This window comes from Eurytemora carolleeae, unplaced genomic scaffold (genome assembly GCF_000591075.1).
Source record: "Eurytemora carolleeae unplaced genomic scaffold, Eaff_2.0 scaffold53, whole genome shotgun sequence".
Taxonomy (NCBI): domain Eukaryota; kingdom Metazoa; phylum Arthropoda; class Copepoda; order Calanoida; family Temoridae; genus Eurytemora; species Eurytemora carolleeae.
The window spans coordinates 258,548-401,219 of NW_019396380.1; the positions used below are offsets into that span (position 1 = coordinate 258,548).

At 33.1% G+C, this 142,672-nt stretch overlaps 7 protein-coding genes and 1 long non-coding RNA gene across 11 annotated transcripts; 5 read left to right on the top strand and 3 right to left on the bottom strand.

The window, feature by feature from the left end:
* Positions 1–7,788: 7,788 nt before the first annotated feature.
* Positions 7,789–46,810, bottom strand: LOC111702101 (low-density lipoprotein receptor-related protein 2). The gene is made up of 50 exons (XM_023473673.1): positions 46,798–46,810; positions 42,177–42,180; positions 41,282–41,415; positions 39,803–39,909; positions 39,277–39,325; positions 38,484–38,550; positions 38,378–38,427; positions 37,858–37,966; positions 36,982–37,034; positions 36,516–36,562; positions 36,256–36,334; positions 35,787–35,848; positions 35,283–35,358; positions 35,005–35,074; positions 33,683–33,858; positions 33,404–33,484; positions 32,980–33,119; positions 32,628–32,922; positions 31,317–32,348; positions 31,152–31,260; positions 30,976–31,095; positions 29,676–29,830; positions 29,507–29,612; positions 27,706–27,783; positions 27,556–27,639; positions 27,200–27,346; positions 26,267–26,388; positions 25,420–25,510; positions 24,355–24,473; positions 23,214–23,301; positions 22,726–22,821; positions 21,477–21,604; positions 20,561–20,650; positions 18,829–18,918; positions 18,369–18,461; positions 18,157–18,268; positions 17,893–17,966; positions 17,130–17,191; positions 15,407–15,494; positions 15,214–15,346; positions 14,797–14,889; positions 14,035–14,107; positions 13,544–13,658; positions 12,972–13,075; positions 12,094–12,160; positions 11,595–11,688; positions 10,864–10,961; positions 10,322–10,415; positions 9,178–9,264; positions 7,789–8,166 (listed from the first exon to the last, which is right to left on the bottom strand). The coding sequence occupies exons 3-50, from the start codon at positions 41,380–41,382 to the stop codon at positions 8,080–8,082; spliced, it is 5,691 nt and encodes a 1,896-aa protein (XP_023329441.1). The 5' UTR covers positions 41,383–41,415; positions 42,177–42,180; positions 46,798–46,810; the 3' UTR covers positions 7,789–8,079.
* On the top strand, positions 46,798–49,626 carry LOC111702102 (uncharacterized). The gene is made up of 2 exons (XM_023473674.1): positions 46,798–46,899; positions 48,439–49,626. Exon 2 carries the CDS (start codon positions 48,539–48,541, stop codon positions 49,577–49,579), a length of 1,041 nt encoding a protein of 346 aa, XP_023329442.1. The 5' UTR covers positions 46,798–46,899; positions 48,439–48,538; the 3' UTR covers positions 49,580–49,626.
* A 3,578-nt stretch (positions 49,627–53,204) lies between these two features.
* Positions 53,205–70,549, top strand: LOC111702075 (zinc transporter ZIP1). The gene is made up of 15 exons (XM_023473638.1): positions 53,205–53,354; positions 54,162–54,237; positions 55,637–55,703; positions 55,944–56,056; positions 57,227–57,285; positions 57,990–58,057; positions 64,484–64,559; positions 65,696–65,772; positions 66,866–66,929; positions 67,667–67,717; positions 68,394–68,458; positions 68,721–68,778; positions 69,311–69,388; positions 69,884–69,949; positions 70,332–70,549. The coding sequence occupies exons 1-15, from the start codon at positions 53,306–53,308 to the stop codon at positions 70,430–70,432; spliced, it is 1,068 nt and encodes a 355-aa protein (XP_023329406.1). The 5' UTR covers positions 53,205–53,305; the 3' UTR covers positions 70,433–70,549.
* Positions 70,550–77,585: 7,036 nt separating this feature from the next.
* On the top strand, positions 77,586–78,913 carry LOC111702082 (uncharacterized). Its single transcript, XR_002765349.1, has 2 exons — positions 77,586–78,262; positions 78,821–78,913. It is a non-coding gene; the product is annotated as an uncharacterized LOC111702082 (long non-coding RNA).
* A 1,701-nt stretch (positions 78,914–80,614) lies between these two features.
* On the top strand, positions 80,615–82,154 carry LOC111702100 (uncharacterized). The gene is made up of 3 exons (XM_023473672.1): positions 80,615–80,691; positions 81,149–81,418; positions 81,869–82,154. Exons 1-3 carry the CDS (start codon positions 80,677–80,679, stop codon positions 82,124–82,126), a joined length of 543 nt encoding a protein of 180 aa, XP_023329440.1. The 5' UTR covers positions 80,615–80,676; the 3' UTR covers positions 82,127–82,154.
* Positions 82,155–86,096: 3,942 nt separating this feature from the next.
* Positions 86,097–89,844, bottom strand: LOC111702096 (uncharacterized). The gene is made up of 4 exons (XM_023473664.1): positions 89,622–89,844; positions 89,065–89,492; positions 88,413–88,485; positions 86,097–86,696 (listed from the first exon to the last, which is right to left on the bottom strand). Exons 1-4 carry the CDS (start codon positions 89,751–89,753, stop codon positions 86,592–86,594), a joined length of 738 nt encoding a protein of 245 aa, XP_023329432.1. The 5' UTR covers positions 89,754–89,844; the 3' UTR covers positions 86,097–86,591.
* Positions 89,845–112,632: 22,788 nt separating this feature from the next.
* On the top strand, positions 112,633–114,936 carry LOC111702098 (uncharacterized). Its single transcript, XM_023473667.1, has 3 exons — positions 112,633–112,729; positions 113,393–113,674; positions 114,630–114,936. The coding sequence occupies exons 2-3, from the start codon at positions 113,393–113,395 to the stop codon at positions 114,732–114,734; spliced, it is 387 nt and encodes a 128-aa protein (XP_023329435.1). The 5' UTR covers positions 112,633–112,729; the 3' UTR covers positions 114,735–114,936.
* Positions 114,937–120,325: 5,389 nt separating this feature from the next.
* Positions 120,326–140,295, bottom strand: LOC111702099 (calcium-transporting ATPase sarcoplasmic/endoplasmic reticulum type). 4 transcript variants are annotated; one of them, XM_023473670.1, is made up of 19 exons: positions 140,205–140,294; positions 138,469–138,584; positions 137,938–138,004; positions 137,319–137,419; positions 136,422–136,523; positions 132,921–134,513; positions 132,751–132,839; positions 132,343–132,488; positions 130,631–130,696; positions 130,477–130,528; positions 130,182–130,297; positions 129,739–129,844; positions 129,194–129,362; positions 127,907–128,014; positions 127,550–127,627; positions 126,742–126,859; positions 124,971–125,118; positions 122,882–122,929; positions 120,326–120,954 (listed from the first exon to the last, which is right to left on the bottom strand). In XM_023473670.1, the coding sequence occupies exons 2-17, from the start codon at positions 138,517–138,519 to the stop codon at positions 125,081–125,083; spliced, it is 3,000 nt and encodes a 999-aa protein (XP_023329438.1). In that variant the 5' UTR covers positions 138,520–138,584; positions 140,205–140,294; the 3' UTR covers positions 120,326–120,954; positions 122,882–122,929; positions 124,971–125,080. The 4 variants fall into 4 exon arrangements, with proteins under 4 accessions (XP_023329438.1, XP_023329437.1, XP_023329439.1 ...); XM_023473669.1 differs by lacking the exons at positions 122,882–122,929; positions 124,971–125,118 and adding an exon at positions 121,666–121,713 and having other exon boundaries at positions 140,205–140,295; XM_023473671.1 differs by lacking the exon at positions 124,971–125,118.
* Between the last annotated feature and the right edge of the window lie 2,377 nt (positions 140,296–142,672).

Consider the following 142,672-nt stretch of genomic DNA (forward strand, 5'->3'; position numbering starts at 1 on the left):
ACTTTATTTCGACAATAATTCTCTTTCACGCGTCATTTTTCGCCTTACGAAGATTTTCTCTATAATAAATCAACGAAACCATTTTAAAAATTGATATTTGGAAAGATTTTAGTGGATTTTTTCTAATGATATTCTCAAACTATAAAGGATAAATTTTAATCGTTATTTAACCCTTGAACAAGGTATTTAATTTTCACACATATCATGTTCTAATTTTTGTTAAACAACTTAAAATTAAAATAATTTGATTTGGAAATAAAAATATAATGTAAACTAATAAAAAATACAATTTTGAAATGTGATATTTTTACAAATCATAAAAAACTTGTGTTAATGTATTGTACACATTCTTGCAGTGACGTATTTTGTAGGAACTAGTTTCATCAAAATAAAAGCAAAGATTGTAATCAAAGAACAGAATTTCCCTGGGTAGGGTAAAGGGAGGGTAGGGCCGCCATGAAACCCGCGTAATGACCCCCCTGAGCCTCCTATCATACCTTTAAGCCCCGCGTTATGGACTCCAATAAAACAAGTCGAGGTGTACAAAAAAAATTAAGTGAGATAAAATCAAATACCAAGGCCTTGCAACACTTTAAAGTTGCCCAGTCTATATATCAGAGCACCCCGGACTAACCAGAGCACCCCGGACTAACCATTCGGTTTCTTCTATTTGAAAACAAATGCGTTTTGGGCGATAATTCAACATCCTTTAAACTTACGGATTTGTTTGTTTTTACTTTTTCATTAAAAACTGTTGTGCCCAAAAAAAAGTACTAAAAAATGGGCCAATTAATTATGTATAAGGGGTCAAATTATTGATATCTATTTTTGTTTTTTAAATAGAGGGCACGGAGACAGAATGGCAGAGGCTTGGAGATGTAGCGATAGACGCAAAGATAATTTATAAACTATACTAAACTATATATATAAATAAACTATATAGATATAAACTATACTAAACTATATATATAAATAACTATAAAGACAGATATAAACTATATACCATTAGAAATTAAATTGATTTTTTTACGGTCTAAGTCGTATGTTGCAATTTTCTCAATTTGTATGGACGCTAAGTTATTTGGTATGAGACGTCTTTAACAATTTTCTCCTTACAGACGCAACAGATAGAAGTAAGATTAGTAGCGATCAAAAGCGCTTTTTTATCGCATAAAGCCTAAACCCCCTTTCATTTTTCGCGAACACTCCCTTTAAACCAGTACCTGAGCAGTTCTTATACGCCACTGTAACATGCACACAACAACCCTTTCCCCCATGCAAATTATAGTATACAGGGTTAACTACAAAAGATGAGACGAGGAGGACAATAAAAAATAACGATCTGAAGGTTAATTCAGGGTTTTCGCAATTTGCTTCTTTTAATGGTTTAACATTAGATTTGTGAAAGAAGGAAGGGAAGGGTGCCCCAAAAAACATGGGAATTCAGTGACGAATTCGATATCGCCTTTGTTATGAATTAGTATTGTAATACCTAATTTCAAAAGCCATAATATTATTATGTCTGATAGAGTTTATTTAATGAAAAGAGTAAAAGACTGCAAAGATGTGTCTATAATGTCTCCACAAGATGTACAGTGAAGACAAGGACAAGTTTGTATACTGCAATTTTCTTGTTTTACTAAGTACATAAATACTTGTTTTTAGATTTAGTTTTGAGAAATTCTCATTTAATTTTGCATGAGAGTCCGCAACCTTTGGGTCCCTGTGCTGTATATGAGCAGGAATATAAGTAAAGTCGTCTCTTAAGTATAATTCTTTGTAGGGAACCCTGAACTTCATATTATACATACCTTATCTTTCATAAACTCTAATGCTTGGTTAGAATACGCATCATCAATGGCCACCCAGTTTTTTGTACATGTATGATTGATGAAACAACATGTCGTCAACTGCCGGTTTTTGCAGTACAGTAAGTCACCGGACTGAACAGTACACAATCAGATTTTAGCGTTTAAATAGTCAAGCTGCCATTTTCTATATTAAAGTACAAAGAATTTCGCGGATTCAAATCTTTATGTTTTCAAACAATATTCTGTTTTTCAATTTCTGTGATACAATCGAGGTTGCATCAAAAACACCACATCCAATAAACTTTCTTTTGGAATTTATATTTCGACGCATCGATTTTAATATTTCACAAAAAAAAATTTATTTAGATTTTTTTTACCTTCTCCACAGTTGTAGAACTGCACATGGTACCAAGAGCTTTTGCTAAGCGTAGTTTACATTTTTGGAACACCTTAACAGTTTAAAAAAAATTTAAAAAGGATTGTCATTAAATGTGATCAAAATGTTATCTCAAATCGGCCGTAAAAACATACAATTAAAACATAATGATTTTTTACGAAAAAAAACATTCCTGAGAATAAAGACGCCCTTAGTTTCAAATTATGCAACCATAGATTTTAAACGAAGATTAAAATGTTAGATATTTTTTAACATGCCGAAACTATTCATGAAATTTACGAAATCCTCAGAAAAACGAAATTATTATCGGAAAAAAAAATTATAGATTTTTCAAGCCCTCAAGTTGTGAACAAGTTTTGCAATTTTTTTCATGCATAAGGTAGGGAGAAGAACGGCCCAACGACTGGTCGGTGTTTCAATGAATAAAAAATAAATAACCTTTTTTATTAATTAAGCTACAGATCTAAAATATTGAAAGGCCGTTAAAAATGGGTGTAATAACATACATCTTACATGTCAATATTTTTCAAAAATAAAAAAGTATTTTTAAATTTTTTTTCTAACGTACTTTTAGAACTTTTTCTAAAGCCTCCCTCTCACATATTAAAGTTAGAGGTCTAATTTTTGTCATTAATGAGCTGCCTTAAAGAGTTGGAATAGNTGTTCGAAAATTGTCCAATTTGGACTGGGTTAAAAATATTCTATTCCTTTTTTTTTACCTCTGTATCACTAAGGTCTCCTTCTAAATTCTCACAATGCCCCTAGCAAAGAATTTTATAAAAATAGATTCAGATATTTTAGTTTAGATTCATGCTTTCTTACTTTTTTACTATCTTTGTCTTGGTTCAGCATTATTATCTGATCTTCGTGTTGACAATTTAATGCTAAAATAAAAATGAAATAATAAATTTCATTAGCAGATAAATATCATATGACGAGGTCAAATTAATATAATATCCCGGCAGGGAATTTTAGGTTGGTAATTTAAAAAACACATTAGAATTGTTTTTTTTTTAAATTCATTAAAAGAAATTGTTTACGTATTTAAAATAACAGAAAAGGTTTGATTTCGTTTTTGAACCCAATTAAATATGTTTCCGAATGGACTATATATACAGGGTGTCCCACGAAACATGGCAGTTGGTAAAATGCCTTCTTCCATAATTTGTTAAGTTGTTTGATACCAAAGATGATGATAAGACATACTTAATGATTTGGTTATCAAAATAACCTGCAAAAAGTCTTAAATAACTAATTTAGTTTCATGGAAGAAGATATTAAAAACTATTCACCAGTTGTCATGTTTCGTGGGACACCCTGTACGTAATTTTAATTGACACTCTACTATGCAAAGGTGAAAATTTGCTTGATTCACAACGGTAAACTTGAAACCGTTATCTGATCAATAATGGGAATGATATTTTCGTTTTTCTAGGGTTTAAAGTGTTTATTTCTTATAATTCCTAGGCGTTTTCCTGGGGTAGAAGGGGCAACTTTTGCAGAGAAATCAGTTTTCAGAATTTTAAACATTGATACCCTTTTCATACTTAATTAGGCATCACTTTAAACGGGGTACTGTCGTGAATCGGGCATTGCCATCTATCAAGAGAGGGCAAGGTAGTATTATAAGGTTGGTTACTATTGATGCACTCCAATGTACGGAAAATGTCGTCAACTAAGATAAAAAACCTCATATGACGTCACTAATTATAGAAGAAAGAGTGACGTCATTCAAGGTCTTTATCTATTTATCTTAGGAGTCGATATTTTACGTACATTGGAGTGCATCGAGAGTAACCAACCTTATTTTACAACCTTGATAGAGCTGGTACTCCAAATAAACCTGGATCGTAGTCCTCGCTCCAGTAGTCTCCTCTTCTAGAGTGCAGAGGAAGAATTATACTCCAGGCTAGAACCAGAAATGAAACCTCCCATCTCAAATTAGTTTTATGAATGTATTGATTTGTGTACTTTATCATTTATGTTCATTTTCATGTAAATTTCATTATACAGTGATAACCAGAAAACAATGGAGTAGTAAGACGACATCATAGCAATACTTACGCGTTTTGATGTTGTTACAAAGCAAATATTGTTACTAGTAACTTAGCAAAGCAAAATTTAGGTGAAAAGGGCCTATTTACAGTGCACAATTGAACTAGTATAAGTCCTAACTTGAGTTTAAACGTCGTCTTTCTATTTCAGAGTTTTCTGTTTATCACTGTAGCATTGATAAAACTCACTAGATTAGCTACAGGGTCACCCCCAAAGGATGAGACTGTAAAGACGATCTAAAACTGCTTAAATACAGAGATAATCAGAAAGCTCTGGAAGAGCTGAAGACAACTTTTTAACAATAACTAGGCGTGTTTGAACTATTTAAAGTAATAACTTGAGTCTAAAAGTCGTCTTCCTATCCCAGAGTTTTATATTTTCACTGTATATGACCATTCTAAGATTAAATTAAGTTTTGCCTTAACTGTAGTATTTTAATGGCATTTATACAGATTGGACAAAGAAAAAACAAGTTTACAGTTGCAGGGAATATAGGGAAACAGACAGTATAAATTCCGTGTAATTATACGTGTAAAAATTATTTTTAAAAAAAGAGATAAAGAAATTTCACCTTAGTACAAGTATCATAGCTCAACGTTGAACCAATCCAGTCTAGATAAAAAGAAAGGTCATATTTATGTGACTTTAGGACCTCATAACTTCACTAGTATTTATATTACGCCCCAGTAAGAGAAACGCTATACTTCAAGGAGAGAACTCGAGATTAAAAAACCATGAAAGATTTAAATTAAAGGTGAAAATTACTTTAAATTGGCGTGAAACGTATTCATTTACAACATTCTCACTCAACTAATGCACAGATAGGATAGAATTGGAGAGAATATTTACAAAATGAAACATGATACTAAAAATTGTAACATTTAATACTCGTGTTCTGAAATTCAATCTTGTTTTTTTATTTTTTTATTCTTATCCAAATTAATAAAAATATTTTCAAGTAAATAAAATTTCTAATCTAGGCGAAGAAATATCAATTCAATTTAACATTCCAAATGTTCAGGCCCGTAAATGAGTGTTTTTGTAAGCGGTGGGAGGGGCGGCGCATCGAATGAAACGAATTTAACGAGGCAGAGGTTCATCGTTTAATTATATATCACTAGCTGAAGTGGAAAAAATGAGTAAACAAAATTTGAATAAAAACAATTTCGATTTTTAAACCTCATTACCCCCCCCCCCCCTCGTCCATCCATTAGTTTCCACAAAAAATTCTGCCCGTTCAGTCCAGCCGTTTGGCCGACTATTCGCAACATATATATGAATGTCTTGTTTTAAATGAAATTTTAAATGAACAATAATATCTGGAAACAAATTAATCTTTATTTACATCATATAATACAAATATGTAAAAAAGTAAAAAAATATATAGTCTAGGATTTGCAAAATGAAATGGGCAGAAATTGTTAAGTAATTGTTGAATAAAAATGGAACTTGCCAGCATGTACAGGGTGTCCCACGAAACATGACATTTAATAAATAGCTATTTTTAGTTTAACAAATCTTTTGATTAATTATATTTTACTTTGAAATCAATTTTGATACAACATGACTCCCATATAATATTTTTATTGATCTTTGGTATCAAACAACTTAATAAATTATGGAAAAAGACATTCTAAACTATTCACCAAATGTCATGTTTCCTGGGACACCCTGTATGTATTGAACCTCTTCTGTATGTATGTATTGACCTACTGCACTATCGGACCTACGCCAGCTGATTATTTTTCTATTATTTGAGGGCTGGTTTGTAGCAATAAGTGGGCATGCAAGATATTCTGCGAAATTGCAGTACGTTGTATATTGCTAATAATTAAAGGTTGTAAACTTGTATATCATTATTCATGGTAACTGCGTTTCAATGGATTAGGTAATATGTTTAGCTTGAATCATGCGACATAATAGAATTATGAGATAAAAACATATAGTTATACTGCGTGATATACATTTTCTCAAATCTTGTACTACGCTATGCAGACCGTGCCTCCGCTATGCAGTAAACGAGCCTCCCCATACAGCACAGCTTTTTTTAAATCTTGTTTTTTATGAGTGATGAAAAATTTTAACAATTTTTTTGACGTAGTGGCATAAGAATTTTACTAAAGATTAGAGTTGTTCATTGATTGTCATGATTAGAAACATATATGGTCTCATATAGTTGATTATAAGATTTATATTAAAACTTTAAACATTTCTTACGCAGAAAGGAAGATATTTGGAGAAATATTTCTGGAGTAAACTTGGTTTGTTTTGTTGAAATCTTTGATTTAAACAATACCTTTTTTTGAAAAATGTTAAGATTTCAATAATAAATACAAATTTTTTAGATTTATTTTGAACTTCAAAAAAGGTATTGCTAAAATCAAAGATTATAAAAGACGAAATGAAATTGAATTCAATTTTTTTTCTGAACATTTTCCTTTTGATGCAAAAAATTTGTAAAGTTTTAGATACAACTTTATTAGTCATAATTAGGCACAATTTATGATAATTAATAAATACTTTTCATCTTTGAGAAGCCCATCATGCCACTATGTCTAAAAATTTCAAAAAAACTCTTTTATTTAAACTTAAAACATAAGTTTTAAAGAACCTCCTGTATTACACAGGCACATTTTGATGCGTTGCGCATGCTCATGGCTTGGTCTGTCTAGCAACTTTGGGAGGCTAGTGTCTGCATAGCGGAGACTCATGGCGTCCGGGGGTTCCCTCCCTCACAAGACTTCATTGAAAGAATACAATTGATAGCCAGAGACAATGTTTGAATGGTGCGAAAACTTGGAAACTCTGCTTAACAACGACTGGGAAACAATTCTTGATGAAGATATAAAAAGGATGATGGAAATTCTTGACTAAGAACTGGGGGATGGAACCGTTCTTTAACTAAGAACACGAGGCAAGAGTCAAGACCCGCCAGTCCGGGCTAGCATATGTCTTCGGATTTTTAAAGCACGCAATTTGTTGCCAGTCACGGGTGGCAAAAATCTTGTAAAAATGCGCGTTTAGGCAGGCTCTCTGCTGTTCCAGTCGGATCGCTTCATGTACGAGGGTGCTAGAGCGTCGGAAAACCCGTAGGTCGCAGGGTGCAAACTGCCAAGAACTGAACGATCGTTCTTAGACCAAGAATAGAACTGAACGAGAACGGAAAAATTGGAAAAAAAGGAATGAAAACAGAACGATCTAGCTGAAAGACCTCGTTCTAGAAAGAACGATTTCAAAAAGTCGGAACATGCCCAGCCCTATATGTCATATGTACAATGTAAATGTAAAATGCAGATTTAAAGCTATGCATAAGACAACTTCAAATATAAGATAATGGCCAAAAGCGGACTAATTTTACTATATTAAAACTTTAAGATGTAAAAAACTTAATTTTTTTTTTATATCTTCCAATCTGAAGCGTTAATAGCTTGTCAATGAAACTAAATTGGCTTAATAGACCAAGACCCCAAAATCATGTGAATTAAATTGAACAATTTAAAGCAATACACGTACTGGAATAAATAGTTTTTTAAATAGAATAGTTTATTTGAAGTTGTATATCACATTATATAAGGAATTACTAAGTCATTTTCATTCAGAATTAGATAGTTTACTGATGAATAATATCTATTAAAAGGGATAAAATTTATGCTAATAGTTACATTAAAATAGATAATTTCTCATAAAATCACAATATTAAAATTTTGACAGAATTCTTTGTTTAGCTGTCAATATAGAATTGGGCTATAAATTGATCAAGAATTTATCATACTTAATTCATTTGATCACAAATTAATCGTTAGGATCATTTACTGATTAAGGATTATCAATCAGGGGTAGTTTATCTTGATGGAAGGCTACACTAAGATGTTGATCAGTTAAGTCTTCATAATCAATCGAAGCCTAGAATATAAGATAATTAAAAAAATCGATTAGATTCTAAGATCCAAAAAAAGTTGTCACAAAAAAACTAAAAATTTAACAGCAAAAAAGGCAATTATATGGGTCAGTAACATTTCGTCTAGTACACTTTCGTCTAAGTTCACTTTTGTCTAGTTCATTTTCGTCTAGTTCATTTTTGTCCAGTTTATTTTCGTCTAGTTCATTTTTGTCTAGTAACCTTTGGTCTAAGTAACATTTGGTCTAAGTAACATTTGGTCTAAGTAACATTTGGTCTAAGTAACATTTGGTCTAAGTAACATTTGGTCTAAGTAACTTAAATGTTACTAGACCAAATGTTACTAGACCAAATGTTACTAGACCAAATGTTATTAGACGAAAGTGTACTAGACGAAATGTTACTTAGACCAAATGTTACTAGACCAAATGTTATTAGACGAAAGTGAACTAGACGAAATGTTTCTGAGCCCTTACGAAAAACGTAATAAGACAAGCGATTTTTTAAATTCTTTCATACCCCCGCATCTTATCTAAACCTCAGATCTCTTAACCCAAATCTTATACAACCAATGTATTTCCCAACCCAAGGCTTTGCCGACCCTTAGCTTTTTAAAAAGCAGGTTTTTAAAGAATTTCTTAAACCTAAAGATTTCCAACCCAAATCTCTCCAAACCTGGACCTTTTTCAACAGAGGCCTTTCCCGTCCCAGGTCTTAACCAAATCACACCTTTCCCTACCGAATGCTTTCCCAACCTCAAAGCTTCCCAACCCCAAGCCTCTCCCAACCTCAAAGCTTTCCCAACCCCAAAACATATCCAACCCCACAGCTTTCTCAGCCGAAGCCTTTATCATCCCAATGATTTCCAAACCAAGGCTTTCCCAATTCACAGCTTTCACAAACAAAGGCTTCTCCAAACAAGGTCTTTCCCAGTCCACGTACTTACCAATCCTGACTTTTCCCTGTCCAAGCTTATCCCAACCAAGGCCTTTCCCAACCCATACCAAAAATCTTACCGATTGTTCATTGAAGGCACTGTCCTCCTGGTGCTGACTAGTATCCTTCCTTGGGATACTTGGTGTAGAAGCTCCCTCAGCTCCAGACTAATCAATCAGTCAATCGTCAATTAATCAATTCATCTATATACAAGCAATTCAATTCATCTATATACAAGCAAATCCATCAATTAATCTAAATACAAGCAATTCAATCAATTCATCTAAATACAAGCAAATCAATCAATTCATCTGAATACAAGCAATTCAATTCATCTATATACAAGCAATTCAATTCATCTATATACAAGCAATTCAATTCATCTAAATACAAGCGAATCAATCAATTTATCTATATCCAAGGAAATCAATCAATGCTTCTATATATAAGAAAATCAATCAATTAATCTATACACAAATCAAATCAATCAGTTAATCTAAATGCAAGCAAATCAATCAATTCATCTATATGAAAGCAATTCCATTCCTCTAAGTACAAGCAAATCAATTATTTCATCTATATATAAGAAAATCAATTAATTAATCAATGCACAAGCAAATCAATCAGTTAATCTATATACAAGCTAATCAATTAGTCTATACACAAGCAAATCAATCAATTCATCTTAATACTTCCAAGTCAATCAATTCATATAAATACAAGCAAATCAATCAATTCATCTATATAAGCGCAAATCAACAAAGTTAATTAATCATCTGATATATCAATCAATCAGCTAATACATCAATCCATCTGTCAATCAATATATCAATATGTCAATCAATATATCAATCTGTCAATCAATATATCAATCTGTCAATCAATATATCAATTTGTCAATCAATATATCAATCTATCAATCAATATATCAATCTGTCCTCAATCAATTTATCAATCAATATATCAACCTGTTAATCAATATATCAATCGGTCAATCAAAAGGACAATTATAGAGCGAATATGACAATAAATATAATAATCAGCCAATGCATCAAACATTGAATTAATCAGCTTATATAGAAATAACTCAATTCGCAAACAGTCAATAATTTATAAGCAATATATCAAATATATATTGCTTAATAAATTACACAGTTTACCATTAAACAAATAAATCATTATTGAAAAAAAATTAATCAGCAATGAGGAGAAGATCATGTTTACCATTATTGTATTAAAATCCATGATTGGCGAGACAGAGAACGCCATTGATGCCATCTGTGGTTGGCCACGGTTTTTGAAGAATCTAAGTTTTGACCTGAAAAATATTAGACTTAATAGCAAGACAATTAAACAATTACATTTGCTGAGGTTGCCAATTATGCGTCTTGAAGGGACTAAAAGTGTGATTTTAAGTGGTCCTTCATGCAAAGATGGCAATACCCGATTTACAACAGTACCCTGGAAAAATGTGGAAGATACAATCGTTATTCTGTTTCTTTTTACAAGTTTCTCCCAAGTCACATTTGCAGAGAAACTGCAAATGAAATAAAAAGTTTATAGAAACAAAAACATTGATATCTAATCATACTTGATCAGACAAAGCTTTTAAGTGTACTGTTGTAAATCGGGCAGTGCCATCTATGCATGGAGGGTCACATGTGATTTCTGAGGATTAACTATCGATAAAGCAACAAAAGATACGGTTTAGTGCTTTCTGAAGATAATCTATTCAAAAGTTATTACTCAATTCAGAAGAAAAATACCTTGATGAGCCCGAAGTATTTATTGGCGACTCTGAATAGAGAGGATTATCACAGGACACAATAGTTCCTCGTTTAACCACCTGGACACTTGGCTCATCCTAGAAAAGAGATATTTTTACAAACACAAATTTTTTCAAAATATTTTTTTTCTAAAATAGGAGGTATGGGACAAATCATAGTGCAGTTATCTCAAGGGTGGAAGTTCATACGCAAAAATTGTAAAAATCTTGCCATTAATATCTTAAATCAAGTGCCTTTTAGGCATAAATTATTAATGTGTAGGACTTCAAAAAATAAAATTGTAGCGTAGAGAGGTAAAATCAAAGTCCATGGCGTTACGATCCAGCCTTAAAAATTAATCGAACTTGTAAAAGCAGCCTGGATCTATGTGGAATAATTGAATTCTTATTTTAAATTTACTCTTTCCTATCCGCACCTTCTTAGAAAAAGGAATAGAGTTTTATTCCCAAATTAAAATTTTCGAATCCCTATATTTTTGCAAACTGATGGTGTAAACGTTTGATATTTAAAATGTTCAAATATCAAAGGTTTAAAAAACCAAAATAATTTACAGCTAGAAATAACAAAGTCTACAATATAAGGATGCAAAGAAAGGAAGATTATAACATCTTTCCCAACAATTCAGTCAATTTGTCATAACTCATACTTTTGGGAGACACAAGATCTTTCTTGCAGCGTAAAACAATGTAATTCAATTAGAAATTGTCGACCTTTGCATTATTATTCCAGGATGCTCCTTCATCAATGACCCCAAAGTTACTGTTGGAAAATCCTATGGTGTCCTCGGGCTGTTTTTTCATCCTCCTAGAAACACATTAAGAGCATCAATTGAAAAAACTAGATTTCTCTTTAGAAAGACTATAAAAGTGTAAAGTTATCCTCAATACAAAGATTGCAATTCCAAATTCAATATGATAACCTTAACAACTGATCCAAGTATGAATCAGATATTAATGATTTTAATTTTGAAAACAAATTATTTTTCTTAACAAAAGGCTTTACTGGTTACCGTTATCATGCATTGCTATCTTAGCATGGAGGGTTACTTGAAATTACACTTAAAAGATGGGTTAATTAACATTATTTGGGAGCATTTGGTTCGAAATTGGGAAATAAGTTGTGGCAAAGGCCAGATTTCTACCATTTTAAAACAAAGTTAAATCATAAAGTTTTTTAAAATCAGATAATGTGTCTTAATATAAATCCTACCTGATTTTTAACCAAGAAAATAAAAGAATACTGCCAAGAACCAGCAGAGCAATGATGATCACAATAGCTAGACACAAGTCGGTTTTTCGAAAAATTATGCTTAAAAAACGTTCCAAGATTTTCAACGAATTTGCAAAATAAATATTTAATTATCCTTAACAAGTTATTAGGAAGAACAGAGTCCGACTTTGATGATTTTGAGCCGCGTCTCAAATCCACCAAAAACTTAAATATTGAAACATTGAATACAATTTTAATTGAAACCAACCATATTTGAGTCGTGTCTCAAATTTTGATTTGGCCTCTGCAAAGATACAAGAAAAAAATTTCATATATAAAAAGCTTAAAGATAAGTGAAAATTCTTAAGCTGAGAATCAATCTCTGTCGTGAAATAATTTAAAAATCCCTTGATCAAAATAAATCAAAAATAATTAAAATCAATAAAAAACAAAACTAGTGATCAAAATGTATCAAAACATGATAAAAATTGTTTAAAAAGTAATCAAAATCAATAAATATCAATAAAATGAATATCAAAATCATTATAAAACATCTGAAAATTGATGAAATAATACCTGCCGCTACTCCAGTGTTCCTGGCGTGCAAGGGTTCTATAAATACCTGCCACTACTCCAGTGTTCCTGGAGTGCAAGGGTTCTATAATTCCTGCCATTACTTCAGTGTTCCTGGAGTCCAATATAAATACCTGCCACTACTCCAGTGTTCCTGGAGTGCAAGGGTTCTATAAATACCTGCCACTACTCCAGTGTTCCTGGAGTGCAAGGGTTCTATAAATACCTGCCACTACTCCAGTGTTCCTGGAGTGCAAGGGTTCTATAAATACCTGCCACTACTAGTGCAAGGGTTCTATAAATACCTGCCACTACTCCAGTGTTCCTGGAGTGCAAGGGTTCTTTTTTAATATCCTCAGTTGAGTTTGTCCTCTGCTCTTCAAGCTCATAGTCTGTTGTAGACATGACACTAAACAAATTAAAGGGACTATAGTCTGTAGTAGACAGGAAACTTAACAAATTAAAGAGACTGTAATCTGTTGTGGAAATGACACTAAACAAATTAAAGGGACTGTAATCTGTTGTGGACAGGACACTAATCAAATTAAAGGGACTGTCATCATAAATGTATCTGACCCTTCTTTCAAATATGGCAATGCCCTATTCACAACAGCATAGCCTTTAAACCTTTATCTCTTAAATAATGTGGAAGATATTGTCAATTTTCTAGGTATAAAATTGTTACATTCTGATAATTTCTTAATGTTTTCCTGCAGTTCTTGTTGTAGAGAAACCACAATTGAAAAAGTTAGTTTTCAAAATTAAAAACATTGATATCTAATTTATACTTAAAGACAGGAAGTTAGGACTTTTCCATCCAAAAAATACACTTTCATACAAGTAAAAAGAACCATTTTTTAGAAGTTTTAAATCATACCTGAAAGTTGTTGGTAATGAAGAAGTAGAGACTGATGAGACTTCGGGGAAGCATTCAAGAGAACTTGTATTCAGCTTCATGAAACCAGGAGGACAAGCACAAGATGTAGACAAACCTAATAAAATGGAAAAGATCAAAGATTTAGTATTGAAAAGATCAATTCCTAAACTAACTCAATAGTCATAACCTTTAATTAATGGATATTAATATTCTTTTTTGAGTTTTGCGCTTTTTTTGCACAAATATAGAATAACTGGCAAATTTAAACTTTGTGATTTGGTAGAACTACATCATTACATTTTCACTGTCAAGTGTCAATAAGGTTTCAACAGTGGATCGAAAATGACTGGGTCATTTTTTAAATTTGAGTATTATGTGTGCAGAATTGAACACTTCCAAACTTGTATCAAAATATGTGCAACAATCTTTCAGTTGTATCTCACAAATGTTAATCAACAAACATGTAAAACATGTGAAGGTTAGAGACATACCTTCTCCTAGCAGACAAATGTGAGAACATCCCGCTTTTAAACAAGGATTAGCAATTGCAGGTTGTTCTTGCTCCTACACAAATTTAATGTATTTATAACAAATGATGAGGAGTTTTTTAAAACTCAGCGTATGTTCAAGAATAGTGTAATAGACCTTTTAATTAAGTCCTAATCAGAAAGACTTGGAATTAATTTACAATTAATCAGACGACTTAACAATCCTATTGTTCAAATATGATTGATGGAACAATTCACAAAATTGCCCTAGTCCTGCCATTTTCAAAACGTGGTCTGCTTAAGCATTTAAAATTTAAATTTAAATTGAAATATGTAAATTTGACTAATTAACTGTCAATTAATTCCGGGTCTTTCCGGAAAAAATGGCCAAAATAAAACAAATAAAATTGTTCCCAAATTTAAAATTAGCCACTTCCCAAATTGCTTATCTTCTATATAGTAAAACAAGACATTTTTATATATATGTTGCGTATAGTCAGCCAAACGGCTGGACCGATTGGGCTGCATTTTTTTGAGGACACTCATAGTTGGCCGGGAGTTTTATAAAGGCTAAAAAAATTGGAATTTAACAAACAAAAAAATTTGCCCAAATTTTTTTTCCACGGCAACGCCGGGTCCTTCAGCTTGTTAAATATAATTTTCATCCTCCATACAGGACCAACTTTATTTGTGAGATTTAAAAACCCAAAGTTATCAATGTGAATAAAATCTAAATTTGAATAGATCTAAGCAGTTTTCATTTACCTGTACGATGAGAATACCATGAGAGGTTTCAGTCACAAACCCATATACGGGGGAAACACTCACGCTAGATGAACTCAAGTCAAACCTGTTAACCTAAAAAAAAAAATTCCTTGAAATGACTTCTTTACCTTACTTTAAGGCATTGGGTACTGTGTAATTATACAACACAGGGCTAGCCACATAGAATTAGACTTCAGAGATGACTGTACGAATTTATATCGTCTTCTTCCTTAAATTTATGATTCCTTGCGGCAATAAACTTGTTTCTTGGCAAAATTATCAAATAAGTCATCAAAAGACTATATTTAAGGCAGAAGACTTAATTTACGCTTGGAATAGTCGCATTTTAAGTCTCAGGTCGTCTTTACAGTTTCATCCTTCGTACATTACCTTCATGAAATACCAAAATATATCTACCTCTTTTGAATTTGGTGTGAGCCAGTATAATTTATTCTCAAAATTGGTGACATAGGTAGGGATAGAGTTCAGTGAGTACACAACCCTCAGATTTGTACCCGCATAATTGTTCGACATTATCAGTCCACGGTTTCTAAATATTCAGCCTTTTGAGAAAGGATTAAATAAAAATAAAATAAATATTAATTCTGACCTATCAGTCCAGAAAACTCTTCGAGCATGAATGTCCAGAGTTAGTCCCAGAGGGATACTCAGCTTAGAATCAGAGAGCTTGTTGATCCCTGAATTTAATATCATTATGTGGGGAATAGAGAATTTTAACCAGAATGATTTGTGATAAGAGAAAGGACATTGAAATAGAGAGGAATCAAGGGTTTGCTTAATGAGAGCAATGAGATAGGGAATGAGAGGAATCAAAGGTTTGCTTAATGAGAGCAATGAGATAGAGAATGAGAGGAATCAAAGGTTTGCTTAATGAGAGCAATGAGATAGAGAATGAGAGAAATCAAGGGTTTGCTTAATGAGAGCAAGGAGATAGAGAATGAGAGAAATCAAGGGTTTGCTTAATGAGAGCAAGGAGATAGAGGAATCAAGGGTTTGCTTAAAGGGAGTGTTCGCGAAAAATGAAAGGGGGTATCGGCTTAATGCGATAAAAAAGCGCTTTTGATCGCTACTAATTTTACTTCTATCTGTTGCGTCTATAAGGAGAAAATTGTTAAAAACGACTAATACAGAAGAACGCAGCGCCCATACAAATTCGGAAAGATGCAACATTCAACTCGGATCGTAAACAAATCAATTTAATTCCCAACAAATCATTCAGATATTACAAACAATAGTCATCGGTTATTTTTCGACGCATTCATACTTAGTTAATATTTCATAATATTTTTGATTTTGTTTTTTTAGATTAATTTTCGCTGGCGCTGGATTTTCGAACATTCCTGGAAAATATGAAAATGTCGTCTTCATTATCAAAAATCCTCGAAACAGGAAAAAATGTAACTCTCAGATCATGAAAAATACAAAATATTATGAAATATCAACTATTTACGAATGCGTCGAAAAATAATCGATGACTATTGTTTGTAATATCTGAATGATTTGTTGGGAATTAAATAGATTTTTTACGATCCGAGTTGAATGTTGCATCTTTCCAAATTTGAATAAACACTACGTTCTTCGGTGTGAGTCGTTTTTAACAATTTTCTTCTTATAGACGCAACAGATAGAAGTAAAATTAGTAGCGATCAAAAGCGCTTTTTTATCGCATTAAGCCTATACCCCCTTTCATTTTTCGTGAACACTCCCTTTAATGAGAACAAGGAGATTAAAAAGGAGAGGAATAAAGAGTTTGCTTAATGAGAACAAGGAGATTGATAAGGAGACGAATCAAGGGTTTGCTTAATGAGAGCATTGAGATTAAAAAGGAGAGGAATCAAGGGTTTGCTTGAAAGCAAGGAGATAGAGATGAGATATATCAAGTGTAACAAGGAGATAAGAGAATGAGATGAATTAAGGGTTCGCTTCATGAAAGCAAGGAGATAGAGAATGAGATGAATCAAGGGTTTGCTTAATGAGAGCAAGGAGATAGAGAATGAGAGGAATCAAGGGTTTGCTTAATGAGAGCAAGATTTTTCTTTATTGTTAACAACCAGCAACGAAAGTATTAAAACAAAAATTGTGTTCCTTATAATTTCATGACTTGAGGTTTTCATAACTTTTGAAAAGTCGTAAAAATCTCAAAATTCTAAGCATTTGCTCTCCTTACACTGAATCAAATTTTAACCCTTAGAGAATCTTTATAAAGTCCAAAAACTTTTAACCTTGAAATACAAACGAAGCTAAATTCAAAACACTATCTGTAGATGTGGTTTCTTAATACGGTTTCTTATTACAATTTGACTTGTTTCTACCTTTACTGCTGCCGTTGAGACTGTAGCTCCAGATACCTCCGACAGGGAAGGAAAGGAAATTACTGCAAGACAAATGTTGAATGTAACAGTCATTTGTTCTTAAAAGTTTTGGAGCACAATTATATAGAAGGCATTACAAAAGTGCCCCTTACCACGGGCAGCCGCAGTACATTTGAATTTCCGAGCCGGGTCAACCTTTCCGGTCCCAGTTTGTACAGTACCTAGCTCTTGGACAGGACTAGCTGGTGCAACAAGGTTGACGCGGTCAGACTTTATGCTTCATATAGGTTCAATTTACTTTTACTAAAGGGGCAGAGGTGCATGTTCAAACCTTTGTCTGACAAAAAAATGACTATTTTATCAAATTTTAAAAATGGCCAATCGCAATTTTTCTAAACAAATTAATTATGAATTTGTGCAAAGACTAGTTAAAGTCTAGAAGAACTTATCCGTTTTTGGAAAGTGAAACAACAATATATTCCTAAAAGAATAGATCCTTAATATCTCTGCAAGACAAGATTAAACCACATTTAAGAATGTTAACGTTTTCATTTTTTTGAAGAACGATAGTTTTTTTCGTTTTCCTTTCGTTTTTTGTTTCGTTTTCCGGTTGTTTTAAAAACTATAGTTTTTTAAAAAAGTGTTTGAAACGATTGTTTTTAAAATGATCGAAAAACGAAACAAAAAACGATAGAAAAACGAAAAAAAAACGATCGTTGAAGGATAGTTTACAAAAACGATTAACAACCCTACACATTAGTACCTTCGGTAGGCAGCCACAAAAAGTTTCCCTACAGTGGGATCCACAGCAATTCTAGTTATATGTGGTTCAGGGGCCTACAAAATAGCTTAGTATATACATTGTTTCTATTGTAGTTTGTGGCAGAGTAAACCATTTTTTGAAAAACCATCTCCCATGCATGTTTAATTAAAACATTCATTAACAGATAGCCTACACAATTTAATAAAAATCAAAGAGGTTTAAACTATTTGAAAGGGGCACAAGTAAACAAATAATATGACTTACATTTAGTAATGTTGTACAGTTCTTGTTGTATGTACATACAGCTATAGAACTCTTGGCTTGTTGGGTGTAAAAAACATTTCTTGTCACCCAGTCAATGGCAATTTGATCCGGCCTGGAAAATACACAACATTTTTAAAAGTCCATTAAGAAAAAAGATGTAATCTGAAATGACCATTTAGATTCCTGAAACTATAATAGAAATTAATTCATGCCTTTCAATATTCTTGAGCCAAGCTTCATTGACACTTCTCTTTGTAGCAGATCCAGAGACTTCATTACTTATCTTGGTCAAAGTTATAACTCCTCTGAAAAAAATGTAATGGCATAGAGGTTTAGGGACAAATTCCTTAAGACTTAAAAGACTTAAATAAGGATTCTGAAAAATGGGACGCTTAGCAATTTTCGTAAAATAAATTTCACTTCATTTAAGCTGATTTCACTAAACTACATTACCATCAAAAGATAAGAAAAGATAGAAACAACTGCATAGAATTTATGGAATCCTATATATTATGGGTTTCTACAGCTTAGAAGTTTGAAATTTAAAATAAAGATTTAATGAATAATTTTAACAATGTCCTAATTTAAACCCCTGAATTAAAAAGGGAAACTACCCATTACAACCATGTTTTTTTTTGTTGATTTATTATTGGACATGTAAAATAGTTATACCTGGAGGGAATAGAGGCGAATATTTCTCCAGTTTTCTGATTTACATCAAATGATTTAACAAATCCCGGATAGGTTGATATCAGTCGGTGACTAAAAATTCAACAATTGAAGAATATCAGCATTATTTCAAATTATCCTTCAAGCTTGATTTACAATTCACGTTACACCTTTATATTTCAAGTGACATAAGAAAGATGTCATCTTAAATAAATTTTCTTTCTTCCTAACATAAATTCCTTTATTTTTTGCTAAAATTATCAATTACCAATTTTTTACATGTAACTCGAAACATTTCATAGAAAGACATTTCATAGCAAGAAATTTCATAGAAAGACATTTCATAGAAAGACATTTCATAGACAAGACATTTCATAGAAAGACATTTTATAGACAAATCATTTCATAGACAAGACATTTCATAGATAAGACATTTCATAGATAAAGACATTTCATTGACAGATTTTTTTACAAATGATATTTTTTTTCTTTTCATCCTCATATTTTTCTTAGCCTATGAAAAATCTTCTATCATTTCACTTAAGCATTTACATTCAACAAAAGCACAATTAGTGAAAAACTTTTAAATGGTGATGTATTTTCATGTGTTTCATAATATCTTCATAATTAGTTTGTCTTCACAACTTATAAGGACTAATTTCTTCAATCCAGGTATAAATCCTAGGGATTTCTGGATCCACAATTTACTCCTCTGAGGATCAGCTTCTCCTGGACCCTGACAATCTCCTTCTGTTGAACCTACTGCATCAAGATCATCTCGTTCTTCAAATGACTCTACAACATGTCTGAAGAACTGTCTATAAAGAGCAGCATCTCCTGTATCCAGATCTTCTGGTTCTTCTGCCGACTTTAAATTAGGTCTGTGAAGAGCTGCCTATAAAGAGCAGAATCTCCTGCATCAAGATCCTCTCTCTCTTCTGCTGGACTTACAAAAGGTCTGTAGAGAGCTGCTTGGCACGGAGTAGCATCTCCAGCCTCAGAATCATCTTCTCTGAACCTACAACAGGTCTCTCTGGTCTGACACAGAATCTCCATATCTGGAAACCTCCTGGTCTCTCAATCATATCTGGAGGTCAGTATACTCTAATTATATCTGGAGGTCAGTATACTCTATCATCGTATGTCCTCATGATCTCTTCTTCTCCTGGAGTCATAGGTCTGGCTGGATTGTCTAGCTGCTCCTAATCACCAGGAAGATCGGATCCTTGCATATAGAAAAAAAAGCAGCATCTGATATGTTCTGGTTTTAGTTGGACTGGCCAGTACGGTTACTATTGGAACAGCTATGGAAACCAACAGAGAAGAATCCCTTGGTGATGCTGAGGATTCCGAGGATGCATATTCAGGTATAATGATGGGATAGGAGGCATGGTGGCCTCCTTTGTTCTCTGGCAGGTAAGTATAAGATTCATCTATCGATAGCCGTATAAAGGTGTTGTTGTAAAATTAAGGTAAACTCTACGTCTGTACGGTTCAAAGGTTCGGGGTGCACTGCTTTAATTTCTAGATTTTATGTTCTGCCATGACTCACAGAAAGGGAGGAGTTTAGTCTAAAATAGCCATGCGCTAAATATTACAATGGACAGAAAAATTTTCAGATAAAAAAGTTCAATTTTAAGTTCTTAGAAACATTAAAACACTGTTATAATATTTAATGCTTTTTTATGTCCCATATATTAAATGTTTTAAAAAACATAGAAAGATAAGTACCAACCTTCTTGAAGTTAAATCCATAGCCTTTATTTTAGATTCAGTTATATAAAACATCAATGCTGGAGGGCCCAGAGCTCTGCAGGTTTTCCCCCTTTCATTACAAATAATTATAAATTTGTGTCAAACCTAATATGGCAGTTACTTTTGCCATAAAAACTTTTGCCATAATAACACCATAAATACGTTTGACAAAAGTTACACAAGTCATAATTACTTTTGCCATAATTTTCAAAATTTTAACTATTTTTTCTATATATGCGATAAATTTTCTCATGAAAGTGTTACTTATGGCAAGTGTTACTTATGGGAAGTGTAATTATGGCAAATGTATTTATGGCTTAAGTATTATGGCAAATATACCTAGCCCCTAATAGAAGGATTTTATCTGAATAAAAATGGAAAACTCATTATTTTTGTCATCAAAGGAAGACGCACAGGAATGCCCATAATTTTGTTGGCAAATCTTCTGAGTTGGACCAAAATATTAACAAAAGAATGTTAATTTGGTTCATTTGTGCTTTTGTCTTTGCCATAAGCAAAATGTTATTAAAGAAGCTGAGTTCTTGCCACAAACTCTGATGTTATAATCCCAATATTATTACAATCCAATATTGTAGGCCTTTGTTATTTCCAAAATCAATTTCCTTAAACCAAATATTCTAAATTTGAAATATCAAAGATTTACACCATCAAGGACCAGTTTATAATGCCATCATGGTGTTTTATCTGAATTTCAAAATATTTAAGACTTCTGAAATCGAGTGTTATGGCCAGAAAACCAAACAACAAGGAATGTTATTATTAAATACTAGTCCAAAAAATAAACCAAAATAAGAGTCAGTCCAAACCCCACTTCAAGCAAAATAATGATTTTACTTAAGGAACAAACTGTAAGAAGTAAAGAAAAGTTTACTTACCCTGCCTCTTGAATGAACCCCATCTTGCACATGCATTTATACCCACCCTTGGTATTCAAGCACAGCTGAGGACAAGAGGAAGTAGAGTCACATTCATTCACATCCTCACAGATAACAGTTCCATTCACCTTAACAGTATCAAATTAACAATTTTAGAGGGTCACATAGAACCTATACTTAAAAAACGCTCGATTGCAGCAAAAGTTGCATAACTGCCAATAAAGAGACGCAAAATGCATAAATCAAGAAAAAAAAGCTCATTGAGCACTAAGCAGGCATTCAAACAACTTTTGATGCCAAATAAAGAATTTAATTCGAAGGTAGAGTTCTAAAACCTATTGTCCATGGTTACAGTCAGTTTTCAGATGGACAAATAAGGTGGATATAGTTAATTCCGGAGCAGACAAAGATTATCAAGCTGTACAGTTGAGATTCACAGGTGTGCATCTGTAGACAATAAGGTGGATATAGTTAATTCCGGAGCAGACAAAGATTATCAAGCTGTAAAGTTGTGATTCAGTTACAGGTGTGCATCTGTAGACAATAAGGATTATGTCTCAAGTCCCTATTGAGTTCGATCTCTTCTTTCTTCAATTCTTTATTTCTCAACAATTTTAAACGAAAGTGTATTATCCAATGGGTAAGAATATATAAGCTCAAGTGATCCTCTTAAAAAAGATTTCACCACTTCTAATATAAGTAATCAAAGTAATCAATTTTTGGCTGGACAAATGAGAAGAGATTTCTTTAATTCTGAAGCAGGCAAAGGTTGTGAGGGTACCTTTGTGAATCGAACAACAGACATATCACTATGGAAATAGAGGATTATGTCTCCACTCCTCTCAATAACAGAACTATTTGTTGAAGCTTGGAAATTGGTGTGGGTTGTTCATGCAATTTATGCCATATCCTTCTATCTTAAGTTTTTTATCTATATAATAAAACAAGACCTTCCTATGTATGTTCCCTATAGCTTGATGGACCGAATTGGCTGACATTTTTTGAGGACACTCATGGGTAGCCTGGGGGTGACATAAGGATAGTCTAGTCAATTTTTTTAACAAAATAATTTATCAAAATATTTTTTTTCTTCCATGGGCAATGCTGAGCTAGTTACTTAGTAATCTAGAACAAAATTGTATCGGACTTCTAGGGATATTTTACTTCCATACTTTAAATTCAAAGGGACTTAATAATTTTGTATAATCCAATGAGTAAGCTCAAAATAAGTATAATGCTTTACGCTTACCACTTTAGCAAGGAATCCTGGCGAACATGTACAAACAGCTCCATGTGGGGTGGGATGACAGACATGAGGACAATCTCCGTTCTTAGTCTCACAAACCTAAACATGGAAGAAAAGTTAAGTCAGGGTTTAGTTTTCTAGCCCGGTAACATCAGAAACCTTAGTTAGGACAATGATGTTGGATTACATTATATGTATAAATGCACAAACCCTAAAAAGGAAACCACCCAGTCTCTTAAATTATTTGGTTTGTTAAAAAAGTTTAGAAAATAAAAATCAGGGCATACTATTTCTTTAAAACATGGATCAGCATTAAATACCAAAAATCTTTATCTTTTATTACAAAAAAGGGAGATAAAGGGCTTCTAAAAACACATCGAGCTAGATTTTGTGTTATTTCTAATCGTAAGAGCAATTATGCTCAATGATGCTTATTATGATAGCATTGATTCTACCAATACTCAAGTAAAAATAGATTTAAGGAAAACTACCTTGCACTGAGATTCAGATTCATCACTTCCATCATCACAGTGTGGATATCCATCACAAGCATTGGATAGATCAATACAATCTCCAGTGCTGAAACATTAATAAACAGGGGATAGATAAATACAATCTCCAGTGCTGAAAACATTTATAAACAGGGGATAGATCAATACAATCTCCAGTGCTTAAAACATTAATAAACAGGGGATAGATCAATACAATCTCCAGTGCTTAAAACATTAATAAACAGGGGATAGATCAATACAATCTCCAGTGCTTAACACATTAATAAACAGGGGATAGATCAATACAATCTCCAGTGCTTAAAACATTAATAAACAGGGGATAGATCAATACAATCTCCAGTGCTTAGAACATTAATAAACAGGGGATAGATCAATACAATCTCCAGTGCTTAAAACATTAATAAACAGGGGATAGATCAATACAATCTCCAGTGCTTAAAACATTTATTAACAGGGGATAGATCTATACAATTTCCAGTGCTGAAAACATTAATAAACAGGGGATAGATCAATACAATCTCCAGTGCTGAAAACATTTATAAACAGGGGATAGATCAATACAATCTCCAGTGCTAAAACATTAATAAACAGGGGATAGATCAATTCAATCTCCAGTGTTGCAAAATCTAGTTAATTAGCCAAAAATATACTAAAAATTGGACGAAATATTATAGTTTACATATTTTAAAAAAGCCCTCGACCCAACAAATCCAATCGTGCAAAATATTTGCGAAAATTTTATAAGCTAATTGTGTATTCAGCAATAACTGAAAATGATCATATTCCCATTGAAGCCGTATTTGCAAAATTATCTACAATCTGCTTCCTTTTAAGTTAAAGACTCTCAAAAGAGCTGAAAGAAAACTTTCTTTGGATCAAAATTTTAGGATGCTTTTGGAAGTTACAAATTAGGAATTTTTAATGCATCTGCCTTACTTTCGTAGTCGACCTGAGAACACGCCTTCATTTCAAATCCAAGGTAAAATAAAAAACAATGGGTATATATACCAATTGATGAGTATAAAGCTATGTCAGCCAAAGCACTGATCGTAAAGTTGATAAAAAAGAGCATACAAGACAAGCAAGATGTAGATGAAATAAAACTTGAAGCTTTCCTCACTTGCATTTGAACTGTGACTCCAGGCAAGATGATGAGATTGATATTCCACAATCTTGTTCATCACTACCATCATTACAATCAACATCACGGTCACACCTCCACTCTTTACTGATACATTTCTACAAATAATAGATTAATAACAATACAGATAGAACACACGAGATAGTCTTTTCAAGATTTAGGGATTTTTCGTTCAAAATAACACTGAGGCAAGAGCATCAAGAAGTTTTGCGAATTAAAAGACCGAGAGAGAGCCTGTTTTAACCTCCTTTGGGCTTCTGCCTAAGGGTTCTTGGGAATGAAAACATTTAAATCTTAAAACGACATATAGTGTTATCTGTATTGTTATTAATCTATGAATATGAGAAACATTTTAGAAAGTTTTCAGATATTATACAATTAAGCGCAGTAAATATTTTCAATGAAATTTTTTCAGAAATGACAGAACTGAAAATTTATGTTATAGAAACATAAAGAATATTTTAAAATTTAACACATTAAAGCCATCTTTCACAATCCACATTGATAAGATAAAGGTTTGAAGGGTAACAGTGAGTCGTGGACAGTCCTTTAACCCTATTCCTATACTAAGGACCTAGAAAACCAGGATACGCTTTTGACCCCCTCCTCAAAAAGCGGTAGAGGATACGCTTTTGACCCCCTCCTCAAAAACGGTAGTTTTTTTCATAAGATTTGGAAAAACATATTTATGAAGAGTTGAGAAATTTTATAAAAGAGGGGGGGGGGGTTATGATTAATATCAGGAAAAGAGAATCCTAATTCTTTAAAGGATTTGAAAATTACGGGTATTAATTCATTACAGCAAAAATATCTTAATATCTGGAAGCTATGAAAAAGTAAAGAAATCTGAGGCCGGATTAAAAGAATTTGTGCAGTGTCTCAAATTTGAGACGAGGCTCAAACATGGTTGGTTCCACTTGAGATTGTATTCAGTGTTATGAGATTTGAGCCGGTGGGGTACCGGTTTTAGTCGGTCCAGCGACACAATTCTTTAAATTCGGCCTCAGAAAGCATGGCATAGAAATTTAAAGAACTTGATCCTACCAGTCCATCATGACAACGCCAGGTATCACTTGTACAGATATCACAGTTTTCTTCATCTGATTCATCCAGGCACTCAACTGTACCATTACATCTAAACACCATTAAGTTAATTATGCAAAATTAATTTTAACTGCAAATTTATGGTTGTCCAGCGAAGATGCACGTTGCGCCATGTCAACATAAATTTTCCTGCAAAACTACACAAATTGGAAGCAAATATGCAAAAATTGTGTAAAATGACATCTATGAAAATTGTATGCAAATACAAGAAATTCTAGAATAATGCAAATTTATAGCTGCATTCTTTCATTAAAGTCCTCAGTACCCTTAACATGAGTATCTGAAATAAGTCATAAAATCAAGAAATAATCTTTTCAGGGTTGGTCTGTTATCGAAATTTTAAGTGACCCTCCTTGCGAAGATGTTAATACCCGATTTACAACAGTGCCCTTATCAGTGCATTATCTAGCTGATCAAGTATGAATTCGATATCAATGATTTTCGCTGAAAACTTTAGATCCCGATCAGGAGAACAAGCATTACTTAATCTCGAGATTAAAAAAAAGAGTGGATCAAGCATAAATCCAGTTATCCACCCTTCAAAACTTCCCAGCTTTGGTTTCTCTAAACTATTCGCAGATTCCAATGACTTCCACATTTATTGCTTTTAAGAAGTACTGGAAAAATGATTAGAACTCACTTTTAGTGAAAAAAACGACAGTATCCTTTAGATTTTTATCAGATAAAGGTTTCCAGGGTAAAGTAGTAAATCGGGAACATCTTTGTTTGAAATTACGCTTTCAGTCCCTTTATGTGAATAAGTAGAATAAGAGAAAATTATTCTCACCTACTCCTTATTGGAAGACACTGGGAACCACAGAGAAACCCATCACAGTTTGGTTTTACAACAACTTCTTCTTTGTAATCACAGAACCCAGGTTCTTCATCACTTTCATCTCCACAATCATTCTAACAATAAACTCCACAATCATACTTACCAATATTGTTATTGTTACAGGTTATGAGAACAATTTTACTTAAAGGTCCCCCACTTCCAATAAAGAAACCTTACTTCTAGTTGAAAACTCCCTTCTTCTGGTTGCAAACTTCCTACATCTGGTTGCAAACTCTCTATTTCTTTGTTGCAAACTCCCTTCTTCTGGATGCAAGGTCCCTTCTTTTGGGATTGCAAGCTCCCTACTTCTGGTTGCAAGCTACCTACTTCTGGTTGCAAGCTCCCTACTTCTGGTTGCAAGCTCCCTACTTCCGGTTGCAAGCTCCCTACTTCTGGTTGCAAGCTCTCTACTTCTGGTTGCAAACTCCCTACTTCCGGTTGCAAACTCCCTACTTCTGGTCGCAAACTCCCTACTTCTGCAGGTAGCTTACTCCTTACTTCTGGTAACAAACTTCCTACCTCTGGTTGCAAGCTCCCTGCTTCTGGTTGCAAGCTCCCTGCTTCTGGTTGCAAGCTCCCTACTTCTGGTTGTAAACTCACTGCTTCTGGTTGCAAACACCGTACTTCTGGTTGCAAACTTCCTACTTCTAGTTGCAAACTTTCTACTTCTGGTTGCAAACTCCCTGCTTCTGAATGCAAACTTCCTACTTCTAGTTGCAAACTCTCTGCTTCAAATTGGAAACGCATTACTTCAGATCGGAAATGGCCGACTTCATATAGAAGAAGGCCTACTACGAATTTTAGATGCCATACTTTCATCGGGTTAGTCAATAATCATTGATAAAATTGTCTATTTAAGATACGAGATAAAAATAAAGAATATACCTCTTTATCACAAACCAGATCCATAGATATACAGGCTTGGTTGTCACACTTAAAATGTCCATCTTGACAATTACCAGACAGAGCTGGGCATTTTTCTTCATCACTGCCATCCTCACAATCCCTTCTTCCGTCACATACCCAACCTTCCTTAAATATAATTAAAGATAACATTTTAACAGCACTGAACTAGGTTAATATTTGCTTGGGTTTTTTCCTCTCTAACATAGATTTACAAAAAGATGCACACATGCCCCCCCACACACACCCAATCATGCAACTTCTTATCAGTTAATACCGTATTAACATTTAATCCTCTTTTAAAGGAAGTCAATAGTTTAATATGTGAATTAATTTACCTGAATACATTTTATACCATTCTGACAAGAAAATTTACCAGGGCCACATGTCAAACCAGTGCAATTTTTTTCATCAGATCCATCCTTAAAAAGATAAGTTTGCCAATTTTAATTTGATTGCCAATCATAATGTCAATTTAATGTTCTTACTGCACAATCGTTTACGCCGTCACACTTCCATAATTTCAGTACACATTTCTTTCCATCATCACAGAGCATGTTGAATTCCTAAACATTTTGAAGTTATATTCCAAGTTGAGTCACCAACTTTTTAAAAAATTTAGGCTTTGATTTCTAGTTCATCATAAGTAGGGTTTCCAGCGAAAATTGTAAATCGTTCAGCAAAAATTTCTTATTTTTTTGATTTTTGATTTCGTTTGATTGAAACAGAAGTGAAAATTTTCGCTTTTTTGCGGAAGTTCACTTCAACCTGCTTGCAAAAAAAACATGATTTTCGCGAAAAAATAAAGTTAAAAATTTCTTAAGAAGCGAAGGCGGACATTTCACAGATTTCATAAAAAAAAATTTGAAAGGTAGAATTTAGTTTCAGGCAAATTTTTGAAAATTCAATCAACCATACCATCCCTGGGGTCACTTGAGGTTAGGGTTTCCACCGGAATTCCGGGTTACGGTTTACGTACGGAAATGATCCGGAAATTTTTTCCATTTCCATTATGGAAAAGGTTCTGGAAAACCGGAATTCCGGAACGATTTTTTCCCCGTAAAACGGAAATTTCCGGAACGTTGTTCTGGAATTACGGATCATTCCGGAATATCGTTCCGGAAATTTTCCGGAAAATCGTTCCGGAAATTTCCGGTTTCCGGAACATTTGGTACCAGAATTACATTAAAGTCTTACATATGTAAATACAACACCAGTTAGTAACACTAACAATATATGGATGGATGCCATACGGTAGAAAAAGTTATGCTCAATAATCAATATTCAAAGTTACTATAGTGTTTCCGGTTTACGGAATGGAAATTTACCGGTTTACGTTACGTAAACCATAAAAATTTCCAGTTTACGGAATGGAAACCGGAAATTTTTCCGGTTTACGAAATGGAAACTGGAAATTTTCTGGTTTCCATTCCGTAAAACGGAAATTTTTGAGGGAAACCGGAAAATTTCCGGTTTCCATTTATACCGGAATTATCCTTGAATTCCGGTTAACGCAACAAATTTCCGGATCATTCCATTTCCAAAATGGAAATTTTTTTCCGGAAAAATGGAAACCCTACTTGAGGTCCAACACAAAATTTAGGCCCGATCGTTCAGCCGTTTAACGTTTATTGGATACAAACAAACAGACAATCAATGAATTTTTTTTTTACTAGGCTTTTTGGGCGCTTCATGTTCATTTTCTTTTTCAGTTGTGAACATGTTATCTGTGTGTACATTGTAAAACAAAACAAAAAATTTTGCGGATTTTATAAAAATAAATTTGGTGGATTTCAAAATTTTCAAAAATTGGAATTTGTTAAAGGCAAAATTTGAAATTTTGATCATTCATAACTCTTCCCTGGGGTCATTGAGGTCTCAAAAAAAATTTGGACCCAATCGGTTCAGCTGTTTTGACATTTATTGGAACAGACAAATGAACTGACAGACAAACAAATTATAGATAAATATAAATGATAAAACTTAGCTCTGAGAATTTCACAAGTTTTTTTGCGCAATTAATTGTGGCAGCTACAACAATTTTGTGAAAACTATTTGCAAAATTTTGCAGAGTTTCTTATATTTCGCTTAATTCATTTGCACGGAAAAGAGAAATTTAGCAAAAAAGTTTGTGAACATGTGCGCATTATTTTTGCGAAAGTTTTTGTTTGCTGGAAACCCTAATCAATTTGTGTAAGTACAATGATAAAATATGTTAACAGAGTAAATACCACAATTTGCCCTTTGCAGTTAATTTGGCACGAAAAGTGTGTACAAATCCTGACTAACCTGATCACATGTTAATGGAGGACAATCTATCTCATCTGAACCATCATTACAGTCACTGTCCATATCACACTTCCAGGACTTATCAATGCATGATCCATCTGAACACCTGAAAATCAAAATTATTGTGAAACCATGATGTGGAATTTCAGCTGATGAATGATTAACTTACGTAAATAGATCATCTGAATTGCAGGTAGTTGTTTGAGTGCAATTATTCTCATCCATCCCATTAAGACAGTCAATGGAACCATCACACACCCAGGACTTGTGCACACATCTGTTTTTGGAGTCACCACAAGGAAACATCCCACCAGGACAATTTGTCTAAATTTTTCCTGATTTTTTCATGTTTTAAAATTTGTCTAACAAGTTAAAAACATTAACTGGCTTTAAAAGTTAGCTTATACCATTCATTGCATCTCCATATTTAAACTGAAGGATAGTAGGGGGGAGGGGGTGGTACACTGTATTGTGATCTTTAAACCCCCTAGCTTTTTAATCATACATTGACTGGGAATAGGGTTTCCAGTCGTAATTACGTTACGTGTAATTACGCGTAACACTTTCTTTCACTTATGCAGGAGCATTACATGTAATTACACAATTATTATGTTTACGAAAGAAAGTCTAGTTTCGCTTGATTAAGGCGTAATTACGCGAAATTACATAATACAAAACAATTCCATAATAAATAAAGTACATATTAATTCTCATAAACAATTATAGCGGGACAGTATGTAATCCACCCCCCGCCCTTCTCCTATTCTTTCCTGCTGACCTACCCCCCTCGTCTTCTATTCATTCCTGCTCATCCAACCACCCCCTCTCTCTTCTCATTTCCTCTCGTGTGTGCCTGTGAAATGTGAAAATTACATCAACATATATTCAACTTGCGTGACATTATTTTCCTTGTAAGTTAGTTGTTCTATTGAAATTAAAAGTTAAAACTTCAAAATTTCATAGACGTAATTATTGCAAAATTTTGCAAAATTACTTTGTAGAAATTACGCGAAATTGAAGTTTCGCTAATTATGCGTAATTAATACAAAATTTTGCAAAATTTCCTTGTAGAAATTATGCGAAATTAGGCCGTAATTATGCGTAATTATACTTTCGCTTATTACGCATAATCATTACAAAATTTCGCAAAATTACGCCGTAATTTTGCGAAATGGATATTTCCCCAATTACGCGAAATCCTTCAAAATTACACGGAATGAAAATTATTACGCCTAAATGCACGTAATTACGCGTAAGAGAATAGTCTGTTACGTTGGAAACCCTACTAGGGAAATGGCATTCTAGAACGCAGGGGTAAGTTCATTGTAGAACCCTAAATAAATTACCACTAAGATACGGAATTAATTTTTAAATAACTGGAGATGATTGAAGCATAAATGATAAAAACTGAAACATGCATTATGCTAGTTTATTTTAATCACATTTCATGAAACTCCAGGAGATCATACCTGACAAGTTTTCAAATCAGATGTGAGCTCATGCCCTGTTTCACAACTACACTTTGCCTTTCCATTGATCACAAAGCAAAGTTGTTCACATCCAGCAATGGTACAGGGGTAACTGACATTCTGAAAAGGACATATAAAAAAAATGATTTTAAAAAAGTATTCAATAGAAAACTTGCCTTGTACAGATCAGAGTTATTCAAGGAGACAGATAGATGGACAAGATTCTTAGGGGAGAGAGATATTTCAGACAATGACATCCAAGCCACTGTTGATAGTGTTGCTGACCTAAAATAAAGACAAAAGCATTTTATCTTTATTACCTCAGATATGATCAATCTTACCTGTCAAATCTCACCCAGAAAAGATCATAGCCTGTTAGTTGAGTCCAATACAAGTATCCATCAAAAACTGCCATACTGACCAAACTGGTTATCCCAGACAAGAAAATGGATAAATCACGAGTAGCAAGATTGAATAGGTGAACTGTCTTAGCCGTGTTATCTCCCAAAATCAGGGTATCATTAGCCTCCTGATAGACCATTAGGTGGACGGATTTGGGAATATTATCACTTACAATGTAACTTTGCTTGCCATGAGGAAAGGCAGAAACAAGCTTTGACTCTTCTAGGAAGTATAGCTCTTGCCTTTTATTACAGAATACTAGAGCCCTAGGATTTATCAGATGTTCAAAAATAACCCTAGTGAAGCCAGTTGTTAAGCTTTGAACCATGATTGCTTTTCTCAGGGGGTCAATCCAGTACATATTTTCATTAATAGCATCTATTTGAAGATGCAAGATGTTGGCCAGGAAAGGTTTTTTTATTACATCCTTGTTCTTAATACCAAATTGATAGACAACTTGCTCAAATCCTGAATAGGCAAATATATCGCCAGTTTTAGAATTAGTGGTTAGACTTTCAATTTGACTTTTGGCTTCACCAACATATTCAAATGAGGATTTTGTGAGCTTGTGGGGCTTTAGGGTGAAAATCTTGTCCTCGACAAAAACTACCAATGCATTTGTGGTGCTAGATTTGCATGTGCGTCTATCAGTTTGGAGCACCATGTCTGCAGGGCAAGCACATGTGATTTTTCCTTCCGTGGCTGATACTGACTTAGGCTTTGGCAAGCAGAGATGAGAGCATTGATGACCTTTACAGGGATTGTTACTGTTTGCGCCTACTAAAGGGTGGTATGCAGAGATACCCATTATCTTCATACCCATCTCCTTAATGATAATTTCTTTGTTCTTTCCCGTGAATTTGTTGCAACTCATGAGCATGCCTCCAGTCCAGTCTGACCAATATAGGGTGTCTTCAAAGATGGCAAGACTAAAAGGATGCAGCATGTCAATTTCTTGCAGAACTACTCTTCTAAACAGTTAAAAGCTTATAGGATTCTTCATTTTAGATTATCTAATACTAAGATAATTAACTTATTACATGTTTACCGAGTAAATTTGTTAATAGGAAATTGTTTAAACTTTTCAACTACTTGCTAATGTAACCCCCCCCCCACCCCTCCCAACCATGAAAGAAATTTTACTGAAAAGCAGAAACAATTAGAATTAAGATAGGTTTGTCAGCAGCAAATTCTGGCACATGTTGGCAAAAACTTATTTTGTAAAAGCTTAAAATTTTAAACTTTCATTCCTATCATTTCCATTAATATCAGCACTTTCCAGGATATCCAGCTTTGCATCCGACCAGTAAATCCTGTCTGATATTTGATCAATGGCCACCCCATTGGGCCAGTGAAGCTTGTTCGTGATAAGATTTTTCCTGTTTGATCCATCCAATCCTATCCTTACTATCATAGGGTTTTTCCCCCAGTCTGAGTAAAAGAGTACTTTCTCCCGATTATGGATTGCCAATCCTCTGGGGTTCTCATTTTCAGCCTCAATGATAGCACAAATTGACCCGTCTAGTTTGCATACAACAATATGACCTAAAATTGGAGAAATTCTTATTTTGTTCTACCTAATTTACAAAAAGGAAAAAATACCTTTCTGAGAATCTGAAAAGTAGAAATTTCTTCCTACTTCATCAACAACAATATCTTCAGGCATGTCCAACCCTCCTTTCAACAAAAGCTTGCGATCAAGACCATTAGTCTTGATGGACTCAATCTGCTCTTTACCAATACTAAATATACAGAAAAGGTTCAACCCTGTTGAAAGCTAACCATGGAAAAATGTGAACAAGATGTGAAGGTTAAACTTATCTTTTTTTTTAACTAAGAACAAATATACTCAAAAAGCAATGACACTGGAAGCCTTTAAGAGTAAAGCATGAAGAGCCTTGAAAAGTGAACATAAAAAGCACTGATACAAACAGAGCCAAATTCAAAACTTTGAAACGGAATGATTGTGACAAAGAGTAAAAAGGAATGAAAAGTTCAGCTGAAAATTTATCAAGAATTATTTTACCTAACATCAGTCCAGTAAACTTTATCCTCAACTCCATCATATCCTACTCCAATAACATGGTTAAGGTTTTCCACTATAGACCTAGAAAAAAGATGGATTGAGCAATTGCAACAATGTTTCAACAATGCATATTGAGATAGTTGTTTTGGGAGCAAAAAGTTATTTTTTGGCAGGTTTTGGTTAGTGTTTATTTTAGGATTCAGATCCAATGCCCAAATACCCATTTCATGAGGAATAAACAAAGACCCAGCAAAAAATATTACTAGAAAATTTGCCTACTTATAAATATTCTTCCTAGTATTGTAGCTTCTTATAGAGTTTTCAGTAGATAAGTAGATAATTACATCTGCCTCAGCCACTCGGCAGGAACCATTGATCATCTTGTAACCATCAGTACAGCTACAGGTGTAGTTGGTGTAGGTATTAACACATATCTGGCTACATTTACCATACTCCTGTAATTTTTTTAATCGATGGCATTCTTGAATAATTGATCCAAGAGCAGAAATTGTAATTAAAATTGTATTTAAAAACCCACTGACTGAAGACTGGTAGCTGGTAGGTCTACTTCAAAAACTTACCCCTAAAGGGAGTGACCAGCAATGTATTGTGGTTGAACTGAAGATGTAGTTTTGTGGAAATTTGTTTAAGAAATCATTTGAGACGTAGAAAACGCTTCTCCGACATAATTAAAATTTTTGAGCAGTCTGTTAAAAATTATCAATTTGGGGGATCACTTTTTCAGAATTGTTTTTTTTATCAAATTATAAAATACAACAAAAAATGTAACAAAATCCTAGATGTCTAGGAAGATGTTGAGAAAATAAAAACTAACCCTTATCATCAAAAAAAAGTTATCTTCAGTTATTAGTTTCTGTAATCTCTCATTCTTCACTGATTTCCTGGATTTTTTTAAAGGACAAAATTCACTGAATTTGAATAAATCAGTCAACAAATTCAGAAAAAATAAGAAATTTATTATTACAAAATAATTTGTTCTAAAATTGATTTGACAAATTTCTTTTAAGAAATACGTTCCTAAACATCTAATTAGTTTACTGTGGAATTTGTGTTACATTTTTGTCATAGACATTTAATAATAAAAAAAAATTGATTCTCAAGTTGTACTCAAATTGATGATTTTGAACATCAACTTTAAGCTGAAACTCAGTAATTATACATTGTGGAAATGTTTTATATATCTGAAATGATTCCTAAATTTTTTTTCAACAATACTACATTTTCAGTTCAACTACCATACATTGCCAGTCATTCCCATTAAAACCCCTGAGAAGGATGATCAAGATACCATTGTTTCTCTGTCTAAAAAGCTTAAGATTCTTACAATTAAAAACACCATACATCCCCTGGTCCCATGCAGCACGAAAATAATCTGTTTCCAGCTTGAAAACGAGGATATGTCATTCTTCCTGATTATCTCATCAGAATGAATTATAATAATGATCAGAAAAAGGTTTAAAGGATACTGATGAAAATCAAACATGTCACTAATAAAGTGGGAAGGAACCAGGAATTATGTCTATACAAAAATAAATGGCATGGACGTTAATTTAATAAAATTAAAATTCTTTGATGATTACCTTACACTCATCAATATCAAGGCAGTCATGACCCGACTCAGACAAAGTTAATCCTTCTGGACAAAAGCAGCTGAAAAAGGATAGTTTTACTTAACCCTACCCCAGTTGGGAAGGGTTTTGATTCCCTCTTTTGGGTTTCCTAGATAATTAAAAAAACTTCTTCCTTCAACAGTAATAACTAATTTTGAGAAAATATATATTATTAAAGAATGAGGTTGGTAAGGGGATGGGGGGGTTAAGGTCAACTTATTATAGTGGTTCTTTCATTTAGAAGTTACCTGGGACCTTGAGGTGATTCTATACATTGATGAGAACAAGGCAAACTTGAGCAACCGGGTTTTTTACAGAATTCACCTAATTTGACCATTTTTATGATTAATTGGAGTGAACCATCGTTATCAAGGACAAAATTTAATGAATTGGAGGGATTAATGAACTACCAATCACAACAGATTTACTTTCCAATCAATCAATTACCTAAACCCTGAAGAGTTTTTATTTTTTTAATTGATAATTAAGGATGTGAACCAGAGCTATACTAGCTTCTTGCATTTAATGAGTTTACATCAGTTATTCAAATTTGAACCAGAGAAAGGTAGTTCAGTAAATTCTTGCAACTTATTGAATATTTAAGGTTTTTCATTTGCCTCAGTGAACATCAAAATATTTGGATTTATATACCAACAAATTATCAAGGACTCAGCAACCAATACTGTAATGATTTATATATGATGATCACTGAAGAAAACTATAAATAATAAGTAATAGATAAAAGGTATAACCTTCATCTTCTCTGTTTGGACATTGAGGTATATTATCACAAACATGCTTAACATCCAGACATCTAAACACAGATAGTTTTGTTTATCATTATACTACAAAAGATAAAAATTTGAAGCAATGTAAACAATAAAAATCATGTTAAAGGGGTTGTAAACAGTATGATTATAAAGGCCATGTAACCTTTTTCGTTTAATATGGACTGTCGATAAAAATAAAAATGGTAGGTGCCTGATACATAACCATACTCATCAAACATTGATAAACGAGGAAGCAATATTCCGCCAAAAAGATTTGTTTAATGTACATAAATTTGAAAGTTAACTCAAAAAAAAACAAATTTCTAAAAACTGTTGCTTACAGATGTATTGCTTTAATTTCTCAACATGTAACCCTATAAATGGAGGGTCACTTGAAATAACATCAGCGCTATCTTCCAAACCTGAAACCAAACCATTTATTTTCTATTACCTGGCTAAAGTTTTATTACCGCATCTGAACAATCCCTTCTTTAAATCACAATCTTCTCTATAATCTCCACAGTGAGTTCCTTATAATTTAAAATAATTAAATCTCAAAAAAAAAAATTATGTAGGAATAAGTTTTAATTTTTAATTTTCAGCATATGGATTGTAATAAACCCTTAACACTAGAAAAATCGCAACCAAAATGGTGAAAAAAGAATTGCTACGACTTACCATATCTCCATTTTAATAGTAACAAAATCTAACCTTCATCCTTTCCATTTTTACAGTCCTTGGCACCATCACAAACCCATCTACAATAAGTATTGATTAATAAACTAAATAAGAATTGATCAACACAACAATTATGAATTAATCAACTATATAATAAAAAATCAACTCAATTGATATTAACTAAATCAACTTAATTAGTAGGAATTAATCAACTTAACTAGTAAAAACTAAATCAACTTACTTTATATAACTTATCTTACAGTTTTAATCAATCAAATTTATTAGTTTTAATAAATCAACTATAAAATCCTTATTAGACTTCCTTGATTAGTCACTCAACACACAGAAGTCATTAAACTCGAAAACTGAGATGCAAATATGAAACGACTGAACAATATATATAGTTTTATTGAAAAAGCTATCGTTTTAGTTTCTTATTTTTCTACGGATCGTTAACAAAACTTAAAGAACAACAAAAGTGAAAACGATCTGTCCCTACCTGTGAGGTATACAAATTCCAGGCTCACAAGTGAATTCCTTATCAGTGCAATTCTGCAATATTAGAAAATATTCAAAATTATTTTTTTAATCTATGTTTAGTGATCCTCGAGATCTTTAGAGGTTTCGATACAAACATTGATTTTCAAATGTTAAATTTCCATAAAAAACTTAAGAGGTTCTTAGAGTAATTTCAAGTGAACCTCCATGCAAGACAGGCAAATGTCTCATTTAAAATGGTACCCTTTAAAACTTTGACAAATCTAAAAGGACAGAGAAATCTGCGTGTTTATCTCTCTCGTTGTGTTTTCAAGTGTCCTTATATTCAAAGTGAGGGCAAACCCGATTTACGACGATAACCTTTAAACCTTCTAGATAAATCATGGTAGTTTTTCCATTTAAACACATTCAATTTCGTTTCTTATGTAACTTCTTTATGATTTCACAGCAAGGATGTCTAATATTTTTGCTTTGTCAAGGGTTTAAAAAGATACCACAGAGATCTCAAGGTAGTGTGTAATTTCATGTGACCCTCCATGCAAAGGTGACAATGCCTGATTCACAATGGTACCCTTAAAAGCCAAGTTTTATTACTTATCAAAGTTTCCAATTTTAAAAACTGATTATTTTCAATTGTTGTTTCTGGACAAAAGTGACATGTGAATTTTTACTGCAGGAAAACATAAGAGTTATAACAATTTACGCTTTTAAATCTAAAAACTACAATTTCTTTCACATTATTTATCATATAGATGTTTCAAGGGTACCATTGTAAGTCGGGCATTGGCATCTTTGCATTAAGAATATCTCAAAATTACGCTTACAGTCCCTTTAAAGCAGAGGGGTAACTTGAAATTACAATAACAGTCCCTTTAACCTTAATCTGTTGAACCGGGCAGTTTGCTGGAAGTTCATCATCACCATGAATACAGTCATCATGACCATCACACAACCATTCAGGGAGCATACAGAGACCCTCAGCACATCTGCAAATATACTCTTAACAGCAAATCATAACATTCTGATCAACATATCTAAATAAACAAAGACGACACAAGTACAAATATGCAAGGTTCATTAAGTCCTACAATTTTGTTTCATTTTTTGTTTTCCCTTTTAAACCAAAAAACGCCTTTTTGTTTTGAAACTAGACTTTACTTTTGGTTCCGTCGTTCTCAAACGATTTTTAATTTGTGTTTTAGTTTTAAATTTGAAATTAGTTAAACTTTATCAAAATACTTCCAAAAGTTTTGAAAATAAAAAACCATCGTTTTATTTTGAAAGCAAACTGTTTCCAAAATGAACACCAAACCGGAAAACAATATTTCAAGAAACGATGCCATTCCTACTTATCAGCCCTAGAAATATTTTCTTGGCATAATAAATAAGATGCTTACTTAAACTGTCCATTTGGGCAGGATACTTCTTCCCTTACAGCCGATTCAGTCTGAAACAAATGGAAAATGAAACATTAATTTTGTTTTTAAAGGTTTCTTTTAATACCTTGGTGCAGTTCTGTTCGTCGGAAAAATCAAAACAATCATCATGTCCATCACACACCCAGGCAGTGCTGAAAACACAAGAGTATTTTATATCATGTCCATCACACACCCAGGCAGTGCTGAAAACACAAGAGTATTTTATATCATGTCCATCACACACCCAGGCAGTGCTGAAAACAAGAGTATTTTATATCATGTCCATCACACACCCAGGCAGTGCTGAAAACACAAGAGTATTTTATATCATGTCCATCACACACCCCGGCAGTGCTGAAAACACAAGAGTATTTTATAAGTTATGAAGTTGCCATGATTTTTTTTGAGGAATATTATAGTTTTTTTTCTGGTAGACAAATTTATTTATGTTACAATGACCTACTATTGCTCAAGGATTATTCTGATTCAAAGACCTAAAATTTCCCAATACAATGACCTAATATTTCCCAATATAATGGCCTAATATTTCTTAATAAAATGACCTAATATTACCCAATACACTGACCTAATATTACCCAATACAATGACTTAATACTTCCTAATACAATGACCTAATATTTCATAATACAATGACCTAATATTTCCCAATACAATGAATAACCAATATTTCCCAATACAATGACCTAATGTTTTCCAATACAATAAACTTGCATTACATTCTAATATTGCCCAATACAATGATCTAATATTACCTAATACAATGACCTAATATTACATGATATAATAAACTAATATTATGTGATACAATGACCTAATATTACCTAATACAATGACCTAATACAATGACCTGATATTACCTAATACAATGCCCGTTCTTGCAATGAAAAGTTCCAGGTTCACAGAAATCTAAACAAGTTAAGTAAAGGGAAAAGGTTTAATGTGCGGAGCACATAAAATGGCATTTCTAATTCATATTAAACCATTTAAACCATTTGCTAGATATACTGTTAGCTCTTTAAACCTTTTTCTAGATAAATACCGTTAACTCTTTAAACTTTTTTCTAGATAAAATTTAACTCTTTAAACCTTTTTCTAGATAAATACTGTTAACTCTTTAAACCTGTTTCTAGATAAAGAGGCTCTTTAAACCTTTTTTGGGCCAAACAAATATAACTTTAAAATATTTGATTCTAAAGTGACTTGAGGAATTATTTTGCCAAAACTTGGACATCAAGATCAATTCTTAAAATTGAAAAGACAAACAAACGACGATCTTTTTTTAAAGGGTATCAACATATGACATGAACATCGTTAAATGAAGAGATGGTAAAAACGACGCCTGGATCCATTTAAAATGGCAGGAAATGGTAAATTGAAACTTACCACATACAGATTCATCTTCATTTAGAAAGCAGTCGTTGATTCCATCACATTTTTTAGAGAGGGGAAGACAAATCCCATCCAGGCACTTAAACTGGTTTTCTAAACATCTAATACACAACAATTATAACCTTGCCATATATATCTGTTACTGTATGACAAAGGTCTTCGATAACGAACATGACATATGAACAGGGTGTCTCATATCATATTAAATCGTTTAAAGCTCTAAACCTAGATCTAAAAAGAATATAATATAAAAATTTACTTGCAGAAAATGCCAGGTTTTTTTTTTTGAGTATTATGTGCGTAGTTTGGCGTTAAAGCTTGGAGATGATTTAATATAGAATGAGACGCTCTTAATCACTTTAGCAAAATTTCGATAATTTATTTGAAAAATCTTATTTTTGCGATATCGAGGATTTATAAAGCAGAAAGGTCAAAGGCTACAATCTGGCCTAAGGCTACAATCTTGTAAAAAAGACTACAATCTTGTGAAAAGGCTACAATCAGGTGTCAAAGGCGACAATCAGGTGTCTAAGTCTACACTCTGGCGTCAAAGGCTACAATCTGGTGTCAAAGGCAATAATCTGGTGTCAAAGGCAATAATCTGGTGTCAAAGGCAATAATCTGGTTTCAAAGGCAATAATCTGGTGTCAAAGGCTACAATCTGGTTTCAAATGCTACAATCTGGTGTCAAAGGCTACAATCTGGGGTCAAAGGTTACAATCTTGCCAAAGGCTACAATTTGGTCAAAGGCTACAATCTGGTCAAAGGCTACAACCTAGTCAAAGGCTACAGTCTGATAAAAGGCTCCAATCTTGTCAAAGGCTTCAATCTTGCCAAAGGCTCCAATCTTGCCAAAGGCTACAATCTTGCCAAAGGCTACAATCTGGTCAAAGGCTTCAATATAGTCAAAAGCTACATTCTTGGCAAAGGCTACATTCTTGTCAAAGGCTACATTCTTGTCAAAGGCTACATTCTTGTCAAAGGCTACATTCTTGTCAAAGGCTACATTCTTGTCAAAAGCTACATTCTTGTCAAAGGCTACAATCTGGTTGAAGGCTACATTCTTGTCAAAAGCTACATTCTTGACTCTTGTCAAAGGCTACAATCTGGTCAAAGGCTACATTCTTGTCAAAGGCTACAATCTTTTATTTTATGTTGTAACAAAGCAAAAAGTTTTACTTTAGCATCTTAATATTTCAGTTATTCAATGAAAATGGTCTGTTTATACTGCACAACTGCTTTGTTTAAGGTTCATGTTTAGACATTATAAGTCTTCCTAGTATGGACATCACTGTACAATGTTGATAACTGTTAAGTAAACTGGTTCTGTGCTGACAATTATTTGCTTATTTCATGTTCTTGGGAATATTCAAAGTAGTAATCTAAACCGTCTTCCTATTTCACAGTTTAATGGTATTCACTGCACAATCTTATTTCTACAATCATATTGAAAACTAGAATACTTTTACTTACGTTTTTGATGAATTATTAGATTTTCCAGTATTCTCTATCAAAGCTGCATTAGAGGAAACCAGTAGAAGGCCTAGCACGAAGAATACCCAGAGATCCAACATTCTTAGAGTTTAGGGATACTCTAGGTAAACCCCCTGAAACCTATATAATCTTTTATAATTGAAAAAGTATTAGGCTTAAAAAGAACTGCGAACTTCGCTTGATCTCAATATATCTACTATAGACGGTCCGTGGGGGGGGGGGGCAGCAGTCCATTACCCCCTCCCAAAGCATGGGTAAAGGTCGGCTTTACCTTCCTGATTTTATTTTCCTCAGTACAAATTGAAAATTAATAAATCTTTATTTGAACCAGAAACATTCAGCTTAAATGATAAAAATGCATGTGTTCTTAATGAATCTATGTAACCTTTAATTAAAGCAAATTTTAGATTTTAAATAGTTTTTATAGAATGGATTAAAAATCCTTCCTGGGGGGGGGGGGTAAAAATAAATTTCCGAGATTTGCGCAAATACACCTTGGAACCGTCCTAATTAACTGTGAAGGGCATTTTCGGATATTTGATTTGTTCCTCCCCTGGTCAAAGCTTCCTTCATTAGGTAAAAATACCATGCGGTATATCGAATAAAGAATAATTTAATTTTTATATTGAAATATACATTTATACAGTGGATATAGAGATCAAACGATCGGGATTATGAGTATCAAACACAAAAGTTCCAAGCTCTGATGGTTCTTATTTTTAAAATTCAAAATAGTAATGCAGAATTTTGGTCAACTTCTTTAACACGTCTGTAAACGCTAAATATATATTCACTTAAAGAACTCAGCTATTACAAATCAGGGTACTCAATGTATCACTATTGCGTACTGCATCGATTCCTTGAGGTCACTAACCTCTCTTTGTTTACATTTGATTGTTTACATTCGCGGAAAATACGTAAGAAATATTCAATCTTGATTGAAATATAATAAAATGTATTTTTTTTTGTTCACGTTAAAGAATAAATGGGGGGGGGGGTCATAATTTATGTTCTTTCTTTACAAGAAATGGAACAAAACTTAATTGCACTCTTTGTATGCTTTATATAAAAAGTTTTACAGATTTCGTTTTCGGCCTTTAATTATAGTCTTTTAATTTACTTTTAAATGGGCTGTACAGTACATGTAGAGTGTCGACGTAATTTTTAATGGACCCTCAATTTATAGGGTGGTATGTCCGAGTCACAAAGTATCGTTAAAAGATTTGTCTGATTTAGAATGGGTGAGATTCTCTAGGATGTTGGACTACCAGCAGGATGTAAGGTCCCTCCAAGATGTTGGACCACTCCAACAGGATGTATGGTCCCTCCAAGATGTTGGACCACTCCAACAGGATGTATGGTCCCTCCAAGATGTTGGACTACACTAGCAGAATGTAAGGTCCCTTCAAGATATTGGACTACACCAGCAGGGTGTATGGTCCCTCCAAGATGTTGGACAACTCCAACAGGATGTATGGTCCCTCCAAGATGTTGGACCACTCCAACAGGATGTATGGTCCCTCCAAGATGTTGGACTACACCAGCAGGGTGTATGGTCCCTCCAAGATGTTGGACCACTCCAACAGGATGTATGGTCCCTCCAAGATGTTGGACTACACCAGCAGGATGTAAGGTCCCTCCAAGATGTTGGACTACTCCAACAGGATGTATGGTCCCTCCAAGATGTTGGACTACACCAGCAGGGTGTAAGGTCCCTTCAAGATGTTGGACCACTCCAACAGGATGTATGGTCCCTCCAAGATGTTGGACTACACCAACAGGATGTATGGTCCCTCCAAGATGTTGGACTACACCAGCAGGATGTATGGTCCCTCCAAGATGTTGGACTACACCAGCAGGGTGTAAGGTCCCTTCAAGATGTTGGACTACACCAGCAGGATGTATGGTCTCTCCAAGATGTTGGACTACACCAGCAGGATGTGAGGTTCCTCCAAGATGTTGGACCACTCCATCAGGATGTGAGGTCCCTTCAGGGTGTTAAACTACCCCAGCAGGATGTGAGGTCCCTCCAGGATGTTGGACAACTCCAGCGGGATGTGAGGTCCCTCCAGGATGTTGGACTATCCCATTAGGATGTGAGGATCCTCCAGGATGTTAAACAACCCCAGTAGGATGTGAGGTCCCTCCAGGATGTTGGACCACTCTAGCAGGATGTGAGGTCCCTCCAGGATGTTGGACTACCCCAGCAGGATGTGAGGTCCCTCCAGGATGTTGGACTACACCAGCAGGATGTGAGGTCCCTCCAGGATGTTGGACTACCCCATCAGGATGTGAGGTCCCTCAAGGATGTTGGACTACTTCAGTAGGATGTGAGGTCCCTCCAAGATGTTGGACTACCCCAGTAGGATGTGAGGTCCCTTCAGGATGTTAAACTACCCCAGCAGGATGTGAGGTCCCTCCAGGATGTTGGACAACTCCAGCGGGATGTGAGGTCCCTCCAGAATGTTGGACCACTCCAGCAGGATGTTAGGTCCCGCCAGGATGTTGGACAACTCCAGCGGGATGTGAGGTTCCTCCAGAATGTTGGACCAATCCAGCAGGATGTGAGGTCCCTCTAGGATGTTGGACAACTCCAGCGGGATGTGAGGTCCCTCCAGAATGTTGGACCACTCTAGCAGGATGTGAGGTCCCTCCAGGATGTTGGACCACCCCAGTAGGATGTGAGGTCCCTCCAGGATGTTGGACTACCCCAGCAGGATGCGAGGTCCCTCCAGGATGTTGGACTACACCAGCAGGATGTGAGGTCCCTCCAGGATGTTAAACTACCCCAGCAGGATGTGAGGTCCCTCCAAGATGTTGGACCACTCCAGCAGGATGTGAAGTCCCTCCAAGATGTTGGACCACTCCAGCAGGATGTGAGGTCCCTCCAGGATGTTGGACCACTCCAGCAGGATGTGCAGTTCCTCAAAGATGTTGGACAACCCCAGCAGGATGTGAGGTCCCTCCAGGATGTTAGACCACTCCAGAAGGATGTGAAGTTCCTCCAGGATGTTGGACCACTCCAGCAGGATGTGAGGTCCCTCCTGGATGTTGGACTACCCCAGCAGGATGTGATGTCCCTCCAGGATGTTGGACCACTCTAGCAGGATGTGAGGTCCCTCCAGGATGTTGGACCACTTCAGCAGGATGCGAGGTCCCTCCAGGATGTTGCCACTTCAGTAGGATGTGAGGTCCCTCAAGGATGTTGGACCACTTCAGTAGGATGTGAGGTCCCTCCAGGATGTTGGACCACTTCAGTAGGATGTGAGGTCCCTCCAGGATGTTGGACCACTCTAGCAGGATGTGAGGTCCCTCCAGGATGTTGGACAACTCCAGCGGGATGTGAGGTCCCTCCAGGATGTTGGACTACCCCAGCAGGATGTGATGTCCCTCCAGGATGTTGGACCACTCTAGCAGGATGTGAGGTCCCTCCAGGATGTTGGACCACTTCAGCATGATGTGAGGTCCCTCCAGGATGTTGGACTACCCCAGTAGGATGTGAGGTCCCTCAAGGATGTTGGACCACTTCAGTAGGATGTGAGGTCCCTCCAGGATGTTGGACCACTTCAGTAGGATGTGAGGTCCCTCCAGGATGTTGGACCACTTCAGCAGGATGTGAGGTCCCTCCAGGATGTTGGACTACCCCAGTAGGATGTGAGGTCCCTCCAGGATGTTGGACCACTCTAGCAGGATGTGAGGTCCAGGATGTTGTACCACTTCAGTAGGATGTGAGGTCCCTCCAGGATGTTGGACCACTCCAGCAGGATGTGAGGTCCCTCCGGGATGTTGGACCACCCCATCAGTTTGTGAGGTCCCTCCATTATGTTGGACTACCCCATCAGGATGTGAGGTCCCTCAAGGATGTTGGACCACTTCAGTAGGATGTGAGGTCCCTCAAGGATGTTGGACCACTTCAGTAGGATGTGAGGTCCCTCAAGGATGTTGGACCACTTCAGTAGGATGTGAGGTCCCTCCAGGATGTTGGACCACTTCAGTAGGATGTGAGGTCCCTCCAGGATGTTGGACCACTCTAGCAGGATGTGAGGTCCCTCCAGGATTTTGGACTACCCCAGCAGGATGCGTGGTCCCTCCAGGATGTTGGACCACTCTAGCAGGATGTGAGGTACCTCCAGGATGTTGGACCACTTTAGCAGGATGTGAGGTCCCTCCAGGATGTTGGACCACTTCAGTGGGATGTGAGGTCCCTCAAGGATGTTGGACCACTTCAGTAGGATGTGAGGTCCCTCCATGATCCATCTCTGTTTTCCCTATTCCTAAACTAAAGATGAGGTCTTTACACCCATTAAAATAGACTGAAGTTGTAAATTCAAGTGTCCCTGCATGAAAAAGAGCATGTCCGAATTACAACGGTACCCTTTCAATCTTTAGTTGATCAATAATGTGGAAGATATGTTCGTTTTTCTAGGTTGGAAAGTGTTTTATTCTGATAATTTCCTCCCATTTTTTCTCCAGGAAAAATGCGCAAGTCACTTTTGATATTGTTACTTGAGGGAAAAGCCACGATTAAAAATGTTTAAAACAGATAAACAAGGATAACTCGTTCTTTCTTAATCTGGAAACACTTTCAGGGTATCGTATTGAATCGGACATGCCATATAATAAATAGAAAGTCAATCGAAGTTACGCCTATACAGTCCTTTAGTTCGGATTAGAAACTTAAACGACGGAAAACAAATGAAAAAATACGATTTTAAAAGTCGTCTTTGAAGTTTAATTTTAACAAGAAATCCCTCCCTTGCCCTCCCCCCCCCCGCTCCCCCAGCCTTGAATAATGAATAGAGCTAGTACTAACTAGTACAGGGTGTCCCATGAAACATGACAGTAGGTGAATAGTTTTAAATGTCTTCTTCCAAAACTGTTTTAGATATTAAAGAATTTTTACAGATTATTTAGTTTAAACATTTTTTACAATATGTTATTTTGATATCAGTTTTATTATATACTATGACTGCCATATAATTTTTCTATTAATATTCTCTTTGGTCTCAAACAACTTAACAAACAATGGAAGAAGACATTTACAACAATTCACCAACTGTCATGTTTCGTGGGACACCCATGTATGCATAGCTTGCTTAGTCATCCTCTGTTCAAAGAATCATCTAGAGAAACTGATAACAATAGTATAAGAATGAATACAAAATAGAATAATAGATACAAAATAAGAAAACTTATGATAATAATTGTTGAGTGAGTAAAATGCAATTTTTAACAAAATTTTGAGGTAACTCATTGGAAACTATGATATCAGCTCTGAACTTGTGTTCTTAGAAATCCCGCATGACGAAGAACATTCTAGAAATTTCATTAACAATAATTGCATTCTTTTATCCAAATTCTTTAAATTTATTTATAATATGTACCCCTTCCCCCCCAATACCGAATTGACGCAGAAAAATATGAAACACAATGTGACATTTTATCCTTGAAATTGACTAGTACCTAGATGTTTACACTATCAGTTCAGAAATGACGCTAGAAGTGAACACATCGTTAGTAAAGAAACATATAGATAAGGCAGAGAGAAAGATTAGCACCAATTTGGGACATCTCAGAATAAAACCAAATTATATCAGGCATTCACACCAAGTTGAATTTTATAATTTTGCAAATATTTGTATTGTGGGTGGACATTCTATTTCTTGATTTTAGACTTTAATTCAAGTAAAGAATAATGAGAAGTACGTTGGAGTCTAGATTAAACCAATCCTATTATTGTTTTAATTTAGTCTACGTAGGTCTACTGTCAGATTTATTTTAATTCAAACCAAAAACCAAAAAGAATAAACAAAAGGAAATGAGTTGTTGCCACAAAATCTAATTTCTTAATCCCTATATATTTGCAACCAGATGCAGTTGTAGACTATCAAAGTTTGTACTATCAGGTTGCAAATATATAAGGATAATAAAATTTTGGCTTGTGGCAAAAACTCAGATCCTTTACAGCATTTTCCCTTTTTTTACACAATGATAACATTAATTACTGGTTGAATATTAAGCAATTTATTTATTTTCAAATAAAACACAAGTATTTCTGGGATTAAAAATTTTACAAATCAAATGTTTTTTTTCCCCATTACAATCAAAAACTATTATTTATAAATATTGCACTATAACATATTACAAAATTTGGGTAAAAAAATAAATAGTCTTATTTTATTCCTGTAATATTGAAAATGATATGTTTGTGGATTAAAAACAATAGTTTTATTATCACAAAGCCAAAGAGAATCTACCCTAAATCCCTTCCTTAAATATAAATCTAAACAATATTTACTTTACATAATGTCGGGTTTGTTCTTTTTCATTAATAATTCTTTCCAATTGTTAATTTTCAAAAGACTTGGTTTTATTTCGGAATATTGCACAGCCCTACTTTAACCTAGAGATGGGCGCATTCATTTTTTTCATTTTGTTTGTTTATCGTTTGTTAACGACCCATTTGGTTAGTTTTTTTTTCAGTCACTTATTAAAATTTTGAATTCGTTCGTTTTCAGAATTATCCTTCATTTTCCATTTTTTCCCTTTGTTTCCAACTGAACCGTTGTTCTATTAAATTGTTTGTTCAGTGAGATCGTTCGATTAAATCCTTTCTTCAATTAAATTGTTTTTTTTTTCAGTTATAAAATTTTTTAAAAGTATATCAACATTTTTTTCCGTTTATTAAAAAACAAAAGTCTTAAAAAATGTTCATTTAGTAAAATATATTTCTTCTTTACAAGTTCGTTCAAACAATTTAGAAATCGTTTGTTTTCGATCGTGCCCAGGAAACATTTTAACCGACTATATGTGCCGATGGCGAAGATGTCGGGTAAATAATTCTGGACTTTATATGTTCAACATCTGTTTGTCGGAGACTAAATGTTTGCAGAATCTAACTGATCAAAATAATGCGTACGATTGTTAACAATTTAAAATTGTTCATTTTTGTTTTTTATTTCTCTAAACGATCCGAGTCGTTCGTCCATCGTTCATTAATTTTTCTGAACAACACCCTCATTCACGGAAATTTTTGGTAATTTCTAAATATTTAATTCGTTCACGAAAACTATGACCATCTCTACTTTAACCCATAATTAGATTTAGATAACAGAGCTTTATGTGAATGGTTCTAGAGCTGGGGAAGAATATTGGAAAGCTGCCCAACTGCTTCCCTCTACAGCTACCACAAAGGAGTATATTCAACTCATCAACCAATCAGCAGAATGTTTCTCAATGGGAAAGGACTTCTTGAGAGCGGGAAAGGTAATGGAGACAGGGCTAAGGAAGATAACAGCTGACTCTGAACGGTTTGATCATGCGCAGATCACAAGTATGGTTCAGTTCGCTGAACTATGTTTTTTCAAATGTGGTATGTTGGATATCTCGGCTGATCTTCTGTATTTATGTGCAGAGTATTTAATCAAAAACAACATTGGGGTATCACAGGGTATACTACTGATAAAGGAAGCTGTAACACTGCTAGAAACTGAAAGACGACCCTATCAAGCTGTTATGACAGTGTACAAAGCAATTAAGCTTATCTTAGACTCCCAGGACGTTGAAACAGAGTTAAATCAGCTGATTAAAACCGGTCTTAATCTTGCTCTCAACATTCATCATGAGAAATTTATTTTTATATTTTCCTTTCTTTTGCTGGTTCTTCAGAAGAACTTAGATGATTTTAATGCAAGCCAAGTTCCAGACGAAGATGAAGGACTAATAAACACAACTAAACTGTTTCTTGAAGACTGCTCGAACCAATCCCTGTTAAACTCCGTGCATCAGCATCCACAATTTCAGGGGTTAGACCTGGAATTGAAAACCTTCTTTCAAAATCTCTATCCTGGGGATGGTCTTGCAAAGATCACAGACACCAATGACTTACTGAAATCCCCCGCAGAGTTTAAGGATTCTGAAAATGAAAACCATACCTCAAAAGTTTTTTCGCCAACAACAGGTTCAAGAATACGGACGGCATCAGGCCAGTTTGGAAAATCAAAGCAAATGGGTAAACTTACTGCTATCGCAGCTGTAGCGGCATCCAGTGCTGCAATAACATCTGGTATTGCTGGTGTTGAAAGCTATAAAGGCAGCAGAGGATATTCAAGAAAACCTGGAAAGGAAGATTTAAAATCAAGTGTGTTTACAGATATCAACGGAGTGCATGTGGTTCATCCCGAAGCTGTTGGAATGACTAATTCACAGTTCCGAGAGGCACAGAGACAGTCAAGTCAATTTGATGATTTAGGATTTGATTCAATTCTTCAAGATTGATTTAATCAGTTTGGAATTCAATAAATACACATTTTTTATCTGCAAAACTTGTCATTTTTAGGTAGCCTTATAAGAAGCCAAAAGAACAAACTAAATGTTAAAAACAAGCAAAAAGTATTACCAACATTTTCAAAACTATAACGAGCCAGCGTTATCAGAAAAGCGCGAACAGTTCAAACAAATAAACTTTTTAACTTTAAAGAAAGAAAACCCAAACGGATATTAGTTTATAGTTTTTATTAGAAAAGTATCGTGTTTCGACATTTTTTTTTTTAAAATTCCTGCGTCGGTATTCATTTGCATTCAGTAAAAATGAGTTCAAAGTACACGTAAAAAAGCCTCTGATTATTGACAAATAGAATAATTTTGAGTAAATCAGTTGGTTGNTGGGACGGCAATGTTGGTCAAAATGCGTTAAACGAATTAATTTTGCAAATAAAAGTAACAAAAACATGTTTTTAATGAAAAATATATTTTGAACACATACACTGCCATGTTTTGTTTTGTCACTGGATGAATTTATTGAATTAAAAGTACAAATAAAATAATAAAATAATTTGTGTCAAATATTAAATTATTACGCATTTGTACATTTATCTTTTGCGGTTAAATTTACATCCCCCCTCCCCTTATTTTACTGCTTTATGAGTCTTTCTCTATCTGTCTTTCTAATTATCTATCTATCTATCTGGGTATCTATCTCTAAAGCTAGATATATATATAGATGGATAGATAAATAAATAGATGAATATGCAAGTAGATAGATAGATAAGTAGATAGATAGATATATAGATAGATAATAAGATAGATAGATAGATTCACATATCTGTGTATGTGGTTAAAGTTTTGACCCCTCTGTGTTATCAAATACACATGAATATCAGCTAATATGTAATGTTAAGTTATCTACCCACAGAAGATAATAATATTCACACCAGCCAAGAATTCTTACGAAGGATAGTCAATAATTACATAAATCAATAATGACACAAGGGATCTTGCGAAACACAGAGACATTTTTCTCTAGTTGTTATTTTTACAAATAAAAATTTGTGAAACAAATTATGTAAAACAAAAATTTGACAAAATACCTCTTTTTGCTCAATTAATTGTATTATCGTTTATATCAGGTGGGGTCATTCTTTTGCAAATACAAATTGATGATAAACTAATTTAAAAAAAAATTATAATCCACCAGCAATAAAGGAATTGAGTCTTTGCCACAAATTCTTTTTGTCTAGTCCGTAAATCATTGTAACCCAATGGCGTGGACCTTAGATATTTCAAACTATGAATTCTATTATCTCAAAAATCTAAGTAGTAAGTTTGAAATATAAATAGGTTTTTACCATCAGGGTTGCAAAGATTTGAGTTTGTGGAAAAGTCTCAATCGCATTTTTAATAGTAATACAAGGTCGCTATGATTTTGCTCCATATTTAAATAATGATTTGTTAGTAGATCTGAACAGGGGCGGATACAAGATTTAAGTGAGGGGGATGCTAGATTTATTTCGGAACAAAAAAATCCAGATTTAGGAACCAAAAAACAAGCCGAAGGCGAATTTTTTTTTGAGTTTCATGTTTTGCACTAGATTCTCTTTCCTTTATGTGCTATTGAGAAGGTAATCTGAAATCTCGGAGGGGGTGCGAAGGTCCTGCCGCCCCCCCCCCCCCCTGTATCCGCCCCTGGCTGAAGAATTGCTTATATTTAACTCTCCTGTTTACAGTCGCTTTGATGCTAGTGTGTCTTCTTATCTATATAATAATAATATATTTGAATACTTTAATATATTTTACTCCAGTCGTCTACTAGTTATATACATAGTAACAGAGATTATATATAATTTAAATTGACCCTTAAAGGGACTGTATGTATACGTAATTTCAAAGGACTGGGCATCTATGTACTCTTTCTATCACAGTTTAAAATATGCAGTTCTTAGCAAGATAAATATAGGATTTATTATTCCTTCTTTGTCAGAGCTAGGTTTAAAGGGTACCGTTGTGAATCCAACATCTCACAATGAAACGGAGATTCATTGGGATTTGCGTACGTAGACACTACCTTTACCTATCAAAATTTTAACAAGACCAGAAGGCATTCGCTTTCTTCTAATTTAATTTCATTGGACTTTGGTCCAACATTAATATTCTTCATAATATTCAAAAATTCAGCCGCCTACAAAAAGTACGGAAAAGAAAAAGCAAAAAGTTTATGTTTCTTGTGATCGAAAGTATCGGGTTGCTGGAAAAAGGACAGAACATGTTAAATCAGTATCTAGTAAATACCCTACTCCATAGCAGTTTCTAGAACCTGTAACTATACAGGTACATAAGTTCAGTTTCACTTAGCTATCAATGGTTATACCCAGATACAATCTCCTCAGCTATCGATGTCAGCGCGGAGCCGGACACTATGTTTAGCCAACTAGGACACGAGCTCTGAATTGATCAATGCCAAACCAATGGGCATAATCAGCTATCAATGTCTCTGCAGGGACACAAGCATGTATTCGATCAATGCCAAAACCAATGGGCCCTATATGATTTCAATGTGCTGACATTGATATCTGTTTGTTCTTAGATTAGAACTGAATGTTTCGTTCAGTTAATTGTATTTTCTGTTCTTTTTATTTAAACTTACCGATCGCTAACTATCTCAATAATAACGAAGTATGCAGAAGATATTATTGAAATCGTTAACGGCGCCCAGCAAGTTTCATGCAATTTTAAGAAGAACATTTTATAAACGTAGCTTTTCTTAACACATTAGTTCGTTCTTTTTTTCAATAATTAATATTTTTATGGCTTAAGTGTTTATTTTCAAACACAAAATACAAATAATAACGTATGATGGTTCAGCTTAAAATAAAACCCATAGAAAATTTATTAATAGAAAATTGAAAGTATAATGTTTGATAATTTTGTTCTGATCGGAATTTGTTGAAACAAACTATACATATTGAAATCTCAACTGAATATACATTTATTGTGGATTTACAAGTAGATACTTAGTCAGCACTCAAATAATCAAAACATTTACAGGAATGCATTCATTGAACTTATAAATTCATATTGATTTAGCAAAAGGCAATATATTCTCGTTGACTGTAGTAGACTTTGACATCCACCATTAGCAAAGTGTGAGAACCCATTCTTGTTGACTGTAGTAGACTTTGACATCCACCATTAGCAAAGGGTGTGAACCCATTCTTGTTGACTGTAGTAGACTTTGACATCCATCATTAGCAAAGTGTGTGAACCCATTCTTGTTGACTGTAGTAGACTTTGAGATCTACCATTAGTATAGTATGTGAACCCATTCTTGTTGACTGTAGTAGACTTTGACATCTATCATTAGCAAAGTGTGTGAACCCATTCTTGTTGACTTTAGTAAACTTTGACATCCACCATTAGCAAAGTGTGTGAACCAATGCTCGTTAGACTTTTGTGCGTAAACGATTTTAAAATTTACAGTTTTTCTCTTTATTAACAGACTAATCCGTTAAATTTAAAAAATTGCCGTTTTTTTTGAAGCCCTAGTTTCAAGGAAGGGGTAACGAACTAAGAAGATTAGTGGAGGTTTTTTAATTCCATTAATCTAGTTTTAATCCAAATAAGCACCATGGTTAGATAAGTGAAAGCGTAAATTCAATATGTCAATGGATTATTCACAACGGTACCATTGAAAGTTTTGTAGAAAGATATTTCTGTTAAAGATTAATAATGACGACATCGGAGGAGGACAGTGAAGGTTTATCTCATATTACATTAGGGAACAATACAATAATATAATTACAATAACACAATTACAATAATATAATTACAATAATATAATTACAATAATATAATTACAATAATATAATTACAATAATATAATTACAATGATACAATTACAATAATATAATTACAATGGTACAATTACAATAATATAATTACAATAATGTAATTACAATAATACAATTACAATATTATAATTAAAATATTATAATGTTAATAATATAATTACAAGAATACAATTACAATAATGTAATTACAATAATAAAATTACAATAATATCATTACAATAATATAATTACAATAATACAATTACAATAATATAATAATAATAATACAATTACAATAATACAATTACAATAATACAATTACAATAATACAATTACAATAATATAATTACAATAATATAATTACAATAATAAAATTACAATAATACAATTACAATAATACAAGTACAATAATATAATTACAATAATATAATTACAATAGTACAATTACAATAATATCATTACAATATTGAATTTCATGAAAAATCTAAAACAATAGTTTTAAAAATTAAAAGTGGGGTATTTTCGGAGGTCAGGGGGGGGATGTTTTTTGTCACAATCACCCTTTTAAAATACATATACCTTGTATTTCATGATGAGAATGGACATATTTTAGAACTTCAATGCAACATTGCTACGACTTTCTCTTATTTGACTTAAATAAGAGGTTAATGGTGTGAACTAAATATCGCTGTGTGTCCAGCCCTCTGGATTTCAGATTTCAGATAAAAAAATCTAATTTTATATGTTTTGTTCAGTAAAAATCTATGCCGCTGTGATAATTGTAATTCTTAGTTTAGCTTTTGGATTTCTTCCTCTCATACTTTCTAAAAGGTAAATGTATTAAATATATAAGAAGATGACGAGTCTCTCTTCATAGACCATTCCGTGTGGCAGACGCTGAACTCCAACCTTCGAGTGTGCGAGGTAGGGAATACTTCACTGCCGCATGATTAAGGGGGGATGACATTTGTAGATGGAGATTGAATCCTAGCCGCAGCGCTCGGCCCAGAAAGTGTCTTAACCTAACCTAACCCTAAACAAATGCTAATTAAATCGAAAATTGTTGAAAAAGTGGTCATGTACAAAAGTAAAATCTTCCCCACCTCGCACAATCAAAGGTTGGAGTTCAGCTTCTGCCATTCCGTGTGTACATCATGTACATTGTGGTCGTCTTGTTGACGTACTTTGGGGGACTATTGTTTGGCCGCTAGGTGTCTCACGCTAAATTTTTATCTGCAGGGAGACAGATAGATTATTCGTAGTTACACAGTCGGAGAATGGTCGGAGACGTCATGTGGTCGACCACTGTATCCTTGAAAAGGAATGGCCCCCTTTTTTTGTAAGACACATGGGGTACCCACTAAGATGAGATTTCAAAGACGATGTTTATATGGAATTATATCGTTTTTTTTTCTTACATTCAAGGTTCCCTGCGGTGTGACTGTTGCACTTTCTCTGGCAAATCTTAATATATAATATTAAATCGTGGATAGTACCCTAGATCATCCAAATACCATTTTCTTCCTGATTCCTAGGCTGTTATTAAATCTTATGATCCCGACTAAACTCTTTATCAGTATTACTGAATTTGTTTCATAGTGACATTAAACTTATTGGACCCTGTTTGGTATGGATTTTATAAAGTTTGATCTGAAAGCTGGCAAAGGGTAAAAAATCAATTCAAAGATGTTTAATTAATTCATGTGTTTTCTTAAATGCAATTCAAAACTGACCGTTTTAAAACTATTTTCTACAGTGATAACCAGAAAACCGTGGAATAGGAAGACGACATTATATATCAATAATTAAGTTTTTTTATGTTGTCACAAAGCAAATACTTTTACTATACACTGATCAAATCATAATTTAGTAAAATGGGTTTATTTACACTGCACAGTTGCTTTGTCTCATGCTGGTTGGACTAGATTAAATTATAACTTGATTCTAAAAGTAGTCTTCATATTTAAGAGTTTTCTGGTTATCGCTGTACAGTGGTAGGAGATTATATCAATACAATGAAGACGACATTCGTATTCAATTTTGATTTGACTTCAGCTGTTAAACGTACTACATGGATACACAAAAACAAGAGAATTCATCAATTAAAAAAGCTTCCCTTTGATTACTTGTAAACTTGTAATTAAAAAAAAAACTTGTTAACAATCAAAACTTAATAAAAAATCGTCTTCATTGTAGTGATATAATCGCTTACCACAGTATATGTTTATAGGCTTGATTTTACAGCCGTGGAAACTTCAGATCCAGAGATATTAAAGAAACATAAGAAAAAATTTAAGGTAAGAATAAGCTTGTTAAATGAAAGTTTTTCGAAAATACTAAAAAATTCTTGGAACTTAATTGGGAAACTGCTGCTAACCCAGGATCTAAGATTTTAAATCTTGGCCTTTGGGTAAAGTCAATCTTCGTTCGGCCGCGGCCGGCTCGATAGGGGCTCGGATTTGGGAGGCGGGGGGGGATGAAGTCCGAAGGGATGGGACCCTAATGGCCGATTTGAGATTTATTTTTGATATTTCCAGAATGTTCTTCTCTCCTTTTTATTAAACCTTGGCGGAGGTGTTCTCCTGGCAAACTGTTTCTGTCATTGGTTACCAGAGGTCAGAGAGGAGATAGAACTTGCACAGTTTGAAACGTAAGAAAAGTTTGAAACGTAAGGAAAGTTTGAAACGTAAGAAAAGTTTGAAACGTAAGTAAAGTTTGAAACGTAAGTATAATTTGAACCGTAAGTATAGTTTGAAACATAAGTAAAGTTTGAAACGTAAGTAAAGTTTGAAACGTAAGTATAGTTTGAAACGTAAGTATAGTTTGAAACGTAAGTAAAGTTTGAAACGTAAGTAAAGCTTGAAACGTAAGTATAGTTTGAAACATAAGTAAAGTTTGAAACGTAAGTAAAGTTTGAAACATAAGTAAAGTTTGAAAGGTAAGTATAGTTTGAAACATAAGTAAAGTTTGAAACGTAAGTAAAGCTTGAAACGTAAGTAAAGTTTGAAACATAAGTTAAGCTTGAAACGTAAGTAAAGTTTGAAACGTAAGTAAAGTTTGAAACGTAAGTATAGTTTGAAACGTAAGTATAGTTTGAAACATAAGTAAAGTTTGAAACGTAAGTAAAGCTTGAAACGTAAGTAACGTTTGTAACATAAGTAAAGTTTGAAACGTAAGTAAAGTTTGAAACATAAATAAAGTTTGAAACGTAGTAAAGCTTGAAAGGTAAGTAAAGTTTGAAACGTAAGTAAAGTGTGAAACGTAAGTAAAGCTTGAAACATAAGTAAAGTTTGAAACGTAAGTAACGTTTGTTACATAAGTAAAGTTTGAAACGTAAGTAAAGTTTGAAACATAAATAAAGTTTGAAACGTAGTAAAGCTTGAAAGGTAAGTAAAGTTTGAAACGTAAGTAAAGTGTGAAACGTAAGAAAAGTTTGAAACGTAAGTAAAGTTTTAAACGTAAGTAAAGCTTGAAACGTATAGCAAAGGCCGGTCCTAAAAAGGGACTGTACGCGTAATTTCAATTGACCTTTCATTTAAAGAATGATTCACAACGGAACCCCTTTAATTCTCTATGCGAAATAAACAGTATGATATTGTCTTTTTTCTACCTTATATGTTGAATTCTGGCAAAAAAATAGATACTTCATTAGCAAAGGTATAAAATATAATAGAAAAGAAGCGAATAAAACAGATCTGAAAAAATTTCATAGAATGATCATGCTACACTTTTCAGATATAGAAATAGGGAGGACATGATAAAATAAATAGAGTAAAAAAAAAGATTAAAAGGAGAAAAAAATTAAATTTTTAGTATTTAGAACATTGCCTGTTGCTGAACTAATAATGTGTTCAGGATTCTTCTTTATATGCTTTCTTGGTAAAGATTTTAAAATAATAAAGGAATTAAGTTTTTGTTATAAACTCAAAATTATTTTTGCAGCCTGATGGTGTAAACCTTTGATATTTCAAACTTGAATTATTTGATCAAACACAACTCATAGTTTGAAATACAGAGCGTCCCATATCAAATTAGATTATCTCCGATCTTTAACACTTAAATACGCACATAATATTCGAAAAATCTAGCATTTTCTGCAAAAAAAAAATTATATTAGCCTTATTAAATTTTTCAAAATGATTCATTCTTCTTAAATTTTCTGATTTGTCCCCCAAATCGTAATTTAGACCCATTGACGCGGTCTAATTTGATGTGGGACACCCTGTATATCCCATGGTCTACACCTTGCAAAGATATAGGGATTAGAAAATCAAAGTTTGTGGCAAAGGACAATTCCTTTATAAATGTTTAAATATAAAATATATTATATAATATAAATGTTTAAATATAATATAAAATAGTTAAATTTTAAAAAATTACAAACAATAAAAATTCAACTGAAAACGGCAAATGATTAATTGAAAAATAATTTTTAACCCAAACACAAAAATCTTATAAAAAATTGATATTTTCGAAATAAACTATTTCAAAACTTCAATTTGAATTTAATTGCATTTTAAAATGTGTGTGCTTTGTATAACTGTTCTAAAAAATCTATGAAGATTGACTGTTTTTATTTTTAGAGGAGTTATTACATCATTTTCTGCACCCTCATAAAGGGAAAGCTGCGTCAACGAGAAAATCTTACAACGTAAGAATTAAATGATTTTCTAACATTTTTTGCATTAGCTCGATGACTTATGGTTAAAAGCATTATACATTTTTATTTTGAAATCTAATTTGTGAGTGTACTAAAGATGATGGATGAAGTGTACCACTGTAACTTAAAATTACAGATATTTATCAAAACATGAACAAAAACTAGAAATTGGAGATTTTTTCATAGATAGATAAAGGCCGTGGTTGTTTTTTAGCTTTTATCTACAGGGTGTCCCATATCATTTCAGAATAATTAACGGGCTCGCATTTGGAAAAAGGCGATATCAATAAAAGATGGGCAAAGGTTGAAGTGCAAAGATCAGGCGTGCGAGGTGGGGAAAAATTTTCTTCATGTTTTACAGCTGAATTGACTGAACGCCGCGCTCAATTAAAAGCATCAGTAATTGGGGATGAATTTTGTAGATCCAAGTAAATAATTTCGGTGAGTTGCCTGCGTAAAGACTGACAGCTGGTGGGGGGGGGGGGGGGGGGGGGGGGGGGGGAGGGGGAGGACGCGGATCATTTTATACAAATGTTTAAGGATGGATATAGGTTTGATTCAAATGTTGCAAAAGATATATTCGAATGTCGAAACAGGATGTATACGAATGTAAAAGGGTGGATACGAATGTTAAAGGATGGATACAAATGTTGATATCCATTGGGTTTAAGTTAAAGGATGGATATAAATGTTATGATGGATTATGAATTTGATATAGGATGGCTACTAATGTTAAACGATACCATGTATTGATATTGGTTGGATGCAAGTTAAAGGATGGATACGAATGTTGAATAGGATTGATACAAATGTTGATATCGGTTGGATTCCTTTTCCATTTTAAAGGGATTTCGAAGTAATTTCAAATGACCTTTCTGTGTAGAGAGGCATATTTGAGTTACAAATTGTTAACCATTAGGTCATTAAACCTTTAAATTGTGAATCATGTTAAAATTAATTTCACTTTTCTAGCAAGCTACTTAGTAGAAAATCACATATGCATCTTGACCATACAGCTTGGTACCGTCAAAGTATCAAGGTTTTTTCTGTAATGTCGATTTATTAATGTCGTCATTCAAAAAACGAGCCCGTTAATAGTCCGATTTGATAGGGGTCACCCTGTACATGAAACTGCACATTGTTCATGTACTTGTAAACATGCCATCTTTACTTTATCTATTTCTAATAAGTGTGCAACCAAATCTCCATAAATTTGTCCAGGGGGGGGGGGGGTGAATGGTCGCTAAAGATACCTCTAATGTCCACTAAGTGGTATGTTCTATTTGTTGCATAGTACTATCTGAAACACGCTCACTATAAATAAAAACCCCCTGACTATCCGAAACAGCTATTATATTTGATACTTTGGTTTGGGTGACATTTCCTATTATTTACTTATAAATGACAATCACAATATGAGTCATTCACACATTCATTATATTATCCTCTTTTTTTTTTTTTTTTTTTTTTTTTTTTTTCCCTGTTACTTCTTTCCTTTTGCCTTCTTAGCCTTCTTGTCAGCCTTGTCAGCAGCATTTAAAGATCTTCTAAGGTCAACTTCCCTAGGATTTTTCATCTTATTGGTAGATACAGGCATTAGCATGATCTGATTGGTTGCCCTAGGATTGTGATCATATTTGGCTCCCTCATGATCTCTGAATCCAGTTTGATGATATTTCTTGATCACTCTTACATATTCTGGCCACTTGCTTTTTGCAATATGGTAACCTTTACCTGTTCCTGCTTGGAACTCATCAAAAGCAACTTGTTGAACTTTCAGTCCACCTCCTTTCTTCTTCTTCATTATAGACTTGTGCAAGTTGTAGGGATTGAGACCATTTCTAATGTTAACCTCTCTCAGATAGTCATTGAAATGTCCCACTTTTTCCCAATTTAACTCCTGCTGTGGAATGAAGTGCAAAGTTGGAAAGGCCACTTTATGCTCTGGGTGATAATCCAACTCTTCTTGAATCTTTCTCACCAAGTTCTTCATGTCTTCAAGACTTGTTTCTTCTACAGAATTCTGCCATATTATAGCAGATATCCTCAATGGCTGATCTCCTTCATATGTTCTAAGAATTCTAATAATTTCTTCTCCCAGGGCAGTTGCTTTTCCACCAGACACAGAGATCCAATCCATCTGAAAATTTAACTCTTCTTCTGGCAAAACAACTGTCCATTTATCCCTAACCTGAGAATGTCCTATCACAAGGTTTCTGTAATTAGCTCTACTGTCACATCCTAAGTTAATGGTAGTTTTATGCTTTGGTAGCTTTGTGTTATAAGGATCCTTGGAAAGATCCATATACATCTCCCTAGAAGAATCCTTGGAAAGATCCATATCCTGATCCCTAGAAGAATCCTTGGAGAGATCCTTTTAACTCGCAGAATCCTTGGAAAGATTCCCATATCTAGTGGAACCTTTGGAAGGGTTCAGAGTTTCTGGACTCTTGGAGGAATCCATTTTTTTTTTTTTTTTAATCTGAAAGGTCTAAAAAAATCAATATTTAGAAAATAATATGTGTGTTTCAGTTAATCAAATGAATATAGTAAATATATGTGTACATGAATAAAGTGATTGTTAAAATAGTACAATATGAGAGTAAGTTATAAAATAAAACACAAGATAATCTTGAAGTCAAACTTTGAAAAAAAAACTTTGATCATATCCTTCTTCTCAGAATATAAATCTAGATGAGCTTCCCTGTTTGAATAACATTCAGAAGTTTGCAACTGTTAACTCCTCGTTTGGTTAGAACATCTGCCAGTTGCTCACTGCCTGGGACCCATGTAATGCTGTTGATGTCCCCTCTTTCCAGAAGCTGCTTGATGGCACCAATTTCTCTGCGCAATCTCTTATCATCCACCACTGTTGTTGATTTGACAGCATCAACAGTTGATCTGTTATCTACAATACCATGTATCTTGATTGTTTTTGAAGGTAGATTCAGAGTATCCTCCAGAACTCTTCTAATATGCAAAGCAGTCTCCAGACCATCACACAGACTGAGAGCTTCTGCTGCTAGGGTGGACCTAACTACACGCTTTATTTTGTTTGCCTGCCAATCTAATACAGCACATTTCTTCTGCTCCGAGTCAGTTAGAAACACAATATGCCCTCCTGTGCTATCTACTCCATCATTAAGGTTTCCTAGAGCAGCATCTGTGTAGCAAAGAATCTGCCAATCTCTAGGATTTTCTAGGGCTGGAATGAGAATTTCAGCTTTGTTCATCTTAGTGTTAAGCAAAGCTTTTCTCACTCTAATAAGATCGTCAACAATTCCACTTTTGAATTTAGTGCTCAGTTCGATCATCTCAAATGCAAGGTCAGGTCTAGTAGCTCTTACAATCCAATTTAGTGCACCTGCCATTTTTCTCAAATCTGTCCTTTCAGATTCAGTAAGATCTGAAGTTTTCTCCTTCATTCGCTTCGGGTCCATTTCAATGATCTCTACAGTTGAATTAGTGTACTTTGATTGATCCAACACAATATTATCTCCACTTTGTTTTATGTAAAACCCAGTGTACATGAAACTTTCCTTCTCATTCTTTCCAACCTGGAAACTCTTAAGTATTGGATATAGTATTGAATCATTGAATGAATCTGACCCAGCATGGATGAAGTCATCAACATGCAGACCCACAATGCCAACAGTCTTACCAGCATCATCATGCATAACAAATAGTCCTGGGTCTTGCTCAGATTGTTGAAATTTGGCATCAAGAAGCTTTCCTCTTACTTTGAAATACCATTGACGGCTTGCATCCTTCAGTCCATAAAGGCACTTATTTAGTTTCCACAACAAACCTTTGTCAACATTTGCCTCCTTAGGTGGTTTAATAAATACTTCTCTTTCAAGTTTTGAACCCTGAAGAAATGCACTCTTTATGTCTGTAGTCTCGACCTTCCACCTCTTGGTAGCTGGCAGGTGGACCATCAACTAGGATGTTAGGCAATTTGGGGTTTCTGCCAAATACCAATTGGTTGGGACTATGTCCATAAACCATCTGCAATGAGTTTTTAGCCATGCAAGCCCATGAAACCTTTGTCTGCAGACTCATGGTTGGATAGTCATCATCCATTCTTTCCAGAATGTTGTCTGCTAGAGCATGGTTCTTTTCACAAAGGCCATTTTGCCATGGAGAATCAGCAGCTGTAGTAAGGTCTACAACATTAAGTACACTCTTCACCTCTCTGATTTCTTCGCCTGTAAACTCTCCACCATTATCATTGAGAATTGAACTCATGACCCCAAAGTTAGCCACCCACTCTTGCATTATAGCATCTATGACCATGGATGGTTTCTTTCTGCTTATAACTTTCGCCTTTGTCAATCTTGACCACATGTCAATCATGTAGAGTATATACTGACCTTTCCAGATCTTTAGATCAATGGCAATCTTCTCATTGAACTCATTTGCCATTGGCATGGCCACTGCAGGTCTATCTGGATTCCGCTTTCTTTTAATGCAACCTTCACAGTTTTCAATAATGTCATCTAAAATCTTTGACATGTCCTCAGTGTAGGAGTCTGCTGATTTCAGTAGATCTGTAAAACTCTTCTTTGGTCTATGGCCAAATTGTTTGTGAATCTTTCTAAGTGCAGTAGTTTTCACTGTACAATTTGCAGACTTAAGGTCAATGGCAAAAGCATCCTCAACTTTGAAACTCTCATCTACCTGCTTGATGGCTTCATCCAGAGGCAGAAGATAGTGACCAGCACTAGTGGTGTTGAGATCAAGAGTTTTTCCTAATATCTCTACCTTGTCTTCTAACATGAATAAAGTGACTCCTAGTCTTTTCATGTCAGCTTTGGAGAGAAGCATGGGAATATCTGAAGAAATTATATCCACCTCAATGCTTTGCTCAGTACCAGCTATGATTGCGGGTATCTTGTATCTTCCTTTAGATTTGAGTACTCCTTGGTTACCAAATTGGAAACATTTCTTTCCTTCTACCGGCCCAACCACATTCTTTTTCATCTTGCTTGACAGGCTCTTAAGATAAATGTTCAACCACTTTTCTCCTGCAACAGTTGAGGTACAGCATGTATCTAGTGCGGCACAGTTAATTGACTCAGATGTGAATCGACTCAGTTCCTCTCTATCAGAGGTGAAGAGAACAAATCTCTCAATTTCAAAGTCATCCTCTTCACTTAGACTTTCAGTGAGATTGCAGCTACTATCCTCATCATCTTCAACATGATATGCTCCAAACTTATTTTTTTCATAGCTGTCTGGGCATTGCTTTATGAGATGTCTAAAGGAGCCACATGCTCTACAAGTCATCATTTTTCCATCTGGACCCTTTGAATTTATTGGTCTCCCACCCTTCTCCAATTTCTGTTCACATGGTTTCTTTGAGAAGCTAGATTTCTGAAATCTAGACTTGTTTCCTTTCAGATAAGAATTTGGAACTGTATTAGCTCTTCCACGATAGTATCCAGCAGCAGCCAGAACATCTTTATGTTGAGCCAACAAAGCTGGTTCCAACTTAATGGCTGGAACAGACTCTTGCTTAGTTTTCATGCATTTTCCCAAGATGTTAGACATGTTTAACTTCACATTCTTATACAAATTGTTCTTGTCAGTCATATCTACCCTAGACAAAACTAACATTCTCTCTAAGTTGGAAAGACCAGCTCTCTTCATTAGCATATAGGCAAGGATTTCACCAGACAAACAGGTTCCAGTTGCCTTGACTCTGTTGCTTTTTATTTCATATTCAGCAATAAAGTCCTCTAGTGATTGCTCACTTTCCTTCTTACAGCTATCAAATTCATCCCATTTTTCAATCACATCATCAATAGTACTGGACTCAGATTTTCAAACACTCTTTCTCTCAGATCATTACCAAACTGAGATTTATTGGGCAATGACAACGCCACATAGTTTCCTTGCTTGGATTTCGCCAAATCTGTCACAGATGCCCACGCAGTAATTTCACGCTTAAACGCTTCATATGTCTTACACGCATTTATGTCAGGGGGTGTAACTCCAAATTTTGTCGCCATTTTTAATTTTTAGCGCTACAGATAGTACTTGCTATTGTGGGGGGGAGAAAAATAATTAAATAAATGACTTAACATGGGTACTTGGAAATACCCAGGGCCATGATCATTTATTGCTCTGCTACCATTGAATGGTCGCTAAAGATACCTCTAATGTCCACTAAGTGGTATGTTCTATTTGTTGCATAGTACTATCTGAAACACGCTCACTATAAATAAAAACCCCCTGACTATCCGAAACAGCTATTATATTTGATACTTTGGTTTGGGTGACATTTCCTATTATTTACTTATGAATGACAATCACAATATAAGTCATTCACACAGGGGGGGGGGCTAATTTTTTTTCTCCTTTCGGACCTACACCTCATATACTCACTTTGACTTATTCCCCTCCTGTGTTTAGACTAGAGCTAGTGATTCTGAAACTAACTTCAGATACAGGAAAAATATTAGTGAACATGAAATGAAAAGTTCAGGAGGTAATAAATATTATTGATTTTTTATAATTTTAAACATGTTTTTTTTCCACAAATTTTATTTAATAGTTTTTAAGTTTTTTAATAAGTTTTTAAACAAGTTTAAGAAAAAAACGTTTAAATTTTTTCAAACAAGTTTCAAGTTTTTATACAAATTGAAAAAAAAAATTTGTGCAACTTTTTATAAAGGAACTTTTGCTTAATTCAGTAAGTTGTAAAGCTGATAATCTAAAACAAAACAAAATAAACTTGATATGAATTTTGTGGTCATTTGACCTAATACAGTGAAACCCTTAATAAAGAATACATCGGAAGAATTTATCAAATGTCGTCTTGACAATTTTTCAATGAGTTTTATACTATATTACGTAAATTTCAGTATTTGCGAAAATAAATAAATAGCCATAAATATGCGGGAACAGTTTTAAAGAGTTCCATATAATCATTTAATTAAAAAAAACTAAATTTCTGCAACATTCCATTATCAGAAAGTGAAGAATACGACATTTGATCAATTCTTTCGATGTATTCCTTATTAAGGGTTTCACTGTAGTCTATCAAAAAAAATTGAGATGCTGTGGTTAGCCCTTTATATTATTATTGTATTATTTTAAAAACTGTTAAAGGTAGTGTTCGCGAAAAACGAAAGGCTGAATTTCAATCAAATTGGATTGGATTGAATTGGAGTGTTTGCTAAAATTCCTTTTTTGTCACAAGCTTAAATTTTCATATTCCTATATCTTTGAAACCTAATGATGTATAAATATGATATTTCAAAGTTAAAATATTTTATCTAATACAATTTATAGTTTGAAGTATAAAAAATCTTCGATTTTGGTCGCAAAGAAACAGGCAAAAGAAAATTTAAGTTTGGGACAAATATTTGAATCGCTTAATTCCCAAGAGCGAAGAACTCGCGAAAACTCGCACAAGATTTAAAGGAGTTGATTTTCTAATCCCTATATCTTTGCAACCTGATGAGTGATGATTAGACCACTGATATTTTAAACTAATATATTTTGCTGTAAAAAAGTTTGAAATATCTAAGGTCTCCGACATTGGATTGCGACGATATAGGGTTTAGAAAATCAGATTTTGTGGCAAAGACACAATTCTTTTACTGATTTAAAATCATTCAGAACAAACAGATAATCCTGAAGAGGAGAGTGAAGAAGATTATGAAGAAGATGAAAAGGAAGAGAAGAAGGGAGCACAGGTTCTTTAAAAAACTTGACACACACTCTAATTTTCTAATTCCTATATCTTTGCAACCTGCATATTTTTTATATGAAAATCCTACAAATGAATTATTAGGCACTAAATTGTATTTTTGACCATTTCAGTAACCGACTAAACCTTATAGTGATTAGTGACACCTTTGTAGCAAAATCAATAATTTCCATGAGATCAGATCACGGGCAGCCGTAGTACATTTGAATTTCCGAGCCGGGTCAACCTTTCCGGTCCCAGTTTGTACTGCATCGCCCGGACATTGGGTAAATTAAGCAGACACTCAATTGGACCAGCCGGTGCAACAAGGTTCAGACTTCAGGTTGAATTTACTTTTACTGAAGGGTGCGTGAGATTTAAAAATATGTCCAAGGCATCTTAGATCTGTGTGGAGTATCTGTCTGACCCCTTAAATGTTATAAAGGGAGTGTTCGCGAAAAATAAAAAGGGGTAAACATAAAGCCGCAAGAATTGTTCCATTTAAATTTTAAGCAAATTTAGGATTTCACTGGATTCTCCGCTGTAGGCGCCAAATGTAATTTTTTTAGAACAATCCCTTTATTAAATGCATGATGCCAATCTTTATAAAGACTTTTAAACGCACAAATAAATTGAGTCTTTGCCAAAAACTATCATATTTTAATCCTTACAGCTATAAAACCCGATGTCGTCAACCTTAGATATTTCAAAATATGAATTTTGTAGGATCAGAAATTTTGTAGGATTACATAAAAGATTTCGAAATTAGAACATTTGAGTTTGCGGCAAAGATTCGATTCCTTCACCCCGATATTCGTCCAAATATTGTATGACGGTTTTGAAATTCCAAAGCATTGATTGACCCCCCCATCATTAATCTATCATTTATATAATTTCAAATATGTACAATGTATTACAATGAAATTTAAAACCACAAAATTTTACCTTTTTAAAGTGAACTGGCACCTTTTAAGTAATTTAATTCGGTTCGGATTAACAATAAGCTTAAGTCATTAAATTCTTTCTCATTGGCAAAAATTTAATGAATTAACAAAGAAATGAGAAAATTAACTCAGTTACAAAAACTCTATTTCTTTTAGATAAAATCAGCAATTAGAACATTTTTCATCATTTCAGCTCTGTCATTTCATAGTACTGTAGAAGGTAAGCCTAACTATTACATACATTGAAGCAAAAGTTGATGCGCGCAATAACATTTTAATGCACGTAAAAAAGACAAAAAATGTGAAGACAATTTTTTTAATGTTTTCTAGTTTGTTCAACCATAATTTTACTTCTTTTGACTCTGATGGTCAAACTAAGCATTTCCTGAATTATTTCTAAACCTTCTCTTTATACATATCAAAGGGACTATTATTAGAGTTGTAATTGACTCTCAATTTTTAAATAAATCTGACTGATTCACAATTTGGTACCCCTTCAACCTTTACCTCATGTATCGTCGTAGTTCCAGCTTGAAAAGTGTTTAGAATTTTTCCTATTTTCTCTATTGTGACTGTAGCAAGGTGTATAATAAGACAGCTTACTCTCGGATGCGCTCTAATATACGGAAAATGTCGTCTTCTAAGATGTATAGATAAAAACCTAATATGACGTCACTCTCGCTTCTATAATCAGTGATGTCATTAGGTTTTTTATATCTATCCTAGGGGACGACATTTTACGTACATTGGAGCGCATCGAGAGTAACCAAATTTATTATACAACCTTGATTTGTACAAAGATATATAAATATAGGGTTTCTAAGAATTACAACGGCAGACTAGAAACATCACAGCGACTTAGGATAACAAATTCTTGTTCGATACCATTTCAAGAATTTTTGCAAAATTATAAATAATATTTTCGTTACAAAAATTTTTAAACGTTGTAATGATCAGGCCTGGCTTTAAGTTTGGAAGGAGAAGCCGCTGGGGTTTGGATGGTGACAGGTAAAAACAACTTTTTTTATTTTTATTTAAAAACTAATACTCGAGATTTTTTACAAGATTTGATCCAAGATGCTTCCAAGTTTAAACTTGGCCAACACTTGGATATAAAACTTGAGTTTTTTTCGAGATTTAATTATTTCCAAGATATTGCCAAGGACCATTTAAAAGTCGATATAATCTTCCATAATAATGTTCCAAGTTAAAACTTGGCGTAAACTTGGATAAAAAAGTTATTGATACAAATTCATGACTGGTAATAAAAAGTAGACAACTGCTCGAAATTTAGTCAACACTAAATTTATATTTCTATATTTTAGTTTGCTTTTATCATGATTATTTTATATTTGTGTGCGAAATAAATTAACTGAGTTTTTGCCACGAAATCAAATATTCTAATCCCTATATCTTTGCACCTGATGATGGAAACCTTTATTATTTCAAACTTATACTTTTGGATTTAAAACATTTCATAGTTTGAAATATAAAAGGTCTACAACATTGGGTTCCAATTTCCAAAGATATAGGGATTATAAATAAGAGTTGTGGCAAAAACCCCAAATTCTTTTTTTTAGTTATTTAGGAGCAACAACGCTACATAAATTTGTTATTTAAGAGTAACAGCGCTACATAAATTTGTTATTCAGGAGCAACAGCGCTACATAAATTTGTTATTTAGGAGCAACAGCGCTACATAAATTTGTTATTTCCTTTTCTGTTGGTGTCGAGTTAATTGCAAGCAGGGTAAGGTGCATATTCATTGATTCAGTGGTCGGCGTTTATATTAATACGATGAAGACGACTTTTCTTTTTAAACAAAGAGTAGCTGTTAATTGACAGATTTTTTTGTGTCCATGTTTTTGTATCTTTGCTGTTTACATTACAATTTGTCCACTTTAAACCATATAAATTTAGGAAAATATGATTTTCTACAAAATATTAGAGAGAGAATTCAGTTAATATTTTCGTTCTCCAGAACTTGAGATTATATGTTATTATTTTATAGGTTGGGAATTTGAAATACACAATTAGTATTTGTGTATTTAGCTTTGCTCCGGCTGTAGGAAAAATATTTAATATCAGAACAATAATAAAGAATAAATATAGATATATGAAGATAAATTATGATTTATGTTTAAACGAATGATGAAGATTAGGTAATTTCATAGAAACACATGGATAATATTGATCATGTGGCCGCAGCGCCCGGCCTCCTAGCCTGTTCTATCCGCAGCGCTCGGCCCCCAAAATTGAAAAAGAAATTTTACTAAACGAACTTACAACAAATTTAATATTTTGGGTCCAGAAGTTGAAAAAAGGAATATTACTTGAAAAACTAAAAAATATAATATTTTGTATCCAGGACTAGGAGTTGGAATAAAAATATTTCTTGAAAAAATTACAAAAATTGAATATTTTGGGTCCTGGAGTTTGAACAATATAATTTGAAAACCTAACAAGAAAGATACTTTTTTGGGTCCAAGAGATGGAATAGGAATTTTCATTGGAAAACTAAAAAAAATATATTTGGGGTCCAGGAGTTTGAATAGGAGTATTACTTTAAAAAGTAACAAAAAATGAATATTTTAAGCCCAGGAGTTGGAATAGGAATATTACTTACAGAATTAAGCAAAAATTCTTCTCTTGACGAACTTCCTCTACAAATTATGCAAGGTTGGTATTCCATGTAATGGTACGAATATCAATATCGGATCAAAAAGCAAGAAATAAGAGGATTTAAAAAAACAAATCTTGGTTAAAAAAGTAGGGTAGAGACTAAAAATAATTTGAAATAGTCTATTCTTTAATACTTTGAAAACCTATTCGAAAATGAAAAAAAAACAAGTTTTATTGCCAATATTTGTCAAAATTGTAAATCTAATATTTTACACTTTCAAAACCCTTTTTTTCAACCTTGTTTACCTTCCTAGTCCCGTAACCATTAAGCGGTCTACAACTTTCTTAAATGAAAAGATGGGTTGTGAACAAGTATTAACTTCATACCTTATCTTTAAAGGGACTGTTAAGGTAAAATGAAATGGGCCGGGTATAGGCTGAAGCCTAAAAATTCTAGTAGTTGGTCGAGATCAATATTAGTTCCAGCTGATGTCCCTGTATCGAGAAATTGATATAGCACTTTGTCATTTAACATGATTAAATCTAATTTAGGAGTTGCCACCGGAACAGTTATATATGTCGTCTTCATGGAGATTCTGCCAAAAGCAAAGTCTATTGGTGAGAAATAAAATATGTTAAAGTTTTTATTATTTTTTTATGATTTTGGATTGCAACTTAATTAGGGTTTTTTATTTTAAACTTTTTTAAAAAGTAATCGTAAATTCAGATTCGAAAACAATTAAAAAAATATTAAAATAAAAAAAAATTTTACGTTCTAAATTTTTCTAAAAATCCTCTTTAAAACTATCCAGCAATAATACAAGAATAATTTACTTTTACGCACCATGACAAAATTTCTGATAAAGCTTTCGTAAATTTAATTTTGAGCTAAAATGTATGATCGTCGTTTGAGAACAGTATATCGTTCTTTTTTACAGTGCAAATTACATATTAAATATTTAATAAATCATAATTCATGATATATATTTTGTTTGAACAGGAGGAACTGGGTTCCAGCACGTGACTTCAATGATTCTTGGATTTGCAATATTTCTACCATCTCTCTACTTTCGTAAGATTAACGAAGAGCTTTCTTTATAAATGGCGGTTCACTTGAAATTTCATCTACAGTCTCTTTCAAGGAGAAAGGATAATATTTTTAAAGCATATCTTTTTAAATTTTTAACTTTTCTTAACCCTATCCATATCCCTACTTGAAAACCAGGATATGCTTGGGGGGGGGTCAAACTGACCCCCCCCTCTAAATCCCATGTTTTATGTCCAAATATGACAAATGATACATCATTAGAAAGCTCTTGTCCTCTACTTTTAGAATCTGCAAAAAATTTTGCAAATTTACAAAAATTGAATTTTTTATCGCCAAATCCAGTTATATAGTAAAAATGTTTGCAAAAAAAATTTGTCCAAAAAATGAAAAATTATACATTTTTGAAAAGCCCTTGACCATGCCATTTCAAATATGCAAAAATTGCAAAATTATACCCCCTTCTAATATATAGTTTGAAACCCCCTACCCCCTTCTAATATATAGTTTGAAACGATCATCTTGAAAGTTCTTCACTAATTATAATACATTTTTGTGTGGGTTACCTTTAGTACAGGGTGTCCCAAAAAACATGGGAATTCAGTGACGAATTCGATATCGCCTTTGTTATGAATTAGCACTGTAATACCTAATTTCAAAAGCCATAATATTATTATGTCTGCTAGAGTTTATTTATTGAAAAGGGTAAAAGACTGCAAAGATGTGTCTATAATGTCTCCGCAAGATGAACAGTGAATACGGACAAGTTTACTCTGTTTGTATACTGTAATTTTCTTGTTTTACTAAGTACAACCGGTTGCAGTCAAAACATTAACAAACAAAATGTAAACATAGCAGACGAAACTCTTACAGATTACAGCTTTCTCAGTAGGTATCACTATACTAAATCAAAGAATTATTTGAAAAGACGATATCGAATTCGTCACTGAATTCCCATGTTTTTTGGGACACCCTGTAGCATAAACAATATTTGTGGCCTTATGATCTCCAAGTTAATTAATTGTGGTAAAATACTGTTGTATGGAAACAATTCACACGCAGGGTTACCCTCAGAGACTGAGACATGAATAAACTTTTGATGTTGCATAAGAAGATCGGTGAAATTAGCGGCATTGAGTTATAAGTTATGTGCAGTCGTCTTTGAAATGATTTTTTTTGATCTGTGTTCAAGAAATCTTATCTCACGCTTTTATCTTCTTTAGGAAAACAATTATTTTTGTTTTAAAATACTTTAGAAAATACAAAAAATACTTTAAGTCATCCATAAACTGTTCTAAGGCTATTAATCAAAATAATTCTTTTTGTTTTCTGTGTCCTCTTTAAGAATTTGTAAGTTTTTTTTCATTGAGGCCCATCATTAACTGCTAAATAGGAAGACGACATTTAAATGATAATATGTGATGTTCATGTTGTGATAAACTTGTAGTTAAAAATCTTGTTAGTAATGGAATGAGACTATGAACAATGCACAATCGCTGAGTTTCATGTTCATTAAACTATTTAAAAACATTATTTGAACTATTTAAAAGTCGTCTTCCTGTTCTACAGTTGTATATGGGTCTCACTCTATATAAATTGCATATCTCCTTTTTTGATAGTAAAGAAGGCATTTCATTTCATTTTGATTTTTAATTCTGAGAACTTTCGAAGCACTAAGAAAGCAATTTTTTTGAGGTTTGTATTTCAAGCAGATTAAATAAACTTTTAGTTATTAAAACATTTGTCGATAGAAAATAAATTTAATTTTTAAAAATTAAAAATGTTGTGTATTACGTTTTAAACGTCATGTTATCATATATTTCTATGCATATAAATATCATATATTTCTATGCACATATATATCATATATTTCTATGCAGCTTTTCTGTTTGTTTAAAACCAATGTCTCATGTCTCACTACTAGATACAATTGCATAAAGATCGGTTTAACCTTTTTAATTTTTTTACCATATTTTAACGATGTTTTTTTACAAAACAGAAGCAGATTTAAACTTCCCAAATCAATAATATATGTATATATATCTTCAGATATGATATCAAAACATTAAAATACAGGGTATCCCAGAAAACATGAAAAGTAGCAGAACGACCTGAAGGTCGTCTGTGATCTTTGAAATACTTTACGACATTTATTCGTAAACCAAAGTTTAGAAGTATAATTCAAGAATTAACAGTCGCAAAATAACACTAGTCTTTGCATTTCCAATCTGCCTTTGTCGTACATTGTGTTCAATAAACATGGGAATTAAGAGACGAATTCGAAATCTTTGTAAAGATTTAGCCTTGTGTTACCTTATTCCTATGGTCAAAATAAAGATACGTCTGCTAGAGTATATTTTATGTAAACAGTATAAAAGACTGTTTTTTTATTCTGCAATATGAACAGTGAAGAGAAACAACTGTACTATGGTTGTATACACGAATTCATTTCCCATCTATTTCGTTTTTTATCTAACAGCTGTAATTATCAGTTTAGTCAGATTTTTCAGAAAAATACGATAGTTTTCTAAAAGTTCGATAGCAAAAAATGTTGGCTCTGTAAAAATTTGCAGATGTCTCTTTCTTATTTTTTTTCGAAAACATCGTTTGTTCATGTTTATTTAAAAAATTCAATTGTTCAAAAGTTTTTCGAAAAAAATGTTTGTTTGTTAAAAAATCTATCTTTTTGAACTTTGCGGCACAGGAACGATTTATAAATCGTTCGTTAGCTTTTTTGTTGTTGAAATTTTACGTTCAGTAACAACGATTGTTCAGTAAAAAACAATAGTTTTCTCAAAAATTTTTCGAAAAAGTTGTTGGTTCAGTAAAAAAAATGTTTACAACTTTTTTCATTCAAATGATGAACAAATCGTTCGTTCGTTAACGGTCTTACTGAGCAATAAAATGAGAAAATAAAATCGTTTTCGAACATTTTTAAATATTTCGTTCATTGACAAAAATGATGCCCATCTCATAGCAGCTATGTAGATCTTTTTGTTCTATTGAATCTTCTTGGCTTTAAAACCAAAGTCAATTATCAAATTTAAAAACACTAGAAATTCAAGGCACTTCGCGCCCTTCTTTCTAGCCTTACAGGGCGCTTCGCGCGCATCTTCTAAATTAATTGTGAACATGTTCTCTTTGTGTACATCGTAAAACAAAACAAAAATAATTCGCAGATTTTCACAAAATATTTCGTGGATTTTCAAAACTTTTAAAAATTTAATGACGATCGAATTTTGATTGAGACAAATATTTAAAATTTCAATCATTCATAAACATTCCCTGGGGTCCCTAGATGTCCCACAAAAAATTTGGGCCCGATCGGTTCAGTCGTTTTGACGTTTATTGGATACAAACAGACAGACAGACAGACAAACAAACAAACAAACAGACAAGCCAAATTTATATATAGATTTATCTGACTGCATATTGCTAAGGATAGGGTAAACAGGTCTGCATTTAAATAATTAATGGAGTTTAAATCTCTCAAGTTTAGACATTTTTGTTAAAATTATTTTTCACGTTTTTGGATCTTTTCTGAACTAAAGGTGAAATTGACTGTGGATATATTTAGGTCCTTTGAGGATGTATTAAGGTTGGTTTAATATACAAAATTCGTTTTTTCTCACAAAATGTGTTGGATAAACACTAGAATATCAAATGCTAAATGATCAAAACTTTTTTTCATTATCGAGTAGTGCACGCTTAGCAGTCATGCAGGACAAATATGTTTTATATTTTTTATAAATTATAAATCATACCAATGATTTTTAAAGTTTAGGATATTCTTAAAGGGACTGTTAAGGAAATATATTAGACAAAAAATGGACCAATTTGGATAGTGTTAACGGATCTACCTCCACGTCATACTTCCAGGAAGACGAGCATAACATATTACATTGAAAAATCTCAAATAGGAAGACGACATTATAACAATACTTCACTGAATATAATGTTACAGGGTGTCCAACGAAACATGACAGTATGCAAGAGGACTTGAATGTCGTCTTGATTTTTGATATAATTTGCTGTGTTTATTTGTCAACCTAATTTTAGAAGTAAATTTCTAGAGATAATAATCACAAAATTCCCCTAGTCCTTCCATTTCCAAAATGTGGTCTGCCTTTTTTGTGCTTTCAATATTGCCCGACATATAAAGAATTTCGTTCAGATTTCGACAATTTTACTTTTATTTAACAAAATTGAAATCTGAACCAAACTCCTTATATCTCCGGTAATATTGAAAACACAAAAAACGCAGACCACTTTTTGGAAATGCCAGGGCTAGGAGAATTATGTGATAATTGTTTCAAGAATCATACATGTTAAAGTAGATAGAAGAATAAATGTCACAAATAAATTCCTATATCAAAGACGACTTTCAAGTCGTCTTGCTATTGTCATGTTTCGTGGGACACCCTGTATTTAAAAGCAAATAGTTTTAATAGACAATTATTAAATTAATAATTAAGTGAGCTATTTACACTGAACATTTGCTGTGTTTCATGCGTATTGGACTATTTATAAAGTCATTATTTGAGTCTAAAAGTCGTCTTCCAATCTCAGAGTTTTCTGGTTATTACATCATTTTAGATTACTAATCTGTAAAATACTAATGAAATCTTCTACTCTTGAGGTTTGAGAAAATTTAAACAGCATGTGGATACTGGATACACATAAACCTGAAGACAAAGAGAAGCTGTCAATTAAGACTTCTCTGTCCACTGTATGATAAGTTATTTTAAGATTATTTTGGAAAATAAGTTAACATATTAACAACAAATTGTCTCTGTGTTTGAAATGTCTTTTCTATGAAATATATTTTTAATTTTAATGAGCTTTTCCTCTGAATGTCAATGTAATGGTGGAAAAGTAGAATAATTCTGATATATGAGTACAACAAATCGTCTGTAGTTGTCAATTTAAAAGGTGTGTTCGCGAAACAAGACAGGGTGGTAAGGCTGAATCCTTAAAAAGTCTAATTCATCTAATTTATTTCTATCTGTTGCGTTTTTAAGGAGAAAATAATTGAAAACGTTGATTCACTTAGTTAACTGTGCTATTTCAATCAGACCGTTAATAAGCACGACAGTGAAATTAAAACAGATCATGCAGATCATCAAGATATTACATTACAGTTCATAAATTCGGATTTTTTTTGGACCATTACAATGTTGTAAATATTTTATAATATTAGTTATTTTATATTAGATTTTCGCACATTTCTTGAAAAATATATAAATGTCGTCTTCGTTATATAAAATCCTCGAAATGTATGAATATTCTCAAAAGTTACACTGACATCAACTAGAAATTAAAAAATATTGAAACATTAACTTCATTGAAATAATCTGAATTAAATCTGGAATTTATGTATTGTAATATATTATTCCATTTTTTGTATTATACTATCTGAAGACCGTACTAGCCACAGAATTTCTTCTGGAGGGTTTGGTTAGGCGTAGGATTTAGAACCCAGGATAATTCACTTTTTAAAATTTAAGTTCTAAGTTAAAATATACCTAAAATGGCCATCCTGGAGTTTGTTGAGAAGCAAAAAATGATTTAATTAACAATATTATCCTGTTCACTTTGGTTTCCTTGTTTATGTTTTGTTGAAACCTAAATTACAAAAATAAAATTAATAAGATATAATTAAAATTTAAAATTTTACAAGTGACATTTCCAGATTAACATGTAAGCTTCATTTTATAAAACTCAAAAAAATCTAAAATCAGAATTATTGTAATAATTATTTAAAAGTAATTTTAAATCATAAATAAATTATAAAACACCCTTTAGTTCTAGAAAACACTCATACATATAATAAATTTAAAAGAGCCTCAATAAAAACAAACAAAATGGGATTTTTATTAAAAACTGTTTGAGGGTGGACCAGCCACCTTCTTTGAGAATGATGCAAAGGAGCACCGGCCCCATACTTCAATTTACAGTTGTCTGGTTTCCAACCTTGAGGAAATACAATTTGCGTGGAATAGTGCATCTATGTAAGACAAACTATCTGTTTATTGTTTAAAATGTGACGAGGTGTTTCAAACAGGGGAAAATAAGACAAAAGTATTGTAATCAAAATTTAACTAATTTCATTAAAATTGTATCTTTTGCCTCTCTGTATATTTGTGCATGTAATTTAAACTACGCATTTATCAAATAAAGATAAAGATAAGAAAATAAATAAAAACAAACTTTTAAAGGGAACATTTTTCATGAGAATTTACAAGCCTAATTCCATTTGTTAAATGTAAGTCGAAAGAAAAGTAAAAATCGCAAAAAAAGTTCATTTTAATAAAACCCCCCAAATTATGTTAAAAAAAAATAAAATCCGAATATATTTCTTTGATTGACTTTCTCTTTATATTCTTTTAGAGTAATTTAAAAGCAAACTTGGAAATACAAAATGTACATTCGACATGTTTAAACAGAAGTTAAAGTTCAAAACTGATTTCAGTTTTTAAAATAAATTATTATTTTTAAAGTCATTTTTAGAAAAACTAAATTTGGGATCCTTTATTAACTATTTACAACTACTTTACAGGGAAGTTAAGGGCATTTTACTTTACCAAGGGTTCGCTGCGCTTTGGATGTTTTGTAGACAAATTGGTCGGGGGAACCCGTGGTTAAGTAAAATTTTCAATTTCCCGAAAAAGTAGTTGTACACAATTTTACCGTCTTTTGAGATTAAAATGCACGAATTTTTACCAGAAAACTGGCGGAGGCTCCGCATACCTAAATAATCTTGGAGGCTCGATTCCACATAGTGGAGGCTCATGTCATCCAGGGACTCCCCCCCTAGTCCCTAGCAGGGAAGCAGACATACAAGAAACAAGACAGTATAAGTTACGTACAGTTGTCTCTGAAGTCTCATCCTTTGCTTGTAACCCGGCCCTGTGTCTATCTGTATAAGGTTGTAATCTCTCTGTTTGTTTGTACAATCATAACTCAGGAACCCCTGGACTAATTTGCCTCAAAATTTTATTGGGGAACTCGGGAGACCCACGGGTATGTTCTTAGCTTAGTTTTTTTTTACAGAATCTGAGTTGAGTGGAGCGACTTTAATAGGGAAAATTTAGTTTCCCGGTAAAATCGTCCAAGTGCGGGTAAACGGCGTGGATTTCCAAGCTAGTATCTATATAAAGTTGTAATCTCTGTTTGGGTGTTTGTTTGTATATTTGTTTGTCCGATCCTAACACAGGAACCCCTGAACCGATTTGCCTTAAATTTTGATTTGGGAAATCGGGAGACCCACGGGAATGTTCCTAGCTTGTTTGTTTAGAGATTCTAAGTTTACTGGGTCAACTTCAAAAGCAAAAATTTAGTTTCCCGGAATAAAACCGGTCAAGAACGGATGTTGTGTAATTTATTTAATGGTTCTCAATAATTGGTTAAAATTGTTAAAATATTTTAATTAATATTTTGGAATTTTTTCATTTTTTAGTTGGATTTAGTTTGTGAAATCGGCAGATCTGAGGTAGAATTTTATATTAAAGGCTCTATTTAAGGCTTTATTTACAAGTGAAATCTTTTTTTTTTTAGATTAAACAGTGAAATAGTTATTAACCTATTGATTCCAAAAGCGTCGTTTTTTGATCCGTTCTAAAACTTTTAAATTTGGAAGATTTTCTTGTTTCTTTTAACTTTTTTTCAATATTCTTATTAAACTAAATTCTTATTTGAGCAGTACATCTTATTGGGTTATATTTTATCTTTTTGTTCTTGCACTTTATATACTTTTAATTTAGCAAGTGTGTTGTTGTTCATTGTGGTTTGTCGGTTCAGCAGTATTGCTTATCCTCAAGCAAACTTATTGCTCAAGACCCTGCTGGATCTACCCTAACTCTGCTCAACCCCGATCAGCGAAACAAGTAAGGATAAACTTATTCTCTGCCAAGTCGTTCATTTAATGCAATTGATTGCTTCATTAGAAGCAAAATAGAGTTAAATTGCTCAGTTTAAGCTAGTTCCTATAAACCTATATATTGGGCAAGGTTATAGCTCCAATAAAGTAAAAGCAAACTTATTGCCAGAAGCTAAGTTTAATTGCTGATTTAGTGTGTAATTAAATAACACTAAATTATTGCTATTTAATAGCAATTAGGTTCATTACTGATAGTTCATGGGATAATAGGGTGATTGTCATGAATTAGAATTCCCTAACATTTATTTAGACTGAATACAAATAGTGTACAGAGTCCTAAAGAGATACTTTTCACTTAATTTGCTGAGAAGCTAAGCAACAAGCATATTTATTGCTTTTATTGTTAAACAATAAGTGAAGTATAATCTTAGGTTAGCCACCATTACTAATACACGAGTCTAATCCTGTGTTGGGTTAAGCATGTATTGCTTAACTGCCAACATTGCTAATATAGCAAAGTTATTGCTGAAATTTGCTATATACACCTAACATTATGTTTATTTAGTTTTAGAAACCGATGTGCTGTTATCAATCTGTGAACTGAACGGAACCCTTTCTAGGAAGATTGTATTTATCAATAAAGATTTACGTTACTTAACCTTGTCATTTATTTATTATTGGGATTAGATAGCAATTCTCTAAAATTGCGCAACAGCGGGTAAACGGCGGAATAACCTTGGTAACCTTGGCAGCGCTGGGTTCCCTAGCTAGTAAACTGTAGAGTTGTCTGTTTGGATGTCCGATCATAACTCATGAACTCCAAGACCGATTGGCCTATACTTTTCTTACATTGCTATGAAATTCTAAATTGCGTGGGTTAAATTTTATAGAAAAACCTCCAGGCAAAGCTTTGTTCTCAAGCCAGTGTTACATTAAGCAATATTTATGCAAGATTTTGCAGTTAATTTTTTTTAATTTGTTATCTTTGTTCAAGGTTGCGTCTTAGAGTTTCATACATTCTGTTTAATACTTTTGTAATAACTAGTTATTTGAAAACCCTAATAATCATGCAGAGTACATATATATATATATATATATATATATACATATATCACAACTCCATTATTGAGTGAGTGAGTCGTCATTTTCTTCTAAACTTTCTCCTAAATAAATATTTAAAACCATTTAAATTTGTTTTCTTATTTAACGAACTAGAAACTTATCAAAAACTTGAAATAAAGGATAAAAAACAGTTTTAGATAGGACTGACGTCGTTCTGGTTATGAAACAGCAAGTTTGTAAAATTAACGGAAGAGTTCGTCAGCGAACGATAAAAACCGTTAATTTTGAATTCGTTTAAACAAGAAAAAGTAAAGATTTTACAAAAAAGGAAAAATTGATATGTTTTAAATTTACGGCAACTTTCATTAATTTTAAAACTTAAAATTACAGAAAATGAAAAATAAATTTGACGTATTTGGATGTTTTTTTTTACGTGTTTTGATACTTTAGAATGTTACATGAAATAATCCTTAATGTCTTTGACAGATGGCACCTTAAACAGTTTCTAAAATATCATTTAATCACGCTGTTGTTAAAATTGCGATTGTTGAAAACGTTGGAAAAATGCATAGTTAAAGATAGATTGCGCATAAGACGACATTTTTCATCTTAAAAGATATAAATGTACAGAGATGTTTTAAAGATATTTCTATTACATAGATTAACTAGGTCGGTTGTGAACATTGGCAGTTCTTATGTCATTGAGTACTTGTGGTGTACATGGGTTCTGTAGAGAGAAATTTAAGTTAGTTTAGTCCTTCTCATGTCCTTCTTCAGTTCTCGTCAATATGATATCTTGCTCAGTGAATTATTGTTGTTCAAATAGTTCCATTCCCAAAGTTATTTTACACTCTTTTATGAAATCCATTAAAACACCAAACCACCCCGTTTATCATTGAAGGACACTTTGACCCCTAGAAGTATGAGTTCGCTGACTGTACAATTCTTGGTGATTTTGCGTACATAAGCTATCTATGTTTATTTATTTATCTATGGAAAAATGTTTGAAAAAAAAGGAAGATAGTGTTAATGATAGGAACTTTCAGCTCTTAGCTAAAGAACAAACAGTCACCGGAAAAATTGTTATTTGAACTATTTTAACTAACCATTAACGAGCGACTTGAAAAAAGACTGAACGTGTCCAGTCCTAGTTTTAAAATAATTTTTCGGCTACAACTCATGTGTTTATCAGAGTTTGAGAAATAATTTTCTTATCTGAATTCATCCCCATAATTCCAAGAAAACAGGATATGACATTTAAAAATTTTCACTGTGCCCTAGATTTATGAATCTTATCACTATGAGAAACAAAAAAATGATATAAATTGAGTAAAATTCATTCTACAATTCATCTTCATCATGTTCGCGAAACAGGTATTGTAATCTTTAAATAAAAATTTAATTTTTGGAATTATGAATCCAGATGTAGACTGGGATTAAATTTTGATTTGAATCTTTGAGTGTTTAGATATGATGATATGTGAGCCTTAGTTGAAAAAATCAGGGGTTTTATGTTTATTTTTAAACCCTTTAAGTTAAAATTAGAAATTAAAAAAATTGCCAATACCATTTTATTCGGAACCAATTATGATTATTTTAAAAAAAGACATGACCTCTTTATAATTGAATTTTACACTAAGCAGTAAATTATTTTTACTCACCATTGCAAATTTAATTATGGAGTTCTAGGCAACTAACAGAGCTGTTTCTTAGAAAATTTATTAGACGTTGTCCCTAGTAAAAACTCCTAAAATTCCCAATTACCAAGAATGATTTTAAACAGATTATTAGAAATGTTTTAAACTGAAATATTAATGTCTCCATTGTTTAGATTATTGTATTTCTCGCTTTATGTGGAATGTCTATGGCTCAGAATGGTATGAGCTGTGGAGATTGCCACCATATTGCTGAAAAAGTAAGCCATGGTGCTATGTCTGATGCTGGTGTGAATGCCACTATGGAATGGATCCTAGAACCGGTTTGTGCGATGGCACCGGCCGACTCTGACTGTACAGAGGAGTTTCCCGGATTCTGGGTTGAAATTGGAGGAGCTCTCTTTGATGCTCATGAAGGAGTCTTCTCTGCCCAACACCTGTGCCCAGTAAGTAGATTTTTTAAAGGAAGAGACTGGCTAAACCATGATAATTGAGCTGAGAATGCATTATTCTTATTACATTTTTCATAGTAATCATCCCTCCAGGAATAACATTATCAACAAAAAACATATTGAGATAAAATAAAATGTGAAATGAGACATGTGCTATTAGTTTCCTATTATCATATATATCAAATTTACTATTTTTCTTGCAGGGAAACTCAAGAATTACCTTTACAAATTGAGTTAGTTATGATTGGTTTAAAAATTCAAAATAGTGCCTTTGTTAAAAACCCACTATTTTAATGTTTCCAAGGAAAAACTTTATTAGAACCCAGAACAAAGTAGTAACCATTAAATATTTCAACAACTTTACATGTATGTTTGATTCCAAACCACAATTTGCACGAACAGTGAAAAAGCAAATTTGTTCCAAAATTAAGAAAATTATTTAAGGAGCTTGGATGCCATGGTAGGAACACTCCCAAGAAAATTGAATGTATGGAGTGCACAACCCGCCTGGGGATGACCTTGGACCTGATGACCGATGAAGAGTTCATCCTGTCTGCTGTAACTATGGTTCAGGAAGCAATCTGCTCCACTGCGGAATGTGAGGAGGCTATTAGTATTGTTCTACCTATTGCCCTGCCTCTACTGCAGGAGGACAGAGAATGGGTTGAAGATTTCTGTACTAGCTCCATTCATTGTGTTTAATCTACTAAAATACAGACAATAATGTTAATTCTTTTTTAAATTCTTAAATCTTGGCCATTTGGCTAAGAAGGCCAATGGCCAACGTATTCTAATTAAATACTGTAGTTATCTTTATTTTCCACTCTGAGACTTTTTACATATCATCAAAACATCAGCTGGTTAAGAGCAGTGGTTTGAAATATTACATGAAAGGTTTGAAGGGTATTGTTGTGAATGGGGTTTTCCCTCTATAAATGAAAGATTAATTAAATTTTTGCAACACCAACAATTTTGATCTTAAAATAATTTGCGACATTCTTGTAATCAGCTTTTAAAAGTATATTTATTTAAAAGTTAGACACAAAGCTCCCCTTGCCTTGAAATTTCCAAAATGTGGTCGGTCTTTTTTGTGCTCTCAAATTTACCGGAGATACAGGGATGTCTTATGGGAATAAAAGGGACTGTAAAGGAGAAAAGGGAAAGGGGTATAGAATTAAACCTGAGAATCTCAGGCGTTTAACGATTCATACAAGACATCTATCTGATGTTTCTGTCTCGAGAAATTTAAATAAAAATGTGTCAAATTTATACAAAAATTCATATATATGCAATTTTGTATAAAAGTTGTAGTATTAAACAGATCATATTCAACAAATATGCAACCAATCTAAAAACGACGATATCCCACAGGAGAATTTTAGATTTGCTCCTATTAAAATTTTTTCTATTTTGCATTTTTTAAAGATATCTATAAATAATAAAACAAGACATTTGTAAACATTTATGTTGTCTATAGCCGGCCACACGGCTGGACCGATTGGGCTGAATTTTTTTGTGGACACTCCTGGGTCGCAGGGATGTTAAAAGAGAAAAAATTTCAATTTTTTTTCAAAATATTTTTTTCAAATTTATTACATTTATAATATTATTACAATAGTCCGTATAGTCCGTATTACGTCATAAGAACTTCAGCCAATGGCAGTGCAGTATACTGCTCACGTGATTTCCGTCTATCACGTGACAATGATACTGCACTGCTATAGGCTGAAAATACTAACCAAAATGATATATCAAAACGATAAGAAAATCGTTTTTCGTTTTGAAAAATCGTTTAGATTGATATCTTTGATCAGAGAAAAACTTTGCATTATGTAATTAAAGCAAACTTATCGAGAATACAATTTTGCCATTTAATTCATAACTCTCATTTTTGTGAAACACTTTTAGCGTAATGAAAACCTAAATGTCTGAAAACGGTTAACGGATCTCAGAACGATGTCATTCATGCTAGGCACAAGGCTGTTCTCTTATTCTGCAGAACGTTGTATGAGTGATGTATGATGTGTCTGCAAACATTTCTCCCTGGATAAATGGAAAAAAAACATTTATATTTTCATGTAGTTATACAGCTTTCCTAGTTTAGGCAACACCATACTGATTCAAAAAATCATTTACAAAATCATCATAAGCTTATATGTGTATTGGGACACAAACAAAAATCTTTATATCTCCAAATATTTAAAAGGATTATGGGCTATGGCAAGTCTTCAGTTACTGAAAATTAATTGTCTCTGTTCCAGAAAATCTGCAAGAAACATTTGGAGAAAAACCAAAATTTGTAATTATCAATTTTCGGATAGAAAAAGGGGAAAATTACATTTATTTCTCTAAAGAATGTTTAAATGGTAGCGTTGAGAATCAGACATGCCTGGCTTATTTAACTAACTCCCTTTAAAGTAGGGTTTCCACGAAATGACCATATTTTTTGCGCAAAATTTTCGTAATTTTCACGCAAATAATTTTTTGCGAACTTTTGCCTATGAAGCGCAATAACTTTTTCGCGTTTTGTGCAATTTTTTGTGTAATTTGCGCAAAACTCGAAGTATTGCGCAAAACGTAAATTTTTAAGCAAAATATGTTATTGCAAATTGACCAAAATTGACATTCAGCACAGAATCAAGCAACTGCAGGTTTATTCAAAAATGTACATACAAATAAGTTATGATTCTTCTGCTCTTAATTGGTTACTTTCAGCTACATATTCTCCAAATTAAGGAACAATACTTAATAAAACAGAAATTAAAAATTTTAAAATTGAAAATTTATGCATAGTTTTTATCTTTGTGTGGTGTTAAACTTTGATATTTCAAATGTTGACTACTTCTAGTCAAATGATTGAAAGCATATGATTGAAATATCAAAGGTCTTTGCCCACTCAGATATAGTCAACTCTGAATCTTAGACATCAAATTTTTATACAGATCGACTTTGATGTGTCGTAACGCCTTGACCTTTGGTTTTACCTCTCACACATGATCACTGATATTTTTTTTGTAGGCCTAGAAATATACATTTTAGAAATGCTACGGGTCTTAACACTAAACAGGCTGGGGGGTGGCGTTTGGCGCCCCCCTCAATTTTTTTTTGCCCCAGCACTCTCATTTTTTGACAAGATCACCGTGAATTTTTTTTTACTTTTAATTAATAGAAATTTAAAGGATATTTTTAGAAAGCCCTTGAAAAATGGATGTATAGACATGTGTCACAATTTAATATTTGTTTAAAAATTATTTTAAAAACATTTTTTTGACCTTCATTCGCATTTTTTCAACCCTCCTAGCACCTAAACTATGAAAGTTATCGATCTAATTTTTTTCAATGAGCTGGCCTTGAAAAATTGGGCTATGAACATGCATTTCAGCACTATACCTATTCTCTAAGGACTTTTTCTAGCGGGGGGGGGACGCCCCCCTAGATTCATACCTCCCAGGCTTTACAGGGTTAAGTTTAAAACGAGTAACTGGCAAAATACTGTTCGACTTTTGTGTAAGATCGTGCACATCTTGATTTGGCGTGTGCCATCATGCATCAGGTTGCAAAATAGAGTTTTAGGCAAGTAATCATTTCCATTTTAAGCATTGCAATTATATGCAAAAATTTAAAATTTCATAGATAACTAATTCATACAGTTTTCACCTTTATTCAACCTTTTACTGAGAATTTGTTACGCAAAATTGCGCAAAAGAGAATTATGCAAAAGCGGAATAGCGCAATTTTTTCGCGAAAGGTTGCAAATGATTGCGCAAACTGCTATTTTTTCGAAAAACAAGTAAATTACAGAAGTTGAACAATAAATGTTTATTTTTTGTAAGTTACACGTAACATTTAGATTGTTAATGATGTCGTATAATTATTTGTGTTTATTATTAGAAAAAAAATCGTGATTCGAGATCTTCTTCTGGTCAAAATCTTGTCAAAGCTTAAAAAGTTAAAATCTTAAAATATTCCAGCTCTGGCTCTACCTTTGACTGGGTCAATAAATACAACGAGAACCATGCACAAATATAAAGACGACTTTTAGACTTAAGTTTTGTCTTTAAATAGTCCAATGAATATTTTTGCTTTAATGTCGTCTTTACAGTTTTCTATTTTATCATAAACAATAAAAAATACAAGTTTTCTTTTTAGTTAAAAGGAAACTATTTTTCATAAATTTTCAATTAAAGTATAAAGGACTTTGAATGCTCAATTTAGAACTTCGATAATATATAATTTAATAGCGTGTTGTGAATGCTCAATTTAGAACTTCAATACATACTATATTTAAATGCAGCGTTTAACGAGCATATTTAAACTGAATAAAACGGATTATTGAAAACCATGCTAAACTAAATTAAATGTTTTTAAACTTACATAAACGATTAGAATCAGAAAAAAACTATTATATAGTATAAAAGTCTAAAGGAATTGAGTCTTTGTCACAAAACTTGCAGGTTTTCTAATCCCTGAATCTTCACAACTTGATGGTGTAAACCTTTGATATATCAAACTAAGATGATTTGATCTATCAGAATAATTTAAGGACTTCGACAAATTGGGTTGCAAAGATATAGGAGTTAGAAAATCATAGTTTGTAGCCAAAGAATCAATTCCTTTGTAATTGACAATTTCAATGTACCAAATTAAATTTTTATCAGCAGAACACTGTTTGTTTCTTAGTCTAAAGTAATAGTAAAAAGTACAGATAACAAAGTGTACTTTATCTTGAAGTAAGGAGTATAACTGAATAGGTAACAATAGTACCAAGTATAGATAAGTGTACTCTATGCTGAAGTAATGAGTACTACTGAATATGTTAAAATATTACAAAGTACATATATCAGTGTACTCTATGCTGGAGTAATGAGCACTACTGAATATGTTAAAATAGTAAAAAGTACATATATCAGTGTACTCTATGCTGAAGTAATGAGTACCACTGAATATGTTATCATAGTACAAAGTACATATATCAGTGTGCTCTATGCTGAAGTAATGAGTACTACTGAATATGTTAAAATAGTACAAAGTACATATATCAGTGTACTTTATCCAGGAGTAATGAGTACTACTGAATATGTTACAATAGTACCAAGTACAAAGTACATACTCTATCCTGAAGTAAGGCGTACTACTGAATACGTTCCAATAGTACAAGAACTGTACTCTAAGCTGAAGTAAGGAGTACAATTGAGTAAGTTACAATAGTACCAAGAACAGATAGTAAGGTTGATTTCTCAATCAGAAAGAATTCACATCCAGAAAATGTTTCCTAAATTTTGAGATGAGTTTTACAGGGAAGCTTGTTTGAAAAAAGAAAAGGTGGAATAATTGTTGAATTCGAAATAAGTTACTGAATTATAAACATAATTTGATTATTGACTTTGATATTAAAATTCCTTGAATTTACATGCAGATTTACAAGCGACAAACAACGCATTTTTTAGCTTTTCTTAACGATAGTGTAAACAATCTATTTTTAAATCTCCTAGAACAATTTTTTTTATTTTGTATTCACTTACTCTTTTCCTTTTAACAGAAGACATACAAAAATTTTATGACTAAAATTTCAGCACAAAGTTCACAGATTTATGGAACTTGACTCAGTGTAGTATTAAGATCTTAGAATTGAAGAAAATTGGAAAATGCGGCAATATTTGTAATATTTTGTCACCTGATGGATACTAACTTTGCATTAATTTTATGCATAGGATATGGGGCTGCGCGCACGTTTAGACTTTCCGTTCGTTATAGGGTTAATCGAAACAATTACTCAACGATCAGTTCGTTAATGGTATTTTCTGTTTTTTTTAAGTTACCGATTGCTATGAATCTCATTTTATTAACTGCGTTAATTAAAATATTTTTCAAATCGTTTAAAGCATGTAAAGCGGGAAAAAACTAGAAGATGAGATTCAAAAACATCAAAAACACTGAAAAAGTATCAAATTAAATATTTTGTATAATTGTGTTTTTTTCCTCTTTCTTTTTTATTCATGAATAGTTAAATTCCTTTGTTAACAATGTCAAAATTAAAAGAAATTAATTTACCAAAAGGTCTTTTCAATTACAGTGATAACCTGAGAACTCTGGATTAGGAAGCCGACTTTTAGACTTAAAGGGAGAGTTCGCGAAAAATGAAAGGGGTATAGGCTTACGGTGAAAATAAGCACTTTTGATCACTGCTAATCTTACTTCTATCTGCTGCGTCTATCAGGAGAAATATTCAATTCGGATCATAAAAAATCAATTTAATCCAAACAAATTATTCAGATATTACAACCAAAAGTCATAGATTATTTTTCGACGCATTCGTATATAGTTGATATTTCATAATATTTTTATTTTTTATGATTTGATAGTTACTTTTGAAAACATTTATTCCTGTTTCGAGGATTTTTGATAATGAGGACGACATTTTCATATTTTCCAGGAATGTTCAAAAATCCAGCGCCAGTGAAATATTATTTAAAAAATAAAAATCAAAAATATTATGAAATGTTAACTATATACAAATGCGTCGAAAAATAATCGATGACTTTTGGTTGTAATATCTGAATGATTTGTTTGGAATTAAACTGATTATTTTACGATCCGAGTTGAATGTTGCAACTTTCTAAATTTGTATGGATGCTACGTTCTTCAGCATGAGTCGTTTTTAACAATTTTCTCCTGATAGACGCAACCTAATAGATTGTCAAGTACTTGATAACCTATTTGGACGCAACAGAAGAAGCAAGATTAATAGTGATCAAAAGCGCTTATTTTTTGCCGTAAGCCTATATCCCCTTTCATTTTCGCGAACACTCCCTTTAAGTTATAACTTTAAAAAGTCCAATGAGCATAAGATGCGGCAATTGTGCAGTGTAAACAGACTCATTTCACTAAATTAGTGATTTAATAACGTCGTCTTCCTATTCCATTGTTTTCTGGTTATCACTGTACTATTTCTAACAAGTCAAGAAGGTGTAAAGTTTGAAAAAAATACCTCTTGTTGAATCTGTTGAATGAGTAGCAAGTAATCCATCTTTACATCAGAGGTCTCCCTGATGCAAGCAGTCCTATTGTTCAAATATTATAATATTTAAAACATTGTTAGTTATATTAACTAGCGAAGGTAGGTGTAAACAGAGGGGGTCCAGGTCCCATCAGGTGCTAAGCCCCCACCTAGAGAGCAAATTAACGCCGGCCATGTGTCAACTAGCTTCATCAGCAAGAAAATCCCAAGAAGAAAAAGTTAGAATACAATAGTTAGCCCCAGGGACGGTTTGATTTTTACTTCTTTTTGAACTCTCAATTTTCTCCACAGGGATTTGATGATTAATTAGAATCAGAATTATGTCCAATCTGATCAAGAAATTTGGTGTATTCAAAATTAAAAAGCAGAAAAGACAAATTATCTTGTTTATTAAAGGGACTGTAAGCGTAAATTCAAGTGACCCTCCATTAAAAGTTGGCAATGTCCGATTCACAACGGCACCTTTAACAGCTTTGTCTGATCAAGCATGAACTAGATAGAAAAGTTTATAATTTTGAAAGCTGTTTATTTTCAATAGTGGTTTCCCTACAAAAATGACTTGAACTGACTTGAAAGGTCACTTTAAATTACGCTTAAAGTCCCGTTAAGTGAACCGACAAACCTGAGAATTGCTGAAATATTCTGGAATCTTGAATACGCATCTTCAGCTAGTAAGACTATGTACAATAATGGCAAACTTGTGAACAAAATAAAAGCTGGAAACCAAACTATGATAAAAATGGGAACTCCAGCTTTCACCCCGTAAACAGCCAAATATACAACAATTATAAGTTCCAAAGTATGGACTGAAAATACAGCAAGCAAATATGGTCCAAACCCCTTTTTAAGCCGGCGAAATTCTTGCAAACACTTTTCTCCCACCATAAGTGCATTCTTAGAATTTATTTCAATGTTCTCCATTCTTGATAGAAATCCAGTAACAGCAGATCCAAATATTACCAATCCAGTCATAGAATTAAATACAAGGAATACTTGCATTATTAAATTCATTAGCAGGAGCAATCCAGGCCAATTATACAGTGTAATTATCTGATTTACAATTCATAAAAGAAAACATTATAGATACATATAAAGGAGTGAAATTTTTTTGAAATATCATCCCCCCTTCCCTCCCCTCCCTCTATTTAAAAATAATTTCAAAAAATCATCGTGTTATACCTCCATTCCTAATAATATCAAACAAATTATACCAAACATAATCAGCATCAAGAGTTTTCTTGGTCTTTGACCTTCTTCATAACATTCTTTAGTATGTTTCTTGACATAACCAAGCAGAAAACTCATTGACATGCTTAGAATTTCGAAAACGACTACACGAACATCAAGACATACTGACAAACTACTGATGTCTAAGCTAAATGCTTCCCAAATTACCCAACAAGAATATCCTTTTTAGAAATAAATAAATAGTTTAATTTTTACAGATGCACTTAAATCAAATCAGATTTAGCTCACATACTAAATTTTTTTTCAGAAATACTTTAGAAAATTACAAATCAGAGCTGAAAACTTTAGAATGATTTATCCTTAATCCCGATTACTTAATCTGAGTATCCACTGCACACACTTTTGATTTTCTTCTTAACCCGTTCTTTCTTGGATAAAGTAGAGAAAAATAAAAAATTAGAGAGTTCCTCCCATTTCTGTATATAATCTTAAATGGCGCACAAAATTTCCAATTATCAGCTTCGTTGAATTTTATACACTTTTCAGGATAAGATTAGATGAGTCTCGATATTATGAAAAAGAGAGGATCACGCATTAATCTCGATATCCACCATTCTAAAGTTTTCAGCTCAGATCAAATTAGACTTGTAGGTGGGCCCTATAACCACACTCAAATCTAAAAATGAGCTCTCTAAGTCAGACAGAGATAAATTTATACAATTTACAATGCACCTATTTCTTGACCAGTTTCTTACTCTGATTTTCTACATATATAATCTCTTTATTTTTTCAACTTAATTCATATAGAACTTATACTTTTCAAGCCATGAATTCTGTTAGATAAAATAATTTAAGTTTGAAATACCAAAGTTTAAAGTTGAGTCTTTGCCACTATATTTTTACAACCTTATGGTGTAAACCTTTAATTTTTAAAACTTAAGACTAATTGATCTAACAGAATTTACAGTTTCTAATATCTAAGGTCTATGATATTGTTTTCTAAAGATATAGAGATTAGAAAATCAAAAAAGTTTGTGGCAAAAACATTATTCCTTTATTTTTTATTTCACAAAGGAATTTTATTTCTGACTTGGTCATAAGGCACAAAGTTTAAACCATTGTTTGATATGGCCGTTTTGTTCCATACACAAATATGATTGTGTACTCTTAAATCAACTTTTTTATTTTATTTATTTTCCTAAATGTAAGGCAGTAAAGAGAAAGGCCAGGATTCTTCCAATCCAGTAGTTTCCGAAAATAAATCCTGTATACTCTAGACCTTTAAAGAGACTGTTGGCGTGATTTTAAGTGAAGCACCATCTGAAAAGTGGTGGATCCGATTCAAAACGGTACTTTTTAAACCTTAATTTGATCAATAATGTGAAAGCTAGCGTTGTTTTGGCTTAAAAAGTGTTCACTTCTGATAATTCATCCATTGCTTCTGAAGAATGCTGAAGCCACAATTTTAATATTCATTTTACAAAAACTATTCTTGATTAAAAAAGCTATTAAAGATACCGTTGTGAATCAAACATGCCACACTGTCAACGTAGGGTTGCTTAAAATTAAGCCTACAGTCCCTTTCAGAATCCTTCCCCAGGTTTGACTTGATGTGGCGAAGAAACCATTTTTTACAGGTGTTGGGACATTCATTGGACCAGCTTCCATCATAGTGTTTAGAGACTTACTGAGCTCTTGTCTGTTGACAATGGATATTTTATAATAAGTTGTAGAACTGAAAATCAATATTCAAATTAAAGAGTAATATAGAAGGGGGGGGGGCTGCTTATTGCTTGCAATAAGTTGGACTTTTTCTGTATTCTGTAAGAACACAACTAATAAATACTCAGACAGATCAATTATGAATAATAAATCCCTGCTGTTGAGTTGATCCTAAATTGTATCTAATCTGTTTAGTATTTAATCTAAACGTTGAATTAATAATAACATACATTTGTGCATATATTGAATATTTAACTAAGGCCCCCATAGATATATATCAGTTACAAATGAGTTACTTTTATTATTATTATTATTATTGTTTGTTGGGAGTGTTTAGAGACTTACTGAGCTCTTGTCTGTTGATATGGGATATTTTATAATAATTTGTAGAACTAAAAATCAATATTCAAATTAAAGTGTAATATGGGAGGGGGGGGGGGGGCTGCTTATTGCTTGTGATAAGTTGGACTTTTTCTGTATTCTGTAAGAACACAACTAATAAATACTCAGACAGATCAATTTTCATTTATTAATCCCTGATGTCGGGTTGATCCTAAATTGTATCTAATCTGTTTAGTATTTAACCTAAACCTAAACTAAAATTTTTACGCAAAATAAGTTATTGCAAATTGACCAAAATTGATCCGTATCAGCACAGAATCAAACAACTGCAGGTTTATTCAAAAATTGTCATACAATTAAGTTATGATTCTTCTGCTCTCAATTGGTTACTTTTAGTTACAAAATCTACAAATTGAGGGACAAAAATTAATAAAACAGAAATTAAAAATTTTAAAATTGAAAATTGATGCATAGTTTTTATAGATGTCTGAATTTTTGTTTAGTTTTTAAACTAAACTTTCCCAATTGAATACTAACATATATTTGTGCATATATTGTATATTTAGGGTTTCCATTTTTCCGGAACAAATTTCTACTCCGGAAATTTGATGTGTAAACCGGAATTCCGGGATAATTCCGGATAAAATGGAAACCGGAATGTTTATATGGTTTGTGTGACGTAAACTGGAAATTTTTCCGGTTTACGGAATGAAAACCGTAAAATTTCCAGTTACCATTTCGTAAACCGGAAATTTTTTCCGGTTTACATAATGTAAACCGTAAAATTTCCAGTTCCATTTCGTAAACAACAAACTTTTAACACAATGTTAGACATAGAAAGAAAACATAAAAAGTTAAAACCTATTAGTTGACATACATTGAATGAGCGATTTTATAATTATATATTCACAAATATTTTAGTATAGTTCATCTCGTTCATCATGACTATTTTACAGTTACAGTTTTCACTTTCCCCGCAATGTTTTCTGAATAATTAGTTTTTAATTTTCAAGAGGGTCATTGGATAGGCTAGCCCCCCCCCCCTCCCCCTCCGTATTTGATTAGGATGGGATGAAATGAACCATATGAAAAAGAGGTTATAAAAACTAGGCTTCAAATTGGTGAATGAAAAAATAATAAATTTCGACATTTTTCCCGCACAAATTTTTAAACCAGTTTCAAACCTTCCCTTGAGCCATGTGAGTTGCCTCACAAATTTTTGGCTCGGTTGGTTTTGACGTTTATTGGATACAAACTGACAAACAAACAGACGAGCAAAGTATATAAATAGAGTGAGAACCAGAAAACTCTGAAATATGAAAACGACTTTTAGACTTAAGTTATGACTTAAGCAAATCTGGGAGGCTCTTGTCTGCATTGGAGAGGCTCATGGCGTCCCGGGGTTCCATCCCTCAATGGGAAAGTTCCGTTAACAATTAAAATTACCTGTTTTGATGCTTTTAAGTGTTGTCTTCTGTTATTATAAACTGTTAACGAAATTTTTTTCGCCGCTAGAACCATTATTGGTTGTTGAAAATTTTCCGTTAACGGCATGAAAAAAATTGAGATTCTGAAGTAACGATAATTTAAAAAAACGGAAATGCCATTAACGAGACGAGCATTCGGTTCTCACTTTTAAAATTAGTGGATAACTGATTTTTTCGTCTTTTTTTTCGGTTGGAACAAACCGTTTACGAAACGGCAAGAAAAAGTTGGATTGTGCCAAGCCCTATCTTTAAGTGCAGGGTAGCGGAAGTCTTAATAATACATTATTTATTTATCTAAAAACAATATAAAAACAAATATTATAGATTGAACTTTGTACACTAACATTATTACTATCATATTATTCGAATAAATGGAGAATTATTATTTTATTTCCTGCTCTTATTATTGATCTATTTTTAAAGAATTCTAATTTTTCTTGCAGGATACTGCAAGTAGTTTCAATGTTCTTTTTTAGAGTAGTATTTCTTGTTAGTTATTGTTATCTCTCTTAAAGGGAGTGACCGGCTATGTAAGGAAGTTGAACTGAGTATGCAGTGTTGTGGAAAACTTCTTTCGGATTCATTTGAGACATATTAAACTTTTAAAAGATCTGTAAATCCCGAGTTTGAGCAAAAATTCGACGTTCAAAACTCCTACTTTGGAGTGGATACGTTTTCAGAATTAGTTTTTTTAAATTATTAAATAACTAAGACATAAAATGTAAAAAAGTTCTACAATAAACTACAGACGTCGTGTTTAGGAACATTTTGAGAAAATAAAAATCAATTATATCATCGAAAATAAGTAATGTTGTTCAATTATTAGTTTCTATTATCTCATTATTCTGGTTTCTCATTATTCACAAAGGTTTTCGCAGATTTTCTAGAATCATTATTGAAAAGACGACATTTGAAGAATTTGAAGAAATCTGCGAATAAATTCAAAGAAGATTGGAAATTCAATATAATAACACAAACAAAATAATCGATATTAGCATTGATTTATTGACAAGATTCTTTTGAGAAATATATTCCGAACCATCTAATTAGATTACTGTATAATTTTTACTTTATTTTTCGTTGTAATTATTAAATGATTTTAAAAAAACTAATCCTGAAAACGTATCTCTAACTCTAAAAAAGTTACCACCTTTTTTACAAAGAAAAAACTGATATATTGAATTTTTGGAAAATCAAAAGTTACTACCATTTTACTAGGGTTTCCAGTCAAAATTCCTTGCAAAAAAGTCATTTCGTGAAAAACCACGCAACTGTTGCGCAAGAGAATTAACTGTTTCGTGGAAACCCTACATTTTACATGGCAGTTGGAACTGATGCACGTAGTGAAAAAAAAATTCGAGGTATAGACAGTATATAAATTCTATCTTTGAAATCAATAGTATTTAAATTCTATCTTTGAAATCAAAAAAGTTACTACTGTTTTTTTCAAAGAGAAGAATCGATATATCGAATTTTTGGAAAATCAAAAGTTACTACCATTTTACATGGCAGTTGGAACTGATGTACGTAGTGAGAAAAACAGTTTAAAATTCGTGTTATAGTATCTAAATTGTGAGTTTAGCAAATCTTTTTTCAAAATATAGTAGTAGTTTTAATTTAAGCAATAACAATTTCTTCTGCCTAACTACCTTCAGATACTTTTTGGTTTTACACCTTTTTCGCAACATTTAAAAAAATTCGTTTATCTTTTTTTTGGAAAAAACATGCATTTTTATACCTACATTTTACTCCAGTGGTTTAGTGGTTGCCGCATTGATCTTGAAAACAGCTGTGGGCACTTTACCATATTCTCCAACTCCTTTGGTTTCTTCAAGTATATAGATGTTTCAGGAGTTTGGTTTCTTGCAGCGTTGTTTTAAAAAGTGGCAACTTTGAAGTCCAGGAACCCAGAGTAGAAATTTCATCTGATCTAATCAGTTGTCCTCAAGTTTCGTGCGTCTTCTTTACTCTGTTTCCTTATCTTTTTTAGTTTTCTTTAAGTACAGAATCTCATTCTTCACATACAGGTGAGGGTATCTTTTTAAATATACATTGGTATCTGGGGCAGATTTTCCTTTCTTCAAAAGAGGGTGCCTCTCCCCTCTTTTTACAGCTTCCATGACTTTCTGTAAAGGATAATTTTTGTTTGTCTCTAAGATCCATTTTAATTTCTACAAACGAGTATGGTTAACCCTTATGTTTGTCTCTCCTAATTCTCAATTCTACAAACGAGTATGTTTAACCCATTTGTTTGTCTCTCCTAATTCTCTATTCTACAAACGAGTGTGTTAAACCCTTGTGGTTGTCTCTCCTAACTCCTCTTGTAATTTTTAATTCTACAAACGAGTATGGTTAACCCTTGTGGTTGACTCTCCTTAACCTTCTTGTAATTCTCAATTCCCATTTTCATATTTATTCAGAGGTGCCACTGAGGTAGTATAGGCCAGTTCTTGATCCTCTCCACATACTTAGGTACAATCACCATTCCATTCCATTTTTTGCAGTAAAACCACTGCCTTATCCCCCATATTCAAAACAGTAGGTTTGTCTTTTACTTTAAAGATTCCATAATAAAACACACCGACAAGCCGTTTTCTTAATTGTGTAATCTCTGAAAATGCATTTTGGTTTCAAAACAGCCTAAGGGTTTTGGCAGACTCTTTTTTAAGAACAGATTAATGATGTTGACTGCATTCATAAAACTATTTAGGCATGGTTAAAGCGCTGACCGGCAATGTTTGGTAGTTGAACTGGGATTGCAGTATTATTGAAAAAAAGATTAGGATTCATTGAGACCTCTAATACGTTTTTACGGTGCATATTTGTTCAGCAAGAGTGCAAATGCAGTCCTAAAAATCCTCATCGATTGTCTATTTTGGAGTGATGATTTTGAGAATCGGTTTTATTTAAATTAATCAATGGCGATTTGCACATTTTTATTTGAGCCATATTTTATGGTTATAAAAAATATTAAAAGGTATCCTTTCGTTCTTAGCTAAAACTTAACGTTCTTCAGTTAAAGATTTTTCCGATTTTTTTTGCAAATGTTTATTCTATATTCACGGCGTTCACGGTCAAAATTTAAGAAATTCTTAATGATTATTTCATGTAATAATTATGTAAAATATAAATAAACACCTGAGCAGGAAAAACTCAGAAGACAACATTCAAAAACATCAAAACACGAAAAAGTTTATTTTTTTATTTTCTATAAGTGCACAATTTTAAGTAGAAAAATTAAAGAGAGTCTCCGTTATTTTTATTTTTATAAACGGTAATTTTCAATTGTTTTCAAAATTAACGTTTTTTGTCGTTATTTAATCGCATCTGTTGGCTGTTAACAAAACGTTCCCCAGTCCTAAGTTTAGAGCGGTTAACTAGACTGTCAGAATATAGCACGTGTGATGAATAGGGAGAGGAACGCGGCCAGTGCACATCAAAGGGTTTCTATATATCACAAAAATAGGTGACGATGCAAGGTTAGGGATTCTACAATATACTAAACATAGATGTATCCATAATATATAAGAAAAAAATTGAAGCAAACATGATCATTGTACAATTTACATGTAAGCAAAAAACCGTGATTTAGCTGGGAAGAAAGATAGACAGACAGACAAATAGATCTATAGATAGAGGTACAGATAGAGATACAGATAGAGAGACAGATAGAGAGACAGATAGAGAGACAGATAGAGATACAAATAGAGAGACAGATAGAGAGACAGATAGAGAGACAGATAGAGAGACAGATAGAGAGACAGATAGAGAGACAGATAGAGAGACAGATAGAGAGACAGATAGAGAGACAGATAGAGAGACAGATAGAGAGACAGATAGAGAGACAGATAGAGAGACAGATAGAGAGACAGATAGAGAGACAGATAGAGAGACAGATAGAGAGACAGATAGAGAGACAGATAGAGAGACAGATAGAGAGACAGATAGAGAGACAGATAGAGAGACAGATAGAGAGACAGATAGAGAGACAGATAGAGAGACAGATAGAGAGACAGATAGAGAGACAGATAGAGAGACAGATAGAGAGACAGATAGAGAGACAGATAGAGAGACAGATAGAGAGACAGATAGAGAGACAGATAGAGAGACAGATAGAGAGACAGATAGAGAGACAGATAGAGAGACAGATAGAGAGACAGATAGAGAGACAGATAGAGAGACAGATAGAGAGACAGATAGAGAGACAGATAGAGAGACAGATAGAGAGNGATACAGAGATACAGAGATACAGAGATACAGAGATACAGAGATACTGAGGTAAAGAGATACTGAGATACAGAGTTACAGAGATACAGATATAAAGAGATACAGAGATAAGAGATACAGAGATAAAGAGATACAGATAAACAGAGATGCAGAGATGCAGAGATGCAGAGATACAGAGATACAGAGATACAGAGATACAGAGATACAGAGATACAGAGATACTGAGGTAAAGAGATACTGAGATACAGAGTTACAGAGATACAGATATAAAGAGATACAGAGATACAGAGATATAGAGATACAGAGATACATATATACAGAGATTCAGATATACATTGATACAGATATACAGAGATACAAATATAAAGAGATACTGAGATACAAAAAGATAACAGATTTTGGTTACCACAAAAAAGATAATAAAGTCGGTATGAAAGAATTTGTTCATTCATAATTTTATTCCTTATATATTGAGACTGATTATAGGCCTGGGAGAAGATTAAGTATCGACGGGACGGATTTGTATTATTTATGTAGATTTTTAGGATGAATGAATGAATAAATGAATGAATGAATGATTGGTTTGATTAACTATGGTTTATAATATAAACATGATGTTAAGGGCAGAGTAAAAAGTGGGATATTTTAAAAAAGGGGTAGTTTGCGTACTTCAAGCTGTTGTAAATTTTATGTTTCTTTAATGTTTTCAAGCTTAACTCCTGTTATTTAAGAGCTATTGAAGAAAACAAAAAATTTTGAAATTTCAAAAATGTAACCAAATAAATTATCTTAAAAATTTAAATAGAAAAGATAAATACATAGAGAGGTGGTTAGATAGATAGATACTTACAATAATAAATCAAAACCTTTTTATGCTAATGATTTATTGAACCCTGTAAAACACCGCCAAATGTTGCTTCAATAAATCTTTAAATAATCCAGAATTTAAGAAAACTATGAAAACTTTGAAAAGAAACAAAGAAAGAAAGATTGCGCTGGAGTTTAAATTACAATTAATCCTTAAATGGAGTAAAATTTCACACTCAGCAACATGCAACTTGGGGGGTCGTAGGTTAAACTAGGATAAGCATGGATAGATTTAAACCAGGGGTACAAGGGAGGGATAGATTTAACCCAGGGGTACAAGAGAGGGATAGATTTAACCCAGGGGTACAAGAGAGGGATAGACTTAAACCAGGGTTACAAGGATAGATTTAAACCAGGGGTTCAAGGGAGGGATAGATTTAAACCAGGGGTACAAGGGAGGGATAGATTTAAACCAGGGGGTTCAAGGGAGTAATAGATTTAAACCAGTGCAGGGGTACAAGGGAGGGATAGATTTAAACCAGGGGTTCAAGGGAGGGATAGATTTAAACCAGGGGTACAAGAGAGGAATAGATTTAAACCAGGGGTACAAGGGAGGGATAGATTTAAACCAGGGGTACAAGGGAGGGATAGATTTAAACCAGGGGTTCAAGGGATGGATAGATTTAAACCAGGGGTTCAAGGGAGGGATAGATTTAAACCAGGAGTACAAGGTCGAGGGATGATAGAGAAGAGACGGAGAGAAATAGAGTAGGAGAGAAGGAATTAAGGAGAGAATTGGAGAGAGGAGAGAATCTAAAGTGGTTTAAGAGAACCCTGCAGACTGAAGAGCTGACGTAATTTCTGTAAAAACAACCATAGTTGATTAAAGGCAAGGGGGGGGGTATATTCCTTAGACTAGCAAGGGGGGGGGGTCGAAAGAAGGGCATGGTAAAGGGTGGGGAATTTAATCTATATATAATTGATGCAATCACATAATGAGCAAAGAATAGCACATGAACTGTTACAAAATGATTTTATTGAGTTGATAATGTAATATGTAAAGGGACTATAAACGTAATTTCTCAAGTGATGTCAGATTCACAACAGTACCCTTCATTCTTTACTTAGGTCAGTGTCATCCTTGATTCGACAAATTTTTTTAAGGTGTTTTGTGAATCAGACACATGGAATTATGTTTTGTGAATCAGACACATGGAATTATGTTTTATGAATCAGACACATGAAATTATGTTTTGTGAATCAGACACATGAAATTATGTTTTGTGAATCAGACAAATGGAATTCTGTTTTGTGAATCAGACCTATGGAATTATGTTTTGTGAATCAGACACATGAAATTATGTTTTGTGAATCAGACACATGGAATTATGTTTTGTGAATCAGACACATGAAATTATGTTTTGTGAATCAGACACATGAAATTATGTTTTGTGAATCAGACACATTAAATTATGTTTTGTGAATCAGACACGTGAAATTATGTTTTGTGAATCAGACAAATGGAATATGCCTCCTTATGTCAATGTTAAATATAATATCAGTACTTATTACGTGTGATTTAAATCAATTTCCCAAATCAATTTCTGTAAATATCAGACTTTGAACTACAAGATGCTGTTCTAATAACACATTGAATGAGTACTGATATACTTGGCAGCTCCAGTTATCAGCTAAAAAACCCAGTTACTTAATGAATAATGGATATAAATGTTATGATTTAGGTTAACCCTTCTCAACTGTTCTCTTACAAATGAACAAAGTGTTACTGTTGAAATTTTGTTTACTGATGAACAGGTCAAATTTTGATACAACTAATCACCAACCATATGATATAAAATTTATTGATAGGTTCATTGATTGATTGGAAAAGAAAACATTTACATATTGAAGATTAGATAACACTTACAGTTTTACAGAATATTCTTATTAATTGCCAACTATAAGATGCTCAGTTCGTCAGTATATAAGATGCTGTTGATTGGATATTAATAAGAATATTCTGTAAAACTGTAAGTGTTATCTAATCTTCAATATGTAAATGTTTTCTTTTCCAATCAATCAATGAACCTATCAATAAATTTTATATCATATGGTTGGTGATTAGTTGTATCAAAATTTGACCTGTTCATCAGTAAACAAAATTTCAACAGTAACACTTTGTTCATTTGTAAGAGAACAGTTGAGAAGGGTTAACCTAAATCATAACATTTATATCCATTATTCATTAAGTAACTGGGTTTTTTAGCTGATAACTGGAGCTGCCAAGTATATCAGTACTCATTCAATGTGTTATTAGAACAGCATCTTGTAGTTCAAAGTCTGATATTTACAGAAATTGATTTGGGAAATTGATTTAAATCACACGTAATAAGTACTGATATTATATTTAACATTGACATAAGGAGGCATATTCCATTTGTCTGATTCACAAAACATAATTTCATGTGTCTGATTCACAAAACATAATTTCATGTGTTTTGTTTTGTGAATTAGACACATGAACTTATGTTTTGTGAATCAGACACATGAAATTATGTTTTGTGAATCAGACATATGGAATTATGTTTTGTGAATCAGACACATGAAATTATGTTAACAGTCCCTTTAACTAAGGTTCCCAAGTTTAACTGTCTGTAGGGTTAACTATTGATTGATTGATTCTCTCACACACTCATTCCCACACTCATTTACAGTGTTACCCATCAACATTGAATACGATCTGGAAACCGGAAGTATAATCAAGATCTGGAAACCGGAAGTATAATCAAGATTTGGAAACCGGAAGTAAAATCAAGATCTACAAACAAGTGAAGCAAACTTTTCACCGACCATAAAGTGGATTGGTGTCCACACTGGTAGTCAATGGTTTGTATCTCACACATAAGATATTGCAGAGAAGTCGAGAAGAAACAAAATATCGCACATCACTAACAATCTATTATTTATCAAACTGTCACAAATTCAGTTTGAAATTTAAAATAATAATGAGAAAATACTAATACATCATAAAGTCTTTTGGACAAAAAATGTTTTAATTTTTCTTAAATTGAACTATATCTTAAATTGAACTATATCTTAAATTGAACTATATCTTAAAGGTCCATTTTAAAAATCCCACTGTGATTTAAAGGTCCCAAGCTCTCAAGCAAAAATCTATGAGAATATTGCCGAATAGTTTAAAAAACCAAAGCAAACAATTAGTGCGCTTAGTGCTAAATTATGCAAGAAAAGGGCTACAGAAAAACATAAGTGAGTTAGAGCGGTAAAATTAAAGCCCAAGGCACTGCAGCCAATCAAAGTCAAACCTGTTTTTTTTTAATGGCGAGACTTTTTTGAGCTGAATATATGTGTCCAAGTGAGTTGTGACGCAAAATTGTATTTAGAAGTTTTGGTAGACACAATTGAAAAGTAAAAACCGACGATTTGTCTGTTTAAATCAAAGAAAATAGAATATATATTAGAGTGGAATTTACTAGAAAAAAGTGTAAAACGGCCATTTTGTTGTACTGTTTCCATACTGCAGATGTACTTCACATATTTGTGCTATATAATCTTTGGGCCCTGGAATATCATTTAATAGAAAACCAAATTATGAAATAGGCTGGTTTCATAATTGACCAATGATCATTTTACATCATCATTTACTCTATGCCTTTCACTTTACAAACGATGATTTTTCATTATAACTATAAATCAAATGATGTTTTTTATTCACCTAATTCATTTTCATAAAGTTTATTTAACAGCTTTAAAAAAATCGAAATTGAAATGGATAGTCTAGAGAATATACTGTATGAATGTACTCTACTGCATATAATTTGTGAACATTTACATGATTTGTACACTTTGAACTCCCTTTCAGGCTGAAAGGGACTGAAAAAATTCATACCGAGATATTGTCTAAATTCCCCTCTAACATATATTTTATTTTTTTTTTGGTTTAAATTCATACCCGAAACCTTATACGTTTTGATTCAAACATGATTTCTAAAAATTGTATAATCTCCAATTTGCTCTTTCTGGTTTATGTCAGTCTGATATCTTTTCTCTGTCAAATACAGTTTGTTTTTATCTCAGTGTGTTTGCTTCATATTTCATATTTTTATTCAACTACAAAGCACGAGATAATACAAATAAAAAATCACAATTTACTATGTAGTTTACAAGTGCATTATAGACTAGTAGACGAATGTTTAATTATAATGAAAACATTCTTGTTTTTCTATCTAAAAATGTATAACTTCTGCATTGAAGCTTCTCTTTGAAAACAACCTCACTTTTATATAATTCAACAATTTTAAAGTTAAAACTTGATGATTTCTTCCCAATATTGCTCAGATAGATATTTTAAAAGCACTCTTGTGAATCAAGCTTGCCACTTTTTTGAATATAGAGTGGCACTTTAAAAACATCAACCATCCCTTTAAAAACATCAACCATCCCTTTAAAAACATCTACCATCCCTTTAAAAACATCAACCATCCCTTTAAAAACATCTACCATCCCTTTAAAACATCTACCATCCCTTTAAAAACATCTAACATCCCTTTAAAAACATCAACCATCCCTTTAAAAACATCTACCATCCCTTTAAAAACGTCTGCCATCCCTTTAAAAACAACTACCGTCCGTTAAAATGCCTGATTATGTAAGTTTGTCTGTGTGTCCCCTTCTTTGTGTGTCTGTTAGTGTGGTTTGTATAAAAACCTAGAATCCTGTATAACAGATCATCTTCTCTCATGACTATAATTTCCAAAGCCTGAAACTTACAAAGTACAAATAAACAAATCAGACTTTAGATTCAAATTCATGAATATTTTAAAAAACGTTGATGTATTACCAAAAATACAAAATGTTTCAATATTAAAATCTATTTATGTTTCTTTGTATATTTGTCTGCATGCAGTTTGATTGTTTTGTGTCCAATAAACGTCAAGATTATACTTAACCGACGGGGCCCCAAATTTTGTTTAAACCCAACAGGCACTTGGAAGGTTTAATCTCAATACATCCATGAACCAAGTTAATTTATTCTCAATCTTAAATAGCTTTCTTGTCTAAATTATAGACTTTATAGTTCGACAATGATTTAATCAGATATATATTTGCAGCATATTGACAATTTAAAAGATTTTTAGGAATAAATGTGCAAAATAAGATATTTTTATGTTTAATTTATATATGTATTTGATTAATTCGACAACAGTTTAAATAAATGTTTACATATTCTTCTATTGTGAACTTAAAAACATGCAAATATAAAACCGATAAGAGTAACGTCATTTGCTTTACTAGCGTTTTATCTGGTGTGTTCTATCTGTAAGCGTTTTATAAGTGTAGCGTTTTATGAGGTATCGTTTTATGAGGTATAGCGTTTTATGAGGTAGCGTTTTATGAGGTAGCGTTTTATCTCTGTAGCGTTTTATGAGTGTAGCGTTTTTCAGGTACACCGATAGAATGGTGTGCGAAGCGTCTTATACAAGCCTTGTTAAATATCTCTTAATTCGACAATAAACATAATAGCAAATTTTTGGAATTGCATAACAAAAAGTTTCAGAAGGTAATACCAATCATTTGGTATGTCAAGTCCAAATATTTCAGCACATTCAGCTCAATTTTGATAATCAAATAAAATAAAAGTTAACACAATAAAGATTATTGTAATAATGATTTTGAAATAATAAAAATAACAATACAAATTAGATGCAGGGGCGGCTTAAGACAAGTATATGGTATTGATAAAGATAAGGAGGCAACTGAAAGCTCAACTCAAATTCTAAACTATAAACTTTTTAATTAATAAACTCAAGATAAATTATTATATATTAAAGTGACAGTCCATAATTTCTAGTTACACTTCATTTAAAGAGGAAAATGGCCGATTTAAAAGTTCGAAAATCTGTAAATAATACGCCTCGTTTTGGTATCCCGGGCTTCTTGTTTAATTTTGACACTTACCTCCATTGTTTCTGCAACATAAATACGCAAATCATATCAGAGAGAACTATTGTCTAATCGAAAAAGAACCTTTGTGAACAGAAAAGTCACATGAAATAGTTCTACAGTCATTTTAACTATTAAACTCTAAACTCTAAACCTTTATGATAAATATATATATATCGGCGGTTTGGCTCCACCCTAGACATTATAGACAGCTCATCATTAGAGTCATCTTCTATCTATCTATCTATCTATCTATCTATCTATATATCTATCTATCTATCTATCTATCTATCTATCTATCTATCTATCTATCTATCTATTTATCTATCTATCTATCTATCTATCTATCTATCTATCTATCTATCTCTGATAATAAGATGAGCAGGAAAAGGGGTCTCCGAAAATGCCCCAATAATGATGATTTCTTCCCAAATTAGGAAATTCCACAAAAAAAGTTTCTCGTTTTTTACATGATTTAGATAGATTTGCATGACGAGGTTGTAAACGTGTTCTTGTAATAAATCAATAAAGAATGTATTGGCGCTCTGGTTTTTAGCGTATACATAGTATATGGATACAGAATAAAGTTAGTTGTATTTTAAGTTTACACTGTTAAAACTCTAGCATTTTCTTCGAAGTATCGAAATCTCGAATATGTTCGAAATAATAGAAATACTTGATATGTCTCGCAAACCATTTCAAACGTAATTTTGAACAATATGCTCGTAATTTCGGTTTGTTCTACACCTACTCGGACTATTTTTATTTTTAACAGTGTGTAAACTGTATGTATACGTGGAGATGTATCGAGGCCAGCTACAGTTTGAAATATTCAACAGTTTTATTTAAAATCTTACTAAGGTTAAAAAAAATGGAAGGTGTATGGAAGGTGTATGGAAGGTGTATGGAAGGTGTATGGAAGGTGTTTGGAAGGTGTATGGAGGGTGTAAAGAAGGTGTATAGAAGGTGTATGGAAGGTGTATGGAAGGTGTATGGAAGGTGTATGGAAGGTGTATAGAAGGTGTATAGAAGTTGTATGGAAGGTGTTTGGAAGGTGTATGGAAGGTGTATGGAAGATGTATGGAAGGTGTATGGAAGGTGTATGGAAGGTGTATGGAAGGTGTATGGAAGGTGTATGGAAGGTGTATGGAAGGTGCAAGACCGGATCTAAAAAAAATAATTTATATCTCTAATTAGCTATTTCTTAATTTGTATTTTTATATTTCATTCTAGATTTTTTAATCCTCTTTTCATACAATCTTAATTTCAAATAGATATTTTTTGTGGATGTTTTACTTTGTGTCCAGTTTGTATGTTGGACCTATGTTATGTTTAGGTGTTGGTGTCTGTTTGCCTTGATTTTATGTTCAGGATTTTGTGTACGTTAAACTTGATTTTATGTTCAGGTTTTTGCGTACGTTAGACTTGATTTTATGTTCAGGTTTTGTATGTTTGACTTACTTTTATTTCCAGCTTTTTTGTATGTTTTACTATACTCTAAGTCCAAGTTTTGTTTATGTTTAACTTGAAATCTGTCCAAGTTTTATAGACTCATCATATTAAAATTTCTGTTTTATGTGTAAATTATTTATCTTGACTAAAGAGAAGGAATCTTTACCCTGGGTGAGTTATCAAACATTGAGCATTTATTCCCAGATCTATCTATCTATCTATCTAACTACTACCTATCTATCTATCTATCTATCTATCTATCTATATAACTACTATCTATATATCTATCTATTTATCTATTTATCTATCAATCTATCTATCTATCTATCTATCTATCTATATATCTATCTATCTATCTATATATCTATCTATCTATCTATCTATCTAACTACTATCTATATATCATCTATCTATATATTTATCTATCCTTCTGTCTATCTATCTATCTATCTATCTATCTATCTATCTATCTATCTATCTATCTATCTATATATCTATCTCTCCATCAATCTATCAATCAATCTATCTATATATCTATCTATCTATCTACTTATCTATCTATCCTTCTATCTATCTATCCTGCTATCTATCTACCTATCCTACTCTGGTGTCACTAGAGTTCATATTTCAACCTTAAATCTGTCAATAATTAGTGTTTAGAGTTTATAATGTATCTAGTTTAATGTTAGACAATGCTAGATCCGGGATACAGGGGCACACACAGAATTAAGACTTTATTGACGACCTAAAACCTTTAAATGTAAATAATTGAAGGGTGAATTTACAAATATCCCTTTAGTTTTTAGAGCTTTTGAAGTGCATAGCAAAATAGAAACACCTATACTTTATATAGCTGCTTAACGGTTCTGTCAATATTCCAGAAAGCTGTGACTTTCGATCACAATTTGACCCATTAAACATAATTTCTTAGCTTTTTTATTAAATACTTTTTTGTTGTCATATGCATTTGAATGAAAATGGATAACATAAACAAATCCGTAAAGTAAATGATTGTTGAGTAAAAGACCAAAACACGTTTGATTTCAAATAGAAGAAACCGAATGCTGCTCACTCTGGTTAGTCCAGTGTGACAGGAACCAAAAAATCTCATTCTCTATTCTATTGTAAATGTAATTTTATTTATTTGGTTTAAGCGCTTAATGAAAATAGTAGATAAGTAAAGTTGGATGACAGGATAAAAGATGGATGAATATAAATGAAAGGACAGTTGGATAATAGAATGATATTTGAAAGGATAGTCGAATGGATAAAAGCTAAAAGGCTGAAAGAAAGGATGGGTTGAAGGATGAATGAAGGAATGAATAATGATTGAGACAGGATGAATGCATGAATAGTATTGAAAGCTGAACTAAAGCCAATATTAAAATCAGAACTCATGAATATATAATTCTAGAAAAATCTAGATAAGTCAAGCTGCAGGCGATATATCAATCATATATACAACATCTATCTATATTTAACTGAAAAAAGGTTAAAGGAACAAATTTACAAAGTAGAGNCCCAACCCCAGTCATCCAAAGTAAAGTCGACCCAATTTTAAAAATCTTAAACAATCTCTTTTATGAAAGAGACTGTAAGCCTAATTTCAAGTGACAGTCCCAGCAAAGATGACAATGCCCTAAAAAAAGCTTTGTCTGATCAAATATGAATAAGATATTAATGTTTATAGTTTTGAAAACTGATTATACTCAATTATGGATTCTCTACAAATGAAATCAGCATTATTTCCATATAATTGATCAGATAAAAAGCTTCAAGGATACCTTTGTGAATCGGACATTACAATCTTTACATGGAGAATCACTTGAAAATATAATGTTAATTTAACTCTCAAGTTGTATGATTGATCTATATGGGTTGAATGCAAATTAAATCTTAATCTTGAAATAGATTTATACAATTTAATTACACAAGATGAATGCAAATGCTGTTTTTCATGAAAGACGTGAGATAAAATTCGTAATCAGTATTTGTTTCATATTTTTTGGTGTCAAATCATTTCTAAGAATGATGAAAACGTATTTTAACTAGCTTGTAGTTTGTTTTAAATTATGCTTCCAGAGACCTAATTTAAAGAATTTGGGTCGCAGCTTAAAATAGAGACGCGGCTCAAATATTATTGGTTCCGCTTTAAATTGTATTGGAATGTTTCAAGTTTTAAGCCGGCGCTCAATTGAAACCGGTTTTTGGCGGATTATAGACGCGGCTGACATTCCTGAAATTCGGACTTTTGTCGTCATTAAAAGAACTATAATTGTATTTTCTAACAACATGGAAACCACGATTGAAAGTAATCTAATTTGAAGAGAAATAAATGGATATTTAAAATTTTTTTTGTCAGCCAAAGCTTTTCAGGTTATGGAGGGTCTTGTAAAAATTACACTAACAGTCCCTTTAAAATATCATTAATAGTGGGCAACCCTGTAAATATCTTTAAATCTACGGGAAAAGCACATTTTTAATAATTAATCCAGGTATGCATTTGTACTTTGTATGAAGTGTGGGATTTCTCTGAAAATTAAGATTTTGTTGAACTATTATTGAATATTATAGCCATAGATAAATAAATATTCTTGTATATCTATGGGCATTGGACACAGCTTTGACTAGTCAATTAAATAGTCACTGTTTATTATCATCTTATAGTTTATCATTAGATATATTGGCTGGGAAACTATAGTTTATCATTGGATACATATAGGGCTAGGAAACTATAGTTTATTATTGTATATATGTAGGGCTGTGAAACTATAGTTTATCATTGTATATATATAGGGCTGGGAAACTATAGTTTATCATTGGATACAAATAGGGCTTGGAAACTATAGTTTATCATTGGATATATATAGGGCTGGGAAACTATATTTATCATTGGATATATTTATATGGCTGGGAAACTATAGTTTATCATTGGATAAATATAGGGCTGTGACAGTATAGTTTATTATTGGATATATATTGGCTGGGAAACTATAGTTTATCATTGGATATATATAGGGCTGTGACACTATAGTTTATCATTGGATATATATAGGGCTGGGAAACGTTTCGTAAACGATTTTCAGGTTTTTGAAAATCACCAAAAGATTCCGATAACCGTTCTTTAAAAAAATAACAGAAAATGAAGACAAATGCGTAAAAAGTACGCCAATTTTGTATTTAAAAACTGCTGTGTTATAAAAATACTTTCTATTTAAGACATCTCGTCCTCGCAAGTTTATCCGTGCTCGAGGTTGTCAATGAAAACGAGATGTATCCGCTGAAAATATTTAAAAGATGGCAGTGGGATATTCCAACAGAATAAGGGTCTCCAAAGATAATCCGATGTGACTTGGTGTCTGCAATCAAAACTTGGTTTTCTGCAATGAAAAATTGGTGTCTGTAATGAAAACCAGAAATGTTTACAATTAAAACTTGGCTTCTGCAATGAAAATTAGGTGTCTCCAATGAAAACTTGGTGTCTGCAATGAACACTTGGTGTCTGTAATGGAAACTTGGTGTCTGTAATAAAAACTTGGTGTCTGCAATGATTACTTGGTGTTTGTAATAAAAACTGGGTGTCAGCAATAAAAACTTGGTGTCTGGAATAAAAACTTGGTGTCTGCAATGAAAACTTGGTGTCTGCAATGAAAACTTGGTGTCTGCAATAATAAGTTGGTTTCTAAAATGAAAACTGGTTTCTGTAATGAAAACTGGGTTTATGCAATCAAAACTTGGTTTTCTGCAATGAAAAATTGGTGTCTCCAATGAAAACTTGGTGTCTGCAATGAACACTTGGTGTCTGTAATGGAAACTTGGTGTCTGTAATGGAAACTATGATTCTGCAATGGAAACTATGTGTCTGCAATGAAAACTATGTGTCTGCAATGAAAACTATGTGTCTGCAATGGAAACTTGGTGTCTGCAATCAAAACTTGGTGTATGCAATGAAAACTTGGTTTCTGCTATAACCACTTGGTGTCTGCAATGAAAACTATGTGTCTGCAATCAAAACTTGGTTTCTGCAATGAAAACTATATGTGTCTGTAATGAAAACTATGTGTCTGCAATGGAAGCTTGGTTTCTGCCATGGAAACTTGGTGTCTGCAATCAAAACTTGGTGTATGCAATGAAAACTTTGTTTCTGCTATTATCACTTGGTGTCTGCAATGAAAACTATGTGTCTGCAATCAAAACTTGGTGTTTACAATGAAAACTATATGTCTGTAATGAAAACTATGTGTCTGCAATGGAAACTTGGTTTCTGCAATAAAAACTTGGTGTCTGCAAAAAAAAACTTGGTTTCTGCAATGAAAACTTGGTGTCTGTAATGAAAACTATGTGTCTGCAGTGAAAACTTGGTGTCTGCAATCAAAACTTGGTGTCTGCAATAATAAGTTGGTTTCTGAAATTAAAACTGGGTTTATGTAATGAAAAGTTGGTGTCTGCAATGAAAACTATGTGTCGCTAATGAAAACTATATGTGTCAAAACTTGGTGTCTGCAATCAAAACTTGGTGTCTGCAATCAAAACTTGGTTTCTGCAAAGGAAACTTGGTGTCTGCAATGCAAACTTGGTTTCTGCTATAATCACTTGGTGTCTGAAATGAAAACTATGTGTCTGCAATGAAAACTATGTGTCTGCAATGAAAACTTGGTGTCTGCAGTGAAAACTATGTGTCTGCAATCAAAACTTGGTTTCTGCAAAGGAAACTTGGTGTCTGCAATACAAACTTGGTGTCTGCAATACAAACTTGGTGTCTGCAATAAAAACTTGGTGTCAGCAATGAAAATCTGAAGATCTCGGTTGAAAACTAGTCTTATTTTCTAAAGGATTTATGATGCAAACACAATATTGGAAAATATCAATTTTAATCAATTTAAGATAGAAAATCAATGATATCTGCTACGTTATTGATCGGATAAAAGTTTCTAGGGACCTGTTGTGAATTGGGCCGCTCTTTAAGTAGTAATTCAATTAAAATTACGCATACAGTCCTTTTTATGTGCGCTGTAGACGCAACATAAACATTTTAAAGTAAGTCCATCTTCTTTTATTCTCCTTTCAGAGACAGACAGACAGATAGACATGCTGACAGACATACAATACACCTTCATGGTATAATCTGACAGTTGGTAAATATTAGAATAGACAGTTACAACACTCAGACCATTCAACAGTCAGGCTCAATTATATTGTACACAAGATGGTTTAACCCTATTTGGAAGGAGGGGGGGGGGACGGCTTGATTTAAGATTTTCAAAATACTTCACAAAAATATGTACTTTTCAGTGTCTGTCATTATTTGAAAATAAATCTTGTATTTTTTATTTGTCTGAATTGAACTTGTAACCTCATGCTCAGATTTCTTGGCAGTGTTGTTCACTATCTAAGATTTAAGAGTATACTAGAGTGGACGACTAAATTAAATTTTTATTTCAAAACCTAGTTTATTGTCCCGGCTCACTACTTTTTAGTCCTTACTAAACTTTAAGTAATATGAATGATTAATAATCTATGAGAATAGAAGTTTTTGATCTTTTAAACTGCAAATATGAATCATTAATCTCAAAATATTCCACCTCAACCCCTACCATAAATAGTTAAACTCTTGAGAACGTTTAACACGAACGTAAAGTAAATTGCAATTAATATTTAAATCTTTAACGTTTTCTATCTTAACTTCTCTTATTGAAGAGCTATTGAGAACACACGGGCAGCTGTAGTACATTTGAATTTCCGAGCCGGGTCAACTTGTCCGGTCCCAGTTTGTACTGTATCGCTCGGACATTGGGTAAATGAAGCAGACACTCAATAGGACTAGCTGGTGCAACAAGGTTGAAGCGGTCAGACTTTAGGGTGAAATTGCTTTTACTGAAGGGTCAAGGGTCAAAGGTGCGTGAACAATACAAATGTTTTGAATTTCTAATACAGTGAAACCCTTAATAACGAATACATCGGAAGAATTTATCAAATGTCGTCTTGACAATTTTTCAATGAGTTTTATTCTACATTACGTAAATTTCAGTATTTGCGAAAATAAATAAAAAGCTATGAATATGCGGGAACAGTTTCCAAGAGTTCCGTATAATCATTTAATTAAAAAACTAAATATCTGCAACATTCCATTATCAGAAAGTGAAGAATAAAACATTTGATAAATTCTTTCGATGTATTCGTTATTAAGGGTTTCACTGTATATAGTTTCACTGTATTTAGTTTCACTGTATGTTACTGAATAATTTTTCTTTTCTCTATACTAGGAGCTACAAGACCACAAAGTCGTACTGATCATTTGCCTACTGACTTTCTTCTTCAGTTTGCATTGCATGCACGCGAAATATATAGAATTTAGATATTTAGATAGTTGAATATTTTTTGAAAAGTAGATTGATATTTCAATTTCAATGAAGTTATATAAAGTTGGCTATAGCATTTTTATAACTTAGGATGTTTTGTCCCTTCTAGAGAACTGAAATATCTTTTCTTTCTTAAACACTCAACAAATTTTACGTAATAATTGCAGCTGGGATAAACCGCGGTTCATAAATTAAGCGTCCATTTATTTAGATGTATACTTCTATACATACTTGTCTTTAATCAATTTTTCGCCCTTTTCTCTGTGCAACTCATTATTTTGATTATTATATTACTTTTATTATTATTATTATTATTATCATTATTATTATTATTATTATTATTATCATTATTATCATTATTATTATTATTATTATTATTATCATTACCCCCCCCCTCCCTCCACAACCCCCCTCTACTGCAAGTATTCATCCTATGTATTAATTGGCCTCTGAACTGATTCATTCTTCACTAGCCAACTTCTTGGGCTCAAGAATCTATGAATATCTAACTTTTTGTCGGGCTTGGCTCTCATGCCCCCAAAAATGGGGCGCAACGCGCAAAATTGGACTGCGCGCGGCTTGGGAAAGCTCCGCGGCATGATGAGAAAAAGAAATTGCGCACGTTTGAATCTCCGGGATGAGATGGGGTATAAATACGGGGTGAATCCTCCAGTAAAGCACAGTATCCTCTAGTAACTGAGCTGGGATAGAAGTAAAGTCTCCTGACTACATTCTCAAAGTAGGTTTAAACAGTTGTTAAATGTTCAATCATTCCTTTAAAGATTCGAATTTATAATGGCATCTGGTTTTTTTCAAATGATCAAAATTCCATTTGGATTGCGTTATAATGAAAAGGATTTATTTGTTTTTTCTAAAAAGAGGTTTTTAGAAATTTATTAAATTCTTATAAATTATAGCGAAAATATAAAATTTAAAACATAAAATATAATTTATTAAATTTATGGGGAAAATATAAAAGTTTTCATGATTTTTTGGTTTGAAGTTTGGTGATTTAAATATTTGAATCAAAACCATGATAAAAGCATGCACACAGTTTTTTTAAAACTTCTAAACATACATCGTAAAATTGTAATTAAAAGGAAAAAATTTGTGTAAACTAAAACTTTTAAGTAAGATTAATAAACCTCACTAAAAAAAATCAGATTAACCCGCAAATTTAATGAATATCAAAACATGTTTTATTTTCAAATAGGCAGATCCGTTTTTGTCCCGAATAAAAATTAACAGGTGGTATCAAAACATAAGGTCTGAAACATGAGGTCTGAAAAGTAGGCAATAATGTGTTGACTAGGGATATAAAATGTTATTATCTGCCTCTAATAATGTGTTGACTAGGGATATAAAATGTTGTTATCTGCCTCTAATCTAAAAAAAATTCTAGATGAAGTTGAATCTGATAATTCTTCTGTCCCTGGCAGTTCTGCTCTCCGTCTTTCTTCCTGCCATTGAAGCCGCTGCCAGCCGTCTAGCTGTCCGCCGAGGCCGGGCCCGACCAGCCTCGCCCGCTCGCCGACCTGCTCCTCGTCGTATGATCCCCCGCCGAGGCCGACAGGAGGATCCAATGGCCCCTCCTCCTCTAGATGGTGAAGCAGCTGATGCTGGTAGTGATATCCCAACCTGGTGCAACCCTGCTGACCCTATGGGAGCCTGGCTGCTCTTCAAGGTAAGATGGCGCAACTACTAGTTTTCAGGGGGGGGGCTCATTTTAATCTGAATAATTGGGGACATTCCTTTCTAGATATTACTTTACATTAACTAACATTTCGTGTAAAGGAGTCTTTAAATGCACTTTTTATTTTCAGAGGAGGGGGGGGGGGGAAACACACTTTAATCTTAATAAAAAAGAAATTACAAATCTTAAATTTTAAGCTTCACATTTACGAACTTTTGTTTAAAACTAATCGCACAGTGTTTAAAAAAATTTTAAAATAGTAATTTGTTATACAAAATTTTATCATTAAACTTCTTCAGTGAAAGTTAACTTCAAAATGGGCTTAAAGTTCCAACGTACGAGCTTAAGAATACTTCTTAAATTGATTTTTGGTGCCAATCATTCCCTTCCGTAGTCCGTAAAGCTCAAAAATGTAGAAACGTATACATAAACAATGTATAAGGAGCATAGTAAACTAAAGTTCATGAAATATTGCATATTTTCAAACAAACTCCTTTTCCTAAACATATATCAAATTATTTTTTAATTCCTAAAATTGCTTTTTGACGTAAGTTAAAAATTTGAAGGAAATAGAGGTCGTAAAGTCATCCCTGTAATCGCACATTTCGCCGGATTGTGATGACGGAACTTCAGAATTATGCAGACTGCACTAAACATGCCAAAAATTATAAATTGTGTTCCCCCGGTTCTGAAAAATGTAAAAAATAATTGAAGTCTTTATTGAGATGGAATAATGTAAGAATTGTATTCCCGTCATGCACTGCATACTTAATGTGACATTAATATAATATTACATAGTACAACTTTGTCACTTCTAGTTTTGATTTTCTCCACAACACATATTTATTCTATTAGAAATTTTTTTTTTGTTTATCTCAATAGCATTTAAAATATTTGAATCTTAAGATTTACTTTAATTCTAAATAATCAATTTTCTGTTTTATAGGGTGTGAAGCTGAACTGTGTAGAAAAGGGATTTGAGGATTTCGGTCCCTACGGCGGAGTTCCGGCGGAGGATGAAGAGGCGGCGGAGGGGGAGAATGCTGTCTAATCAATCAATCAATCGATCAATGCTTTAATATAACTCGACCCTTCGATAATCTCTGCGAAGATATCGTGCCAAAGAATGAAAAACAAAACAGTTTAAATTTTTAATATGATTAATTCTCAAATTTTAAGAAGGAGAGTTTCTTTATTTCTCTAAACGCTGTGGTATATATGAATTTATTTTCAATAAAAACTTTTCAATTTAAGACTTTTTCTTCATTATCTCGTAGACTTTTTACTCACTGTTAGAAAATCCTAAAGCATTTCTAAATTACGAACTTTTCGATCAAAATAATGAACAGAATTTAGATATATCTCACTATTTCTTATATTACTAATATTCTGTTTATAACTTCGAACAAAATTTTCGCAATTTTGAAATGCTTTCGGTTATAGTTTACTATTATACGATTAATATGTTTTTTTTTAAACATTGTACAGAAAATTGTGGTATAGGTAGACCACATTTAGCCTCAAGTTCTTTTAACATTGTACAGTTTGAACCAGAAAATTGTGGAATAGGTAGACCACATTTAGTCTCAAGTTCTTTTAACATTGTACAGTTAGAACAAGAAAATTGTGGAATAGGTAGACCACATCTATTCTCAAGTTCTTTTAACATTGTACAGTTAGAACCAGGAAATTGTGGTATAGGTAGACTACATTTAGTCTCAAGTTCTTTTAATGGTCAAATTTGAATGACACACAGCAGCTGCAGTGCTGTCTGAATAGACACAGTTTAATTAACAAGTGATTTAATAATTTACTTGTAAAACTATTTGCTTTGCAACAACATCAAATACAATTAGCTGTTGCTTTAATGTCGTCTTCCTATTCCACGGTTTTCTGGTTCTCATGTACTTAAGTATAAATCTCGGTAACTGTTAGTATTAGAAAATTAACTTCAAAATTAAATCTAATTCAACAATTTTTCTTCAGTCAATTTCCCCAAAAATATTTGTATCCGCCCCCCCAGCACTTCGCACCCCCCCCCCCTCTCCACAGCACGAAATTATAACAGTGAGTTTGACGCCTGCGAAAGCTGTGGGAAAAAATTGAAGTATTTTGTCTCAATATTTTAAACTGTTGGAATCTAACTGAACGTAATATTTTAATCTCTCATTTATAATCCGGTATATTATATATATACATATATTATGTAAAGTATAAAAACCCTAGAAAAAAGTATAAAATAACAAATTGAAAAATCTACATTTATTGGATGAAAATTAGTTCTTTAAAGGTTAGTCTCAGTGGACGTTTAATCCTGTTCTCTAGTTTACCGCGAATCACTCTAGTATGCCGAGTCCATTAGCGCCCGATCCAATCAGGGTTCAGTCATGTGTTTGTTGTCTATTCTGAACCAATAGAAATAGTATGGCGTAACAACTATCTTTCTATCTATCTCATTATCCAATTAGAGTTATGAATCCTTTAATCGGCGCTATCAGTAAATGGAAATATTTACTTCTACTGAAACTATTGTGGAATGAAGCACCTCAGCAAGATTCTTAAATTTCATCATGAATGAAATATCCTAGTTTTTCTAGCTAAAAAATAATCATTTTTAATCGTGTGGGCTCATTGTAGAATTAACTTGTAGATTCAGCAGCAGTGTACACGTAATTTCAAGTGGTCTTACTTTGAAAGATTGGCATGTCCGATTCTCCATGGTATCCTTTATTAACTATTTATAACACGGTTATTTTGGTGCGCAATGCTATAAAGTTTTTGGACAGAAATTTTTCTCTTTATTGATAAGGTTCAAGTTTTTTAGATTTAATTTTTTCCCGATCTTTAGCGAGGGACAAAATACAATCTAAAATGGCGAGATTCTTCGAGACATAGAGAAAATTTAACTCCAAAACTTTATAGCAGGTCGTTCCAAAAAAATAGTGTTACAGGTAATTTGATGCAACGTTTGTGGACTTGTCTTATTTTGATGTAATGGCTGTTTCTAGTTCAAATAAGCTTTGAAGCAAAGCAGAAGTCAAATAAAAAGTTGATTTCAATATTATTTTTATTTCAATCGAAAAAAATATTTTGGAATTATACTAAATTTTTTTGGAGAAAATCCGGGAACCAATCAAAACTTTATAGCACGTACGTGCATTTAATGTACAGTACAGCTAATTCAACTTTATAGCACGATGATTACTTTATAGCACGTTCATTATGAAATTCACGATGAAGTGAGTAGTAATGAGTGAGTACACAATATTTTCATAAAAGATATATCAAACAAGTTAAAGAAAAAACGAAATTTATTCTATAATTTGCTGGTTCTCACTGAATTATTCATCAAATGTAAGATGAAACAAAAAGCATCTATTGTGTATGAAAAAAAAACGGTAAAATTAAATCTATGTGAAATAATTGAGAGATTTCAAATATTTCAAGGAATAGGATGTTGCAATATATTATTGCATGTTGAAACACAATACACATTGGCAGGTTGCAATTAAAAAGGATGATGCTGACAAAAAATCGAAAAAATTTGAAACTTTTGTCCCTTTCGAGAAAATGTTGCGTTACATAAAGGAATCTCAATAAACATGGGAATATTTCAATATATTGACTTCTATAAGCTCTATTAACTTCGAAAGCTAGATGTTGGGGAAATTGCTCAATTTGGAAAGGCATTCTTTTTTAATTAACGCCCATCTTCTGACTTTTTGATTTCTGAATTAGCGCAAAGGAATTGAGTCCTTGGCACAAACTCATATTTTAAAATTCATTTTTCTTTGCAACCTGATGGTATAAACCTTTACTATTTCAAACTTAGATTATTTGATCTAACCCAACTCATGGTTTGAAATATCTAAGATACATGACATTGGGTTGCAAAGATATAGGGATTTAAAAATCAGAGTTAGTTGCAAAGACTCAATTCCTTTTGTTATCTTGTAAATGGCATTCAAATTTTATTTTGAAAGTTTGAAATCTTTCATGTTTTTAAATCATTTTTTTAATGAGTTGTTAAGCAGTTCAACTCTAGCTTTCTCATAGCAGGACCTAGGTCTTTGCAGAGGCGTTTCTAAGAGTAACTAGGAAGACAGGGAGACAGAGAAAAATAGCAAATCCAAGTTAAACGTAAGGTATGAAGAGAAATTGATGAGGAAAACAAGATAATCAACAAGGATTGCCTGCATTCATCTGTCAACGGTGTATTACCCTATAGAGAACAGAGGTGTTTTACCTCTCTGGGTCTAGGTTTGCTGAAAAACTCGACTTGCACTTCTTAGACACAGGATTTGTAACCCAGTTTTTAGGTAAAACCTATAACCGATTGGGAAACATGTTAATTTCCATCAACCACAGATCCTCGTAATGTGGAGAAGCATTAAGTACAGTATAATCTACAAGTACTGCCCAAATTGTTCTTACACCTCAGTATCAAGAGTCCAATACTAGCCAAGACACATTTTATCAAATTTGTCATTATTTATTATTATTATTTTGTGAAGATTCTGACATTGGGTCCTTCAAAATTTCAAAATTCCACGTTTGGTGCAGTGTTCCTATTTCTTTCCTTCCCCTTCAATAGAGCTAGGAAACATTAATTGTGTATAGATCTATATTTAGTAAAGTCAACATTCAACAATCTACAAACCTGCTGGGATAGCAAATTCTAGAAAACTTGCAAGGATTATTATTTTATTATTGTTTGTTCATGACTTCAGCGCAGTGTCAGCAGCTGAGATATTGAATTTAGAAACAAACAATGAGCTGAACTTCCTTGCAACAAACCAGAAATATCAGATAGAATTAAAAAAGAAGCAGAGATTAGCAGAATTCAGAATCAATGAATAGATAAGAAGAATGTACGGACTATTTCTAATACCAACTATTTTAAAAATATCAAAAATAAATGTTGGGGTGTTGTTTCTTTCTTGGGGTTTTCGGGGAAGGGTCCCGGGGACCCAAGAATCCCAAAGTGTGAAAAATTGGTGTGCTGTAATACTTTTAAAATAAAATTGTACAAGTTTGTAATTTTCTTTTATTAAAACCTTTTAAAAATTTACAAAAAAATTGTAAAAAAAAGAGTTGATAAGAGGAAAAACTTTATATGCTACCCCAATTTCTTATTAAAAATGTGTTTATGTCTGATATTTTCTCCTTTGCTTCTTATATTTCAGAAATGATCAAGTCACTTTTGCAGAGAAAACACACAAGAAAATAAACAAATAAATAAAGAAACAAAAACATAGATATCTGATTCATACTTGTTCAGACAATGATTTTAAAAGGATAAACGTACTTTTTATATCGGGAGTTGCCCTCTTTACATGACTTAGTTGGTCCCTTGATATTGCGCTGTTAGTCCCTCTAATAATTTCATTACTTGCCCCCCACACTCTTATTTCCTCATCCATATCATTACAATCTGATGTCTGAAATTCTGCTAATTCTGCTTTACCAAAAAGTCAAAGTTTGACATATCTAAAGTTTTACACCCAAATTAAGTAAAATTTAAGTAATCTTTAGGTTAGAGATTAAAACCTTACATGTTTCCAATCATATCTCATATAGCAAATTGAACTGCACCTTATTGATAAGAACAAATATGTTTACAAAAAAATAAATTTCGCCTAACATTGACCATCTCCTTTTTGTTAAGTTAAACGTGCATTGTAAGGTTACAAAGATATAGGGATTAGAAAATTAAAACAACAAATGATTGTAAATTAGTGAGGTTAAAATCCAAAGCGAAGACGTTGCGACATTTCGAAGACGATAGCCGGACGTTTCCCCTTCTCTTCTTGGCGGCAAATTACTGAAACTGCAGTCACGGCTGCTTTTTTAATACAACATAATTTCTTCAATATTAGTGTTGATACGAAATTAACTTAAAATTACAGTGATGAATAAAATAAATTATTTATTATTTGTAAAAGATAATTTAAATTGCATACATCAAAAGAATTTACAATTAGTTTAAATCTTAAATTTCTCTCAAGAATTCTTGCCGATTGAGTTGGCTTCGGATCTGTCTTTTCTTGTCTTTAAACTAAAAAGGACTTCCCTGCAGTCTGTACTTCAGGCTGGTCAGCTGTAAAACTTCTTAACTATCGTTCAGTTTGGTTGCAGTTTGTGGTGGGTTCATTATTCAAAATTTCATCTCAGACATTACAAATTTCTAAAGGAAGCCTGGGGGGTTTTCTGAAGCTTTTGGTTCCCTTTCCAATTTAAGTGTTCTCAAAATAATTCTTGGAGAATATTTTTCCGCATTGTCCCCCCAAAAAACAGCAAGGTTCTTTCCTGACAATTATTGAAAAACTGGATATGTGTAAAATTTTTCTTTAAATCAACCACTGTACACTGTACATGTGTTTAATGTATACAGTATATATCCAATTTATATTGATTTTTGATTTTTTGTGGAATTTTTTTTTTAAATATGCAAGTCTCGGCAAATCTTAACAGAAAATATGTTCGTTTCAACAAGTTACCAGAACTGTAAAATCAAGCATTTGCCGCCAAGACAAGAAGGTGAAACATCTTCGAAGACGACTAAGTCTTGAAAAGTAATGCATCTTTTCATTGCTGCAGTCTGGATCTATATATGTCCTAGCTACAAGATAAATAAAGTTGTCAGGTTTAAGCTATAATTTATTCTACTTGAATTGACAAGACAAGATAATATATTCTAAATCTGTCAGAACTTTTTAAAACCCGTTGCTTCAGGTTTTTACCTCACTCTGTCTTTAATCGCGCCAGTATGGCTGATTAAGAAAAGAATTGAGCCAAAAAGTACTGAGCAAGGACTGGTTTATTTAGGAAATATGTCTTTTTCTAATTGGATTGCATTGACCGATGGAGGGTCATTTTAAAAATTCGGAACTTAAATACATTTTTTAAGAAACAATGACATCCATCTCGTTCATTCTTTGGAAGACATTCGAATAGTTGCAAAAACTTAAAACATAACAATATATAATTAATTTTTAACATATTAATTGATTCAATAAAAGATAAAGAGAAGAAAAAGATAACAGCCAGATTTAAGAAGGGAAAACTTGGAATTTTCTTTAAAACTTTTGCGATGTTTTAAAAAAGTTGACTGGGGGATTTTTTGGTACAATTCTACGGGGTTTTTGGTAAACAAGGGGTTTGGATTTTTAAGGTTTGAATACTAGGTCAAGAGTTTACATTTTTGACCGGTACAAGGGCAGTACGGTTGCAGTACATGTTGTAAGTTGTTTACTTCATGCCAGCAGCTCCTGAAAACAAGAACAATTCAATATTTTGTCAGAAATCATAAAAATAGAAAATCATTTATGCAGTGTGCAGAGAACCTCAGTTCTATGAAAAAAAACATAATAAAATTTAGAAATCTTTGGGGTGCACAATTATTGGTTTCACTATCTAACATCAATATTTGAATCTAATATGCATTCCTTTTTCTAGTATTATGGGTTTCCTTGTACAATAGAAATTGTATAATATCCACAAAACCAAAAATAATGTTGGTATAAACGATAATTAAAGATAGCTAGTCATCTGAACCTATCAGTGTAAATAAAAATATTGAAAACAAAATCATTATTAAAAGTAAAACACATATTTCGATCGACTTTTTTTGGCCAAAAAAAATTGATTTCATTAAATCATTATGTCTAATAGTCTGTATTATATTCTTTAAACTTTTTATATAATTATTAATGTTTAAAAAACAACTATACTTTTGCCGTTCCATATTTCAACGTTGTTGAAAACAAAAACAAACAGAAACACTAAATAAAAAACTATAAAAAATAAAATAAAACAAACACGTGAAAGAAAGTATAAAAAGCATATCTATTTATCATTTTGTGAACAAATTTCAAATTCGACCTCAACTATTTCCAAGAAAATAACAATGAATAATTTGTTTTTCATTCATGCTAAAGTTATGAAAAAACAAAGCTTTGGATGCTTATAGAAAATAATACTTTTTTATTTCTTGCGTCTTTCTCTTTTTGTGACAGTGTCTCCAGAAACTAAAATAATTTTGTTACAAAATAAAAATTTTCTTTCACAATTTGTCCATCTTGATTAAACTAATATTACAAAAGGGAAACCTCAAACGTGTAAACTTTCTCTGTCATTTGGGAGAGAGCTTTTTTAAAAATTTGTATAAACCAAAATAACCCTTCCTGAAGAAATATATGATTTATAAATTTTACAAGGAATTTTTTTATAATTTCATTGGAAAGATTCAACCGTAGTGAACATTTTTTTTAAATCTTCATTTTTTCAAAAGTCATTCATATTGTTATAAAAAGTAATTCCCCACAATTTTCATATATACACACAAAAAAAATGAAAAAAAAATGTTGCAAAGTTCTCGCATTTTGAATCTTATTACAATTCTAGAAAAGGGTTATAATGAAATTTGAAGAATCGGGCATATTTTTCATTTGATTTTAAACATTAAATCATCAGCAAAAATTTAAGGAACTAAATCAAATGAAAATGGTATAAAGGTTTGCGCTTGTTTAGCTATGGATAAGTTTTACTCTAATAGTGACATTAATCAGATATAAAGTATAATCGTTTTTTTCGATTTAACCTAAAATTTAAGTGAATGATGGTTTTCAATTTAATTTAAGGACTTAATTTTAAGTGACCCTCCATTTAAAAAAGAACATGTCTCATTCACAACGGTTCCTTTAAAACCTTGATCTGATCAATATTATGGAAGATATTGTCGCTTTCAATGCCTTGAAAAGTTTTTAATTCCGATAATTACTTTATACTTTCCTGGAGTCACTTTTGTTAAGAAATTAAAATAAAAAATAATCAGTTTTCAAATTTATCAACATGGATATTTAATTTACTCTTGATCAGATACTAGGCATTTCAAGTTACCGTAGTATAATCGTACATAGTATATTCCACTTTACATTTAAATGGAAGGTTGCTTGAAATTATGTTAACAGTCCCTTATAATGTCTGAAAACGAAATAAAAACAATCCCTTTTTCTGCTACGAAGTCTTGTATTCCACGTCTAGACTATTTGAAATCTTTCAAAGACGAAAACATTTTATTCGTTGGTTCGACCCAAATATCTCTACAGGGGTATAACTCTCTACACAGAAAATATCACTCAATGAATTGTCTTATTTTTTCATTGCTATGATATTGATAAATTCATTTCTAATTACTTTAATCAGAAGAAATTTAGACGTTTTTCTTTCTGGGCCCTTCAATCGCTGAAATAAGGTTTTATTAAAAATTGTTCATACACAATTGTAGCTTACCAGTTCACACAACATATGGATGTACATTTTTCATTTCTTTCGAAAGCTACACAAAAATCGAGATTGAAATTTTATAAAAATATTCTGTAAAATTATGACAAAGATGATAAGATCTGTTAAAAAAAAAAAACTTCCCTAATGTAGAGTTTTTAAATTTCTCAGATTTTTGTCGCGGAAAGATTGATAAACGAATGTTCGACGATTCGAAACAAAATATCCACTGCGTCGAGAACCAAAATAAATAAATTTCACCTTTATCGCTACTATGATAAAATCACCTTATCATGGCTAATATATTAAAACAAAAACAAATGTGGAAAGACAACTTTAAATGCGCCGTTCAAACATTTTTAATAGGAAGACGACTTTAATACTTAAGTGTATATGATGGTGTTACAAAGCAAATAGATACTTACTAAGTCACTAATTAAGTGAAATGCGTCTGTTTACACTGCACGATTGCCGTGTACATTGATTATTGGACTGTTCATAATTAACTTAAGTCTTATAAGTTGTCTTCCTATTTCAGAGTTTTCTGGTTTCCACTGAATGTTACAACTTTAACTTAACATTTTTTACGTACAGGGTGTCCCAATAAACATGATATTTCAGTGACGAATTCAATATCGTCTTTGTTTTGAATTAGCAATACCTGATTTCAAAAACATAATATTATTACGTCTGCTAGAGTTTATTTTATGAAAACGGCGAATGGCTGTAAAGATGTGTCTATATTGTCTTTACAAGTTGAACAGTGAAGACGGACAAGTTTACTCTGTTTGTATACTGCAATTTTCTTGTTTTACTAAGTAAAACCGTATGCAGTCAAAACATAAACAAACAAAATGTGAACATAGCAGACGAAACTATTACAGATTACAGCTTTCTCAGTAGGTATCACGTACTAAATCAAAGAATTATTTGAAAAGACGATATTGCATTCGTCACTGAATTCCCATGTTTATTGGGACACCCTATACTCGTCACGAAAAATCCTTGTTCATGTAAAGAGAAATAAATAAAGCTAACATATGTACAAAAAAATAAGAATTTCTAGACTATAGTGCAATAAAAAATCGACAATACTGATTAAAATAATGATAAAATAAAATGTATCTTGTGTGCAATGTGCATACTCAAACTTCATGCTTAAGAGCATAGATTAATAACAATACAGATAAAACACTAAATGTCGTCTTTTCAAGATGTAGGTGTTTTCGTTCACAATAACCCTGAGGCTGAGACCCAAAGGAGCTATGCGCATGCTCTCTCTCTCTCTGTCTTATATTTCAACGCTGTCTGCGCGGAACTCCTTTGAGCTTCTGCCTCAGGGTTGTTGTGAACAATTAACTCATAAATCTTGAAAAGACGACATCTAATATTCTATCTGGATTGGTAATAATCTATGCTTAAAAGTTTTAAGGACATTAAACTACTTTATTCAATAGAGAAAAATTTAATTTAATAAAATCGTAAAATTTATCGAGTTTCAGTGCGTTCATGTGTGGGTAACTCTGAATAAAAATATCGTGCACACCATTTGCCAAAATAAGTCCTTAAAATTGCTCAACACACCATTCTTGTTCTTTAAATCCAATTTCCCTGTTTTATCCGCGTAAATTTTCGCTTGAAATATTCTATATTGCACCTGGGGATTTCCACAAACCTCCATAATCTATTTTTTCATAACAGATAGGACACTAGATGTCGCTTTTCAAAATTTGGATGACACACGTTCACAATAACCCTGAGGCAGAGGAGTTCCGCGCAGTCGACTAAGAACAGACTCTCTCTGTCTTGTATTTCTACGCCGACTGAGCAAAACTCAACTGGGCTTCTGCCTCATGATTATTGTGGACGAGTTTCATCCAAATCTTGAAAAGACAACATCTACTACCCTATCTGTTATTTTCAGTAATCTATGTATTTTTTTTTTTAAATCGAGACGATACTCAAAAATCCGAGTTTTCGGCACAATCGTCATTTATCTTACCATGCAGTAATCCAAGCCAATATGTTCCTGATAAGGTTGAGGGTTACAGTTGAGAGGATGTCTAGGGGTGGTTGAAGAGAGGGGGGGGGGGGTTAGTTAATATTGAATAATTAGAGGGTCTTCTTCTTGGTCATACCAATATTCTCAACTAAAATCAAGGATGCATAATATATTATATATTTACTAGCAGGTGTTTAGAATAATGTTAATCCTAGATTTAGGGACTGTAAGCGTAATTTCAAGTCACCCTCTATACAAAGAAGGCAATGCCCGAGTGATAACAATACCCTTGTAATCTTTCCTATCCATTATGTGGACAAAAATCATCGTTTTTTAATTTTGGTAATTCTTTATCGTTTCCCTGAAGTTGAAGTCATTTTTATGAAAAACCCCGAATTACTGAACTATTAACATGCATTCTAAGTTGTATTTGATCAGACAAAGCTTTTAAGGGTAGCATTGTGAATCCGGCATTGCCATCTTTGCATGGAGGGCCACTTGACATACATTTAAGAATTCCCTTTAAAGGAACTGTGTACGTAAAGTCAAGATAATACCCCTAATTAAAACTGACCTAATATAACCTGAAGATTACATCTGATAATTATTTCTTTTCCAAAGTCAATTTTATAAAAATCAGCGGCTGAAGGTTAAAAAAGTTTTAGCCCAGCAAAAATATGACTTTTAAAAAGTAGGATCAGTAAAAAAATTACGTCCACAGTCCCATTAGTCCTTGATCAATCACAAACGAGTCCCTAGTCTGAGTAGGGGTTGGATAAACAGGGTACAAACATCATTGGTTAGTAAAAACACACATTTAGTTTAAATTTTATTAAATACAAAACCATAATATTGATAACTAGTACATAAAGATTTCGCTGATGCAAAAAGATAGAAAACATTTCTGATCGCAACAGTAGTTGACGCCTGTGCGCAGTGTGAATAAACATTTAACTATTGTATTCATATTAACTTACAATGGCCTCATCATTAGACTTTTTTTGACACATTTTTTTTAGATATTACATAAGATAACCTAACCAACCCAAAATTTCATTATCAATTAATCTCATAAAAAAGCAGGAATATTTCTCAATACAAATAGATAATTTTAATTGCGTATGTGGGAGAGAGAAATTGTAGTTATCACAAATATAAGAAATGCATGAGTTACAATTCACTAAAAAATTTAGAAAAACTAGTTTCAGGGATGTTAGTTAACTAGCTAAACAATCTTGAAACAGAACCAAACTTTTAAACATTTGCGAAAAAATCAGATTTTTGAAACATTAAGCAAAAAAAGATTGGTTTCTGCTTCAGTTACGTGTTGTTATTGAACACAAAAAATGTCGTCTTCTTAAAACATGACGAGCACGGGAAAATTTGTGCTTTCTGAAGTGCATGCGCAGTATTCCTCTTAGAATTTTAATATTCAAAATTTTCACAGATTTCAATACTAAATAGAGATCACGGAATCTTAACAGTAATTGTTAATAAATAAATCAGTTTCCGCGCGGGGTTTATTTTGAGTTTACACTGCACCATAAGTTGCACAAAATGTGTCTGCTTAAAGAACGTCCTAAGCGATTGAGAGGGAAAATAGCTCGTAAACGATTTAATCTCTCAACGCGATTAAACTATGATTGCTGCTTGCTCTCCGCAATGCCGCGAATAATATCTATCTCGGAAATGTACCAAGCATAACCGTATGCCGCAAATGCGACAAAAATTGCGAGAAACTCGGCCCACCTACTCGTCAGGTGGTTCTTACCATCGGCGTAGTTCCTGGCGACGCATTTGAGAAGCTCGTCGAGTAGTATGACAGGGAGGGAGAACTTCATCACGGTGATCCATTGCTCAATGGACAGGGGGGTGATGTTGAACACAACCTAGAAAAAAAATTGAAAAATCAGCCTTAAGTGCCAACAACGTTTGACTAATCCAATTATCTTTAGGGTTTTTAAGTTCAAGTAAATATAAAAGACTATTGGGAATATACTTACTTTCCAAAATGAGCTAATTTATGAATTAAGAGAAATTGGTTTTTTTTCCACTTTTAATTCAGGAAAATAAATGAATTTTGAGTTGGGAACTTTAGAATGGTGGATATCCGGATTAATGCTTAATCCTCTCTTTTTGCTAACATAATCTCGAGATTAATTATTTAGATCAACTAATTTGATTCTAGGAATGTCAGATTTGTTCGTTTTCTTGACTAGAAGGGCCTTCACTGAATTTCTCACACATTTATTTATAAATACGTAAGTTAAAATTAAATAAAAAAGAATGTCAAACGTATATTTACATATTTTTCTTTATCGATTAATTTACAAAATGGCCGACAAATTGCGGAGGTCTCTCATTGGATATAATTTATTTTCAAGGCTGTCAATGGTTAATACAATTTCCGAACTATATTCCTGCACTCTCATTGGAGAGAACAATGTACGGATATCCAAAGAGAGAAAAAGAGTGGATTAAGGACTAAAATTAAAAGTTTCCACAATAAAGTTCTGACTGATTTAAATAAAAATAATTTCCCTAAAATTTGATCCTCCAGTTTTCTAGGAAATACTTACATTGAGGAAATCTACATAGAGGATGAGGAAATGAAGAGAGAAGGAGAGAGCCATGGCAAGAATAAGCCAGATGTTGCACTACAAATATAACAAAAAATTAAATCTATATTATCAATTATTTTGATCATTTCTATTTTTATTATTGTTGTTAAACAATTTTATGTTTAAAAAATGTAGAAGACAATATTTAAGCAAATAAATTTAAAAAAAAAAATTTATTTGTAGCGTATAACTAAATAAGAGTGAAATGAGTTCGTGTACACTGCACCATCGCCGTGTTTAAGGTTTATTTGACTCAATGTAATTACAATCTATATCTATATATTCTTCATCTTTAAGAATCCCACTTTTACTTACCCATGGAGGCATGACAACAAGAGACTGGTTTTCTGAGCAGGAGTTGAGAGCGTTAGCCATCTCAATGGTGACAAGGATGGACAGGGCCATGGTCATAGCTTCAGGGGCCTGAGAAATAACAGTTTGTATTAATATATAACTAATAATAATAAGCACTGAAAAGTTTCTAAGTGTAAAAAGGACATATAGCAAGAAAGGATATAAAATATAGTAAAGATAGAAAGGAATGAATGGAATGAATGGAATAAATGGAATAAACGGAATGAACGGAATGAAAGGAATGAACGGAATGAACGGAATGAACGGAATGAACGGAATGAACGGAATGAACGGAATGAACGGAATGAACGGAATAAATGGAATAAATGGAATAAATGGAATAAATGGAATAAATGGAATAAATGGAATAAATGGAATAAATGGAATAAATGGAATAAATGGAATAAATGGAATAAATGGAATAAATGGAATAAATGGAATAAATGGAATAAATGGAATAAATGGAATAAATGGAATAAATGGAATAAATGGAATAAATGGAATAAATGGAATAAATGGAATAAATGGAATAAATGGAATAAATGGAATAAATGGAATAAATGGAATAAATGGAATAAATGGAATAAATGGAATAAATGGAATAAATGGAATAAATGGAATAAATGGAATAAATGGAATAAATGGAATAAATGGAATAAATGGAATAAATGGAATAAATGGAATAAATGGAATAAATGGAATAAATGGAATAAATGGAATAAATGGAATAAATGGAATAAATGGAATAAATGGAATAAATGGAATAAATGGAATAAATGGAATAAATGGAATAAATGGAATAAATGGAATAAATGGAATAAATGGAATAAATGGAATAAATGGAATAAATGGAATAAATAGAATAAATAGAATAAATAGAATAAATAGAAAGAAAAGAAAAAAAAAGAAAAAAATAGAAAGGATAGAAAATATAGAAACGATAGAAAGAATAGAAAGAATAGAAAAAAATAGAAAAAAATAGAAAGGATAGAAAATATAGAAACGATAGAAAGAATAGAAAGGATAGAAAGAATAGAAAGAATAGAAAGAATAGAAAGAATAGAAAGGATAGAAAGAATAGAAAGAATAGAAAGAATAGAAAGAATAGAAAGAATAGAAAGAATAGAAAGGATAGAAAGGATAGAAAGAATAGAAGGATTAGAAAGAATAGAAAAAATAGAAAGAATAGAAAGAATAGAAAGGATAAAGCAAGAATAGAAGGAATAGAAGGAATAGAGGAGAGAATACCTGGAAGATCTCGCAAGAGATCCCCTTGAAGTCCTCAGGTGATCCGTAGCACTGCATGTGATGAGAGAGTTGGTAGAAGGACATCTGGGGTCCGGTAGGATCATACATAAACCAGTAGGCAGCTCCTCCTACAGTAGCAGCACCAACATAGGTACCAATAGCCATGTATCTAAACATACATCAATGAATCAATGAAGGGAGCAATTAATTATTCAATCAATAAATCAATGAATGTATCAATTAATTAATAAAATCAACAAATTCATGGTATGATTTTGAAGCAATTTGCTCCAAAAGAAGAAGCAGTTTCTTAGGAACCAATAACCACGTATCTTAACATCATTCAATCAATTAATGTTAGTTAATCTTGAATATCCAGCAAGAAACACTGTGTTTATGAACAAAATGGTAAGACAAGATTGTTGCATTTTCACTGATTAATTTGTTTTCTAACCAGAAGACTTGTGTATTTCAAGAACTCGTAAAAAGATTACCATAGACCAAAAAATAAGGAAATACATAATTTTAGTAGGGCGGGGCACTACCTGAAGAACAACCAGGGGGTGATGAGGGTCTCGTTGGCAGAGCGGGGAGGTTTGTCCATAATATCAAGATCTGGGGGGTTGAAGGACAGAGCAGTAGCGGGCAGACCTAGATGGAAAAATAAAGATGAAAACAAAAATAAATTAATAAGAGAAATTAGTAGAAGTAGCTGGATTAAAAATAAATAAATAAATAAATAACATAAATTAGCCGACACACAGGGGTATGGATTTTTCAGTAAGTCATAATTCTAAGATAGATTTTTAGCTTCCATAAGATATTGAATAGTCAATGGGTAAATCTTTAGATTTATTGTTTTCGAGAATGAATATTTTGTTCTTAAGAAAAACTACAGATTTCACCTGCAAGTTAAAAATCGACAAATCGCTTGGCGGATTTTATCATGAGAAACTCGGAGATTTCTTGAACGCGGAAAAGTTCTTACCGTCAGTGACCAGGTTGACCCATAGGAGCTGGACGGGGATAAGAGCTTCAGGGAGACCAAGAGCAGCGGTGAGGAAGATGGAGACGACCTCTCCAATGTTGGAGGAAATCAGATATCTACACAATAGTAGGATAAAGGTCAGATCATTAATTAAGTAAAAAAGAGCAAAAATTACGAAATCGAGAAAATTCGACAAGCCAAGAAAAATATACCCTAGCCTCCTTCATTTGACCTTTCAACTTCATAGCAGCCCCCCCCCCCCATCACAAGATGTTACATGGACTCCATTAAGTACCTGATGAACTGCTTCATGTTGTTGTAGATGGCTCGGCCCTCCTCAACAGCGGCTAAATTATACAAAAACTAGATACAGCAGAAATGGACATTTTTAGATTTAAAAAAGACGACATTTTAAATCTATTTATCATAATTGAAATATTCGTTTTTACCAACAATAGAAGTGAAGTTATCGTCAGCAAGAACCATCTCAGAGGCGGACTTAGCAACAGCAGTTCCTTTGCAATCATCAATTAATATAAAACAATCAATAAACCAATCATCAAGTCAATCATTTAATCAATCAACGTATCAATCAAAATTAGGATAAAATATTATGTTATTAATTATGTTAAGATGAGGAGGTTTATGCCCCCACCCCCCCCCCCCCACTTTGTAATTTTCATCCAAAATGGGAAAGGGAGAAGTGGGGGGGATTCTCCCTTTCACGAATTTTTGTTTAGTTTGTCAAGCTATGAAAACATGTTTTGCAATAAACACAGGTAAACATACATTTATCGAGTTTAATAACTCAGGGGATTCAGGAGAAACAGGAGGAGAGGGGGGATAATTTCAAAATAGGAAAGGGTATTAATAGATAGGAGGAAATTGGGATTATTTATGGGAAGGGAATATTTATGTGTGGGGAAATGCATAATTAAGGAACTCTTGTATTGAGTTGACCTAAGTCTGACATGCATTTCAAGAATTCTAACTTGAGACCGGCCTAGAAGTAAGATCAGGGATAGAAATAGAACACGGATGAAGCCAGGAGAAGAATCAGGGGTGTAGCTAGGAGAAGAATCAAGGGTGTAGCTAGGAGAAAATCAGGGGTATAACTAGGAGAAGAATTAGGGGTGTCGCTCGGAATATAATTAGGATTAGGGGTGTAGGTAGGAGAAGAAATAGGGATGTAGCTAAGAGAAGAGTTAGGAGTGTTGCTGGGATTATAATCAGGGGTGTAGCTAGTAATAGAATCAGGGGTTTAGATATTTATATAATCAGGGGTGTGGCTAGGAATATTATCAGGGGTGTAGCTAGGAATATAATCAGTAATAGAATTAGGGGTGTTGCTAGGAATAATTAGGGTTGTATCTAGTTATTGAATAAGGGTTGTATCTAGTAATAGAATCAGGGGTGTAGCTAGGAACAGAATCAGGATTGTAGCAAAGAATAGAATCAGGGGTATAGTTAGTAACATAACTTGGGGTGTAGCTAGTAACATAACTAGAAGTGTAGCTAGGAACAGAACTAGGGGTACAGCTAGGCATAGAATCAGGGGTTAAGCTAGGTATAGAATCAGGGGTTAAGCTAGGTATAGAATCAGGGGTTAAGCTAGGTATAGAATCATGGGTGTAACAAGGAATAGAATAAAGCGTGTAACAAGGAATAGAATAAGGCGTGTAACAAGGAATAGAAATAAAGCGTGTAACAAGGAATAGAATAAAGCGTGTAACAAGGAATAGAATAAAGCGTGTAACAAGGAATAGAATAAAGCGTGTAACAAGGAATAGAATAAGGCGTGCGTGTAACAAGGAATAGAATAAAGCGTGTAACAAGGAATAGAATAAGGCGTGTAACAAGGAATAGAATAAGGGTGCAGCTAATGCTTTTACTTTAAAAGTGTGCATAGAAAACAACCAATACTTATTTAGGGGCCAGGAAAGAATATATAAAAAAATTAATCATTTAAAGGTATTGGGTTAGAAAATAAGATTGACAAGGAAAGTTCTATCTTAAACATTCCTTAATCCTTCCCTCGAACAATTTCTAAATACTTGAAATATCTGCAATCACATTTAGTTCCGGTCCATCCCCCCCCCAACTCATGACAATTAACACAACAAATAATCGAATAAGAAAAAATCTCTAATTTGTTAAATACCTGATCCCATAGCGATACCAATTTCTGCCTTCTTGAGGGCAGGGGCGTCATTGACACCGTCACCGGTCATAGCAGAGATCTCTCCCATGGATTGCAGATACTCAATGATCTTGGACTTGTGGAAGGGTTCGACACGGGCGAACATTCTGGAATAAATTAACGTTTTTCAAGTGAACTTTTTACAGAGTTTCTTCACGGAAAAATGTTGTAGGGATTGATTTTGATAAATTGTGGGCAAAAAGTTAAGTTGTTTTTATCCTTCATATTACTTTCATTCCAATTATTTATCAATTTAACCTAAAAATCTTTATAATCCCCAATTAGAAACAAAAATACAAAAAAAATTACTCAAGATTTTTCAAGAAAATATACACCCATGCGAACTAAACAATAGCGAGTTTTCAATACCTTGAGTTAGCAACAGCCATCTTCTGGTCATGTGGGGACAGATCATCAAATTCGCGGCCAGAGTACGCCATACCATCAGTACGCTCATCCTTTTATTAATAAGGATGAAGTAAAAAAAAATGCATTACAAATATATAAACTACTTATTTTAGATGAAAAATGAGGTTTACCTCTGTGAAGATGCCAATACGTCTGCAGATAGCTTCAGCGGTGTTCTTATTGTCTCCGGTGATCATGATAACACGGATACCAGCCTTGCGGCAGGTAACAATGGCGGGCTTAACCTCAATCCTGGGGGGATCCAACATACCAACAACACCGACAAAGGTGAGATCGACCTCGTACTCGACAAACTTGCCGGCGTTCACGAGATCCATGGTGCTAGGGTTGACAGGATTGTCGTTGGTGGCAAGAGCCAGACAACGGAGAGTGTCGCGTCCAGTTCCGTATTCAATAGCACGGTCCATGATCTTTTGCCTCATCTTGTCGGTCATAGGTTTCTTCTCAGCTCCAATACGGATATGGGTACAACGATCAAGGACTCCCTCGGGTGCTCCCTTGACGAACATTTTGGGTCCGTTTCCGAGTCTGGTGGGCTTCTTGGGGGTGCAGTAGCTGGACATAGATTTCCTGTCTCTGGAGAACTCCAGGGTAAAGTCCTTGCTCCACTTGGACTCCATGTCCTTACGGACAACCTTGGCGACTTCAAGACGGCCTCCGCTCTTGGAACAGGAATAGGGGTTTATCTTCTCGGCGAGGGTGATGAGAGCGGTCTCGGTGGCTTCTCCGACCTTCTCGAACTGGTTTTTGAACTCGTTGAAGTCAATGGCGGAGTCGTTGCACATGATAGAAATGGTTGAGATTTCCTCTAGGGCAACAAAGTCGCTTCCCTTGATTCTCTTGCCTCCCTGGAAAACTTCTCCAATGGGTTCGTATGTGGATCCAGAAATTTCAAACTCCTCAAAGTTGGACTCGTCCTTGATGGTGAACATCTTGCAGACGGACATCATGTTGGTTGTAAGTGTTCCGGTCTTGTCAGAGCAGATAACAGAGGTGCATCCAAGGGTCTCAACAGAGGGTAGGGAACGGACAATAGCGTTCTTGGCAGCCATACGACGGGTACCAAGAGCAAGACAGGTGGTGATGACAGCGGGCAGACCCTCGGGAATGGCAGCGACGGCAAGAGCAATGGCAATCTTGAAATAGTAGACGGCTCCCTTTATCCAGGATCCTCCATGGGCGGGATCATTGAAGTGTCCAATGTTGATGGCCCAGACAGCAATACAGATAAGTGTGATAACCTTGGAGAGCTGTTCTCCAAACTCGTCAAGCTTCTCTTGCAGGGGAGTCTTCATCTCTTCAGTCTCAACCATCTCAGTCCTGATGCGACCAATAGCGGTGTTAAGACCGGTACCGATAACAATACCACGAGCTTTGCCGGCAGCCACATTGGTTCCAGAGAAAACAATGTTCTTCTTGTCCTGGTTGACGGCCCTGGGATCGGGGATGGGCTCGGTGTGCTTGATCACAGATACAGATTCTCCAGTCAGAATGGACTGGTCAATTCTGAGGGTGGTGGAGTAGATCTTGATTAAACGGAAATCAGCGGGAACCTTGTCTCCGACAGAGATCTCGACAATGTCTCCGGGAACCATCTCAACAGCCTTGATCTTCTGGACACCGTCCTTGTCGGACCTGATGACCTTGCCCATCTCGGGCTCGTACTCCTTGAGGGCCTCAATAGCGGACTCAGCATTTCTGTTCTAAATATAAAGATGATGAGAGGCAGGTGTATAGCAGGTAGTTCTACAAGGATACAAGGACAAGCTCTGCTGAATAAATAGATTAGATTGCTGAAGCAGGGATTTACTCAAGTTTGCCCAGTTCACCTGGGCTGGGGACCCAGGAAATATTCTGTCCAATCAAGAGCTAGACATGATAAAATATTTATGATCTGAGAAAAAATGCGTGAAACGGACATGACATTAATCACCTGGCACATAATCTTTAAAACTTATGGCACATTTTCAACTTATACACAAGCTTTCCGTGCTAGAATAAGTGACTTTAACCCCCCCCCCCCTTGCCTCCTAACCAACGCTTAAATCCAGATTTTAAAAAAAACTTTTAAACACCCTCTTCGCATTGAGATCAAAAAAGTTTCAATATTTTTTCCTCTCGAAAAGGTGCTTAGAACTAGATCGACCTCCTTTTTTAAATGACTGGCCAATCAAAATTTAAGTGATCCTAAGCACTGCCCAAAGATTAGTAAACGTGAAAAACCTTCAAAAGTTACAACTAAAAACAAGCATTTCAATTCTGTGTACATTAACACTCAAGAACTCATTTTGACCTTCTAATATTCAATTACGTCATTGCATATACCTCTTACTTACAGCTTGTAGTAAAATCCCTTATCTTAATTTTATTACATTATTTCCGATTGTATGAGAGCTAGGAGGAAATCAAAGTTATCAATATGTGTGCTTTCATCGAGACATCAAAGGCAAATAGGGGACAAACAAATAATATCGCTTTAATATTATCATTAGTTATTTAAGAAACCTTTATCATTGCTATTTCTATATTAAACACTAACTAAAAGTTGCAAACAATTGTCTGTGCGACTTAATATCAAGTTTAAATAAAATGTAGAAAATGTCTTATCAATAAATTGCTAAAGATTGCTAACGATTGCTTAACATTAAGATCAGTTCCTTTTCAAACAAGTATGATAAATAATGTGGAACATATCATAGCTTAAATTATGCTTATCTTATTCACTCTGCATCAAGCAAAGGTTTAAAAAGGGTATCAATGTGATTCACCCTCCTACTTGATATTAAGTTTACAGCCCCTTTAACTCAGGTTTATCTCACACAAAGAACAATGGTCATTATGAAGAAATACAATGGCCAGGATAAGAATAAATATTCAAAATAAAATGTTCTCCCCCAACAAAATAAAGCTATAAATTGCGTCAACTTTTTAAAATGTCTCTTTGTAATCTCACATATTCCAAATTTGGAACTAGAAAAATTATAATTTTCCAACAAATATTTTTCAAACAATATATTTTAAACAATATTTAGAAACGGTCACTTCTAGTGACGACATTAGACCTTGAGAAATGTTAAATCCTTGAATATTTTACAGTTGCTAACCCAAGGAATTACAACTGCAACATTGCTACGACGTCAAGCCAAAAAATTTCCACAAGAATTAACATTTTCATTCTTAAACCCAAAAGCTTAAACTTGCATTAAAAGGCTGACCGCAGGAAAAAAACGTTCAAGATCTTATTTAATCATTTAAATGGAAACTGCAAAGGCAAGACAAATCCAGATAAGCTCTTTAGAGCAAAGTTAATACTTACAATTTGTACAGGTAAGAACCATCATTTGAAACTTATGATGTTATATTTTAAAGTTTGAGTTAACCCTTTAACATTAATGGTTTTCTATTAAGTAACAGGAAAAGTAACGAAAAGTGAACCTTCATTTCTAGAATAGCAAAATTTATAATTTGCGGCTGTGGTTTCAGTGAAAGATACAGTTTTGAGGTATTGTTACAGAGATGGGTAATCCTTGTTAATCGGAAATACCTTTCTATAATAAGAGGGTCACTTAATTTTCGTTTTCTGTCCCTTTAAAACGAAATATTCAACTAACCTGCCAAACACCGACAATGGCGTTAGCGATAAGGATAAGTAGAATAACGAAAGGTTCGACGAAAGCAGTGATAGAATCGTCATCTTCAAAAAATGCCAGAATCTAAAACAAAAAATTAAAAGTATCATGAAAAGTATATTTTATCTACGTCATTCGAAGAATATGCATAAAAAGGTTGTAAAGTGCTGGGACACAAAATATATCAAAGTCCGATCGTAAACAGCTGTAAACTTCATGAATTCAATTAAAGATACTATAAAGTTAGAATTGTATGTAAATAATAAATATGTAAATTTTCCCCTCACCACCCCCCCCCCATATAACCCCGTTCAGCTCAGATGTAGCACATGTTCCGCTATTAACAACTACCAACCCCTTCTCAAATAATCAAATATTTTTTATTAGTTCTATGTTAAATAGTTTTGCGATTAAACTTCTAAAAATAACTAAAAAATAGGAATTTTGCGACTTTAGATAAGACGTATCTAGTAGGGAGTGAATAGGGGGGAGTGAATTTTAAAATTTCCTCACAGAATAACGGGGATAGTCATCCAATCTAAAATTCATTTCTAAGAACTATTTCTTTAAGACACTTATTGATTGGATGTCGTTTTCGTTAGCTTCGTCGCTGTGATGATCTTGAGCAAAGTGTTTAATTTTTGGAAATTCACTCCCATCTAGTATCGAGTATATATCATTACAAACATGTTGGCATTACTTTTATGGTCGTGAATATTAATTAACCCCCCCCCCCCTCTAATGAATTCGTAGATTTAAAAAATGATTAAATTGAATTCAGATTAATATGCAATGGCGACAGAGAAATTAAGGCTTCCACTTTTCCTGTATAATCTAGAATGCTTTTTAAATCGAAAATTAACAAGAAAAACTACTTACGAATGAAATGATAGCGGCGAGTAGAAGAATTTTAACAAGAAGATCATCAAACTGTTCAAGAATCAACTCCCAAAGTGTCTTTCCCTCCTCTACTGGGAGCTCTAAATATGTGTGTTATTAAAAAATTACCAAAAAAATATGTTTTGTTTAATTCAGTTCAGAACTTGAATATTAAAAGTAACCGGAGGTCAGAATTGAAAAAATCGCGAGAAAAGGTTGAACAGAGCTGACAATTGAATTTTTAAGAAGAATTTTTAAGTGTTCACAGTTCAGAATAAGCGATCGATATTAAACTTATCAAATTCTGAAGTTGTCAGCTCTAATCTATTAAAAAAATAATTCAACTATCCTTGTCTAGTTGAAACATTTCTCACTTTTTATTAATTTCGACATCAGAAACTTATTGGAAGTTTTCAATTACTAAGAAGACTCTTATCTGAAAATGAAGGTTTCAAACAAAAACGTCAACTGGCGCAATTCGTGAAAATGTTAGCGCTTAAAAAATTGGTTGAATTCAAGTTCAGACATTTTAAAAAGAAGATGAGCATTGTAAATTACAGAATTAAACAAATGATGGTATTATAAAAATAATAATTATAATAATATTCTAAAATCTGACCGTTAAGTCCGTATTTCTTCTTGTTTGCCTCAACTTGGGATGGGGAGAGACCTCTCTCCTCATCGACCTTAAAACAAGAAAAATATATTTAAAAACTAAAGCGTCCCCCTCACACTTAAACTTGGGGGGGGGGGGGGGGTAGGACTTTTTAGGTGATAAGAAAAATAGGATTTTAATTTTAGTTGATAATCATCCCTCCCCAACCCTTATTCTAAGAACAACAATTAATTCTTAGCGTTTTTAATCACTTGATGGGAAAAATAAACAATATTCAGATAAAAATGGGACAATTCGCCAATTAATGTTCATACACATTCTTCAAAAAAAAATTATTTACATAAATAATAAAACTATGAAATAGGATACTCAATTTGTAATATTGAATAATCCAATAAATACAGTATTTGCGCAGCACACACAGACCCAATAAATTAATTTCTTAACTAAAAACTATTTACTTTTAACACCATTAACAATTTTTAAAAAAATATTGTCTTCCTATTCCGGAGTATCCTGGATGTGACTGTATACCTGGAAGTGTGCGGTGCACTCCTCCCAGGTTTTCATATAACCATCTTCCATAGTGGGGACTGTTCAGTTCCCAGCCAACTAGAAAACAGCGGACTTTCTTAATGAAACTCCTGTACCTGAAATATATAAATACTATCTATCTATAATAAATATATTGTAATAATCTGTTTATTTGTAGGTCCGATCATAACTGAGGAACCATTTGATCGAGTTGGCTTTAAATTTGATTGGGGATCTCTGTAGAACCACAGGAATGTTCTTAGCTTGGATTCATTTAATCTTAAGTTAAGCGGTGTAGTTATTTTCATACAAATCTGGGTTCCCAAGCTAGTACTCAAATAAAGGAATGTTCACAAATTTAAATTTCCTAGAAAAACGCAATTTCCCCCCATTGCTTTTATATTCGAATTCAATCATAAGTCTCAATGCTTGATACCGACAATTACAAGGCATAGCGCTACGGAGGACACGCAGGGGGCCGAGCACCGAGACTAGAACAAAATAGCGGACCGGGCGTGATCTGTGGCCGTTTGTAACATTTTAAATTAACTAAAAAATTAATGCCGGGAGAGGAAAGGGGGTGTTCAAAAGGCGTTCTCCCCGAATAACAAAAAAGAAAAAGTTATTGTGAAGGCGTTCTTGCGACGGTTTAAGACAAAGCATTTGAATCCTATATGGAAATACCACATTCGATTAAAATTCAAACTTTTAGGTTCTTTCTTCATTTTAGAAAACATAATCACATTCCTTCTTATTTCACAACACGTAAACACAAGGAAATTAGCACTATAATAACTATTAGAATTACATAGAACGCACTAATAAAGAGATAAGAGAAAATTTCCATACGACGACAAGCGAAAAAGTCATGTTATATGATTTGGTTTGGCCTTAGAACGCTTGATGCAATTGTCAATTAATGAATGTGTGAGCTTCTGATTGGTTAGCTGGTGCCGACCAGCGACCAATCAGATATCAGAACCGGTTTAAAGGGAGCAGGCTAAATCTTCTTTACTTTTTTTCAAATAATGTTTTTCAAAAATTTAATGAAATCACGGAGATTTTTAAAAGTATAATTTTTAATCTAGGAAAATATATAGAGGTGAATTTTTAAATTTGTGAAAGTCGTCTTTAGTGTTCAAGCCAAAATTTCACAAATGGCCTGACACGACTACCAAGGTTTACGATTTCTAGAATATTCCCAGGCTTTAGTCCTAATAAATTATTCCTATGTCCTTTACCTAACCTCAAATGTTTCACAACTGTAATTTTATAATGGAGATGCAAAAAGGCCAAGGGAAGGGACATTCTGAAGAACTTTAATTTATAAGTAAGGCAGGCAGACTAAAGGGGGGGGGGGAGGCAGCGGTAGATTACTTTTCGAAGAAGCATCACCACCAACAATGGGGGGAATGGATGGTTAGCTTATTCCCCCCCCCCCTCCTATGGTTTTATGGTAAATTAAACAATTTGGCACAAAAATTGAGAGATTCAAATAAAAATTTTAAAAATTCTGTTATTTAAAATTCTATTAAAAGAATGTTATATATTTTCTTTTTGAAGACGAATTTACAATTAAAGAGAAAAAACAAATTCTTTATAGCTCGACTTTAAATATGAAAATAAGTGCTTAATATATATATCTAATCGTTGAAATAAACACAAAAATTTTGATGGTCATAAACAAAATAAAAATAAAATGTAATAATGTTAGAGATAGCTCTCTCACCACACACCTTACACTGGACTTGCTGGGGCACAAGTGAGGCTGGATATAGCGGCCGGTCAATACCTCTACCTGGCCGCCAGGGGGCATAATCTGCTAACCTCACCTGGCAGTCAGGGAGCTTAATCCACTCACCACCTGCTCAGCAGGATTTATATTTTTTACATTTTTACAAATATTTTTAGCACAAGTTTTAAAAGTTTTAAATGTTTAAAGTGTAACATTTTTACATTTGATTTTAGGAAAATGTAAAATTGTTACCTAGAAAAATCTATATTTCCTTTCTCATTTTCTAGGTAGAGGGCGGCCATGTTTAAACAGCTGACCGTAACAATAACTAGCTGAGCAGGTTGGGACGTTTCACTTATACAGAGTGTCTTTCGAAACATGCCAGATGAGACATGACTTGAAAATCGTCTTAAATCCTTGAAATTATTTGCGGCATTTATTCGTCAACAGTAATATCAAGCCTTCTCTCAAATGCCCCGTTTTGTGGGACACCCTGTAAACCCAGGCAGGAAAATACATTCCAACAACTTATGTTTTCATGGCCTTTGAGAATTTCCTGTCTATCTGTTTGTAAAGATAGACATAGTTTTTACAGCAATATGGTACGAAGATAAAATGAGAGAATTTTACTCTCTATGATTCTAGAAATAAGAAATACTATTGTTGATCTATTTTATATTGAATATAGTTGTTTTTTGCTTCATTTTTAAACAATACTTTTTATTTCATATATCATGGCTTAACAGTTGAATCTGAAATGTTTAACATGATTAAAGAACTTTTCTCTAAAAGATTGTTTAAATTTAAATTGTACAAAAAATGTAATGAAACCAAAACATTTGGCCTTTATTTTTTTTTGTGAGAATATAAACATTTTGCACAAAAGCTATGCTAAAGAAAATTTAAAGAGCATACAATTTTGAAGAACTATAAACCTCTCACATTCTTGAAAACCCTTTTAAAATACAAAAAAAAATAGTTTAAAAACGATGTCTATCCCTAACTCCTGGTAGTTTAGCGAATGGACAAAATTGAAACATTTGAACACCTGATACATATGTAGGCATGTTGATGTTTAGATAACGATGTTTAGACCGAACTTGACTTTTGAATGATAGTTTAACAAATAGATAAAGGAATTGAGTCGCTGCCACACACTCAAATCCCTTAATATTTCCAAACGTTCAAATCTGCAGAATTATGCTTCGCAATACTAGGCCTGTGACATCAAATTGCAATTCAGGATTAGAAAAACAGATTTAAAATTCGGTGATGGTGATGGACCAAACCTCTGTAGAGCAAAAAAAAAGTAGATGTTAGTTCCACATTTATTGAAATTATATTTCGGTCTGGGTTGACTTTTGTCAGTTCTTGCTATTGTTCCTGTCATGAGGATTCAAAAGAACATTAAATTATAAACATAAGACTTGTATAGAGATATACAGATATACAGATATACAGATATATACAGATATATACAGATATACAGATATGCAGATATGCAGATATACAGATATATACAGATATACAGATATATACAGATATACAGATATACAGATATATACAGATATACAGATATACAGATATACATATCTCATTGGTCGCTTTTGTTAATTGTTTGTAAAAATCTATATTCTTGGCATAACAGGTAACACTAAAATGTGCATTCAAACTAGGGTTTCCAGCGAAACAGAAAAACTGTTTCACAAAATTTGGCTTTCATCTGTTTCGCGAAAAAATGCAAAATATTCGCGAAATAAGAAATTTGAAAATTTCGCGAAAATTTCGCGAAAAACACTAAATCTGTAAAAAATGATAAATTTTTGCGAAAATTCAGCAAAAAAGACAAAATTTTGAAAATGCCATACGCATATTTCGCGAAATTTTTTTCCGAAATACGAAAGAAAATTTTCGCTTTTTTCGCCAAACGTTTTGTTCGCTGCCCGCTGGAAACCCTAATTCAACCAATAGAGCAAGTGAGCATACAGGGTTACCCACAAAGGATAAGACTTTAGAGACGATTGTAAGGAATTTGTTCAGCTTTTTTCTTATTACCCTGCAGCTGCTTACTTGTTTTTTCTTATTACCCTGCAGCTGCTTACTTGTTTTTTCTTATTACCCTGCAGCTGCTTACTTGTTTTTTCTTATTACCCTGCAGCTGCTTACTTGTTTTTCTTATTACCCTGCAGCTGCTTACTTGTTTTTTCTTATTACCCTGCAGCTGCTTACTTGTTTTTTCTTATTACCCTGCAGCTGCTTACTTGTTTTTCTTATTACCCTGCAGCTGCTTACTTGTTTTTCTTATTACCCTGCAGCAGCTTACTTGTTTTTGCTTTGCCGGATCATTGAATATACATTTGAAAAACTTGATTAAGTCCAAAATAAACTGCCAAACCCATAATATTCAAAAAGTTTCAGGTCATCGTTAGAATCTGATCCTTTGTCACGGTTAAGTCCGGTTCATTTCAA

Coding starts and splice junctions, on each gene's coding strand:
- LOC111702101 (XM_023473673.1), bottom strand. CDS start 41,382: ATGTTGGATCTCTGGGTATTCTTCGTGCTAGGCCTTCTACTGGTTTCC. Junction 26,389..27,199: donor ATCTGGTTTGTGATAAAGAG/GTATATTCTTTA, acceptor GTTTATTGTTAG/AATGATTGTGGAGATGAAAG. Junction 12,161..12,971: donor GAACACTGGAGTAGTGGCAG/GTATTTATAGAA, acceptor ACTTGTGTCTAG/CTATTGTGATCATCATTGCT.
- LOC111702102 (XM_023473674.1), top strand. CDS start 48,539: ATGGGAAAGGACTTCTTGAGAGCGGGAAAGGTAATGGAGACAGGGCTA.
- LOC111702075 (XM_023473638.1), top strand. CDS start 53,306: ATGACGACATCGGAGGAGGACAGTGAAGGTTTATCTCATATTACATTA. Junction 64,560..65,695: donor TGAAATGAAAAGTTCAGGAG/GTAATAAATATT, acceptor AAAATCATTCAG/AACAAACAGATAATCCTGAA. Junction 69,389..69,883: donor TCCTCTACAAATTATGCAAG/GTTGGTATTCCA, acceptor AATCTAATTTAG/GAGTTGCCACCGGAACAGTT.
- LOC111702100 (XM_023473672.1), top strand. Junction 81,419..81,868: donor CTGCCCAACACCTGTGCCCA/GTAAGTAGATTT, acceptor AAATTATTTAAG/GAGCTTGGATGCCATGGTAG.
- LOC111702096 (XM_023473664.1), bottom strand. CDS start 89,753: ATGTCAATGAGTTTTCTGCTTGGTTATGTCAAGAAACATACTAAAGAA. Junction 89,493..89,621: donor TGATATTATTAGGAATGGAG/GTATAACACGAT, acceptor ATTGTAAATCAG/ATAATTACACTGTATAATTG. Junction 86,697..88,412: donor TTCAACAGATTCAACAAGAG/GTATTTTTTTCA, acceptor CTCAAAATTTAG/GAAACATTTTCTGGATGTGA.
- LOC111702098 (XM_023473667.1), top strand. CDS start 113,393: ATGAAGTTGAATCTGATAATTCTTCTGTCCCTGGCAGTTCTGCTCTCC. Junction 113,675..114,629: donor GAGCCTGGCTGCTCTTCAAG/GTAAGATGGCGC, acceptor TCTGTTTTATAG/GGTGTGAAGCTGAACTGTGT.
- LOC111702099 (XM_023473668.1), bottom strand. CDS start 138,519: ATGGAAGATGGTTATATGAAAACCTGGGAGGAGTGCACCGCACACTTC. Junction 137,420..137,937: donor GAAGAAATACGGACTTAACG/GTCAGATTTTAG, acceptor ACACATATTTAG/AGCTCCCAGTAGAGGAGGGA. Junction 127,628..127,906: donor TTGTTGTCATGCCTCCATGG/GTAAGTAAAAGT, acceptor TTATATTTGTAG/TGCAACATCTGGCTTATTCT.